The 144,179-nt window shown below is 45.5% G+C and overlaps 8 protein-coding genes and 1 long non-coding RNA gene across 10 annotated transcripts; 3 read left to right on the top strand and 6 right to left on the bottom strand.

The window, feature by feature from the left end:
- Positions 1-42,419: 42,419 nt before the first annotated feature.
- LOC138785881 (olfactory receptor 6F1-like) lies at positions 42,420-43,427 on the bottom strand. The gene has a single exon (XM_069962314.1). It carries the CDS (start codon positions 43,425-43,427, stop codon positions 42,420-42,422), a length of 1,008 nt encoding a protein of 335 aa, XP_069818415.1.
- Positions 43,428-58,139: 14,712 nt separating this feature from the next.
- Positions 58,140-60,983, bottom strand: LOC138785874 (olfactory receptor 5P4-like). Its single transcript, XM_069962301.1, has 2 exons — positions 60,302-60,983; positions 58,140-58,681 (listed from the first exon to the last, which is right to left on the bottom strand). The coding sequence occupies exons 1-2, from the start codon at positions 60,981-60,983 to the stop codon at positions 58,140-58,142; spliced, it is 1,224 nt and encodes a 407-aa protein (XP_069818402.1).
- A 7,105-nt stretch (positions 60,984-68,088) lies between these two features.
- Positions 68,089-70,150, bottom strand: LOC138785870 (olfactory receptor 5P55-like). Its single transcript, XM_069962288.1, has 2 exons — positions 70,109-70,150; positions 68,089-69,009 (listed from the first exon to the last, which is right to left on the bottom strand). The coding sequence occupies exons 1-2, from the start codon at positions 70,148-70,150 to the stop codon at positions 68,089-68,091; spliced, it is 963 nt and encodes a 320-aa protein (XP_069818389.1).
- Positions 70,151-84,578: 14,428 nt separating this feature from the next.
- On the top strand, positions 84,579-91,724 carry LOC138785864 (olfactory receptor 6N1-like). The gene is made up of 3 exons (XM_069962274.1): positions 84,579-84,650; positions 85,682-86,269; positions 91,380-91,724. The coding sequence occupies exons 1-3, from the start codon at positions 84,579-84,581 to the stop codon at positions 91,722-91,724; spliced, it is 1,005 nt and encodes a 334-aa protein (XP_069818375.1).
- Positions 91,725-99,576: 7,852 nt separating this feature from the next.
- Positions 99,577-100,618, bottom strand: LOC138785858 (olfactory receptor 5AP2-like). The gene is made up of 2 exons (XM_069962259.1): positions 100,610-100,618; positions 99,577-100,506 (listed from the first exon to the last, which is right to left on the bottom strand). Exons 1-2 carry the CDS (start codon positions 100,616-100,618, stop codon positions 99,577-99,579), a joined length of 939 nt encoding a protein of 312 aa, XP_069818360.1.
- LOC138770605 (uncharacterized) lies at positions 100,602-108,869 on the top strand. 2 transcript variants are annotated; one of them, XM_069949717.1, is made up of 4 exons: positions 100,602-100,960; positions 105,693-105,834; positions 106,060-106,210; positions 107,645-108,869. In XM_069949717.1, exons 1-4 carry the CDS (start codon positions 100,910-100,912, stop codon positions 108,381-108,383), a joined length of 1,083 nt encoding a protein of 360 aa, XP_069805818.1. In that variant the 5' UTR covers positions 100,602-100,909; the 3' UTR covers positions 108,384-108,869. The 2 variants fall into 2 exon arrangements, with proteins under 2 accessions (XP_069805818.1, XP_069805812.1); XM_069949711.1 differs by lacking the exon at positions 100,602-100,960 and having other exon boundaries at positions 103,973-105,834.
- Positions 107,445-108,414, bottom strand: LOC138770616 (uncharacterized). Its single transcript, XR_011359477.1, has 3 exons — positions 108,290-108,414; positions 108,092-108,186; positions 107,445-107,862 (listed from the first exon to the last, which is right to left on the bottom strand). It is a non-coding gene; the product is annotated as an uncharacterized lncRNA (long non-coding RNA).
- Positions 108,855-117,922, bottom strand: LOC138785853 (uncharacterized). The gene is made up of 7 exons (XM_069962248.1): positions 117,821-117,922; positions 117,187-117,281; positions 115,483-115,629; positions 113,446-114,451; positions 112,631-112,735; positions 112,369-112,521; positions 108,855-108,960 (listed from the first exon to the last, which is right to left on the bottom strand). Exons 1-4 carry the CDS (start codon positions 117,920-117,922, stop codon positions 113,563-113,565), a joined length of 1,233 nt encoding a protein of 410 aa, XP_069818349.1. The 3' UTR covers positions 108,855-108,960; positions 112,369-112,521; positions 112,631-112,735; positions 113,446-113,562.
- A 6,161-nt stretch (positions 117,923-124,083) lies between these two features.
- Positions 124,084-135,879, top strand: LOC138785846 (olfactory receptor 10A7-like). The gene is made up of 3 exons (XM_069962235.1): positions 124,084-124,183; positions 126,050-126,189; positions 134,950-135,879. The coding sequence occupies exons 1-3, from the start codon at positions 124,084-124,086 to the stop codon at positions 135,877-135,879; spliced, it is 1,170 nt and encodes a 389-aa protein (XP_069818336.1).
- Positions 135,880-144,179: the final 8,300 nt, after the last annotated feature.

The raw sequence follows: 144,179 nt of genomic DNA, 5'->3' as shown, positions 1-144,179 counted from the left end.
TCAATGACCAAATAGGCAACACCCGAAGGGGTATACCCTCAGTACTAATAGAGTAACTGTATAGTACAAATGCTGGGTAATAACAATATATAGTCCCATGCAGTCTAATACAACTATAATAAATAACTTATACGCAAAAAAGCCAGACTACTGCAACATAGCTAAATGGAATAATTACTTTACTAATGCATAGAAACAATACATGACAATACATTATATATGTAGGAGACATCAGCCCCGATAATCCTGGTGTATGAGAGCAGCCAATTTATGCCCCCATGTAGTATTTAGACCCAATTTCAGCCCTCATATAGTCCGCAGAGTCCCTCTATGCTCTCATATAGTAATAAGGCCACCATCTATACCCTAACATAGTAGATTATCCCCCCTTGTTTCTCCATATAGAAGATAGACCCTCCCTGTGGCCCCCCATATAGTAGTCAGGCCCCTCTGCAAAAGTTATACAAAGTCGCCCCCGTTATCACGCCGGGATGTAGGACCTGCTGTAGACGTGGATGATGAGAGTCAGTGTCACGCATCATGGGCGTGGGGAGGTGGTGAAGATAGATAACACGCGCTGGGCCCGTCTCCTGTGCTTCACCCCAGCTCATTTGCATATCCTTTCAGCGAGGAAATTAACAGTGATCGGGCAGGGAAAAGAAAAATGCCCCACCCTAGCATAATCTACATGTCAGCGCCGACAGATTGGTATATATATTGCAATATTAGAGGTCTGATGGTACATCCACTTTAAAAAGGCATTGTCACCTCAAAAAACTTTTGACATGTCAGAGAGACATGTCAATAGTTTTAATTGGTCCGGGTGTAAGTGTCAAGCCCACTCATTGCGTTTCTCTTCCGGCTCTGTGTCATGTGACCAGGACGAATGCATAATGTAAGTTTATGGGGCACGTCTCCTCACATAGACACAGAGCAGGGAGAGGAGTGTGTGGTAGCGTGGCTTCTTCTGGCTCATTCTCCTGAACTTTTCCCGCACCAGCCTCTGTGCAGGGATAGGCGGCGCAGCATGGAGCAATCAGGCAGTGAGAATCACAGAGCTGTGCAGGAGGACAGTGACAGAAACTTTTCTATACAGCAGTGTATATAGTTGAGTGTAAGTGCAGGCACATTATACACAGACTGCAGGGAGCATAAAGGAATGAGCAGGGCAGATGTGGGCACATACATGCAGCACTCTCAGTTGCAAACGCGTTGCAAAATGGTCTTAATCCAAGGTGCACTATATATATATGTTTTTTGTTTTTTTTTGTATCGGGCCCCATGAATCCTAGCCCCTGTATAGGGGTATGAGGGTATAGATGTATGGGGCAGCATGGTGGCTCTGTGGTTAGCACTTTAGCCTTGTAGTGCTGCGGTCCTCGGTTCACACCCCACCGAGGGCAATTTCTTCAAAGAGTTTGTATGTTCTCTCTGGGTAACTTTCCTTAGGGTACCCTGGCTTCCTCCCTCACCCAAAACATACAGATTGTGAGCCCTAATAGGGGCAGGGACCGAAATTGACAAACTATGTAAAGTATAGGTGTGTATAGTTTTATGGCTGATTAATATACTGAGGTTTTTTTTCTTCTTCTAGAAACAGAACAACTTGTGCTGCTTGCGCTTCTCCACACCAAGAAGCTGAAGTTTGTGGTGGTAATTCTCTATGTTCTTGTGGACCCCCAGTGACAGCAGCCCCCCAAGAGCAACAACCTCGAACTGTGACTCTAGTGGCAGGGCCGAGATTGGAAAGGGGAGATCACCAAAGATATGAAGATGATGAGACTGAAGATCATATCTATATAGAAGAGATCTGTAGGTCAAGAGAAATCACTAATCTTAGAATCAAACATGACTTGGATGGTGGGGGTGGTCGGGATATGTCTGATGATCGCAGTTACTACAGCCCCAGAAGGCATCAGAAGGCATCATTTGCCCATAGGTTGAGAATTCTTGGTAGAGTAAATGAGATGTTAAAGGAATTTCTAGACCCTCCGCAAACTGCACCCCGAGGAACATACACCCAACAACCTTCGGCACTATCACAGCCACACATGCACTTTCAACAAACACCACATATACAACAGCCAACCTCAATGCGTCGTAGGCCTGTGCCATTACACTTGTATGTACCTGGCCAGCCATTCTCACCTGTTCATGCACATCCCTGTTACCCTCCTCCACCAACTCCTCATGGAGCCCATGGATCTAGGGTTGTGAGCAATTCTTTCTCTATTGAACAGATGGCTGACATCCAGGAGCCAGATGTATCATACTTACCTAGCCATACTCCAGCTATGGGAGTGGCATCCTTGGTCCCTCGGCAATTGTGGCGTCGTGCACGTCGCTTATTTGCTAGGGCCACCAGCCTCGCATCTAGCAAGGATAAGTAGCTCTCAAGGAGCTGAGATGCTGGGCCAATGGTGCTCCACCATGAGTCCCATGTCCCCTCAGGCCACTTAAACACCCTCTTATGTTCACGATTTGCTGTATCCTTAGTGTCCCTACAGTATATTGATCCTAACCTGGTGTCTTGGTTTCCTGGACTTGATCCCGGACTGAACCCTACCACTCCAGCTTGTAGATACTGCTACTGTGTGACCTTCTGGTTCTGGACCTTGCACCAGGGGCGTAGCTAATGACTCCTGGGCCCTGGTGCGAGAGGTCAACTTGCCCCCCCCCTCCTTTCAGGACCAAGTGATTCTATTTGGTATAATATATTGTAGGGATCTTCCCGGGGGATGGTGTGTTAGGACACAGTTCAGGCAGCAAACTTGGACTTAAAAACAGCTTTGGTGTTTATTTGTAGCATAAACGGTCCAGCAACGTAAATACAGCAACACCGTGCAGTGAGAATAAACAAAACAAAAAGTCCTGCCCGTCTGGGCGCTTACTAATACAACAGGTTACCTCTCTGTCACTTCACTTGGCAGGTAATATTGCAGGGTGTGCATAAGCCCCAGCTCCCAGCGAACACACCATACAGGCTGTTCACTCCTGTCTGAGAGACTCCCCTGCACACTGAGCTCACCTTTTGCCTTCTCAGGCTGATTGGGATCAGAGCTCACCTGATCCCAAAACCCATACTGGATCGAGTGGGGAGGGAATGGCAGATCCCACTACCAACCTATCCACCATTCCAGTAAATCCAGGCCCGGTAAAAATAAATAATAACTCAGCAGCATAGCACTGCTGAGCAACAGATCCCTCCTGGACTTACCACCTCACACTACGCATCAGCCTAGGTGAGATGTACACCCCCTCGAACACATCTCCAGTGACATGTCCACATATCCCCCCCCTCTTCTTCAGACCGGAGGGCTGAGCGTTTTGTCCCCACAGGCAGTGTACCCTTGATAGGGCGTCAGCATTCGCCTGTAATTTCCCTGGCCGGTGTTCTACAGTGAAATTGAAGTTTTGTAGGGACAGAAACCATCTAGTCACTCTTGCGTTTTTTTCTTTGTTAAGCTTCATCCATGTTAGGGGGGCATGGTCTGTCACTAACTTGAATCTCCTGCCTAGCAAGTAGTACTTCAGGGATTCGAGGGCCCACTTCACTGCCAGACATTCTCGCTCAACTATGGCATAGTTTTTCTCGGCCGGGGATAGCTTCCTACTTAAGTACATCACCGGGTGCTCCTCGCCATTCACGACCTGTGAGAGGACGGCACCTAACCCTGTGTTAGAGGCATCTGTCTGTACTAGAAACTCTCGCCTAAAGTCAGGGGTAACTAGCACAGGTTGTTGGCACAGGGCAGACTTAAGGCTTTGAAAAGCCTTCTCGGCCTCTGGAGTCCATGTCACCATTGCGGACTTCGCACCCTTTGTCAGGTCAGTTAGTGGGGCTGCAACTGAAGCAAAATTCGGCACAAACCTTCGGTAATAGCCCGTAATACCCAGGAAAGCTCTGACCTGTTTCTTTGTGAGGGGTTGAGGCCAATTCTGTATTGCCTCAATTTTATTTAGTTGTGGTTTCACTAACCCCCTCCCAATAATGTAGCCCAAGTATTTGGCCTCCTCTAAGGCTAGTGCACACTTCTCTGCATTGATGGTTAACCCCGCATCACTTATGGCATCTAACACCGCCTGGACCTTACAGAGGTGACTTTCCCAATCCGGGCTAAAAATGACCACATCATCGAGGTAGGCAGCGGAGTAATCACGATGTGGTCGCAGAATCAAGTCCATCAACCTCTGAAAAGTGGCAGGGGCTCCATGTAACCCGAATGGCATCACTACGTATTGGAAGAGCCCATCAGGGGTGGAGAATGCAGTCTTCTCTCTAGCCTTAGGAGTGAGTGGGATCTGCCAGTAGCCCTTAGTGAGATCGAGGGTAGTTATGTACCTGGCATTACCCATCCTTTCTATCAACTCATCTACCCTGGGCATGGGGTAGGCATCGAACTTGGAGATCTCATTTAACTTTCTAAAATCATTACAGAACCTCCAAGTTCCATTGGGCTTTGGGATTAACACAATCGGGCTGGACCACTCGCTCTGGGACACCTCAATGACTCCTAGGTCAAGCATACGTTTTACCTCGGATGATACCGCCTCCCTCCGTGCTTCTGGTATCCTATAGGGCTTAAGGTTTACTCTGCTTCTAGGCTCAGTTTCAATATGATGACTAATGAGATGTGTACGCCCTGGTAGGTCAGAAAACTTGTCTTTATTTCTCTGCAGGAACTCCTTAGCTTCCTGCTTCTGGGACACTGATAGAGTATCACCAATCCTGACCGGAGGGATTGGTGGTGACAGATGACCAACAGGATTTGTCGCCACCAAGGATTCCCTGTCTTTCCAGGGCTTGATCAAGTTTATGTGATAAACTTGAAAAGGCTTCCTTCTACCTGGTTGGTGTACCTTGTAGTTGACCTCACTGATCTTCTCTACAATTTCATAGGGACCCTGCCACTTTGCTAAGAATTTGCTTTCTACCGTGGGAACAAGTATGAGTACCCGGTCACCTGGGCTAAATGTCCTGATTCTTGCAGAACGATTGTAAATTCTGCTTTGGCCCTCTTGCGCCCTCTGGAGGTGTTCCCTTACTAGGGGCATTACAGTGGCTATACGGTCCTGCATTTGTGCTACATGCTCTATAACACTCTTGTATGGGGTGGACTCACTTTCCCATGTCTCTTTCGCTATATCCAACAAACCCCTAGGGTGACGACCATAGACCAACTCGAAGGGAGAGAACCCTGTGGATGCTTGGGGCACTTCCCTAATAGCAAACATTAGGTAAGGTAGTAAGTGATCCCAATCCCGACCATCTTTTTCCACTACTTTCTTTAACATATGTTTCAGGGTTTTATTAAACCTCTCCACTAACCCGTCTGTCTGTGGGTGATATACAGAGGTTCGTAGGTGTGAGATTTTAAACAGTTTGCATAGCTCTTTCATTACCTTTGACACAAATGGGGTACCTTGGTCGGTCAAGATTTCCTTGGGGATCCCCACCCTGGAAAACATATAAAACAATTCCCGTGCAATTGTTTTAGAGGCAGTGTTTCTTAGGGGTACAGCCTCAGGATAGCAGGTCGCGTAGTCCAACACAACTAGAATGTACTGGTGTCCCCTAGCCGACTTTACAATGGGGCCCACCAAGTCCATTGCGATCCGGTCAAAAGGTACCTCTATGATGGGGAGTGGGACCAAAGGACTGCGAAAATGCGACACTGGAGCGCTAAGCTGACATGTGGGGCACGACTCACAGTATTTTTTTATGTCAGCATAAATCGCAGGCCAATAAAACCTCTGGAGGACTCTCTCCTGCGTTTTATCTGTCCCCAAGTGGCCCCCAAGGACATGATTATGGGCAATGTCGAGTACCTGACGCCGGTACGACTTAGGCACCAGAAGCTGTTCCACCACCTCGTCACTAATCTTAGTGACTCTATATAAGAGATCATTAGTCATAGAAAAATGTGGAAATTTTTTCTCAGCTTCTGGCTCCTGAGGTACCCCATTCATAACAGTGACCTGCTCTCTCGCATTTTTGAGAGTGGGGTCCTGTAATTGTGCAGTACCAAAATTATCCCTAGACACCTCTAAGTCTGGAACATTCTGCGCAGTGGGAGGAGCCTCTTCCTCACCTGCCAGGACCTGCAAAGGAAAAGCATCATTTTCATCCTGTACATTTTTATCATTTACCGTGGGTAATGCAATAGACTTAGGGGTCTCCTCACTCCTTTCAGGGGATTGTTGTTTTCCCCACAGAGCCCAGAACAAAGGAAAATCACGCCCCAATATCACATTATGCATAAGGTTTTTAACCACACCCACTTCATATTGTACCGTGCCTAGTTCAGTCCCGACATTAGCCAGTACTATAGGGTAAACCTTTGTATCACCATGTATGCACACCACACTCATATGTCTTTTTGGCACAAAGTCCTCAGTCACCAGACTGGCATGCACCAAGGTGACAAGGCTTCCTGAGTCCAGCAACGCCTTAACAGGGAAGTCATTTACAGTAATGTTGCAGACTTGTGGTTCAGTCTCTAGTCCAGTGACCGCAACAAAAGACGGTTCCGCAAATAGCGACTGACGCCGGCTAGCGTCACACTCCATGGGCTCAGTGGTAAGAGGGCAATGGGCAGACATATGTCCCGTCTCATGGCATCTCCAGCACTGGATAGGGCCTGGTCTCCTTGGCAGGGAGTCCTTTTTAGGGCCACTTAGCCACCGGGGACCACCACCAGTCTTTTGCCCCTGAGACACCTCCTGAGCGCTCTTCCCTCTATCAGCACCCCTCCACACTCCCCCAATAGATGGAAGTCTCTTACCAGCTGACGGCGCAGGTCTGGCACTCCGGGGAGGTGACGGTGCTGCAGGAACATCACAGAGGTAGTCCTCGGTCGCCTGGAACCTCTCCACAAGGCTGACGAGTTCGTCGGCACTCCTAGGGTCGCCTTGTCCCACCCAGCGTTGTAGATCAGCAGGAAGGGCACGGAGGTAGCGATCCATCACGACCCTCTCTAGGATCTGGGCAGGAGTAGAGGTGTCTGGCTCCAACCACTTTCTTGCCAAATGGATCAGGTCGTACATCTGGGACCTCGCTGACTTGTCCAGACTGTAGCTCCAGTTGCGGACCCTCCGGGCACGGACAGCAGCAGTAACTCCTAGTCGGGCGAGTACCTCTGCTTTTAGCCGAGGATAGTCTTTGACCTCTTGCTCACTGAGGTCATAATAGGCCTTTTGAGGTTCGCCTGTTAAATAAGGCGCAATCACTTCTGCCCACTCAGTGGAGGGTAGCTTTTCTCGCTCAGCCACACGCTCAAAGACAGTTAAATAGGCCTCAACATCGTCATCAGCAGTCATCTTTTGCAGCGCACGCTGCACGGCTCTTCTCACAGACAAAGTCTCTGGCGCGGCTGCTGCGACCAGCTGGGGATTAGCACCTGCAGACGCCTCTTGCTTTGCTATCAGGTGCTCAATAAGTCTCTGTTGTTGGGCCATCGCTTGTTCGTGGCGCATATTAGCATCTGTCAGAGCCTGTTCGTGGCGTAGGTTAGCGTCTGTTAGAGCCTGTTGTTGCAGCCTATTAGCCTGCTGGTGTGCAGCCAATGCCTGTTCATGGCGCAGGTTAGCGGCCTCCTGATCCTGTTTAGCGGCTGCCTGAGCCTGTTGTTGTTGCAGACTCACTTGCATTAACTGCTTCATCATCTCCTCCATGTTGCTTGTCTGTTTTTGGAGTGAAGCCGCAGCCTTCACCCAGGACATAAGCAGCTGTAGCCAAGTTGATGCACACCGTTGCCCCTAGCAACCGTTTTGCCCGCATCCTCCACCAATTGTAGGGATCTTCCCGGGGGATGGTGTGTTAGGACACAGTTCAGGCAGCAAACTTGGACTTAAAAACAGCTTTGGTGTTTATTTGTAGCATAAACGGTCCAGCAACGTAAATACAGCAACACCGTGCAGTGAGAATAAACAAAACAAAAAGTCCTGCCCGTCTGGGCGCTTACTAATACAACAGGTTACCTCTCTGTCACTTCACTTGGCAGGTAATATTGCAGGGTGTGCATAAGCCCCAGCTCCCAGCGAACACACCATACAGGCTGTTCACTCCTGTCTGAGAGACTCCCCTGCACACTGAGCTCACCTTTTGCCTTCTCAGGCTGATTGGGATCAGAGCTCACCTGATCCCAAAACCCATACTGGATCGAGTGGGGAGGGAATGGCAGATCCCACTACCAACCTATCCACCATTCCAGTAAATCCAGGCCCGGTAAAAATAAATAATAACTCAGCAGCATAGCACTGCTGAGCAACAGATCCCTCCTGGACTTACCACCTCACACTACGCATCAGCCTAGGTGAGATGTACACCCCCTCGAACACATCTCCAGTGACATGTCCACATAATATATATATATATATATATATATATATATATATATATATATATATATATATATACACTTACCAAGACAGATATTATCAATAACACCAGCATATAAGGAAGACAGGAAAAGAAAATATTATCACCATACAAATTACCGCCATATTGTTACTGACCAAATCCTGAATACTAAGACCAATAAAACACAGTACCAGATAGCAAGTAACAAATAATTCCACCACATACTGACTAACACCACCGCTGCTACTGACTAATACCACCACATACTGACTAACACCTCCGCTGCTACTGAAAAACACCACCACATACTGACTAACACCGCCACATACTGACTAACACCAACGCTTCTACTAACACCACCACATACTGACTAACACCACCGCTGCTACTGACTATTACCACCACATACTAACACCACCGCTGCTACTGAATAACATCCACTGTACACGTCATATAGAGGTGGATGCAGCTCCACACAGCCTCTGTACACCATATACATTATACTGCAGTTACATCAGGTAACTCACAGGGGACGTCTTCTCTGATTGGAGTTCATCCCTTTTCATCTTCTTCTCCATCCGTCCTGGGCCATCATAAGAAATTCTCCGAGCTACGAATCCACAGAATCTGCCAGACAGGCATATTAGGCTCTTCATTCTACAAACTATTGTATTGGCCCCTTTACACCCTCATTTAGTAGGTAGGCTGACTCTATGTGACCCCCTTATAGTGTATGCCCCCCTATATGTAGCCCCTTTATAGATGGTCCCCCTCTGTGTATCCCCCTAATAGTATATGCCCCCTACTATGAAGCCTCCTTATAGATGCCCCCTCTGTGTATCCCCCCTTATAGATGGCCCCCTCTCCCCCTATGTTTCCCCCCTTATAGATGGTCCCTCTCCCCCTTATAGATGGCCCCTTACCCCCCTTATATATTGCCCCCTCTCCCCCCCTTATAGATGGTCCCCTCCCCCCCCCCTTATAAATGATCCCCTCTCACCCCCCTTTATAGATGGTCTCCTCTCATCCCCCCTTATAGATGGTCCCCTCTCCCTCCCCCCTTATAGATGGTCCTCTCTCCCTCCCCCCTTATAGATGATCCCCTCTCACCGCCCCTTATAGATGGTTCCCTCTCTTGCCCCCTTTTATAGATGGCCCCTCCCCCCCTCCTTAAAGAGATAGCCCCCCTCTCCCCCCCCTTTATAAATGGCCCCCTCCTTATAGAGATGGCCCCCTCCCCCCTTTATAAATGGCCCCCTCTATTGCCCCCCTTTATAGATGGCCACCCTTCTCCCCCTTTATAAATGGCACCCTCTCTTGCCCCCCTTTATAGATGCTTACCTTCCTCCCCCCTTTATAGATAGCCACCTTCCTCACCCTCCCCCTTTATAGATGCCCCCGCTCCTGCCCCCCTTTATAGATGGCCACCTCCCCCCCCCCCACACCTTTATAGATGCCCCCTCTCCCCCTCCATCCTATAGATACCCCCCTTTCCTTTATGAAAACAAATAAAAAATAAAAACACACAACTCACCTAACAACTTGCTCCCCTGGCGATCCTCTCCTTCTTCAGCCTCCGTCTGCCCCAGGATCATGCGCTGCTGCCGGGGGTGTCGCGTCCTATCATAGAGTTCCCTGTGCGCCGAGACTGGGACCTTCAGCACAGCGAGCATCTCTAATGTGCGTTCCCCGTGCAGGAGGTAAAAGGCGTACAGGGAACTCGATGATGCGCGTGCTGCCGGGGATAGGACGCGACACCCCCAGCAGCACATTATCTGGGTGCAGACGAAGGCGGCCTCTTGTGACCACAAGCAAAATAATGCTTGCAGTCACAAGAGAGATTGATGAGGGGGGGCCTCAGGGGCCCTGCGGGCCCCGTGGACCCCCCTTGTGACGACCCTGGTAATTACGCCACTGCCTTGCACTGTTACCCCCATCATCCCCCCCTACTGATTATGCCACCACGTTCCCCCCACATACTGACCAGGCTAGTTTTATCAGTTCCTGGGCACTTAACTAAGTAGGAGCAGACGCCCAGTGTGGGTTGTCACTCATTAGGCTGTTAGGGACAGGGTTGTGGGGGGAGTTTAGTATGGCTCATCCTTGTTCCCATACACCACACCAGGTTCCTATAACCTTCTTATTACTACAACATTTACAAAAAGAATCTCTTAGTATTGTAATGTTATATAATATAATAGTGTAACGGAAGCTTCTAAATAACTGAGATTTTAAAGGGGTATAACCATCAGGAGTAGTTATGGAGTATCCACAGTTAGGGTGGGTTCATACGGAGGAATTCTCGCGGATAATATCCGAGGAATTCTGTCTGCTGTCCGCGCGCATGGCCACGCACCTTTCCGCCGGCTCCATAGACACCATTCTATGGGCCGACGTATTCCGCTTTCCGCCGAAAGAAGTGACATGGGACATGGAATACGCTGGCCCATAGAATGGTGTCTATGGAGCCGGCTGAAAGGTGCGTGGCCATGCGCACGGACAGCAGACAGAATTCCGCGGAGTTTATCTGCGAGAATTCCGTAGTGTGAACCCACCCTAACAGGAGTAGATGGCCCAACTAAGAGAGTACGGATTATCCATCTTTTGGTAATTAAAAGTTGCCAAGTAGTTCTGCTTTCCGATCCAGAGTTCATAAACCGCAGTGCAGTATAATGGGATGTGCAGTGTAATGGGCAGTGTAATATGCAGTATATTGTGCAGTGTAATATGCAGTATAATGTGCAGTGTAATATGCAGTATAATGTGATGTGCAGTGTAATGGGATGTGCAGTATAAAATGCAGTAAAATGTGCAGTATAATGTGCAGTATAATGTGATCTGCAGTATAATGTGCAGTATAATGTGCAGTATAATGTGATCTGCAGTATAATGTGCAGTATAATGTGCAGTATAATGTGATGTGCAGTATAATGTGCAGTATAATGTGATGTGCAGTATAATGTGCAGTATAATAGGATGTGCAGTATAATGGGATGTGCAGTATAATGTGCAGTATAATGTGATGTGCAGTATAATGTGCAGTATAATAGGATGTGCAGTATAATGGGATGTGCAGTATAATGTGCAGTATAATGGGATGTGCAGTATAATGTGCAGTAAAATGGGATGTGCAGTATAATATAATATGCAGTGTAATGGGATCTGCAGTATAATGTGCAGTATAATGGGATGTGCAGTGTAAGATGATTTGCAGTATAAGGCCATGTTTCCACTTAGTAAGATACCGGGCGTTTCGTTACCTGACTGGGTCACGGAACGGGCAATTTCAGAGAAGATCCTCCCGGCTTGTACTGCAGTACCAGCTGGAGGATCTTCATTACTGCCAAATTTGGTTCTATGTGTATACACTTTGCCGGGATTCCCTTAGCCTGCAGCACTATGTAAGTTCCGTAGTAATCATGGCCGTTGTTGCAAATCGGCAACAACAGCCATGATTAATATACCACTTACGTTGTGTGAACATAGCCATATAGTACATAAGGAAAGAGGACTCTGCCCTTGTGGGCTTCCAATCTATAAGGTACTGGGAGAGAGACAGGAGGTAAAGCGCGGTCACAGTTTGGTGCAGAGATATTGCAGGTTGTAGCCTAGTTTGAAGAGATGGGTTTCAGGTTACTTTTTAAGGTCTTGGTGGTGGATGAGAGGTTTTGTGAGGGACGGAAGCGGGATATCAGGTCAGAGATACAGTACATTGAAGAAACAGGTTGTGGACGGCCTTGTATGTCATGGTCAACAATTTAAAATCAATGCGTTGGGCAGAGGAAGCCAGTGAGGGGAATGGCAGAGGGGAGAGGAAGAGCAAGAGGAGAGGTGGATCTGCTAGGCAGAGGGGAGAGGAAGAGCAAGAGGAGAGGTGGATCTGCTAGGCAGAGGGGAGAGGAAGAGCAAGAGGAGAGGTGGATCTGCTAGGCAGAGGGGAGAGGAAGAGCAAGAGGAGAGGTGGATCTGCTAGGCAGAGGGGAGAGGAAGAGCAAGAGGAGAGGTGGATCTGCTAGGCAGAGGGGAGAGGAAGAGCAAGAGGAGAGGTGGATCTGCTAGGCAGAGGGGAGAGGAAGAGCAAGAGGAGAGGTGGATCTGCTAGGCAGAGGGGAGAGGAAGAGCAAGAGGAGAGGTGGATCTGCTAGGCAGAGGGGAGAGGAAGAGCAAGAGGAGAGGTGGATCTGCTAGGCAGAGGGGAGAGGAAGAGCAAGAGGAGAGGTGGATCTGCTAGGCAAAGGGGAGAGGAAGAGCAAGAGGAGAGGTGGATCTGCTAGGCAGCAGAGTTCAGAAAGACTTGAGGGGAGAGAGAGTGTTAGATGGAGGCCAGAGAGGAGGATGTTACAGTAGTCCTAGCGGGAGATACTGAGAGCATGGACCAGCAGTTTTGTGAGAATTAGCCGATTCAGAAAATGTTTATGAGGAGAAGGCGGCAGGAGGTGGTCAGGAGTTCAATCTGCAGTTTAAAAAACAGGGTAGAGTCAAAGGTGACCCCAAGGCAGCGGACTTGGGGGACAGGGGACAAAGTACAGCCATTTATAGTGATGGAGGGATTAGATAGAGGGGGGGGGGGTGAGATGAGGGAAAGACGATGCGTTCTGTTTTGTCCATGTTGAATTTTAGAAAGCGAGAGGAGAAGAAGGAAAATATGGCCGATAGACACTCTGGAATCCTGGATAGCAAAGAGGTGACATTCGGACCGGAGAGATAGCTGAATCTGTGGGATTCTATGATATGTCCCAGGCCAAAGGTAAAGATGGAGAAGAGGCCCGAGGACAGAGCCTTGAGGGACAGCAACAGTGAGGGTATGAGGAGAGGTGTGGGAGTGGGAGATACTGAAAGTGTGGTTGGAGAGGTAAGAGGAGATCCAGGAGAGGGCTGAGCTAGTGACGCCAAGGGATGAAAGAGTTTGCAGGAGGAGGGAATGGTCAACTGTGCCAAAGGCGAGAGGCTTTGGCAGTTAGCAGGTCATTGGTTACTTTGGTGGGGGCAGTTTCTGTGGAGTGATGGGGGCGGAAGCCGGATTGCACGGGGGGGGGGGGGGGGCTTACTCTGATGTCATCAATTTTCTGTTAGAAAAATGTGGCAAAGCATTCTGCAGAAATAAGAGAAGTGTATGGGGGGGGGGAGAAGGGAGTTGAAATGTGCAGCGTAATATAATGTGCAGGAAAATGTGCAGTTGAATGTAAATGTCCCATGCAGTATTTAAATTATACTCAAGTAGTGATGTCCTGTGTAATCCCGCCTCTTCTTAGCATTGGGACCAGTAGCATCACAGAGGGGCCGTACCAGAGCGCAGACGTTTACAGAGAGGCGGGATTACCTAAGATGTGGACCTAGCCACTGAGAGCCCCCTGATGCCTGCATAGGTATGGTTTACATCCAGCGCGGGACATTTACAGCGACATTTTCAGGCCATAAGAGTAACGGTGATAGCGATAACTTATACGGTTGGGCACAGTGCTGGGGGCCATATCCACTGTTTTTATAGCTGCATGCAAGATTTTTTCGAGATTGGTTTGTTTTAAAACTTTATGTGCTAAGTATTGACCATGAACTTTATTTATGTGCCAAACTGTGAACATGAACTTTATGTGCTAAGCTGTGAATACAAATGTGGAGTTTGAAATACCTACATATAAAAAAGAAATAAATATATACATGAATGTATATGTGTCTATTTTATTATGCATCCACTGGAACACTGGTTTATATAACACATTACATAAAGATACTTATATATTAGTTATGAAACAGAGAGAGGCAGAGGTTCCGCTAAAACATTTTGATATGTTGTTGCCCAGGGTGAGACTAACAATTCCTTCTATACTTGTTATTATCTAATCAGTCTCCTTCCCCTAGTTTAGAGCTGCTGCTTTCTGCTGAAAACACAAAAATCTGTGTGGGAGCTTTTCTCTCTGTCTTCCCCTCCCTTCTGAGACAGCTGATGTAAACAAGTCCCTGGCAGCCTGTATCTGTAACATTGTAGCTTCTTTGTAATGTTGGGAGGATTATTCTGAGGTAAAGCTGCTGATGAGCTCGCTGTGATTAACCCTCCCAGTATTACATTGCAGAGGGTGTGTTTACAGTAGTTCATCAATGACCGCATCAGACTTATTCTGCCGATTGTGGTGATGATCATACAGCTGCATTCATTGGCCAAGACGATCTCTTCCCATTCTAAGGTCATCAGCGACATCTATAAAGGGCAGTCAAGACTCAGAAGGTGCTGACATCTGCCTTGTACCTGAAGATGTCCGTGTTAGGGCAAAAACTAATTGCAGGGACAGCAGGTGTCTTAGTTTTTAAATAGCAGCAATCACTTCCTCTAGATAAAGACGGTGAGAGCAGAGATACTCCTTCAAAGATCACTACATCCAGTAAGAAATGAGACATATGTATATGTGATATAAAGATTGAGTTTGTTGGGCGTTTGTTGTGATCAGACCTTTTTCATTTCTTTTACTTATTTTTGTGTACACGTAAAATTTATATTTAAATTGTCTTATTAGTCTCTTGTCACCCCTCCAGCTGTGCTCTCCTCTCCTGTCACCCCTCCAGCTGTGCTCCCCTCTCCTGTCACCTCTCCAGCTGTGCTCTCCTCTCCTGTCACCCCTCCAGCTGTGCTCCCCTCTCCTGTCACCTCTCCAGCTGTGCTCTCCTCTCCTGTCACCTCTCCAGCTGTGCTCCTCCTCTCCTGTCACCTCTCCAGCTGTGCTCCCCTCTCCTGTCACCCCTCCAGCTGTGCTCCCCTCTCCTGTCACCCCTCCAGCTGTGCTCTCCTCTCCTGTTACCCCTCCAGCTGTGCTCTCCTCTCCCGTTACCCCTCCAGCTGTGCTCTCCTCTCCTGTCACCCCTCCAGCTGTGCTCTCCTCTCCTGTCACCCCTCCAGCTGTGCTCTCCTCTCCTGTCACCCCTCCAGCTGTGCTCTCCTCTCCTGTCACCTCTCCTCCAGCTGTGCTCTCCTCTCCTGTCACCTCTCCAGCTGTGCTCCCCTCTCCTGTCACCCCTCCTCCAGCTGTGCTCCCCTCTCCTGTCACCTCTCCAGCTGTGCTCCCCTCTCCTGTCACCTCCAGCTGTGCTCCCCTCTCCTGTCACCTCTCCTCCAGCTGTGCTCCCCTTTCCCGTCACCTCTTCAGCTGTGCTCCCCTCTCCTGTCACCTCTCCAGCTGTGCTCCCCTCTCCTGTCACCCCTCCTCCAGCTGTGCTCCCCTTTCCTGTCACCCCTCCTCCAGCTGTGCTCCCCTCTCCTGTCACCCCTCCTCCAGCTGTGCTCTCCTCTCCTGTCACCTCTCCAGCTGTGCTCTCCTCTCCTGTCACCTCTCCAGCTGTGCTCCCCTCTCCTGTCACCCCTCCTCCAGCTGTGCTCCCCTCTCCTGTCACCTCTCCAGCTGTTCTCCCCTCTCCTGTCACCTCTCCAGCTGTGCTCTCCTCTCCTGTCACCTCTCCAGCTGTGCTCTCCTCTCCTGTCACCTCTCCAGCTGTGCTCCCCTCTCCTGTCACCCCTCCTCCAGCTGTGCTCTCCTCTCCTGTTACCTCTCCAGCTGTGCTCCCCTTTCCTGTCACCTCTCCAGCTGTGCTCTCCTCTCCCTTTACCCCTCCAGCTGTGCTCTCCTCTCCTGTTACCCCTCCAGCTCTGCTCCTCCTCTCCTGTCACCTCTCCAGCTGTGCTCCTCCTCTCCTGTCACCTCTCCAGCTGTGCTCCTCCTCTCCTGTTACCCCTCCTCCAGCTGTGCTCTCCTCTCCTGTCACCTCTCCTCCAGCTGTGCTCCCCTCTCCTGTCACCTCTCCTCCAGCTGTGCTCCTCCTCTCCTGTCACCTCTCCAGCTGTGCTCCTCCTCTCCTGTCACCCCTCCTCCAGCTGTGCTCCCCTCTCCTGTCACCTCTCCAGCTGTGCTCCCCTCTCCTGTCACCTCTCCAGCTGTGCTCCTCCTCTCCTGTCACCTCTCCAGCTGTGCTCTCCTCTCCTGTCACCTCTCCAGCTGTGCTCCCCTCTCCTGTCACCTCTCCAGCTGTGCTCCTCCTCTCCTGTTACCCCTCCTCCAGCTGTGCTCCCCTCTCCTGTCACCTCTCCAGCTGTGCTCCCCTTTCCTGTCACCTCTCCAGCTGTGCTCCTCCTCTCCTGTTACCCCTCCTCCAGCTGTGCTCCCCTTTCCTGTCACCTCTCCAGTTGTGCTCCCCTCTCCTGTCACCTCTCCAGCTGTGCTCCTCCTCTCTTGTCACCCCTCCAGTTGTGCTCCCCTCTCCTGTCACCTCTCCAGCTGTGCTCCCCTCTCCTGTCACCCCTCCAGCTGTGCTCCCCTCTCCTGTCACCCCTCCAGCTGTGCTCCCCTCTCCTGTCACCCCTCCAGCTGTGCTCCCCTCTCCTGTCACCTCTCCAGCTGTGCTCCCCTCTCCTGTCACCTCTCCAGCTGTGCTCCCCTCTCCTGTCACCTCTCCAGCTGTGCTCTCCTCTCCTGTCACCTCTCCAGCTGTGCTCCTCCTCTCCTGTCACCTCTCCAGTTGTGCTCCCCTCTCCTGTCACCTCTCCAGCTGTGCTCCTCCTCTCCAGTCACCTCTCCAGCTGTGCTCCTCCTCTCCTGTTACCCCTCCTCCAGTTGTGCTCTTCTCTCCTGTCACCTCAAGCTGTGCTCTTCAGTCACCTGGGAAGCCCCCCGCACCTCCTTACAGCCCCCCTGCACTTACCCGCTCGCTGCTGAAGCGTGTGATAGTACCAACAATCTTGAAACCAGGAGCAAATGAGCGTTGACATTGCTTGTTTCCTCCTCACAGTCGCCCCGTGTAATAGTGTGTGCAAACACTGTCCACAATGATCCACCAGTATATGTCAAACAAAATAATGGATGCACAAGGCTGGAGAGCCCAGGGCCTAAAATGTCCTTATAAAGTGCAAATGCTAAGTAAACAAGGTGGGTTAATAAGAGATGCCAGGCATCCAGGTATAGAATGGAAGCTGTGTACTTTGTGGGCCTCAAGCCTAAGAAGCACCCCTCCTTCCTGGCATACGCCCATCCTATCCGCCGCTCGCCCAATGGGGGGCTAAGAGGTGGGGAGGAGGTGTAGATTTCTGCACCCACCGCATGGCAGCACAGGTCAGGCTGGTTTTATTGATGAGAAAACACAGTTAGAACGCTCATATACACGCGCACCTCTTAGTGAATCTGCGGAGCAACTTACAGTGGTGCCCCCGGCATTACCACATCGCCTCCACAGACCATGATTTAAGGCTGCCACCAGATGACTGTACCCCGTTCCTTACACTACCTTATCGTTGACTTCTTTCTTGATTTCTGATAGGCCATAGTGTCCATTCATAGTATATCATCTTATATGTACAGTCCATTCCCAGTATATATCACCTTATATGTACTGTCCATTCCCAGTATATATCACCCCATATGTACAGTCCATTCCCAGTATATATCACCTTATATGTACAGTCCATTCATAGTATATATCACCCCATATGTACTGTCCATTCCCAGTATATATCACCTTATATGTACAGTTCATTCCCAGTATATATCACCTTATATGTACTGTCCATTCCCAGTATATATCACCCCATATGTACAGTCCATTCCCAGTATATATCACCTTATATGTACAGTCCATTCATAGTATATATCACCCCATATGTACAGTCCATTCATAGTATATATCACCTTATATGTACAGTCCATTCCCAGTATATATCACCTTATATGTACAGTCCATTCATAGTATATCACCCCATATGTCCTGTCCATTCCCAGTATATATCACCTTATATGTACTGTCCATTCCCAGTATATATCACCCCATATGTACAGTCCATTCCCAGTATATATCACCTTATATGTACTGTCCATTCCCAGTATATATCACCTTATATGTACAGTCCATTCCCAGTATATATCACCCCATATGTACTGTCCATTCCCAGTATATATCACCCCATATGTACTGTCCATTCCCAGTATATATCACCCCATATGTATTGTCCATTCCCAGTATATATCACCCCCATATGTACTGTCCATTCCCAGTATATATCACCCCCATATGTGCTGTCCATTCCCAGTATATATCACCCCCATATGTGCTGTCTATTATCAGTATATATCACCGTATATGTACAGTCCATTCCCAGTATATATCACCCCATATGTACTGTCCATTCCCAGTATATATCACCTTATATGTACAGTCCATTCCCAGTATATATCACCCCATATGTACTGTCCATTCCCAGTATATATCACCCCCATATGTGCTGTCCATTCCCAGTATATATCACCTTATATGTACAGTCCATTCCCAGTATATATCACCCCCATATGTGCTGTCTATTATCAGTATATATCACCCCATATGTACAGTCCATTCCCAGTATAAATCAGTATATAACTCCATATGCACTGTCCATTACTGATATATATCATCCCATGTTTACTGTCCATCACCCAGTGGCCACCTAGACCCTCACCAATCAGCGTCAAAAGTTTTTAAAACAAGGACACTTTAGGCCCCCACATATGTGCACCTGGTTAATATTAAGGCTCAAAAAGGTCCAAGTGATTGTATACAGACTCCATAAGGGACAAGAGATCCATCACAGCAGTAATATTGTACAGCAATATAAGAGTGGGGGAATAAGAGTAAGTGGACTGCTGTCTGCTCCTGATTATTCATAGAGCTTTGGTGACATCTAGTGGCGGTGGAGAGGTAGTGACACCAGCTCTTGTACTGGATAACAATGACAGTGAATGGCTGCCCACAATATAGTGTACAGCACTGTGATTCATAGGGAATGGCTATTGAGAAAAGATTATTTGTAATTCATTATGTGTCATAATAAAAGTAATAATAAAGTTATAAAACCTGACATGTCCAGACCCCAGGTCTCACTAGTCACATGTCCGGACCCCAGGTCCCGCTACTCACATGTCCGGACCCCAGGTCTGACTGATCACATGTCCGGACCCCAGGTCTCACTACTCACATGTCCGGACCCCAGGTCTCACTACTCACATGTCCGGACCCCAGGTCTCACTACTCACATGTCCGGACCCCAGGTCTCACTACTCACATGTCCGGACCCCAGGTCTCACTACTCACATGTCCGGACCCCAGGTCTGACTGATCACATGTCCAGACCCCAGGACTCACTGCTCACATGCCGGACCCCAGGTCTCACTACTCACATGTCCGGACCCCAGGTCTCACTACTCACATATACGGACCCCAGGTCTCACTACTCACATGTCCGGACCCCAGGTCTCACTACTCACATGTCCGGACCCCAGGTCTCACTACTCACATGTCCGGACCCCAGGTCTCACTACTCACATGTCCGGACCCCAGGTCTCACTGCTCACATGTCCGGACCCCAGGTCTCACTACTCACATGTCCGGACCCCAGGTCTCACTACTCACATGTCCGGACCCCAGGTCTCACTACTCACATGTCCGGACCCCAGGTCTCACTGCTCACATGTCCGGACCCCAGGTCTCATTATTCACATGTCCGGACCCCAGGACTCACTACTCACATGTCCGGACCCCAGGTCTCACTAGTCACATGTCCGGACCCCAGGACTCACTACTCACAAGTCCGGACCCCAGATCTCACTACTCACATGTCCGGACCCCAGGTCTCACTACTCACATGTCCGGACCCCAGGTCTCACTACTCACATGTCCGGACCCCAGGTCTCACTACTCGCATGTCCGGACCCCAGGTCTCACTACTCACATGTCCGGACCCCAGGTCTCACTGCTCACATGTCCGGACCCCAGGTCTCACTACTCACATGTCCGGACCCCAGGTCTCACTACTCACATGTCCGGACCCCAGGTCTCACTACTCACATGTCCGGACCCCAGGTCTCACTACTCACACGTCCGGACCCCAGGTCTCACTACTCACATGTCCGGACCCCAGGTCTCACTACTCACATGTCCGGACCCCAGGTCTCACTACTCACATGTCCAGACCCCAGGTCTCACTACTCACACGTCCGGACCCCAGGTCTCACTACTCACATGTCTCCGGACCCCAGGTCTCACTACTCACATGTCCGGACCCCAGGTCTCACTACTCACATGTCCGGACCCCAGGTCTCACTACTCACATGTCCGGACCCCAGGTCTCACTACTCACATGTCCAGACCCCAGGTCTCACTACTCACACGTCCGGACCCCAGGTCTCACTACTCACATGTCTCCGGACCCCAGGTCTCACTACTCACATGTCCGGACCCCAGGTCTCACTACTCACATGTCCGGACCCCAGGTCTCACTACTCACATGTCCGGACCCCAGGTCTCACTACTCACATGTCCGGACCCCAGGTCTCACTACTCACATGTCCAGACCCCAGGTCTCACTGCTCACATGTCCGGACCCCAGGTCTCATTATTCACATGTCCGGACCCCAGGTCTCACTACTCACACGTCCGGACCCCAGGTCTATCTACTCACATGTCCGGACCCCAGGTCTCACTACTCACATGTCCGGACCCCAGGTCTCACTACTCACATGTCCGGACCCCAGGTCTATCTACTCACATGTCCGGACCCCAGGTCTCACTACTCACATGTCCGGACCCCAGGTCTCACTACTCACATGTCCGGACCCCAGGTCTCACTACTCACATGTCCGGACCCCAGGTCTGACTGATCACATGTCCGGACCCCAGGTCTCACTACTCACATGTCCGGACCCCAGGACTCACTACTCACACGTCCATACCCCAGGTCTCACTACTCACATGTCCGGACCCCAGGTCTCACTACTCACATGTCCGGACCCCAGGTCTCACTGCTCACATGTCCGGACCCCAGGTCTCACTACTCACATGTCCGGACCCCAGGTCTCACTGCTCACATGTCCGGACCCCAGGTCTCACTACTCACATGTCCGGACCCCAGGTCTGACTGATCACATGTCCGGACCCCAGGTCTCACTACTCACATGTCCGGACCCCAGGTCTCACTACTCACATGTCCGGACCCCAGGTCTCACTGCTCACATGTCCGGACCCCAGGTCTCACTACTCACATGTCCGGACCCCAGGTCTCACTACTCACATGTCCGGACCCCAGGTCTCACTACTCACACGTCCGGACCCCAGGTCTCACTACTCACATGTCCGGACCCCAGGTCTCACTACTCACATGTCCGGACCCCAGGTCTCACTACTCACATGTCCGGACCCCAGGTCTCACTACTCACATGTCCGGACCCCAGGTCACACTACTCACATGTCCGGAACCCAGGTCTCACTACTCACATGTCCGGACCCCAGGTCTCACTACTCACATGTCCGGACCCCAGGTCTCACTACTCACATGTCCTGATCCCAGGTCTATCTACTTACATGTCCGGACCCCAGGTCTCACTACTCACATGTCCGGACCCCAGGTCTCACTAGTCACATGTCCGAACCCCAGGTCTATATACTCACATGTCCGGACCCCCGGTCTCACTGCTCACATGTCCGGACCCCAGGTCTCATTATTCACGTGTCCAGACCCCAGGTCTCAGTCCACAGTGAGTTAGGGTGCTTTTACACAGAGAGATTTATCTGAAAGATTTTTGAAGCCAAAGCCAGGAACAGACTATAAACAGGGATCAGGTCATAAAGGAAAGACTGAGATTTCTTAGTTTTTCAAATCCATTCCTGGCTTTTGCTTAAAAAATCTGTCGGATGAATCTCTCTGTGTAAAGGCGCCCTCATAGCCGAGTGTGCGGCAGCAGCATCTCATGCCTAGGTTACTGCTATAGACCAGTGCTGTTTAAAACCAGGTTCACCATCACCCATTCAAAGATGTTAGGTCCCCGCAGGGCCGTGATTGCTCAGGTAAAGAGGGTCCAAAAATAGGGGCCCCACCGCATGATAACTGAAGTGGCTTCACATCACCAGCATCCCAACTGATTGTATTCTATATGTATATGTGTTGTTTAATGGCATGGCACCAAGCCCGAGGCCCACTCCCTCCTTACCAGGTGGTTGTATGGCTTTGATCTTCCCCCTCCCACCCATATACTGTAAGTCATTTGATTGTGGAATCTATTGGGTATGTGGGGGATGGAGCGGAAACCCTTATTGTGGACCATCTGTACCTCAATATCCACAGAGCAGAACCTCGGCCTTGGATCACCCCATATGTGCTGTCCATTATAAGTATAAATCACCCCATATGTAATGTCCATTCCCAGTATATATCACCCCCATATGTACTGTCCATTCCCAGTATATATCACCCCCATATGTACTGTCCATTACCAGTATATACACCCCATATGTACTGTTCATTATCAGTATATATCACCCCATATGTGCTGTCCTTTATCAGTATATATCACCCTAGATGTACTGTCCATTACCAGTATATTTTACCCCATATATACTTTATATTCCCAGTATATATCACCCCATATGTACTGTCCATTCCCAGTATACATCACCCCCTATGTACTGTCCATTACCAGTATATATCACCCTATATGTACTGTCCATTCCCAGTATATATCACCCCCTATGTACTGTCCATCACTAGTATATATAACCCCCTATGTACTGTCCATTCCAAGTATATATCACCCCATATGTACTGTTCATTATCAGTATATATCACCCCATATGTGCTGTCCTTTACTAGTATATATCACCCCATATGTCCTATCCATTACAAGTATATATCAACCCCTATGTACTATCCATTCCCAGCATTTATCAGCCCCTATGTAATGTCCATGACATGGGAAAACTGATCTCATTTCCCCAGTTAACCCCTCCCCTTTAGTACCACTAACTACCCGCCACCTTCTCCCATCAATAAAAGACACCTACAACCGTTTCTTTGGAATATGATGGCCACAGCAGCCAAATATTTATTAGACACACACAACATAAATAACATATATAGCATTGTCAAACCAAAACAATGTATAACAATAACTTTTAACCTGAGAATTTTTTTATCTGGGAAAGGGGGTCCTTGAAGCTAAAAACCTGATGAGAAAAAACGGCCACCAGAATTCCTCAATCAATACCTGCATAGACATCACAATCCCGCCCCCAGCCGGTTACCCCAGGCTCAGGAGCCCCCGTAGATTCCAACCCCACTGGCCGATTTTCCATCACTAATTCCAACTACTCCCCGGGACACCACCCAGACAGGAGCCCATACTCTCTTCCATTAACGTATGACCCACCAGTTAAAGTGGGTGCATCTCTCATTAAGTACACCATCCATTCCTTTAAAACCAACCCCAAGGACCCCCTAACCCGCCACCGCGAGCACACTTGACCCCTTAAGTGTGTGAGCTCCCCCACAACCCCACAGCCCTCTCGATACCTTCCTGCAGAGCCAAAGCCCACAGGTCCATCCCGATATCGTTGAGGTGAACCCCGTCCTCCCCCGTCCTCCAATAATTCCCGGAACCCACCTCAAGATCCCAATGCCGAACGGCCACTCCGCCATTCCTGGCCACAAAGGACGCCACAGCCCTATTCACTTTCACTCTAGCTCGATTCAACTTGTCAACTGAGCGAGCTACCCGCCAAGTCCGCCGTGGAACAATGTCGGACCACACCACCACCACCTTGGGAAACGACCTCCACAAACGCAAGAGGTCATAACGAATGTCCCGTATAAGCTCCCGGAACGCACGAACACCCAAATCGTTACCTCCTACGTGTAACACCAACACGTCAGGGGGCCGGTCCAACCTGGCAAACTGGTGAAAATCGGGAAGGATCCTATTCCATGTCAAACCGCCGACACCTAGCCATCTCAGCACTGCCACATCCCTGGAGAAGCCCAGCTGACGCCCATCCGGACGAACCGCCGCCCTCCGCGCCCCCCGGCAGACATATGAATGCCCCATCAACCACACCAGACAAGGACCGGCCCCTGAAAGAGAAAAAAGGAGAAGGGAGAGGCCCTGTGAGTGACAATCTACAACTTCAAGGAAAACATAACAACCACTCACCCCCCCCCACCCACACAACCACCAGGACCGCGCTCATTCCCCACCCCCCAAAAACAACAACAACCCCGCCCCTATACCATGTGGGGCCGGACATAAGACCTATACCGCCCCGATTCCCACCTGCCAATTCGCCGCACTACGTCCGCCCCCAGGCCCCAGCTCGCCGCCTCTGTGGCCGCCCCGATTCGGAAGGAATGCGGGGCAAAATCCGCCCCCTCCAGCCCCAAGACCCCCAGACACCTCCTAAAAAGTGTGGTGAATTGGTAGCGCGACAAAAAGGAACCATCCACATGCCGCAGCAAGGGACCTGCCCCAGACCCCCTAAGCACCAGGAACCGATCCAGACACTGTACCAGACACATCAACGCCCCAGGCACCGCCCGCAACACCACCACACGCCCCTTACCCTGCTGATCCGTTTTTGACCGTCGCAAACGAAAAAACGCCCTGTCCCCTTCCAACCACACATCCTCCCGAAGCAAACCCCCCGCCTTCCTTGCCGACGGGGACACCAGTTCTCCCACACGCAAGGCCCCAAAAAACGCCCACGAGAAGGCCAACCTGAACAACAACACCTCCGCCTCTGCCCGACAGACAACCCCCAAACAACCCCCAAGCCGGTCCAACAAAGCATAAGACACCGGTCGCCTGGTATCGGGCCGCACCCTACCCCTCTTGAAACCCTTCAGGGCCTGGCCGACCAGAAAATCCTTTGTGGCATCCCAAAGCCCACGCAACTTGAAGCCAAAAGCCAGAGCCGCCACGAAACGATTCACCCGGGACACCGACCAGCCCGCCGACACACAACCCAGCCAAGCCAACACTGCCATAACCCGCTCCTGGTCCGATTGAATCCCACCCCATGCATTCTCCCACGCCTCCCACTCGACCCAGGATGAGGAGTACGCCGTCCATGTGCTTCTGGCCAACGAAGACTGCACCAGTTCCCCCGCCGTCCTCAGACCAGCCGCCAAAGATGTGGAGGGCAGGCTATGCCCACCGCGGATGCCTCCGGGACCAAAGACCGAAAACGCTCCCACTGCTGGCGAGAAAGAGAATCAGCCACTGAGTTGTGAACACCCGGCACATGAACCGCCACCACCCACGAATTCAGAGAGAGACATCGCAGCACCAGGTGCCGAAGAAGCCTAACCACCGGAGGAGAAGAGGCAGAACCCTGGTTAATGGCCGTCACCACCGCCTGGTTATCACAATGGAAACGAACCTTCTTATCCCGAAACCTGTCCCCCCAAACCTCCACCGCCACCACTATGGGAAAAAGCTCCAGGAGAGCCAAGTTTCGCACCAAACCCGCCTCCACCCACTCGCGCGGCCACGTCCCCGCGCACCACTGCCCTTGGCAAAACGCCCCGAACCCGACACCCCCGGCCGCATCCGTGAACAGTTCCCAGTCGAAACTGTCCACCACCGGCGCCATCACCAGAGACCTACCATTGTAGGTTGCCAGAAAAGACGACCACACTGCCAGGTCCTCCCTCAACTCTTTCGTCAATCTGATGAAATGGTGAGCCGCCCGCACGCCCGCCGTTGCCCCCGCCAGCCGCCTGCAGAACACCCTCCCCATGGGCATGATCCGGCAGGCAAAATTCAACTTGCCTAGCAGGGACTGCAGATCTCTCAACTGGATCTTCCTCAAATCTTGAGCCCGCGCCACCTCGCCCTTCAGGGCCTCAAGCTTGTCCTCAGGCAACCTACACTCCATCCGCACCGAATCAATAGTGATCCCCAGAAACTTGAGCGCAGATGCCGGCCCTTCCGTCTTCTCCTCAGCCAAAGGAACCCCGAAACGGCCCGAGACCCACTCCATTGTACCCAGCAGAGTACGACAAACCGGCGACCCAGGAGGCCCGACAAACAAGAAGTCGTCGAGGTAGTGAATCACCGACTTCACATCCGTCAGGTCCCGAATCACCCATTCCAAAAAGGAGCTGAAGGCTTCAAAATACGCGCAGGACAGGGAGCAGCCCATGGGCAGGCACCTGTCAACAAAAAAGGATCCCTCCCAGTGACATCCCAGCAACCGCATGCTGGCCGGGTGGACTGGTAGAAGCCGAAAAGCGGACTCGATGTCCGTCTTTGCCATCAATGAGCCCTGACCGTACGACCGCACCCAGTCAACCGCCGCATCGAACGAGGTGTATACGACCGAGCAGAGCTCGGGGTCAATGCCTGCGTTCACCGACAAACCCTCCGGATGAGAAAGGTGGTGAATGAGCCGAAACTTGTTCGGCTCCTTCTTCGGGACGACACCTAACGGGGACACCACTAGATCGGGCAGAGGGGGAGACGGGAAGGGGCCCGCCATCCTGCCCAAGGACACCTCTTTGGCCAACTTTTCGGAAACGACCGCCGGATACTGATAGGCCGACCGCAGATTCCGAAGAGAAAAGGGGACAACATGGGGGGGGGGAGGGATGATAAAACCTGCCGAAAAACCCTCAATGAGCAAGGCCGCCTTGGCCCTGTCCGGATAACGGTCTAGAAAGGGGCGCATCACGCCCACCTTCACCGGGGTCACCCCCCGAACCAAAACCGCCGGAACCTCGCCCCTTCCCCCTCCTGAAACACCGCGCGGAGCCATGGGAGGTCCCACCACAGGACCCACACGCATGCCGAAATTTACAAGCGGTAGCGTATTTGCACTGGCCGTCGTTGAACTGCCAGCACAAACCCGCCTTACCCGCACCTGACTGAGATCCCTGACCCCCGGGGACGGATTGGCCGGATGACCCGGCCCCCCCCAGAAAGGGCTGCCCAAATTTCGAGGGTCCCATGACCCGCAGCCACAACCCGATGTCCTTCTGGTCCCACTTAATCGAAGGCCGAACCGCTTTCCGCTGCCTGAATTGTTCGTCATACCGAAGCCACGACTGACCGCCGTAGGCCCGGTACGCCTCACCTATGGAATCCATATAGCAAAAAAGGCCCGAACAATTTTCGGGCGCTTTTTCCCCCACTACGCTGGCCAAAATGGCGAACGCCTGCAGCCAATTAGAGAAATTCTGCGGAATGAGTCGCCAGCGACGCTTCTCTTCCTCCTCCTTCTTTAATTCGAACCTCTTTCCCTTGTCCAAATTAAATTTTTCCAACGGGAGAAGGGAGAAAATCTCCACATACTCATCCCGCCAGATTTTTTCCCTCACCTCCGGCTTCAAATGAGCCCCCAGTGGCCCCTCAAAGCAGACGTATACCTCACCCCTGGCCCTATCGTCCAAACGCACCCAGTCGACTTCTTTGTCTCTGTCGGTCTGCACCGACGCAGTCGCCTTGCCAGTATCCTGTTGACCCCCAACAACCCCTGAGGCGACAACCGGAGGTGTCCCCACCCATGCAGACACCGGGGACTGCCCTACCCCCGACCCCGCAGCCCCCTGCACCAGCATCCTAAGGCCTGTCAACAACTCCTGCCAGCCTGGGCCAGGGTTCCCAACTCCACCCCCTGACCCTACACCCCCAGCCTCCCTGCTGACCCCGGACCCCCCAACCCCCCCCAGCGCTCCCCCAAGCACAGAAGAAACAGACGACATGCAATGTAGCAACTCACCAGGCTGGCCGGGTGCTGTGGGCCCGCCAGCCGGAAAATCCTGATCCATATGCTGCGGCGGCTCCTCGACGTCATCATCTGACCCCTCGGGTGAAGGATGCTGGTGCACCTGCCGAACCACCGAGACAGGAGGGGGGCCTGCAGACGCTGCCACCGGATCCGCCCGCCTCCCTCCCGCCGTAGCACCGCCAGTAGGCCGGGCCATAGAAGGCCGCTGACGTACCTGCCGCCGGCCATCACCAGTGACGTCATCTCCTCTGCGCCTGGCCGCCGACTGCGGCCCGCGCACGACTCCTCGTCCCCTCATGGATTGGCGGTCAGCACTGGCGGGCGCCCCGGCTGGCTCATCACCGGGAGAACCCGCCGCAACAGGAAACAGCTGACTGCCGGAAGGAAGGAGGGGGCCCAAGGCACCGGACCGACGTCTCCCCCGTTCCGTCGAGCCCGGACTAGGCTTTGGATTCCTCTCAGCCCGGGCGGCCCGCCCCGAGGAAGAAGGGAGGGGAGCCCGGCCTGGAGGGTCCCCGGAGGGGCTCCCGCGCCTGCGCCGGGCCCGAGGCGGCGAGCTGGGGCTCAGTCTGGCAGGCGGCCGGGACCGCCGGGAACTGCGCTGCCGTGAGGGGGCTGGTGCATAGCCGGGACTCACCGGGGCCTCCGCAGCGGGCGAAGACACCCCTGCCAGGACGGACGTCACCCCCGACGAGCCGGGCCCTTCCGACACGGGGGATTGGGGAGCTGTAGCCGGGATATCCAGGATGGCCTGGACTTGAGTGTCAAGCCAGGCCCGATCGTCCACCGTCTCCGCCGCCTCCCGCAACTGTCGCAGGAGCTCCGGGACCGACAGCGCCATAAGGTAAGCCGGGACTCGTACGCTGCACCTCACTGCACTCTTCGGCTGCCGCTCCACGTGTGGCTGCCCGCGCTTCCCCCGGAAGAGGTTTTATCACCTCCCCCAGCTGTCCCCGCCTCCTGCTCCCCCCCCCCCCCCCCCAACCGCAATCCGCCGGCTCTAAATTAACCCCTTCTCCGCCAGTTTCCCTGTCATGCCGGCCTCCCTCCAACTCCGTTTCGTCCGGCCTTTTCTTTCCCAGTATATATAGGGTGATCAATAAGTTGTGTCTAACCACCCAGACCTCCATCAATCACAACTTTTTACGTCTAAGCTTTTTAAAAGTTACAGGGACACTTTAAGCCCCCACATATGTGCACCTGGTTAATATTAAGGCTCAAAAAGGTCACAAGTGATTGTATACAGACTCCATAAGGGACAAGAGATCCATCACAGCAGTAATATTGTACAGCAATATAAGAGTTGGGGACAGTCTGTGCTGCTATGAGCTCTCCTGTTTATTCATAGAGCTTTGGTGACATCCAGTGGCGGTGGAGAGGTAGTGACACCAGCTCTTGTACTGGATAACAATGACAGTGAATAGCTGCCCACAATATAGTGTACAGCACTGTGATTCATAGGGAATGGCTATTGAGAAAAGATTATTTGTAATTCATTATGTGTCATAATAAAAGTAATAATAAAATTATAAAACCTGACATGTCCGGACCCCAGGTCACACTACTCACATGTCCGGACCCCAGGTCTCACTACTCACATGTCCGGACCCCAGGTCTCACTACTCACATGTCCGGACCCCAGGTCTCACTACTCACATGTCCGGACCCCAGGACTCACTACTCACATGTCCGGACCCCAGGTCTCACTACTCACATGTCCGGACCCCAGGTCTCACTACTCACATGCCGGACCCCAGGTCTCACTACTCACATGTCCGGACCCCAGGTCTCACTACTCACATGTCCGGACCCCAGGTCTCACTACTCACATGTCCGGACCCCAGGTCTATCTACTCACATGTCCGGACCCCAGGTCTCACTACTCAGATGTCCGGACCCCAGGTCTCACTACTCACATGTCCGGACCCCCGGTCTCATTATTCACGTGTCCAGACCCCAGGTCTCAGTCCACAGTGAGTTAGGGTGCCTTTACACAGAGAGATTTGTCTGAAAGATTTTTGAAGCCAAAGCCGGGAACAGACTATAAACAGGGAACAGTTCATAAAGGAAAGACTGAGATTTCTTAATTTTTCAAATCTATTCCTGGCTTTGGCTTTAAAAATCTGTCGGATGAATCTCTCTGTGTAAAGGCGCCCTCATAGCCGAGTGTGCGGCAGCAGCATCTCATGCCTAGGTTACTGCTATAGACCAGTGCTGTTTAAAACCAGGTTCACCATCACCCATTCAAAGATGTTAGGTCCCCGCAGGGCCGTGATTGCTCAGGTAGAGAGGGTCCAAAAATAGGGGCCCCACCGCATGATAACTGAAGTGGCTTCACATCACCAGCATCCCAACTGATTGTATTCTATATGTATATGTGTTGTTTAATGGCATGGCACCAAGCCCGAGGCCCACTCCCTCCTTACCAGGTGGTTGTATGGCTTTGATCTTCCCCCTCCCACCCATATACTGTAAGTCATTTGATTGTGGAATCTATGGGGTATGCGTGGGATGGAGTGGACCCCCATGCAAAGAATTGACATGTCAATTTTTTGATTGAATTCCACTAGAGAAATCTTATAGAAGTCAATGGGGCTTGAATTCCACTCGCATTCTGCCTGAAATCCACCAGAGCTGAATAGGGCTATGTGCACACTGAGCAATTCTCGAGGAATTGTAGCTGAAAGACTTCTGCTTGAAATTCCTCGCCTATTCTGCTCTGGCAGAATTTGAGCGGAATTCGGGCGGAATGTGAGCGGAATTTGAGCGGAATCCGCGCGGAAATCAAGCGGAATGCAAGCGGAATTACCAGCAGAATTCAAACCCCATTGACTTCTATAGGATTCCTCTAGCGGAATCCGCCTAAAGAATTGACATGTACATTCTTTGGGGGGAATGCGGATTCTGCGCGGAATTCCAGACGGAAATTTACTCTGTGTGCACGGGCAGTCAGAAATCCCATTGTTCTCTATGGAAAGAGCAATGTTGCATTTACACGGGCGGAATTCCATGAGGATACCGCCCGCTTTTTATGGCGGAATTCGGGCAGAATTCCGCTAGAATTGCTCAGTGTGCACATAGCCTTAGTGAGGAATCTTAATGCAGAAAACTTTCCTCTTCCATTCCTCTCCTATTCCCTCCATGAGTGAATTGCTGCAAGTTATGCTGCGTTTACACAGACAGATTTATCTGACAGATCTTTGAAGCCCAAACCAGGGATCAGGTCATAAAGGAAAGACTGGGATCTATGCTCTTTTCAAATCCATTCCTGGCTTTGGTTTCCAAAATCTGTCAGATAAATCTGTGTTAACGCACCATCAGCCGCACTAAGAAACAAGAAGAGACTTGCTTGGGACAAGAAACACAAACAATAGACATTAGACCAGAGTACTTTGGTCAAAATTTTAAATCTTGCTCCAACCACCATGTTAATAAGATGCAGAAACGGAATGTCGATGGTTCCTACTAGAGATGAGCAAATCGAACTTCCCGAACCCAGAAACTTTACAGAATTTTGCAAAAAGATTTTCTAAAGTGGGGGAGCCCCCTTTAGCCAAGAGAGTTTGCTGAAAAGTTCTGGAAAATATACGACTCCCAGAGGATTTGTTACAGTGTGTCAGTGCAGCCCTGCAAAAGTTTACTGCATCTGTCATGACTGTTCCTGTTGGGACCTTGGCGCAGTCCTCGGTTCACAAGATACAACCGAGACGGCGCTTTTGGCCATGATTTTTCACTTTTCTGTTCATTTTTGTCTGAACCTGGTGTGAACACTGTCTTATTCCAGCCCTTGCTGGGTGGTGATTAGCAGGGTTCTACCACACCTGTGTCCACCTGTTTAGATCACTGGCAGGTTTAGAGTTAAAGTGTAACTGTCATATTTTTTTTTATTGCAGAAATCAGTAGTATAAGCAATTTCAAGAAACTCTGTAATAGGTTTCATCAGCCAAAAAAGCCTCCTTCTGTACTCAAGAAGCAATCTCCCAGCCTCCCCCCCTGACTTCTTATCTGTGCATTATCAGGCAAATCCGTCTTCATTACAGGGAAGCCAGTGAAGACGGGCTCTGCTCTCTCCATTGTAAGCCTATGGAGGGGGGAGGGGCCGATGGAGATGAGGGAGCAGGAAGAGGTGACATGAAGGTCAGCTGTTTGTAGACTCTCTGGGCACCTAAAACGCTAAATTCAGGTGTCAGAAAGGTCAGTGCTTATCTATCAACTTACTGAGAGAAGATTGCAGGGTGTTGTGCTGTGCAGGACTGCTCCGTGCTCACTCACTCCTAACAGCCCCTCCCCTCTCCATAGCCACATAATGGACACAAAAATCCTGCTTTATCTGATGTGAGGGGGGAGGCTGGGAGATTGCTTTTTCAGTACAGAAGGAAACTCTTTTAGTACATAAAACCTATTACAGAGTTTCTTAAAATCGCTTGTACTGTTGATATTTAATGTTTTCAGAAAAATTACCCTGAAATGACAGTTACGCTTTAAGCTTTGGTTTCTCTGTGACTGAGGGATCTTATAGCCAGTCAGTTTTCTTGTTATCAGCTGTGTATGCTCTGCAGTCAGGAGGCTGCTCCAATGGGATTCTGGACCGGGTTCTGGTTCACTATAAGTTGTTCTCAGTATCCCAGTTCATTGCTGGTTATTCAGTATAGCTTCCCTGTCCTGCATTCCAGCTCTCCCTGCATTTATATGTGTGTTGCCTCTGGTTTTCTGTCCCTTGCTTTGTATTCTGACTATCCTTGCCTGCCGCCTGCGCCGACCATTTGCCTGACTTTTGACTTATTTTCTGTTTGGTGATTCTGTACCATTTCTGCCCGCCTGTTATTACCCGGACTGTCAACCTTGCTTATTATGTTTGTTCGTCTTGTCTTGTCTTTTTGTTTCACATATACAGGCCAGGGACCGCCACCCAGTTGCCCGCTGCCACTTTTAGGGAAGATAGCGGCAATTAGGCAGGGACCGTGGGCGGGGCTGAGCTTAGGGCTCATTGTCTCACTGTGTGTTTGGTGTGACTGGTCCTGACACATCAGAGTTTCTGTCACACCGCAAAGGGTTAACAAATTGCCCCGAAAGACAAAGGCAAGAAAAGGTAAAGATCCATACAAAAAGACAAAGTTACAACCAAAATTACAGTGTTCCTACCAACTGCAAAACGAACCAAAAGACAAAGACAAAGTTCCTCATTGGAGCCCTGAGTACATTGCTTCACCCCCTACTGAAGGCAAAGATGGCGGCCTTCTTGCCGAAGACCAGCCCCATAAGAATGCATGTTAGCTGTAAGAAGTGACTTTCTCTGCTCACATGCTTGGAGTGACAGCATGCAGTGGCTATGGCCAAAGCCAAGACTTTGTGGGAGTGCTTTCCCGGCGGACTGCAGACCTCCAGAAGTAAGACTTGGTTGCTGTGGCTGCACATCCAGCGCCACCCCCACCGCTACGCCTCCTGGTGCCATGGTACCTTCCACGAGCGGATGGCCTGTCCTGCGCCCCTGATCTCAGCGACGGCTCCAGCTGGGACGAGAAGCTCTCCACTGGCGATGATGCCAATGATACTGGAGTGGATGCCTTCTAGCGATGATGAGCCAGGGCCCTTTTTACGCATATCTGCTGCAGAGAATTGACATGCCAATTTTTTGAGCGCATTCTGCTAGAGAAATCCTATAGAATGGGGCTCAAATTCTGCTTGAATTCTCCTCGTATTCGCTTGCATTCAACTAGAATTCTGCCAGAGCTGAAGTGAGTAGAGATGAGCGAACCGGGTTCGAGTCCATCCAAACCCGAACGTTCGGTATTTGATTAGCGGGGGCTACTGAACTTGGATAAAGCTCTAAGGTTGTCTGGAAAGCATGGATACAGCCAATGACTATATCCATGTTTTCCACATAGCCTTAGGGCTTTATCCAACTTCAGCAGCCACCGCTAATCAAATGCCGAAAGTTCTGATTTGGATCGACTCGAGCATGCTCCAGGTTCACTCATCTCTAGAAGTGAGGAATTTTTAGGCAGAAAACTTTCCTCTTCAGGGTGCATTCACACGTACAGGATTTGCAGCAGCTTTGATGGTGCAGATTTGATTCTGTGTTCAGTTATTCAGTATATTGTTACAATGATACCTGCACTAACAAATCTGCTTTGGATCCTGTACGTGTGAACCCTCAATGTACATTGTACAAGAGCCCGGGTGCAAGGGGTGATCCATAATCACTTGTAGCCTTGTGCCAACTGCAATCAATGCAATGTCACACTTTCTCTTTCCAGAACAGTGGGCTGATCACATACATTTACACTAGCTAGAGACCTATAGAGGATGGGGGTGACAGGGAGAGGCAGGGCTATAGAAGGTTGATTAGGTATCAGGGACATAGAGAAGAATAGTGTTAGGGTAGTAGTATAAGCTATGAAATGGCTCCTGTCCTGTCACTTTGTGTGACAGTACATGCTGTCCACAGTTCTCCTTGGTGAAGTTAACCCAGTAAGTCACCTGTCAGGTTACATCAGGTGGCCTGTTCTGAAACTGTGTATGGCAGCAGTATGACTGTCATGGTGGATCACTAGTGTGCAATTATTCTTCCAACGTCCACAGCTTGCCTGGGTGACGTTAACCCTGTGATTAAGGAGAGGGTATATTGAAGCAATAATAAAGTCTTGTCGTCTAACTTCTTCCTGAGGAGATCTGCCACAGAGGTGAAGGGGGGGCTGCAGTAAGATGTTGATGATATTGATGAATCTTGTAGTTTGTAGAAGTCTAGTAGTGGACAGACTAGATAATAGCATTTTCTGAGGTGACCATAGGGTTGCCCTTGATGTTGATGAGGTATATCAGGTACAACGGTTGAACCTCTTTCATCTGTACCTTCAAAAAGGCCACTGGGCAGAGATGGGTCACGTAAGATGGGCCAATAAGTACAAATTTCTTCACACTCTTAATAATAAGGCACTTTTGAACAGCACTTGTATCAGTATCCATTAGGGTACAGAGTACCCCTTTACTTTAAAGATTCACTTGACACACCATCCATGTTACTGTTATCCTATAAATACCTGTAAAAAGAGTCTGGTGACTGCCATGGTGGGGATGATTAGAGATGAGAAAATTTGCAAGTTCAAGTTCCTGCACCAACTCATGTCAGTGTGTTGTTCAGCAATAAAGTTTCTTGAAAGGATGCTGAACTGATGGCTCATTAACCTATCAGCAAGCTTGTACACGTCACTTTTGCCCTGGCAACATGCCCTGTGGGGCATAGCTGGAATTGGTCAGGTTGTGCTGTGCTGAGCAGATCAGAACGTCAATGAAAAAGGAGGAGGAGGTGAGAAATAATCACAGATTCAGACCTCTTTTCACAATAGGGAATGGTGTAAAGCATGGAGGAGGAATGATGGTGTGAAGCATGGAGGAGTGGGAGGAATGGTGTGAAGCATGGAGGGAAGGAGGAGTGTGGGGGAAGCATAGAGTGTGATGTTATATCGGAGGAGCAGCCGGTCACCTGCCAGGTGTTGAAGTGTGACGTCACTCCTGTGGTGGTTGGCCGAGATACAGCCGTACGATGTTGTGTTGTCTCGTGACGCCAGTGCCTGGAGGGCACACAGATGTGATGGCTTTTAGTTTTGAAGGCTGGTTGTACCCTTTTCCGCTGTGGTCAGTGTCCTGCCGGGTTGCTTGGGTTAATATCATGGATGACCAGAGTGGTAGAGTAACCCTCCCGGATGATAGGACCTGCCACCCACAGAAAGGGGAAATATCCCAAGGTTGGGGTGTGTGAGAGTACTGTGAGTAGTACTGTGCTCTGCCTGGAGGTTGGAGGATGAGGTAGAATACTTAGAAGAAGAAGAACACCTGTGCCTGTGTATTGACCTTGAATTAGTCTTCACACCACCTTATGCCCACAAGACTCGGCTGAACCTTCCTAATGGGTGACACAGGCCTCAGCCCTTGTTACCTGGGTTGAGCAAAATACTCTCTGCAAAACAGAGTTCCTAGGCTTACTGCACTTTGCTCTATCTAGATCAGTTCCTTGATATGTCACTTCTCCTAAGAGGAGTTTAACAATGTATAGTGCTGTATAGCGTTATTTGTAGGAAAGTTGTGAGAGGTGTGCTGTCTTGTGTCCTTCCCACACGAGGTTCTGACTAAGACTGAACTGCTCTTCCTGTCTCCCGCATGCAACAGAAGAACAAAGGAGGGAGAATATAGGAAAGAAGAAAACAAGACTCCTACTGGTCTACAGATTCAGGTGACAAACAGGAAAACAATAACTCTTTACAATCCTTCAACTGTGCAGCTTCCATATACATCTATAATACAGCGACATCTAGTGGCAAACTTTAGTACTTCTTTCATCACCATAATAATACATTAAGTACAGACTTTTGCGAAGGTTGTATATATCTGTAACACCTGTGGTAGGAAACCAGATAAAGCATGGAGGAGAAGGGATGGTGTGATGCAAGGAGGAGGGGGGGGGGGTATAAAAGATGGAAGAGTAGAAGGAGTGATGTGTGAAGCATGAGGGAGGAGCAGTAGTGTGAAGCAGGGAGGAGTAATGTCTGAATTATGGAGGAGGAGCAATGGCGTGAAGCATGGAGGAGGGTTGGTTTGAAGCAAGGAGGAGAAGTATTTTTTGAGGCATGGCGGAGGAGGAGTGATGGCATAAAGCATGGAGGAGGGTTGGTGTGAAGCATGGAGGAGGAAGAGTAATATGTAAAGAATGGGGGGAGCAACGGTGTGAAGCATTGAGGAGGAGTGATGTGTGAAACATGGAGGAGGAGTAGGGAAGGTGTGAAGCATGGAGGAGAAGGAGGGATGGTATAAATCCTGAGGAAAGAGAAGAGATGGAGGAGTGAGGGTATAAAGCATTAAGAAGGAGGATGCTGTTGGTGTGAAGCATGGAGGAGGAGGGATGTTTGAGACATGGAGGATGGGGGTGGTGTGAAGCATGGAGGAGGAGGGATGTGTAAAACCTGGAGTATGGGGAGGGTGAAGCATGGAGGAGGAGTGATGGTGTGAAGCATGGAGGAGGATGATTGGTGATAAGCATGGAGGAGGAGGAGTGATGGTGTGAGGTATAGATGGGAAGGTGGGATTGTGTGAGGCATGGAGGAGGAGGAGTGATGTGTAAGGAATGGAGGACGAGAAGGAAGAAGGGGAAGATGTGAAGCATGGAGAAGGAGGGATGTGTAAAACCTGGACTATGGGGAGGGTGAAGCATGGAGGAGGAGTGATGGTGTGAAGCATGGAGGAGGAGGATTGGTGATAAGCATGGAGGAGGAGGAGTGATGGTGTGAGGTATAGATGGGAAGGTGGGATTGTGTGAGGCATGGAGGAGGAGGAGGAGGAGGAGTGATGTGTGAGGAATGGAGGACGAGAAGAAAGAAGGGGAAGATGTGAAGCATGGAGGAGGAGAAGTAATGGTGTCATGTGCTGTTTCAGATAACATGGTCTCCTCAATCACCTGACCTAAGCCCAATGAGATGGTTTGGGATGAATTAGACCGCAGTGAAGGAGAAGTAGTTTGCACCTCTGGGAGCTCATTTAGGCTTGACGCAGTTAGAGTGGTAGGTAAGGCGGTGGCTTCACTATCACATGGCTCCAGAGCTGCTATGTAAAACAACAACAGTCCTGCTTGCCTGTCAAGGAGAAATAGTGGGGAGATGTACATGAGGCATTGCAGCCCTAGGGGAAAACAGACCATAGGACCCTTCACACTTTAACAGCTCCTAAAACTGCAAGGCTAGGAATAGGTGAGTTTTACAGCATTTCCCTGCAGAGGAATAGGACACCTGTCATTTTGTCAGGAGTGTCTGGTCCTCTATAATAATCATATATGATCAATATCGATATGATCAATCTATATAGATCACTGTTTTCTGTGTCTGGCACAGAAGGATTCCTACTCAAAACAAGCTGGGGCCATGGCTGTAGAGCTATGGTCCCAGATTATTAGCAGAGAATGTGCTACAAGCTGAAAATAAACCCCAACATATTATTTTAATAGGAGCCCTGACTCTTATACATTAAACCAAGGTGTGCTACCTAGAGATATAACTGATGATGCCGAGCATTGCAAGTTAACTTTTATATTTCAGATTCAATGGACAATTCTGATTTGGCCCTACATTCAAAGTGCAGAGCTCCTGGCATATGGAGTGCAGGACCAAATCAGAATTACCCATTGAATCTGAAACAAGTATGAGAGACAATGCTAAGGAAACCTCCCGAAACATATCTTGTGGGTTTTGCTAATCATTATTTATCTAATGTGTTACTCTGTTATCACCACAGCTGTCTATGTGGATGTGAGATAGAGGGATAATGCATATTATACTGAGCTGGTGGAGGGGTCACTGACTACATGAGGGGCCTGTATAACACTATATGGGACATGGACATATACAGGAGCCAATGATCAGTAACTATAAGTTATGAATTGGAATGACAGACCATTGTATCATTGTAATAATAGGAAACATTGACCTCGAGTTACATCATGACTATTGTGCTTATTAGAATCGGTAAATGAGACAAATTCTATGGAGACGATAATCATTTCTATTAACATCAGAGATAAGTAATTCCATCAGGACGTCCCCGGTACAATGTCTATAGCCAGAATGTAATGATTTCCTGCCATTCCTCCCCAATGAGCCCATTACATGATGTGTAGATGGGAGGAAACCACAGGAGGAATGGAGAGAAGAAGCCGAGAAGGATGTGTGGTTCACCGTGAGATGGCGGCCAGATACACATCACACTGACTATAGATGGATAATATTACAGGATATATCAGTCTGTAGTGATTATAAGCAGACCTGATCAATCCATAGGTATAATGATCAGCAGCAGCAGATATCACATATAATACACCCACAATAATCCAGTCATAATAAAGAGACCAGTGTTCTACCAGTCACATATCCCTCCCTCATCCCTCCTGTACTATTCTCATCACCAAGCTATAGAATTATGATACTCCTAGGGTCATGTTATGGAGAGGGCATACATCCCAGGGCCTCTGCCACCATGGGGTCACCTTGTGACCTGCCATTTCTATGGGTCGGGAATAAACTCACACCTCTAGGACTTTCATCTCTTATCAGAAGTCACCAGTCTGGCCTCAGGTTTTTGAAGCTACTATGAGGATGTAGGTAAAACAATTATCCATGACTGATAACGCTGTATACAGTAGCTATAGAGCTGCCAAATAATACCCGTATACAAGGAACAAATATTATCATACATGTTACCATTATACTGTAATGGACCAAACCCAGTATACTGAGACCAATATTACCTCTACACCATAAATACTACTATTACCACCATACTGCTACTGGCTAAACCAAGTACTGTATACTAATATTACCAAAAATACCAGTATACTGAGACCAATAATAGGACTACACCATAAACACTACCATTACAGCCATACTATTACTGACCAAATCCTGTATAGCCAGGGCCGTATTAGTAGCTTCTGCTGCCCTAGGCACTAAACCTGAAGAGGCCCAATCTTCAAGGACCAGTTATCATCATGAAGAAATGGGTTTCGGCCACATGCATTTCTATACATGTACAGACGTTGTCTGAATCGCTATTTTCGTGTTTTTTAACTGCTTAAAACATAAACAACTTTCACAGCAGGATTGGTAGGTAATAGCGCCAGGCATCACATTTAACACTGCTATACCAGACCTGACACCCCCCCCCCCCTTCCCCTCGTAAAGACACCAGATTTACTGGCAAGTCTGAAGAGACTAAAAAATAAAACGGGAAAAAAAATGTGTTTCCTCCCCCCTGTTCCAGTGTGCTGCCCCCCTGCAGGGTGCTGCCCTAGGCATCAAACTAGTGGTAAATATGGCCCTGTGTATAGGAAGACCAAACGTGCCCATATAAAAGTAGATACCATCTCTACACAAACTCTACAGAGCAAATAAGTTAATACAGAAAACTTACATTCAGTGTCTCACAGGAGCCATGAAACATTAAGTGAATCACAAAGCCCCTATCTATGTCCCCATGAACTATGAAGCTCCCATATAGTAATAGTCTTCTCCGTGCAGCCTCCTATGGTAGAAGGCCCCTCTGTCAAGTCCCCATATAGTACTAGACTCCTCTGTGCAGCCGCCCATATAGTATCAGGCCTCTCTGTGCAGCCTACGAATAGCATTATGTCTTGCATTGCAGCTCCCATATAGTACTAGGCCCTTCTGAGCAGCTCCCATATTGTACCAGGTCCATATGTGTTGCTCCTAGTAATAGTACTAGGCCTTTCTGTGCAGCACTTTTATAGTAGTAAGCCCATCTGTGCCCTTTATGATGAAATTCCCAGCCACACTTCCACCCCTCCTGGTTCTGTCAGTGAGCTGTCAGTACGGGAGGGGGCTTGGCTTCCGCTTCAAGTGGTGTAGGTAGGTCCAGGCCTGCCAGGTATTGTTGGTGGCACAGTTTATGGCTATTTGAGAGCAGAGTAATAATTTCTTCTTGCACAAGGACAGGTCCCCACTTATGGGCTTCCAGTTTCGGTCCCTGTTTAGGAAGTTCCTTACTTCACTGGGCCTCCACTCGGGAGAGTTTGGGACTCATTCCTTCAGAATAGGGACGACCACAGAGGCTGCCAGAGCACGATTGCTCAAATCGAAGGTGATGAGAATAGGCAGGTGGCGGTCATGCAGTCAAGGTCTGGAGTGCAGGTACGCCACAGGTAGCTGGAGGGTGAGAATAGGGGGTTGCTGGGTTTAGACGGGATTCACTTGTCTGATAACAGAAATACTATTTTCCTGTCCAGTCTCCATGATGGGAACAAGCCCTATACCTGCTGGGTGGTGGTCGGAGTCTTGTGAAGGGCTGCTAAGGCTCCTTCTTGACGGTAAAATTCATGTTAAGAGCTTTAAGGTAGCAAAGTGGACTTGGGCAGTATAAGTCAATGGTGGCATTCGGCTTTCTACTTTCTGCTACTAAGCAACCTCTGTGCAGCTCTAGTACAACTGTGCAACAGCCTCCATATATTACTAGACATTACTGTGCAGCTCCTATTTACTATTAGGCCCCTCTGTGCAGCTCTAATAAAGTAATTGGCTCTGTGCAGCTCACACTACTTTTAGGCGCCTCTTTGCAGCTGCCATATAGTACTAGGTCCCTCTATGCAGCCCCATTTCATACTAGGCCATGTTTCCAGCCCCTATATAGTAATAGGCTCCTCTGTGCTGCTTAAATATGTGTCTAGGCCCCTATGTGCAGCACCAATATAGCAATAAGCCCCATCTGTGCCTGGTCTTCAATGCTGCACAAATATATCTTGCATACAGTATAGTTTAATCTAAACCTCTAAATGAAAAGGCGGTACTTACATTTGGAGTCTTAAAGAGGAGTATTTATTTTTATTATTATCTAAGTCGGCATCCAAAGGCTGTCAAACACCCAGATATGCAGCTCTGCCACAGATGTTTCAGAGAACCTTCTTCTCTATGCACTCTCTGTCTAGCCCCCATATAGCATTAATCCACACTGTGCAGCTCACATATAATAGGCATCTCTGTGTAGCTCCCAAATATTATTAGACCCTCTGTGCAGCTCCCATATAGAACTAGACCCCTCTGTACAGCTTCTATATAGTGTTAGGCAACTCTATGCATCTCCCATATAGAAATCCCCCCTTCCCCCTGTGAAGTCCCCATATAGTGCCAGGCCCCACTGTGCAGCCCCCATATAGTATTAGGCCCCCTCTCTGTTGGTTTTGCAGATAATTTCCATTGTTTCCATTTCAGGTTATTGGAACTTAAATGCAATACCACTAACAACCTGTGATCAGATGGGTTGCTGTTTTTACAAGGAAATGGCTGTACTTTATTTATTCCCGGATAACCCTTTTAACCAAAAATTGCTCTTTAATACAGACAGATAATAAAGTCTTGGCCACTAGGTATCCCACTTTTTGCAATCTGCTCTACATCGTCTGTTGTCATGGGAAATTTGCCTCTAGTAACAGATGGAACAGGACAAATTACAGGAATTAGGGGGCAGGGTTAACCATGTGCTTTGCACAGGAGAAAGATTACCTTAGTCTGGGCTGTGTAACTGCAAGCTGAGGCAGCCAAGATGTTCCACACTGTTCCTCAAAAGTAATTTGAGAATTCTTTGACCACCCATAATTTAGGGCATCTGTTCCTGGTATAAGTAGCTGTGTAGCTATTTCTCCCCCACCCTGTAGCTCATCAAAACTAGCAGCTCAATGCTTGCTGTGACCCTGCTGCTGTTTATTTCCTTTCTAGCCCACATAGAACCATAAAAGCCCAGTGCATCAGTAACCTTTTTCCCTCCATATACCATCTAGTACTGTACGGTGTAAAACGTGAGTTCAGCATAGTACCAGCCTGTCAAGTGCAGCTCTGTATGTATATATAGCAGAGAAATGTATATGCTGTCATGTGATTGGTCAGAGGATTAAGGAAAATTAATACATGTGTAGTCCTGGCAATCTTTGAAAACAACAGATACACTTTAGAATTCACCAGACCAAATACTTATAAAATGTTTCCTTTAGAGAATTCCTAATGTCTTTATTCCTCAGACTGTATATAATGGGGTTGACCAATGGAGTAAACACAGTATATAGTAGAGAGAGGATCTTACTCATAGTCAGTGTTTGGCCTTTTGTTGGGGCCACATAAACACTAAACATAGTTCCATAGAAAATGGAGACCACAATGAGGTGGGAGCTACAGGTGGAGAAGGCTTTCTGTCTACCAGTACTGGATAGGATCCTTAAGATGGCTGAAACTATATAAGTATAAGACACAACGATGATTGTGGTTGGGATGAAGATAAGTGGAATACTCAGTATATAAATTTCTAAATGAATAATGAAAGTGTCCGAACAGGCGAGTTTTAGTAAAGGAACAATGTCACAGAATATGTAGTCTATTATGTTGGATCCACAAAAACTTAGTTGTGTTATTGAAATCATGTAAACTAAAATAATTGAAAATCCAGACAACCAGCAGATGGCGGTCAACATGGCACAATATCCATTGGTCATGATGGAGGAGTACCGGAGGGGGTTACAGATGGCCACATATCTGTCATAAGCCATCACAGTCAGGAGGAAACATTCAGATACTTCAGAGGTACATAAAAAATAAAACTGAGTCATACAGTCCGTAAAAGTAATGGTGGCCCCATTATACAGTAGAATGTGGAGCAGGTTGGGGACAATATCTGTGGTCACCAAAATGTCAGCAATGGAGAGCTGTGAGATGAAGAAGTACATTGGGGTATGGAGGACCTTGCTGGTGGACACCAGGATGATGATCAGGAGGTTCCCACATATGGTCAAACAATGAACCACAAGGAACAAACAGAATAGTAATTTTCCTAAAGCTCGACTGACTTGAAATCCTAAGAGAAGGAACTCTATGACCTGCGTCTGATTGTTCTCCTGTATATAGAACAAATCATAGTTATGCTGTATTGAACGGAAAGGACAGAGAGTTTTGTTCTCTTCTAGTTTCTTCATAGTTTAACGCTTAGGCGCTCCAGTTTCATGTTCTGGACATAAATATTTACTGCAATTTTAGCATACACTGAATTAGTAAGGATTCACAAGGGTTAATTTATTGCTCTTTACTGCCCCCACTGGTAGAGAAAATTTGTAGGCCTTAATGAAACTTTGGTCACATGACCTTCCCTCATACCAGCTTCTCATTGAAGCTACAAGAATATTCTAAGGAAGGGCTGGGGGGCTAGAACCAGTCACAACTAGTCATTTTGGCCCTGCCTAGAGAAGAGAGTGACCATCTAGTCAAACAACTTAAAGTGTACAGAGAACTGTGCTGCAGCACGTCCTCTCGGCTCCATAGACCTACAATATGAGTCTGACTCTTTTTTCTACCTCAGTGCGGAGAGTGGACGCGCTGCAGCACGGTCCTCTCGCCACTTGCTCTTTTGATGGGTATGGTACAGATCAAAACCTCTGACATGTCTCTATGATGTCTCTATAACATGTCAAAAGTTTTTTGTAAGGACAGAAACCCTTTAACCTTTCTAATTTCCACCTAAGGAATTAAACAATGGTACATTGATGGTGACTGGTGATTCCAATACAATACCAATAGTACTAACAAAGGCTACAACTTGTCCCACAAGCTCCTGCACACCAAACCCAAAAAACAGGACTGCTCAAAATAGCCGGGAGCTGTAATGTCCACTGTTTTATCTTATCCGTTATCTTTGTTAGATCCATACAGTTTGAATGGAGTTACGAAGCGCAAACATGTCCATCACATTACATGTATAGCGGCACTGAGGACCTCTCTTCTTCTGATTGGTGGGTTCCAGTAGTCAGATCCCCATCTATCACTTATCTTGTAGATGGGTCGTATGTTGTAGCCCTGGGATAAGCTCTTTATACATTTTTATTGCACAAAGGTAGTAAAGGTGGCACAGTTGTAGAAAACGATAAAAAACAATATAAATTCTAAGCCCTGCAGTGTGCCTAACACCAATATATGGTCACATGGTAACACAGGGTACTGCTGGAGGCTACTCAGGAGAGACGGTGTAACTGTGTGTTCCTTCTGAAAATTAGAACTTTTAATCCCAAAAAAATGTATTGGCAAAGAAATGTAAATTATTCTTTTCCTGGCGCATTTCTAAAACCCTTTCTCAAACAACTCTCAGCTCTAAATGCTAATTTAGCGACTAAATAAATTCTGGTTTGTAGTTTCCATAAGGGGCTAACTTCTACTGGCACCACGGAGAGCTCTGCAAATGCACAGGGTGCCCAAAGACGTTACCACACAGTAACTGACATAAAAACTCCCCACCAACACCCCCCACCCCCAAAGGGGGGAAGAAAAGACAACATTTTTATTTTCAATTTTATCTCACGAATATATATTTTTGTCAAATTTGCTAAAATAAATAAATAAATAAAAAAAACTATGGTAAAATAAAGGTGTTATTAGAAAGGACAGTTGTTCCTGCCTGAGTGTGAGAAGAATTCTGGGTAGATTTTATCATCGGGTGACTCTTAATGCTTTCCTATTAAACTTACGTCCGATATCTTTTTGCTGTCAGAATTCATTTTTTTTTTCCCTTTCAGTTTCTTCTACCTGATTCTTATTGTGAAGGGAAATCTTAGAGGGAAAATGAGCAGCATCCTAATCACTGGGAGAAGCCGGGAGACATAATAATATATCAATAAGAACTACAGCCAATATTTATATAGAAAATACAAGACTAGTTGCCAGGAAAAAAAGTCTCGGGGGATTTTTTTTTTAACCTTTTTTTTATTTTGCAAGTTAAAAAAATAGAAAAAAAAATCTATAATTAACAATGTGATCTGAGAATGAATATGTTTGCTATGGAGAACATTAAGAAACAATAATGAGTAAAATAGTTTATGAGAGTTAGGTCACGTTCACACGTAATGTTTGGGTCACAATTTTTGACCAAAACCAGACCTCCTCCTGATTTTGGGTAATACTGACCCAAACACTATTGCGGAATTTATCAATGTTTTGTGTTTTTCAATAATAATAATAATAATAATAATAATAATAATAATAATAATAATAATCATAATCATATTATTATTATTATTATTATTATTATTATTATTATTATTATTATTATTATTATTCATAACGTTGCAAGTAGTGTTGAGCGAACCAGGTTTGGCAACTTACCAAACCCGAACACTCTGCATTTAACTTTCTGCTTCTGGAGAAGGTGAAGGCAGCCCGAGGACTCCCTGGAACACATTGATACAGCTAATATCTATTCCCGGATTTTCCAGGACTTTCTATGGCATCATCCAACTCTTTCACATGGGGAGAGTTAAATGATGAGTTTGAAGAAGTTGCAGAATCTGATCACATTCATGAAGTTTGCTCAACACTAGTGCAAACATATTCCTCAGATGCACGTTAAAATGCCGTTGAGGTGAGCCCTCTAAAAATGTATCTGGAAGCCCTTGAGGTGAGCCCTCCAAAAATGTAGTTTGACGATGTTGAGATGAGCCCAAAAAACATTTTAGACCCATGTGGTGAGCCCAACAAACATTCTTAGGCCCGTGAACCCTACAAACAGTTATTTTTAGGCCCTTCAGGTGAGCCCTTGAAAACATGATCTTGAGGCTCTTGAGGTGAGCCCTCTTAACTTTAAGCATTTGAGGTGAGCCCTCCAAAAATTAGCTTGAGGCACTTGAGGTGAGACTTTTAAAAGCGGAATTAGAGGTGTGGGGATTAGTTCAAATGGCAATAGAAAAGTCTCTCTCTATATGCAGTTTAGCCAAATATTTCATAAGGCAATGAAAATCCAGACTGGAATTTGCGGAAACAGTCATTCCACCCAGCACTAAGACTGCGCCAGGGAACAACCGGCCCGGATAAGTTGTGCAAACAGTTATATTATATTTTTTAAGCATCCCTTCGCACTAGCATTACACATTATATCTGTACAGTGGTTTTTAACTGCACACAGCACCATGGATATATTTTTTTGCCCTGGGACACAAGGAGTGTATAGCCGTATATCCTCTCTGACGTATTAGAAGAATGCCCTACATAAGGCAACAAGCATTTAATTTTATTATGTGTTGCACAGCATGCAGAAAAGTAGCACCATGCTTAAATTTCTTGCCTTGGCACACAAGGAGTATACAGCCGTATACCCTATACAGACAGATACACTGCAGCCTATTCCTCACAGTGCACTGTAGCTGCCTGCCTCTCTGAACACACCTACTGTATGTGCTGCTAGCCAGTTTAGATAAATATATTCTTTCAAGATTTTAGCCCTAAAAAGGGGTTTTGGGGTCCCTCCTGCATAATATCACCTCCGAGTCTCATCTGAAATTGAATCTCAAATCCACTCTTCTATAACTGTAAAGGTCACGTGGTTTAGCCAGCCAATGAATGCAGATGCTTTTCTTTCACTGAATGTGTGCTGTTAGTGCCTGACACCCCCCCTCCCCCCCCCCCGCCAGGGTGGGAGGGGAGTTAAATTTTTACAGCAATTTGATTGAATACTTGATTAAAGGAGTACTCCAGGCACCCTTTGTAAAATCTAAACTCCTCACACACTGGGGGATGGTTACTGGCTTCCTCTCTGTCACATTTCTTCCCACTCTGGCTGCTCTAGCTGCCCCCTGCACTGTTCCCTGTTGCTGCTGATTACATCACAACTTCCTGTTTGGACCAGTGTCTGTGTGCTGCATATTCCTATAGTCCCCACAATGCCTTGTTTCCCTGGCCTGCCTCTATATACCTCCCACCTCCTCCTCCCATCCACAAACATGCCCACAACCCCGCCCTCTATCCCTAGCTCCTCTATTCCCTGCCTCCCTCCATCTATTCCCCTCCCACTGCACAGCTTAGTCCCCTACACAAGCAGTAATGGTGAATACTGACAACCCAGCCCCCTTATTTGGGTGTCCAGTGAATAAAAACTGCAGCCACCATTGTCTACTTTTAATATGGCATGATGCTGAGGGTTGTGGTTGTGCAACCTGGAGTTGCACAGCTTGAAAAATTACTACCAGTATCTTGTCCAAGAGACAATGATGGTGGTAGTAGTTCTGGAAGCTCTGCAACTCCAGCTTACACACATACAACCCCCACCATCATGCCATGCTGATACTTGATGATGGTGATTGTGCTTATGAAGCAGAGGAGACCTCGGACACCATAGTATGTATTGTAAAACTGGGCGGGCAGTGGAGGAGCGGGGCGGGCAGAGGAGGAGTGGTGTGGGCAGAGGAGGGGCGGAGGATGTGTTGAGGGGTGGGTTTCCCTGTGACAGAGAGGAAATACATCACGTCTCATTATGGCACCTGTGGAACAGCATTGAGCCGTGATGTGTTTCCTTCCTGAACTACAAAACTTCCTGTGGGACTTTGATTCTTTGAAAAACAGCTGTCCTAATGAGTGTAAATGGCAATGTTATATAACTTTCCTTTGTAATTGCAGTGTTAAATTATGTAATTTTCCCGGAGTACCCCTTTAAAAACTAATATTTCGAATAGTGTACTAATTGATCGAATACCTACTTGATCAAGTAGTACTCGCTCATCTCTAGCAGCCTCCTATATATGGGCAGTTGCAGTTCCTGATCTGGCCTATAGGGTGTGTGCTCATGCACCCCCTTCTAGATTTAAAGGGTCAGTTTGATCCTTATTATTCTTCCTCCTCTTTTTCTTGTTTCTATTATTTTCATCTGTTTCGTCTTGTCTGAGCATTGTTGGTTTCTTGTTTTCCTGGCCGAAGGTGTGTGCCTGTTTCTGCTACCAAATGTATCCTGTCCCTGCCTGTTCCTGAGATTACTCTTGCCTCCCTGACCCCTTCTGTATCATTTGCCTGTCCTATTGGTCCGACATGGACTGTCTGACCATCATCTGAGGCCACCTTCCTTCATCCTGCACCTTATTGACTACACTGCTGCCTTATCCTTGATACCATGCTCATTCTCCTGTCAATGACCCAACTCGCTGACTAAGCTCTTTTTGCCTGTTCTCTGGTGCTCGGCATTGAAGCTTTCTGCTGCTATAGGTCACACAACTAAGGGATAGGAAGCTAGCAGACTGTGTGGGCAGACATCCTCTTATCCTGGAGATGCCCATAGAGTTTCACCAGATAAGATGAGCAGAGGAATAGGGCTAATTGCTGACAAACCAGTAGAGGGATTACATTATGGCGTGGAAGGATATAGTGTTGCCTAGGCTATGTTGGGTATAGAATATATATTCCCTGGGGCCAGGGGCGTAGCTAAAATGTCATGGGCCCTGGTGCGAAACCAGGGGCGGATTAACGTTACCATAGGCCCCGGGCTGTTCACCAAGCCTGGGCCCCCCACCCCACCCCACTGTAACTATGGCAGCACTAGCCTGGCGTTCATAGTACAGGACAGATAATGTCATGACTTCCTGATTTGTGCAAAATTGCCATTAAAAAACAGTGATTTTTTGCAAATCATGGCAGAAGTGTAGCCAGGAGACAGTACACCATTGAAAGTATAAGTCTTTTTGGGTGGTCATGGGCCCCCCAGGAGCTCAGGGCCACGGGCTGCCGCCCAAAACGCCCCTATTATAATCCACTACTGTGTGAAACTTCGATTTGGGGCCCCCCTTGACCAGTGATGCCATACTACTCCAAGCCTACATATCCCCCTCCCCCTAACAACCTCACTCCACGCTGCCATTGCATAATACTACTGTACTGTTACTGCATAAAATCTACTAAATAAAGGCCAATATTCTCCCTCAGCAGTGACAACCATATTCTGCAGACTTTTTTAGTGATACATTCAGTAACTCACAGGGGGCGTCGCCTCTTCTTGTGACCTTTTTGCAAGTCGGAGTTCTTCACTCTTCCTTTTCCTCTCCATCTTGCCCGGACATCATGAACATCTTCAGACATGACTCGTCTCCACAGGATCTGGCAGAAAAACATTTTAGGCTCCTCGCCCCAACATTGTCCTCATCTCTACACAAACTCCCCATGTGTATTGCGTCACACAGTATTAGTGCCCCTCTGTGCCCCTATATAAGCAATTATGCTCAATATGTCCCTCCAAATAATAGACAAGTCCCCTCTGTGCTTCCAAATAGTATTAGGCCCCCTCTGTACACCCATATACTAAAGGCCCCCTCTCTGCCCCCAAAGAGTAGTTAGGTCCCCTAACCTCAAAAAAGGAAAACAATAAAAATTTTAACATATAAATTTTAACAATAAAAAACATCCTCACCTGGCTCTGCAGTCCTCAGACATTCCTTCTTCCTCCCTAGTGAGCAGAAGGTGTGCCATCGGTAGGTGGAGCGGGAAGAGCCCAGGAGAGGATGGCACTGGCACACAGACAAACAGCACACAAGCCCACCACACACCCGGAACACAGCAAAAAAGCCCACCACACACACACAACACAGCATACAAGCCCAGGCCCACCACACACAGCACACAAGCCCAGGCCCACCACACACAGCACAAAAACCGAGACCCACCACACACAGCACACAAGCCCAGGCCCACCACACACACACACACACACACACACACACACAACACAGCATACAAGCCCAGGCACACCACACACAGCACACAAGCCCAGGCCCTTTACACACACAACACAGCACACAAGCCCAGGCCCACCACACACAGCACAAAAACCGAGACCCACCACACACAGCACACAAGCCCAGGCTCACCACACACACACACACACACACACACACACACACACACACACACACACACACAGCACAGGGCCACCACACACACACACAGCACAGGCCCAACACACACAGCATAGGCTTAGCACACACAGCACACAAGCACAGGCTTACTACACACACAGGACTACACACACAGAACTCAGGCATCGGCACCACAGAGACAGAGGGGCACGACGTGCGGGCGAAGAACAGGCGGGACACAGGCTAGGCCCCCACTTTGCTCTGATGCCCGCAGTGACTGGCCAGTATGTATGGGTAGAGAATGGGTGGGGTGCAGGCAAAGAATGGGCAGGACGCAGGCTCCAGCGCAGCAATGACCGTCCGGGACGGGCAGTACGTGGGCGGGGCCAGGACGGGTGGGACGTGGGCGAGGCCAGGACGGGCAGGATGTGGGCAGGGCCCCGACATAGCTCCAGAGGTGACTGGGGAGATCGCACAGGACGCTGTTTAGCAACTGCTTGCATTCATGGGTCTGTGTGACCCATGAATGCAAGCAGTTTCAGGTGGGGGCACAGCAAGGTGGCATGGGGGGCTGGCGGGCCGGGTAGCGTCTGCGACCGTTGCGACCCCTGTAGCTACGCCACTGCCTGGGGCATACTGTGGCCTGAAACAGGGGTGAGAAAACCAGTGAAGTGACCTTTAAAGATACAGTATGGCATAGGCTGTTTTACATCCCCAGGTATAGAGTTTGCCTACTGAGGATATACTATATTCTGGGGGGGGGGGGGGGGGGGTATAGTTTGGCCTATAATTTTTTTACACCTCCGTGGTATACTCTGGCCTAGGCTTTTTCTTTTACACCCCAGGGTATACTTTGGCCTGGGACAAGCTATACCTGGGTTTAATCTGGGAGGGGGTTCATTTGGCCTGCTACACCGGTACTTGTTTCACACCTTCTGAATGTTTAATGTTGTCATGTGGCTGAGGAATACATTGTTAGGCTCCGGACGTAGCGCGTTCCGTGAATAAGCGGCCGGAGACTTACGTAGTTTGCGTACAATGGGAAGTATAGGAAGTACAGTTGCACAGTTCACACTACGTACGAACTTACGCCAGGATCGTACGCGCCGCCGTAAAAAATGAGCCAGACCGTTGTTTGAGGACGAAAATGCCGTAACTTACGTCCGTAGCGTAACATGCGGTCCCGTACGTAGTGGTGATTTCTTCATTTTTGCAGCTTTTTGTTCTGATCCAAAAGGTTCTGTGGGGTGTCCGGGGCTAAGCGAAGCTTTCCAAGTAAAAGACCGCTGTCAGATCGCTACGTAGGGCGCTGGGGAAGCGTAAGTAGACTTCGGGCGTAAGTTCGCGCTTCGTACGTAGCCGGCCGCAAGTAGCGTAAATTCCCGGCCGGAGTTTACCGCGTATATGTCCGACCGCGAAAATATGCGGCCGGACATATACGCAGTGTGAACATAGCCTTATACATATTGTGCCAGTTGGCCAGTAAAAGGCAAGTGATACCTATTGTGCCAGTTGGCCAGTAAAAGGCACATGATACCTTATTATGCCAGTTGCCCAGTAATAGGCACCTCATGCATAGTGTGCCAGTAGCCCAGTAATAGGCACCTCATGCATATTGTGCCAGTAGCCCAGTAAGGGCACCTCATAGTTATTGTTCCAGTAGGCCAGTAATAGGTACCTCATGCATATTGTGCCAGTAGCCCAGTAAGGGCACCTCATAGTTATTGTTCCAGTAGGCCAGTAATAGGTACCTCATGCATATTGTGCCAGAAGCCCAGTAAGGGCACCTTCTAGTAATTGTTCCAGTAGCTCTGTAAAAGGCACCTCATGCATTTTATGCCAGTAGGCCAGTAATAGGCACCCCATGCATATTGTGCCAGTTGCCCAGTAAAAGCCACGTGATACCTATTGGGCCAGTTGCCCAGTAAAAGGCATGTGATACCTTAATGTGCCAGTAGGCCAGTAATAGGCACCTCATGCATATTGTGCCAGTTGCCCAGTAAAAGGCACCTCATGCATATTGTGCCAGTAGGCCAGTAATAGGCACCTCATGCATATTGTGCCAGTTGCCCAGTAAAAGGCACATGATACTTTATTGTGCCAGTAGGCCAGTAATAGGCATCTCAGGCATATTGTGCCAGTAGCCCAGTAAGGGCACATCATAGTTATTTTTCCAGTAGCCCAGTAAAAGGCACCTGATACATATTGTTCCAATAGCCAAGTAATAGGCACCTCATGCATATTGTTCCAATAGCCAAGTAATAGGCACCTCATGCATATTGTGCCAGTTGGCCAGTAAAAGGCAAGTGATACCTATTGTGCCAGTTGGCCAGTAAAAGGCAAGTGATACCTATTGTGCCAGTTGCCCAGTAAAAGGCACATGATATCTTATTGTGCCAGTTGCCCAGTAAAAGGCACGTGATACCTTATTATGCCAGTTGCCCAGTAATAGGCACCTCACTCATATTGTGCCAGTAGCCCAGTAATAGGCACCTCATGCATATTGTGCCAGTAGGCCAGTAATAGGCACCTCATGCATATTGTGCCAGTTGCCCAGTAAAAGGCACATGATACTTTATTGTGCCAGTAGGCCAGTAATAGGCATCTCAGGCATATTGTGCCAGTAGCCCAGTAAGGGCACATCATAGTTATTTTTCCAGTAGCCCAGTAAAAGGCACCTGATACATATTGTTCCAATAGCCAAGTAATAGGCACCTCATGCATATTGTTCCAATAGCCAAGTAATAGGCACCTCATGCATATTGTGCCAGTTGGCCAGTAAAAGGCAAGTGATACCTATTGTGCCAGTTGGCCAGTAAAAGGCAAGTGATACCTATTGTGCCAGTTGCCCAGTAAAAGGCACATGATACCTTATTGTGCCAGTTGCCCAGTAAAAGGCAGGTGATACCTTATTATGCCAGTTGCCCAGTAATAGGCACCTCACTCATATTGTGCCAGTAGCCCAGTAATAGGCACCTCATGCATATTGTTCCAGTAGCCCAGTAAAAGGCATGTGTTACATACTGTTCCAGAAGCCTAGTAAAGGCACGTGATACATACTGTTCCAGAAGCCCAGTAAAGACACGGGTGAGCAAGCTGGACACATGGCTGGAGCTGTCTCTTTATGCTTTGGAGATGCTGTTCTGCCCTGCTGCTAGCGTGCTGTCAGAGAGGGTCTTCAGCGCAGCCGGGGGTGTTCGAACTGATAACCGCAGCCGGCTGTTCATGGAGAGTGCTGACTGCCTGACGCTTATAAAGATGAACAACAACTGGATAGACCCAGAGTTCCAAACTTGTCTACCACAGCAAAGCAGCCAACAGTGAAGTGCCTTGTACACTTTCCTATCACATTACCTCCTACTCCTTCTCAAACTCCTACTTCCTCCTTAACCCCTGACTGCACCTGTAGGGCCTACTAGTTCCAATTTTTCCGGAGGCTCGCTTTAAGATCCCCCAATTGATTTTCAAAAGGAAAAACCTTTTGGGCTTACTATGGGCAATGTTTTCGGGGGCTCAACTTAAACATACAGATAGGTGAAGCGCTGCGGAATCTGTGTACGCTATACAAATAAAAACATTATTATTAATATTATTAACTCCCCCCCCACCCCCCCTTCTAATTTTTCCAGGCTCAACTAATGGGCCTCCTTATAAATTTTTATAGCGGTCACCTCATGGGCCTCAAGTTAATTTTTCAAGGGTCACCTCATGGGCCTTGTGAGAAGATACAATTTGTCATAGTAGATGACAGGTACGTGTCACCGAGGTGCCTGGCCTTGGTGAAGTGAACCGATAGCTTTTGACAGTAACTCTAGGTTATTGACACTTTTATTAAATGCATTAGCTGTTTCCACAACTGATTCGGGTCCAGCTTTACTGGAGCAGTCAAAGAGACGGGTGGGATGACTCCACAACTTTTGCCACTGGTTGGTTCCCAGGCCAGGTTGGGTTGGTCACTAAGTCGTCGACTGACTCCTCCTCAACTATATCACTGTCATCCTCCTCCTGCCCAATGGACAGACCCATTGCCTCCCCGGATGGCTTTTTTGTCTTGTCGTTATTTTCAACTATGCAGATTCCATCTCATGCAGTACAATCCCATACTTTGGCCAGAAACTGCCCCTACCTGGTTCTCCTGACTTCTCTGGGACATGTCAACTCCAGGAGTCTAAACACTTCCTTCAATTTCTTGCCTCTCAGTAGATTCCTAAAAAGATCCTCTATATCCAGTGTCTCGGGGTCTTGAGGATCTGCTAGGGTTACCAGGAGCTCTCTTGCTGGAATTGGAATTGGGTCTCAGACACCCAATCACCACTTCCACAAGTCTTTGACAGGGACCACCTTCTGTGCTACCTTGGCTGCTGACACTGGCAGTACCCTGGGAAGGGCCAGATTTTTTGGCACGCTTGGACTTATATATATATATATATATATATATATATGTTTTATTTTTCCTAATGTAATGCAAACTGTCTTAATAGCCCCCCGTGACTTGCTATAATGCACAACCAGCACCCAGTCACTTGTTATGCCTACCAAGTGACTTGGTATACTATATACCCATGGATTTGCTATAATGCTATTAGGAATATGACTTTGCGCTCCTCGGTCCGTGCCGGGCGGTCGAGGAAGCGCTGAGTTTCTCTGTGTTTTTCTTTTTACTCTGTCTGAATTGTGTTGTATTTGCCAGCCACACCCGCTTTTCCTGGCAGACTCCTGGCAGTGCAGGGGTTACTGCTCTGCTTGATTTTCTCAGCTGAACTTGCTGCTGGGATCAGGGCTGGTCCAATCATCTGCTGGACTTAGTCTCTGATCCCAGATAAAAAGCAGCAAGTTTCTCCCTTCCCTGCTGACTATTAGAGTTCACTCGCCTGCTCAGCTCCCTGTTTAATTACTCTGATATCTGTATTCTGGACCTTCTGCATCTGACCTCGACTATTCTCCTGTTTGCCGTTTTTGTACTTCGCCGCTCGACTGTTGCTGACCTGGTTTGTCTGACACCTCTTATTGTGTTTTGTTTGTCTGTCCGTGCTCTGTGTGTCGCACCTATTCAGTGTAGGGACCGACTCCGTGGTTGTCCGGGCCGTTTAGGGCCGTCCGTGGCAATTAGGCAGGGTCAGTGGGTGGGGTCAGCTCAGGGCTCACTGTCCGTGTCTTGTCAGACTGCCTTTGCCATACTGACCATAACAAATGCTCAATCAGCACCCAGTCACTTGTTATGTACATCCAGTAACATTGTATACTGATATGCAAAAAGATCCACAGAGCCTCAGTTACGAGTCTAAAAACACAGGACTAGCCAGATATCCCTCCAGGGAACCACCATATTAAGTGGTCCATTTAGTCAATATCCAACCCAACTATGAGTCTGATCATGTGACCAGGGTGATACCTAAACCAGGTATCAATCCACAGACAGGTGTTCCGGGGTGTTGCCCCTCATCAGAGTGGAGTAGGATTCTGTCTAGGCGGAAGCAATGTCTGGTAGACCAATAAGGCAAATAGATCACTGATCTCCAGGAGACCGGCCAAAGAAGACACTGTTGGCTGCTGGTTAAAGTGCTTAATACAGTGAAATACTACGTACATCGTCCCCTGGGAAACATCAATATGCAAAAAAGGTTTGCGTAGCCTTAGTTGCGAGTCTCAAAACACACGGGCCTTCTTGCATACTGATGTTTGCACCTAATATTTTACTGTATTGACCACTTTAACCCTGAGAACAGTGATCTATTTGCCATATTGGTCTCCAAGGCATTGCTCCCATCTAGCCAGAATCCTGCTCCACACTGATGAGGGGCATGAGGGACAACACCCCGAAACAGCTGTCTTTGAATGGATACCTGGCTTTGGTATTTCCCTGGTCATATTATTAGACTTATATTAGTTGGATATTGACTGAAGGGACTGCTTAATATGGAAGTTTGGGTGGCCTCCTTACAGGGGCCTATTTGTTGAATCAGTGCTGCACACCTCTACCTCTTTACTAGAGCCGGTGCTCAGTGGCAAATGGGTTCGTCAACCTCCAATACTGTACAGTAGAAACCACGGCACTCGTTTTTCATGTAAGGATAGGTGAAAGTTTTATTTAACAGTGAGATACAAGGTTTAAACTCCGACCATAGACAGAAAGTACATGAAATGAGACCAATGTAATATGCAACGTTTCGGTCCAACCAGGACCTTCCTCAGGCCATAGGGTCTCTACAAAAAACAGACATGGAATAAGTACGTGTGGTATATGGTATAAGTAAGAGTAAAACCATAGTAACATAAGTGCAAAAATTAAAGAATAACTGAAAATAAATGGACAAATATGCATGCAAAGCTATAGAACTATGTACATATTTACAGATGCAGAAAGGGAAAGCTGCAAACAAAATAAGCTCTAGGGGACAGCTAGGTATAGAGTTAGTACACAATGGTCTTATGGTGCCATCTAGTGGCTAAATCGAGGACATGCAGTCTGTAGGGCAGCAATAGAGTAGAGTGTAGGGAGGGGGGGGGGGGGGGAGATAGATCAAGGGAGGCAACAGGGAGGGAGAAGAAGGTAGTGATACATGAGAAATGATAGACTTAGAGAAGATGGAATGGCAGAGAGAGAGGGAGGAAGAGCAATCCAGGGCGAGAACAACGTAAAAAAGAGTGGCAGGGGTGCCAGTAGAGAAAAGTTACATGATTGCTAGTATGAGCAAAAAGGAATGCAGTATTAGACTGAAGGGATCATGCTCACCTCGTGTGCTTCATATGAAGAAGAGGGTCGGTGGAGTGTGTTATGGGTGCCGCCGGCTATGTTTAAATAGGGAGCGGGCGGGGTCACATGGCCGCGGTGGGGCGGGTCACGTGAGGTGTGGCATCATGTCCGGGGGAGGGCGGAGTCACGTGATCCCGGGGAAGCCGGTCACGTGACGGTCAATGCGGCGTCATGTCCAGAGGAGGGGAGGGCGAAGTCACGAGATCGCGGGGAAACCGGTCACGTGACGGCCAATGCAGCGCCATGCCCGGAGGAGGAGAGAGGCAGGTCTAATGGGTACTAGCCGCGGCGTACGGCCGCTTGTGTGGGTACTTTGACGTCAGCGCGTAGGCGCATGCGCCCTGCATAATATGTGTATGGAGTATAGGAAAACCAAAAGGGCAAGGCGAGAATAGTACTGGTGTAGGGGAGCATGTAACAGATGGACAAGAAGGTGATGGAGTATAGTAGAAAAGAATGTAAATGATAAAGGGGATGAAAGAGAATATAAATGATAAAGGGGATGATGGAAATGGAAGAATATGGAGGAATAAGAGTGGAAATGAAATCGAAGGGGGAAGAAAAGAGGGGGAGGGGGAAGGGAAAGGGGGAGAAGGAGGAGGGGATAAAGGAAAGGTGAGGGAAGACATGCATGACGCAGGTTGCCATAGTTACCATGATGTCTAACAGAAAATGCTCCTTGGGGTGACTTAGCCCTAAGGGGAAGAAAAATTGTAATTAAGAATCATTGATCATACAATACTTGGTATACATGGAGTAAATTAACCATAAAGAGAAAAAATGAAATATAGTTGAGGATCATTGCAATGTCGTACACTACATGATATAGGAATCAGGTAACAGTTGCGTCTCATGTATATAGAGTCTGTAACGATATCTTGGTGGGTAGTTATATGTTGTATACTCTATCGTACGCTCTGTTGAGACCCTGTGGTTCAATGGTTTGGAGTGTGTGAATCCAGTAGGCTTCCCTTTTTTTGAGGAGTTCCACCCTGTTGCCTCCTCTCCTAGGTTGTTTGATGTGTTCCAGTACCTGGAAGCGGAGTTGTGCAGTGGTGTGGCCCATGCTGTGAAAATGGGCTGGGATAGGAAGTAGAAGGTTTTTACACCTGAACGTGGATTTGTGCTTAGAGATCCGGTCTCGGATACGCTGAGTAGTTTCACCAACGTATCCGAGACCGCATGGGTATTTGATAAGATAGATCACGAAGTTGGAATCACATGTATGGTACTCTGTGATGGGGAAGCGTTTGCCTGATAGTGGATGCGTGAAAAGGTCGCCTTTAGTGATGGAACCTGAGACAGGGAAAAGTGCCCTTCTTGGGGGGACCTAAAAAGCGTTGGCTTGTTCTGGCAAAGCTCCCTATGTCTGCACGAACAAGGTGATCTCTCAGTTTTTTTTCCCGCTTGTAGCATGTCATGGGTGGTGACTGAAACTCGGCTACTTCTGGTAGGGTACGTCTAAGGATAGGCCAGTGTTTGTGTATGATGTTCACTATTCTACTACTGCTGGGATGGTATTTGTGTACAAAAGGTATTCTCGGTGGAGAGACCGTGTTGGCTCTCATGGTGTTAGGTTGAGGTTTCAGAATCCTCTCGGGGTAACCTCGTTGTCTAAATTTGTGGGACATTTCGTTGAGGCGTTCCTGACATACTGTGGGATTGCTCACTATGCGATTGACCCGACTGAATTGTGAGATGGGAAGAGATTTCTTGACACTTGGTGGATGGTTACTCGAATAAGGGAGTAGGTTGTTCCTATCTGTTGGTTTATGGTATAGATCAATGCTAAGGTTGCCCAGATGGTCCTTTTGTATTGTGGTGTCTAAGAAATGCATGGTTAGTGGGTCGCAGTGAATGGTGAATTGTAGTTCAGGTAATATAGAGTTAATGTACAAGTGGAACGCGAGGAGTGAATCTGTGTTGCCCCGCCATATGCAAAAAATGTCAGCAATGTAACGGTACCTAACGTGGGCATGTTATAGGAATAAAGAAGAATTGTAGATATGATCGTTCTCAAATTGGTCCATAAAAATGTTTGCATATGGGGGGGCTAGGTCCTTCCCTGGAGGGATATCTGGCTAGTCCTCTTTGCATATTGAGGTTTCCCAGGGGACAATGCACCTAGGATTTCACTGTATTGAGCACTTTAACCAGCAGCTGACAGTGTTTTCTTTGGCTGGTCTCGCTGAGATCAGTGATCTGTTTGCCACTTTTTATACTGGACACTGGTTGCACAGTTCCCACAGAAAACCACTTACAATCTATCCGCAATCACTTTTTCACTACACATACTGCCCGCCCTCTCCTACCTTCATCTTCAGTGCCATTCCGGTGTAGTTAGTTGTGTGCTCCGTGGTCCAGTAAGACCATTAGGAGCACTGCCTACCTCGTTGCGGCAATCCAGCTGGCCCCTGGCCAGCCATTCCATTAATTATCCTTAAAAGGGGAAGGGACGGCGCTATAGGGGCGGGAAGTGCTCCTAACAGGTGCCCCAATGCTCTTAATGGTCTCACCGTATTAAGGAGCACATGGCTAACTGCACCGGAACAGCGCTGAGGAGAAAGGTAAGAGACATACTATAAGAGACATCCCTTCCTCCTTGGTGTCTCCTGTGCAATAGGGACATATCAGCAGGATAGTTCCCGTTTAAATCAGGTATGGTATATGGCTCTAGATTTCTTATCTATAATCTGTGACATGGAGGGGAGTTGTATAAAACAACAGTGACTTTGTAAGTTTCTGATGTTAGCAAAATATTCATTATATAAGGTCTGCTTTTCTGGTGGCATGTTTTTAAGATAAGGGATTAAACCTCTCTATATCATAGTCAATTTATACATTATATGTCATGAAATGTGTGTAGCTGCACCCACCCTTACCTTTATATAATTAAGGGCTCAAATTAATCATGAAACCCTTTTGGCACAATATCAGGACATGCTATCCAGTGTAGACTGGGATATCTGGGGCCCACCTGAGAAAATGATCCTGGTAGCCCACAAATGAAGAACCAGTGAGAAACAACATGTCAGTCAGGGTTTGTGCAGGTTCTAAAGCTGGGGCCCATCGGGGGATCCTCCTGTGGGCTAGTCCAACACTGATGCTATCAGAGCACTGACATAAATTCCTGGGAGTCATGGAGACAAACACAGCATATACAAATCTAGTTGTTGTGAAAAGTTGGTACTCTCACCCAAGGACTTCTTGTTCTTCATCTAACAACATCGGAGGGCTTTAAGACCCATTCTGATCTCCCGATTCCTTAGGGTGTAAATGATCGGATTAAAGAATGGGGTCACCACAGTGTTAACAAGCGATAATGTCTTATTTAGGCTGAAGGAATCTCCTCTTGATGGAGATAAGTACAGTATGATGAGTGTCCCATAATATGTACAAACAACAGCCAGGTGTGAACTACAGGTAGAGAAGGCCTTTTCCTTACCAGCCTTGGAGGACATATGGAAAATGGAGTGAAATATAAGAATATAAGTAATGATGATAAAAAGCATCTGGAGAAGACCAACAAACAGAGCCGCGATAGACACTTCTATGTCTACCAAAGTTCTATCAGAGCAAGAAAGTTCTAGAAGAGGAGCAGCATCACAAAAGAAATGATCAATGACATTTGGGCCACAAAATTCTAGTTGTAGGAAGAGAGTGTGGGTGATGAGAGGTTGTAGAATCCCCACCAGCCAGGAGTATGTAATAAGACCATTGAGAAGATTAGCGTTCATTATAGACGTGTACCTCAATGGTCTACAGATGGCCAAATATCGGTCATAAGACATCACAGTGAGGAGACAACATTCCACTACGGAGAAGGCACCTAAGAAATACAGCTGAGTAATGCAGACGAGAGTTGGCACGTGTGTTTGACCCAATATGATTACCTGTAATGCATTAGGAGCAACCGCAGTGCTGATCAATATATCGGAGAGCGAGAGGTGACTAAGAAACACGTACATAGGAGACTTCATCTTCTTACTGGAGCTTGACGATATTAATAAGATGATTGACAGATTTGTGGCCACAGTCGCTGTATACAGGAAAGCAATGAAAGTAAAGAAAGGAACGCGGAACAGACCGAGGTTCTGAAATCCCAGTAATATAAACTCCACGACCATCGTCTGGTTTCTCCTTAGAAATTCCTGTGAATAAAATAAGAATACAAATAATATGTGACACATATGGCTGTATAAATTGTATAAAGGACCGTGACCATACATGACGCATTATATCCCGGCTGTTTAGTCAGTTCAGTCGTCAGTATTTATAAGCTGAACCGTGACCTTGTGCCAATGATATAGAACAACTATTCTCTATTCTGTGACATCAGTAAGAAGTCCCAGTAACCATAATCATGATGACTTGTTTAAAGCGACTCTGTACCCACAATCTTACCCCCCCCCCCCCCAAACCACTTGTCCCTTCAGATAGCTGCTTTTAATCCAAGATCTGTCCTGGGGTCCGTTCGGCAGGGAATGCAGTTATTGTTATAAAAATAACTTTTAATCCTGCAGCGCTGTGTCTAACGGCCGGGGCTTACATTTGTATATGCATTAGGCTGGCACACCCTCTCTGTCCTTCCTCCCCACCCTCCTCATCATTTACTGCTGTTTGAGCTTTGCACAGGTGTATTACGATCCAGCCCATGTTCATTATACACACAGGTGGGGAATAGGAAGCAATCTGCCTGGACATTCCTAATGATGAGGAGGGTGGGGAGGAAGGACAGAGAGGTGGTGCCAGCCTAATGCATATACAAATGTAAGCCCCGGCCGTTAGACACAGCGCTGCTGGATTAAAAGTTATTTTTATTACAATAACTGCATCCCCTGCTGAACGGACCCCAGGACAGATCTTTTATTAAAAGCAGCGATCTGAAGGTACAAGTGGTTTGGGGGGGTCAGATTGTGGGTGCAGAGTCGCTTTAAAGAACTGACCTACCGTGACTGAACATACAGAGAGCATATGTTCTTAATTTCCCCCCAAAATTTTGATTTGTCAGAATGTAAAACTTTTGGGATTCCTTTTGGTGGGTCTGTAGCACTCTCCCCCAATAACACAGATGACAAGGAAAATATGTACAGGAGCAAAGACTCCAGGCAAAGGCAGAGGCCCATGCTTCTGTACATGGATATAAGCAGTTATAGTATCCCAAGATCATGGTTCCTATCTGCTGGCAGGCAATTGGAGGAAGCAGGGATTGTGGGACAGACAGGAGCATATACACCTGGATAACAGAGTGTGGAGAAAGGATAAAGACTGAGAAGCAGGGACAACAGGAACATGGACTGTGGAGCAGGGACAACAGGAACATGGACTGTGGAGCAGAGACAACAGAGACATGAACTGTAGAGTAGGATAAACTGAAACATGGACCGCGGAGCATGGACAACAGGACCATGGACTGTGGAGGAGGAGGAACAGGAACATGGACTGTGGAGGAGGAGGAGGAACAGGAACATGGACTGTGGAGCAGGAACAACAGCAACATGGATTACGGAGCTGAAACAGAAACATGGACTGTGGATCAGGAACAACAGGAACATGGACTGTGGATCAGGAACAACAGAAACATGGACTGTGGAGCAGGAATAGCAGAAACATGTACTGTGGAGCATGGACAACAGGAATATGGACTTTGGAGTAGGAGCAACAGGAACATGGACTGTGGATCAGGAATAGCAGAAACATTTACTGTGGAGCATGGACAACAGGAACATGGACTGTGGAACAGGAACCAAGGTCATCATCTGCCTAACTGGAATTTGAGTCACCAGCTTGTGGGCTGGGACATAGATCACAAGTCTAGCAGACATGGCTACAGAACGTGCAGGTATAGATAAAGGACTGTAAAACAACAAGTATCAGACTAGGGCAGGGACATATAGACATGATTAGCAGACTTGGACACAGGACTGGCAGATGTGGACACAGGACAGACAAGGGATACAAAGTAGACACAAGACTTACAGATATAGAGTAAAAAGGAAAAAAAATACCAGATGTGATATCCAGAAGAGATGGGGAAAAGTCTAGGATTTGGCCAGAAAAAAATAACTTTGAAACAGGATAACAGAATATAGAATTCATACAGAACCAGAACATAGTTGAAGCCAAGGCTGGGAGTCGTAACCTGACATTAATGGAAGAAGCTGCTATTCAATAAGGGATGGTTACATCAAACCATTTTAACTGGTCAGGTGAACTGTGACCTTATAGGTTGTGGCAGAAACAAAGCTAAGTGACGTGCATAGTCCACCAGGATCCAATGGCATGTTACCAAGAGAAGAGAGGTGAGAGACACCTATAACTAGCACAAATACTCTCACATACTGTAGATCTCTACTGAAAAGATACAGTATGTCTGAGAGTAGAGACCAGGAGAAGACCAGGTGGATCTTCTCAAAGCATTGATAGACAACACGGAACAACCAAGGAGCAAAGTCTCTGTATTTTAGCATTCATCCCTAAAGTAGTGTTGGACTTGGCTCTGTAGCAATGGACCCCACATCTGAACAGGAGCCCAGTGTTGGGGGTGACGTATATTGTAGTGATCAACTTACTTTATTTTGGTTTTCCATTTCTATTCATTTGATGGAAGTGAGAAATCAGGAGAGAGGTAAGACTAACAGAGAAGTCATTGTTCTCATCACTCATTTCATCTCTACATCTGTGATTTCTTTTCTCGGTTTGACGTTACTTGACGTTAGATCTGAGGGTTTCACCAGGTGATAATATACATGACACTCACTCTGATACCTGTAATCATCTGACTTGGGTTTCAGAGATCACTTTATATTCCATTGTGAAATCCCCTGGAGGCGGCTTATACAATGTTAATTCTAAACATAAGAAGCATTAATGACGATTAATGGGATGTAACTTCCTCCAGAGATTTACAGTAATTGATGGTTAAAATAAAAAATAAATACTACATATGCGCTGTAGTTATATTACTGCTATACAATCCACATATAATGTTATAGAACATTTAGTTTATACTCGGTGAATGATCAGTAAAGATTTGGGGTTGATCAATAGAAACATCTTTTTAGGGCTATGTTTACACATAGCATTTTTTTATGACAAGAACGCCCAATTGAAACAGTGGCTTTGACATGTCAATTATTTCTTCCGGCCATTGTGCTTTGTTTTCAGTGCAACAACGGATGTTGTTTTTGAGAGAGAAACAAAGGCTATTGTAATGCACTGTGTGAACATAGCCTAGATGCGTCCCTCATGTGATACATATTATAACACTGTGTGTCAGCTTCATGTTGCCCAGTGCCCAATGGGGAAAGACCTGGACAGAGCTATACTGCTCCTGGTTGGTAATTACCTTGTACTGATCTATAAGTTGTTCCTGAGTCGGTAGGCCCCATAGCAGCCGCCATGGCTGCTACAGTGGCAGTCATACCCCTGATGTTGGTGCTGACTCTCAGTCAAGCAGATCCTCTTTTTAAAAAAAAAAAAGTACAATGTATATTACAATGATTTTTTTAGAGGTCACAGTGTACTTAATAATACATTACAGGGGAATTTAATTGACAATGACCTCTTCAATTATACAGGGGCACTCAAAACCCCCATTCCTATCATTGGTGGAGTTCCAGCAGTCAGACCTTCATAGATCAGTTGTCGTCTGGGCAAGGATTGAGGACTTAGCTCCTGCTTTCCCCACGCATACACCACCAAGACCTATCTTTTCATAAAAGGCTTTCTGATTGATTTTCCATGCTAATTTCTGGGGAGTATTTCTGCAGGGGCAAAGCATATACCACACCAGATTAAGATATCTGTAGAAAAATAGGCATTCTCACTTCCCCCCCCCCCCCCCCAAAAAAAAAATATTTTATTGGATTTTTTAAAATTTTATCAAAAACAATACAATTACATATTAAAGGAAGATATAAATAGATTACAATATAGTAAGTTTGAAAAAAAAATTGCTATAAAGAACAATAGAATCTTAAGAACAAAAATGAATCTCTATCTTCAATATAATTAAGAAACTCTGAGTACTCCTAGGGTGCCCTTTGCCTCTGCCGTCTGATACCAAAGTGTTTCATAACAGCTTCCCTCTCCGCCTGCGACATAACCTTTATGAGAAAAAAATGTCCATTTTTTAATGAAATTTTTTGTGAAAACATCTTTGTTGCGGATTTTATCCAGCATTTCCCAATGAAGGGTTTCTTTAAGCGAGGCTCAGAAAAAGTGGGAAGTGTGTCAGAGATCCAGTGGTTTTCTCACTTTTTTTATACATTCTGATTCACATTAAAGGGGTTGGCCACTTTATAGTAAAATTGCTCAGTTCACAGTATTAGTAGGTGTACTCACTGTATATACTGACAGCAGCTCCCTGTGTACTCACTGTATATACTGACAGCAGCTCCCTGTGTACCTCATAGAGCTAATATCAGACTCCCCTGCTCCATGCTGTGCTGCTCTGCTCTGTGGTGTTTTGGTCCATAGGGTTGCTTACATGGAGGAGCATGTGACCAGGCCCCGCCCCCCAGTGTCCACCACACACCCTGTATAAGTCTATGGAGAACACAGTGGACAGGGCATGGTCACATGCTCCTCCATGTTGGCCATTTTGTGAACTGAAACAAAACAGAGCAGGGCATCCCAGCCTGGTGAAGGGGAGTCTGATATTAGCTCTATGAGGTACACAGGGAGCTGCTGTCAGTATATACAGTGATTATACAGGGGGCTGCTGTCAGTATATACAGTGAGTACACTTACTAATACTTTGTACTGACCTATTTTACTATAAAGTGGCCAACCCCTTTAAGTTCTACAAATCACCTGTGGTCTGGGGTCAAAATTCTCACCACACCCCTAGATGTTGGTTGCTGGCCTAGCGGTGGTTGGCCAGCTGCATCAGGTGTGTATAGACCCTGGGGTTCCTGAAAAAATGCTCTATTCTCCCATTGACTTTCATGAGGTTTGTTACTTCGAGCATTAGAGTATTGAAAAATAATGGACACAAAGAGTAAGCATTCAAGTATTTTAGTGCTCTATCATCTCTATTAACCCCAGGCTCAGGAGCACCTCAAACCCCAACTGCAGATGGCTAGATGCAATGACTAACCGCATCCATGGACACCATTTAGGAGAAGATAGTTACAAGCCTAATGATTTAGTCCAATTAACAAGGTTATCCAGCGCTACAAAAACATGGCCACTTTCCCCCCTCTCTTGTCTCCAAATTGGGAGGGCTTTCAAACTCAGTTCCATTGAAGTAAATGGAGCTTAATTGCAAACCACACCTGAACTGGAGACAAGAGAGGAGGGGAAAGTAGCCATGTTTTTGTAGCGCTGGATAACCCCTTTAAGGCCACAAACACAAGCTGTAGGACAGCTGCCGTTCTGTGACACAGCTGTGTCACAGAATGGCAGCTGTCTGTGAAGATCAACCCGGCCGGTACTGCAGTACCAGCCAGATAAACTTTATTTCTTTTGAATTGGAATGTGGGCACATGCGGGTGTACATTCCAGTGTGCCTGCATTCCAAATACCCATTACAGACAATCCCAGCCAGAGTGTATCTTATGCGTATAAACTCTGGCCGAATTCCATAAAAAACAATGTTATTTGATTTTTCATTAAATACTGGCCAATGTTACAATCCTGCGACAACGGCTGTTAGTTAGGGAAAAATACATTGTGTGAACGTGGCCTAAAAGGGAAACATCTCTGTTATAATGAACCATAAACAATTAATTTAAAAGCAATTCTGAGAACTGACAACCCACCAATTACTGCCACGACACTAAACTAAATAAAAGGGATGATGGATGGGACTTCAACACTGCAGACTACCCTGGCCACTTCCTTGACCTCACATGTCTGGGAAAAAAATACAAAGCCTTGAGTGAAAAATGTCTAAAAATAATGCCAAAAACATCAATGGTAACCTTTTTTTATTATTATTATTTTGCAGTATTTTAGGTGTTTTTCGAAAAATAGACTAAAATCAAATTGTTTGCAATTGGGAAGTATTTTAGTCTGTAAAAAAAAGGACAAGGCTTTAAATCTAAGCCTCAAGACATCCCTTAAACAGTCCTCCTTTAGCCATAATAGCCCAAAAGAAAGGCCTAACACCTAAATTTACAGCCATAAAGATGGTACCCTTAATGTGTGTGCACACAAGCTGTTCTCTTACTCTTCTTGTTAAAAAAAACCCTCAATAAACATGTCTGGGTTTTTGGGCTCGTTTACAGTGGAAACCATAATATTGAAGCCAAAAATCAAACCACCTAAAAAAAAATCCCCATAAAATAAGTCTTTAAATGTTTATTTAAATAATTTTTTTATATACTGCATATTTTTTTTTCTGTTGTAAAAGAATAGTGACCTATCAGCAAAATGTACTGTGTAAACATTTCGTTAAACCTTCAGAGGAGTTTTAGTGCTCCCACTGCTGACATTGAGCTTCTGGGAGTCTCCTCCATGGTGCACAGCAATTTCTCATCCTCTCTATTTTAGGAGGCTTAATCAAATCTCAGCAGTTTTCCAGCAGTACTCACCTGGACTTCTCTCCCCTTACTTCTGTGGCTAATCATAGGACAACACCTACTGTTCTCTCTGCTGCGCCATGGTATAGTCGGTGCTGGTGAAAATGCATTGGACTAAACAGGCTGGCACTCTGTTGGGGGCGATTTATATTACACTGCAGTAGATGGTATAAGGCTAAGGGGTTATGGATTGACTGGGTTTGCAAAGGGCTGTGTGGGCATTCATAAAAAAGAAAAGAAAAAAAACAGCAGGATCGCAGCAAGTAAGAGTTTAGATCACAAAATCAGCCTAGGTCTAAGCAATAATCTGCTGATTCACCAGAGCGGAACAAAGCAAGGAAGGAGTCACACCCCAAAAGCAGTCAATGAACTCCTCCTGCTGATTATGTCCAAAGAAGGAGATAGAGGGGATTACATTCAGGAGGCAGCATTGTGTACATAGAAGGAACTCAAGTTTACATTTGCAACTGCCCTGAACTTTATGAATGGTCAGAGACAAAAGAGAGGCCTTGACTTACCTATCAGTCAGTCAGAATTCTTCTAAAAATAGGCTGTAGACAACAATGAGACACCGTGTGGCCGATACTTTACAGATTTATTTATTTTTATTTTTATTTTCGATAAAAAGGTCAATTTTGGTAAATGAAGTGATTTACAAATATGTTAAAAATAACATCAAAATGGGGGGGGGGAGGGTGACCATTTATATTCTATGTTTATAATATATGTCCTGAATGGCTTTCTTAATGTCCTTATTTCTAAAAGTATATATTATCGGGTTAATCAAAGGAGTAAATACAGTATATAGTAGTGACAGGGTTTTACTCATGGATAGTGATCGACCTTTTGTTGGGAGAACATACACACAGAACATCGTCCAGTAGAACATTATGACCACAATGAGGTGGGAGCTACAGGTGGAGAAGGCTTTCTGTCTACCAGTGCTGGATGGGATCCTTAAGATGGTAGAAATAATATAAGTATAAGACACTACAATGATTGAGGTCGGGATGATTACAATAGGAATACCCATAACATAAATCTCCAAGTGAACAATAAAGGCATCAGAACAGGCAAGGTCTAGCAAGGGGACAAGGTCACAGAATACATGGTCAATGATATTGGGGCCACAGAAGTTTAGCTTTGATGGTGTTATAGAGACAATGAGTGAAATAAAAATACCCAACAACCAAGACATAGCAGCATATTTAATACAAATGTCACTTGTCATGATGGAGGAGTACCGGAGGGGATTACAGATGGCCACATATCTGTCATAGGACATCACAGCCAGAAGACATTCAAATGTTTCAGAGGAGCAGAAAAAACAAAACTGGGTGATACAACCAATAAGAGTGATGGTCCCCCCATTATTCAGCAGGATGTGCAGCATATTGGGGGCAGTTATTGTGGTTACTAAGATGTCACTGATGGCCAAATGTGAGATGAAGAAGTACATTGGGGTGTGGAGGATCTTGCTGGTGGACACCAGGGTGATGATCAGGAGATTCCCGCATATTGTTGCATTATAAACAACAAGGAACAGAAGGAATAAAACATTTCTTAAAAATTGACTGCCTTGAAATCCTAAGAGGAAAAACTCTGTCACCCTCGTCACATTTATCTAGAATAAAAATAAAAGAAGAAAAAAAAGTAAAACAAAGTTTAGTATGGCAGTCTTTAGATTACTGAAGCCATGTTGTATTATCAAGACCAAATCAGTATGGATGAGACAGGAGTCAGCTGTTAGATGGTACCATGTGCAGGATTATTCAGGTGCTTCCACCTCCTTTATAATCACTGAGGAAGGTATAACCTACAGTATAATGGTGTGTTTAGACAGAGAGATTTATCTTACAGATTTTTTAAACCAAAGCAAGGAATGGATTTGAGAAGAGGAGAAATCTCAGTCTTTCCTTTATAATCTATTCTCTGTTTATAATCTGTTTTTGGCTTTAGCTTTAAACTCTATCTGTGTAAATGCACCATAAAAGCTGCCCACATACCAAACATAACCAGAACAGTTGTAAAAAAAAAAATATAGAAGTCAAAAACAAAAAACAGCAACACTTTATTGAGTGTGTGAAAGATCACAAGAAAAGCATGGCAGACTGGGGCCAAAACCTAGCGTAAAGAAAAAAAAAAAATAGCACCAAACACTACCAGATAATAAATGAAAGATAAGGCAACCTTGTAGACAGAGAATATGAAGAATGGAAAGCGATGGGTGACAAGATCCCAGACACATTGGCAAATATTGAAGATATAATAATTAGAGAATAAGTAGATCCAGGACATAAATATCTACAGACGATTCCTAGAAAGTTCCAAGAACATTGTCATCACTAGATGTAATAGATTTACTTCTCTTCTCTTATCAACTATCATCTCCAAGACGTCTCCTGTTCGCCTCTTCTCTCATTTTCTCCAAGGTAGAAAACTCAACACTCTTCAATTCTTCAAATATTTAAAGACAACAACATATAACGGGCTATAACCATCATATACCTGCTTCACTTCTTTGTGTGTATTACATATGAATTTATTTTGTTCCTTTTATATATTGTACAATGTTACAGAAGATGAGAACTGCATAAAACCCAAATAATATTAATATTAATAATAATAATAATAATAATAATAATAATAGTAATAATAATAATAATAATAATAATAATAATAATAATAATAATAGTAGTAATACAGAATACATACGAACTCACAGCAGATGTTTCCATTTTCCTTTCACTATATTTCTCCCCCATTTCCTCGGCTCCATCCAGCTTCCCAATATAAAGATTCTGTGTGAGGCAACCGGACACACAACCATCACATTTACACAGTAATGACCCACATTGTAGCTACCTGCTTATATTTATATGTAGAGTGATGGGGATATATCCGTATAGAACACTTGTGATTACATCCTGCGTCTCCTGTGTTCTAAGTAACAAAGGAGGAACAAATCTAAGGGGCTGCCAAGAGATTAAAAATGTTTCTTTAGAAAAAAAACCTCAAACTTTATCAAGGTTCTGGAAAGTCAAAACTACTAGAAAAATTGAATATATTATTTGTGGTAGATGACAGTGGACTCTTCTGACCCCTAGACTTTCCTGTTCAGTCCAAACCTCATTGACCTTTAAAGACCCTTCAATTCCATCCAGAACACTGTGTTGTCTCCAAGGCCCTTTGTCACACCTGGACTTTCTATGTCCTCCTCAGACCTCTATGATTAATCTGTCCTCCCAGCCTAGCCTCAGAACCGTCTATGCCCCTCAATACCTCAGATCCCTACTCTAAACCCCTTTAGCATTATACAGTATAGAGGGAATATTAACCTGATAGGCAATGATTGTACCGACTGGATTCATAAATCCACTGGATCACCACTAGTGATGGCATAAGCCACACCAGGGAGCATAGTCTAAGGGGCTGGCGGTCTTTTGCTGAGCCCTCTGCAAGGCAGGTTGGTCTTTCTGCGGAAAATGACCCCCAGGTTGCCACCCTTAGCAGTGGCGGGTGAGGTGCATCAAGAGGCAATATAGACTGGTCAGCAGGCAGGAAGACAGTAAGTAACATGCGCAGGACTCACAGGGACACACCAGGAGGCAGGGACCATGGGAAGGGAATCACAGGCAGGAATCATGGGCAACAGAGCTGGGACCACAATGCTTAGGGTTAGCTTATCAGAGGCTCCAATAAGGGAGCCAGGGCAAAAGGGGCTTAAATGAGAACAGACTGGCAATTAAAGACACACTGGCCCTTTAAATCAAGAAGAGACAATGCATGCGCGTCATAGGAGGCAGGGATGTGCGCACTGGAAGGCAGAGCACAGACAGGGGATGTGGATGAGTAAGGCTTCCTGAGGAGCCGAAAGGGAGGCAGTGTCAGGGCTATGGCGTTTAAAAGAAAACAGATCACAGGTTGCTGCTGCAGCAGTGACAGACATTTTCTGACCGTAAAAGCGATGCCCCCTGCCCTGTACTTGAACATTTGAAGTATAACTGCAATGTATAAAAAAGAAAATAAGTAGCAGGCTGGTATTAATAGGCGAGGGGGGGGGCAAAATATATGTCTGCACTATTACCCAGGCGCAACCTCAGGTCACCTATAACCTGTTGGTGACCACTTCTGAACCTGCTCCAGTGACCACTACTATGACAGATACCACTAGCACATGTGTGTAGGAGGAGTAGCCCCAAAAGTTTGCTGCCTGCTCCACAAAATGGCAGCTCACCAAGTTGTACTTCCAATGTGTTTGCTGCTGTTGCAAGTGAAATTAGCTCATCTTTAAAAGACTAGGCCCTGTTGGTCAGTGTTGCTGCTGTTGTGTGCTGTCCCCAGTCTTAGCACAACCTGTTGTCAGGTATTATGTGTATGTTTTAGAGATTGAGAAAGAATACATGGGAGAAGCCACGTCCAAGTGAGTTTGATACAGACCAGGGATTCAGTGTGCTGCAGGACTCCCATACAGGTTAGCAAGTCTGACATAATAAGCGAGCAGCTAAGAGAACATACCTCCCCACAACAAAACACAATCTGCAAGACAGGGAGATTGTTGAATACACTCCTGTCTGGAGAGGAGAGAGAAATGGGCCGCTGCAGTGACAACCCCCAGGTGTCTTATACAGTGTCCATTTCAGCCTACTGCCTCCACTGACTGGGAGGAAACATGAGAGGAATACTACTGGCAGAAATCCACTGAAAGGAGACTGGTCAGTGCTCCCAAAGTCTCCTTTACTTCCACAGCCGAAGTGCCTGCTGCTCCAACTAAAGGTCCCTTGTACTCTTCTGCCATTGTGTCCACTGATAAAGCCAGATCAGCAGCCCCAGGTAAGCACTCCAGTAACCACCATGGCACTAACAGCCACAGTAACTTGCGTGCTATGGAAGAAAGGAGGATTGCGAGGTCTTTTGCAGGCCTGCGAGTTCAAGTGTCCCCATGCCCGGCCTAGCCGTGAACTTTTCCCCTTCCTATCCCTCTTTTTGTGAGAAAGGATCTGTTCTAAACTACCCTATATATAGACCCCATATAGACTGACACATCATAGTACCCCTTGGTGTATATGGATTGACACATCCAAATGTTCTTAATTTTTTTCCTGCACTATGGACAATTTGAGTATTGCCTTTGCACTTTATAAAAGGTTTATATGTTCCTATTTAAAAATTTTAAAATTTTCCTTAGAAAAAAAGTTAACCCATGCTGAGCCTAACTTGTCTTATACCTTCTTTCAGGTACTGTGCCAGGAATGGCTTTTTTTAGTGGGGGATTATGTAGTGTCCCAGAGCAGATGTGCCACTACATCTTAGCACAACCTGTCATTGGGTGTTATGTATATGTATTACGCTCTAGAATGAAGGTTGCTTTCTAGTCTTTCACCACTGGGTATCTCATTTCTTTGCTTATTGCACAGCTGATGTGTTGGAAAGGGTTAATTGTTAGATATAAGCAAACCTCGAGCATGCTCAAGTCGATCCGAACCCGAACTTTCGGCATTTGATTAGCGGTGGCTGCTGAACTTGGATAAAGCCCTAAGGCTATGTGGAAAACATGAATATAGTCATTAGCTGTATCCATGTTTTCCAGACAACCTTACAGCTTTATCCAAGTTCAGCAACCCCCGCTAATCAAATACCGAACGTTCGGGTTCGGATCGACTCGAACCCGAACCCGGTTCGCTCATCTCTATTAATTGTACACTCGTTTGGTTCTGTTTCTGTCTAATCACACTGGGTACCACACAGCACCACAGCCACTCACATGCTCAAATAGGATGAGAGACAGCATTCCATGGCATAATCCAGACAAAAGAAATGGTGAAGGTACAGTATATATGGAACGCTCACCTTAGTGAGTTGTGAAAGTATAAGGCACAGCTCTCACAAAAAGCACATAAAAAAAAGTCAGACACTGACGTTTAAACCTCTTGAGGATTAGCACAATAGACAAACTCTTCCACTCCAACAATAGGATGCCGGACGCAGGTCCAGGTAGCCAGGAGTAGATATTAAATATTAAAATAATTTAATAAAACATATGATACAAGACACAACGCGTTTGGAGACCGACACTTGAAACTTGAGAAAGAGACCAGAACGGTCTTGAAACGTGTTGTGTCTTATATCATATGTTTATTAAATTATTTTTATATTCAATATCTATGTTGTATGTTATATTCGATATTAGATGTATGGGGAGGGTCATTATAAATGGCTCTTCCCACTCTGGGTCAGGCTGTTACTACTGTGTATCTGGTTGGTGATGGAAAATAAGGGCAACCTCATTTTTTTCCTATAACCAGCTAGAAACAGCCTGACCTTACCAGAAGGAGGAAAAGTCATCTGTACAGGAAAGTCCCTCCTCGATCTAGTAATGCCAGGCTGTAACCACCACAGCATCCCAGGCACAGAACACCAATTATGACCGTCTGCTGGTACTTGGCTCTTCCTAGTACCCCTGTAGCTGTGCGTACTTAGATAACTAGGGGAGGGGGAATACAATAGCCTTCTTACTGAAGTAGTCCAGGTATTGTTTCCAGAAAAAGAAAGAAAAAAAGTTAGGATAAAAAAGGAAAATAGGGAAAATGTAGACAGTTTGAAAAGGATCCCATGGGTCGGAATCTACAGTACATAGAGCTTAGTGCCTTGTGCTGTGTACTGTGCCTGCATTATACAGGTTGCTCTGATGTTTCACAATAACCATAGTTCCAGTCCGACTTGTTTCATTCTGGTTATATCTGTTGGGTAAGTTATATAATAGTTGGAGATGAGGTGGATGGAGTTGGGTTCAGCAGTTTGTAAAGTAGTTAGGAAAAGTTATCATATATAAGTATATTATAATATTATATATTCCTATAAATAAAATATTTGATTTTCGGAGTCTCAGAAGTTGAAAAAGATTACGGTTTATGTCTCTCTATTCCTCCACTGGCAGTCACACCGAAGACTGATCAGACAGGAGCAGAGATATCTCCGGGGAGTTCTTCTACCTGCTCCCTTGTCTTCATCTTGTAGATAAATATCGGCAGGTAATGTCTCACATTCAGGGGTCTGGTGGTCATAGAAGCTGACGCCGCTGCTGCTGTGTAACATTGTCACCCATCCCCCCAGAGACCTGAGAGCAACGGGATTATTCCGAAAATGAATATCCACAAAGAAATATCTGATGTGAGTGATGGCTACGTAATAAATATACCGAGAAATAGACACCACCAACTCAAAAAAACTTGCCAAACTACTGATTGCAGTTGGCGTACTGCTACACTGTTGTTGAGTTCTGCCGCTGCCTTGGGGTACCACGTCAAGTGCCTGTGCTTTCCTAAACACCAGTCACATTGGGTCTGCTATATTATGATCGTAGTCTGGAACAAAGATAACCTTTCTTCTTCCGGTAACATGGGGTGTGAACCTTACTTTTGCCATTGCCTGCCCCTCCCTTGCTCTCCTGATTGCTTTGTGGCCTATAAACCACTGGAGTTTCAATGCTGCCTTCCAGTCGCTGAATGTCCTGGCATTCTTTCAAAAAGTCTTCAGAGTACAGAGTCTGGGGGGGAGTGCTGGGTTTGACAGAGGCTCTCTTGCTGATGGTCCCTCAAAGCTGACTTGCCACCAAGACATGAAAGGAGATGAGGCAGAGGAAATATCCTGCCATTGGCATAGATTGGTGTTGGCATGGCTTCTTTAGGACCCTTTTGGTTTGAGATTCTCGCTGCGAGCCCGGCAGGTCCTGGCAGTTCCCATACACTACATACTTGCTGCGGTCTAAACCACCGCAGCGAGTATGTAATTATACCGCCCTTAACCCCTTCTGCTCCCGCCCGGCTCCCCCGCTGTAAGCATACATTACCTGTCCTTGCTGCACGGGTCCGGCGTCCTGCTCTCCCGTCCGGCCAATCAGTGGCTGCAGCTGGGCAACACACTAATTGGCCGGACGGGAGAGCAGGACGCCGGACCCGTGCAGCAAGGACAGGTAATGTATGCTTACAGCGGGGGAGCCGGGCGGGAGCAGAAGGGGTTAAGGGCAGTATAATTACATACTCGCTGCGGTCGTTTAGACCGCAGCAAGTATGTAGTGTATGGGAACTGCCAGGACCTGCCGGGCTCGCAGCGAGAATCTCGCTGCGAGCCCGCCCGTGTGAATATACCCTTAAGATAGAAAGCTTTATATTTATATAGGGAGAGCCGGAGGTCGGGTCTTCTGTATTTCACTTGCCTGACAGTTGCGTTCTCCTCACTTCTGGGCATGGTACCATCGGGGTAACTTCCCTCCTCCTTGCCCCCCTCACCTATCTCTTTCTGTAGCCCAGGCTGCTCTGCTCCTCTCAGCTCTGTGTCTGTCATTTGTTAGGGTTTATTTCACACTTCGGTAGTGTCCCACTACGTGTTTTCGTGTTTTCTTTTTTTTCCCCTTACACCGTTTTAAAACTATATCACAGGACAGGTTAGCCACTGTTCCTTACTCCAACCACTAGATTTCACTCTCACGCATCACAGCTGCAGCTAACATTTAGGTTAAGCTACACATACACTTCTTTTTCTCTAGTAACCACTTAAGTAAGTTAGTTAGTTAGTTAGTTAGTTAGTTAGTTAGTGCCTGGCTACAGGCAGGGCAAGATGTGAGTACAGTTGTCCCTGCTATTAGATTTCCAACCTTCATAGGTTGGGAATCCTACGGAACCCGGAAACAAGAGAGTCTTCACCCTTGCCTATGCCGAAGACAGACTAGTAAAATAGAAAAGGGATGGACAAACTCCAGACTAGACCTGCAGTAAAGCACATTGCAAGTTCAGCACCTCTCTACTGACAATCGCTCAGCTTTGTAGAAAGGTTCTTACAAGACAGCTTCACCCATAGCAGAGACCTGGGACTTGTACTACCCCAATTCGACGGAAACCGCACACTGTGGGGCAGAAGGAGGTTAGATGAGATAACTAAACTCATATTTCTTCTTAACACTTCACCACATCCCAGAAGAGGACTGTCAGGACAGGGAGGTAGGGATGAGACGAGACAGTGGGTCCTAAGTCTGAACCCACCCACTGTCCCTACCTACTTTCCTCAGTCGGCCCTAGGCAGCTACGGACAATCACGAAGACGTTCCCTATACTGTATATGTGTAACACAGAACAAAACAGACAAACAAACACAACAAAGGACAGTCAACAAGCCAAGTCAGAACCAAACGGGTAACGCAGTAAAAAATCACGGAACAATCGGATAGTCAGAGGTCAGGCTTGAGGTCAGGTAACAAGTCGAACAAGCAGAGGGATTAAGAACGGGGATCGCAGGAAAAGATTGCGGGAGCTCGGATCAGGGTACGAACCTTAACCCCTAGGCAACCCTAGATGTACATTTGTGTTTAGCGGTCGACTAGGGGAGTTCAGAGTGGGGCCACTGTGGTCCCGGGTGCTGCATTTATCCCGGGGCCGCGGCTATTAGCGTGCACGGTCTGATAGCCGTGCCCGCTAATTAAGTATTCAGATGCAGCTGTCAAAGTTGACAGCTGCATCTGAATACTTGCAGTAAGCCTACCCTGGTGTCCAGTGGGTAGGATCAACCCCCCCACGACATAGTCAAGGGGGGGGCGACCCTTGCATTTGGCACCGGCCGGGGTCTGCGGCGTAATAGCGCTGATCCCGGCTCGACACTCAATTGCTTTCGGCTGCAGCAGCCAAAAGCAATCCAGTGCCTATCTCATCGATCTATGCAGTATAACTATACTGCATAGATCTCATTGAGAGATCAGTGTAATTATACTAGAAGTCCCCCAGGGGGAATAACCCTAACCCCAAGGGGGAATAACCCTAACCCCAGGGGGGAATAACCCTAACCCCAGGGGGAACAACCCTAACCCCAGGGGGGAATAACCCTAACCCCAGGGGGAATAACCCTAACCCCAGGGGGGAATAACCCTAACCCCAGGGGGTAATAACCCTAACCCCAGGGGGAATAACCCTAACCCCAGGGGGGCTTCTAGTATAAGTGAAAAAAAAAAGGGTTATTAATTAAAAAAAAAAAAAAAAAAACTCCCCTAATAAAAGTTGGAATCACCACCCTTTTACCATGTTATAAATAAAAATAAATAAATAAACATGTTTGGTATTGCCGCGTGCGTTATCACCCAAACTATTAATTAATCAAATTCCTGAACTCGCACGGTAAACGGCGTAAGCGCAAAAAAAAAAAAAAAAAAAGTGCAAAATTGCACATTTTTGGTCGCATCAAATAATAAAAAAAAAGAGTTGCATATGCGCAATCAAGGTACCAATAGAAATAACACATCATGGTTCAAAAACTGACACCTGACACAGCCCCATAGACCAAAGGATAAAAGCGCTATAAGCCTGGGAATAGAGCGATTTTAAGGAACGTATATTTGTTAACAATGGTTTGAATTTTTTACAAGCCATGATTTAAACTAAAGGTATACATGTTACATATTGTTGTAATCATAATGACTTGAGGAACATATATAACATATATAAAAACAAATACCCCCCAAAATAAAAATAAAAATGTTTTTTTTTTTTTTTTTTTTTTAACCACACATTGATTTTCTTCCTGGTTTTGCAGTGTACTTTATGCAAACATTCAGCCTGTCATTGCAAAGTACAATTAGTGGCGCAAAAAATAAGGGCTCATGTGGGTTTCTAGGTGAAAAAATGCAAGTGCTATGGCCCTGTAAGCACAAGGAGGAAAAAAACGGAATGCAAATTGGCCCAATCCTCTAAGGGTAATAGCGAGGAATGAGAGACTGGCTATTGCTTTCATTTATGAGGGTCAAGAGCCTGGTCCGGATCCCCATTGGACCGGCGCTCTGTTCCTCAAGGTTCCAGGCAGGCAAAGGCACGTTTCAATCAAAAACCACTGCTCAGCTGCAGCGATCAAGGCTAGCAGTGAGCATTGTACCTCCTGCATTGCCAAAGGCTAAAGGCAAGTGGGTGTGTCAGACAAAAAGTAAAAACAGACCCAGTTCACACCAGGCTCACTGCACATTCCTGACAAAGACATAGTACATTAGACAAGGGCCCTCCTATCTGGTCCCTATCACCTGTTACAGTTCCTTCAACTACAGTTCCTACAGGCCAGGCACACAGTGTATAAATTTGTTCCTTTAGGATTCTGTTCACATTAGTTGTTGAACGTATAAAGTCCAATGTATAAGAAAAATAGCCGGCGGCACTGCTTCACTCTCAGCTATAATTCAGACCTTGCCGGTGGACCATGCGTAACGTAGCCGGCGTGGTGCTCAATCCCAGAAACCAGCACAAGGAAAGCATAAAGCAAAGAACATAGGATGGTACTCACCAGGCTGTAGTGATTCAACGTCCAACTTTATTTAGGCATGTGGGGAGCGGGGGACAGCAGAAATCGAATGACCGCAGTTTCGCGACAAGCGCCGCTTTGTCAAACTAGTCATCCACCTTAAAAAAGGAACAGACAAACTCAAGACTGGACCTATGTAGAGCACAATGCTTCTTCAGCCACTCTCTACCGACAAGCGTTCAGCTTTGTAGGAAGGTTGTTACAAGCCAGCTCCACCCAGAGCAGAGAACTGGGACTCATACTACCCCAAAAGGATGGAAACCAGAAACTGTGGGGCAGAAGTTTGATGATATCTTCAAAACACTTCTCAACACTTCACCACATCCCGGCAGAGTATCTAATACATTAGGCAAGGGCCCACTGGGGAACTACCGCCGTAGCAACGGTAGCCGTTGCTACGGGGCCCGCCGCATCAGGGGGCCCGGGGACCGATCCTGTAATAGACGAGACCCGGGCCCCCTGATGTCCTGTTTAGCACTCGGCGGCCGAGCGGGCCAACCGGGTGCTGCTCCTTCACTGTGAGTGCTCCTGGTGAGCGCTCACAGCTGCAATGTACACAGCTCCAGCTCCACAGCCGGACCACGACTGATGGGGAGCCTTCCCGGGGATCTGGCATTCAAATGCCAGATCCCTGGGCAAGCGTGACCTTTAGCTGTGCGTTCGTCTTTAAGAGGCATGTACAGCTAGAGGGAACGTCTCACCAGGTGACTTCCGGGCGCTGGGAGAGGGCGCCACTGGAAGCTGCTGGGATCTGGTGAGAGGTGATTTTTTTTTTTTCTTCAATACTTTCACTGGGAGAGGGAAGGCTATGCTACAGAGGGGAGGCTATACTACATAGGGTTATACTACAGGGGGGAGCTATACTACAGGAGGGGGGGCTATACTACATAGGGTTATACTACAGGGGGGAGCTATACTACAGGGGGGAGGCTATACTACAGGGTGGTATTTATTTCAAAGGGGGAGATACTGTATACTACACAGGGCTTTATTTCAAGGGGGGCTTTAATTCAAAGGGGGGCTATACTACGGTGGGAGCTTTATTTTAAAGGGGGTTTATACTACAGGGGGGCGGGGGGCTTTATTACCAAGAGGGTGTATACTACAGGGGAGGCTTTATTACAACGAGGGGCATTATTACAAAGAAGGGCTATACTACAGGGGGGCTATATTACAAGGAGGGGCTTTATTACAAAGAGGGGCTATACTACAGGGGGGCTTTATTACAAAGATGGAACTATACAGCAAAGAGGGTAATATACTACACAGAGGGACAAGGGGGGGGGGCTATACTGCACAGAGGGGCCTATATTACAGAGGCTGCACAATGGGTGGGCTAAACTTAGGACACATAGATGGACACGGAGGACCTATAGCACATATAGGCAAAAATGGGGCTGGCCTTACTATATGGTGACTGCATCGAGGGGCCTATTACTACATGGGAGCTGCACAGGGAGGCCTAACTACTATAGAGATGCACAGAATGGGGCCAGACTACTATACAGGGGCACAAAAGGGTCTAACTACTATATGGATACAAAACTAACCACTATATGAGGGCACAGATGAGGCAGTATAAATATGAAGGATAATGATGGTGCATGAGAGAAGAGCCTAAAATGTTTGTCTGGCAGATCCTACGGGGATGACTTGTGACTGAGAGAAGTCCTCATGATGGCCCGGGCCAGATGAGCGGAAGAGTCAAAGAGAGAAGCTCTGATTGGAGAAGACTCCCCCTGTGAGTCATTGGCTGTAACTGCACTGCAATCACTTATGGTGTAGACCTGATATCTGCTGCTATAAGGTCACTGTATGAGGTTATATTGGTCTTTGTACAGTGGATTTAATTCAGTAGCAGTGGCAGTATTAGTCAGTATGTGGTAGTAATACTGACTAATACCGGGAGCAGGGGGGGGGGGGGTGTTGGGTGTTGGGGCCCAATCAAAAGTTTGCTATGGGGCCCAGCCATTTTTAGTTACACCCCTGCAAGGGCCCTCCTATCTGGTCCCTATCACCTGTTACAGGACCTCACACACTGTTTGTAACTGTGTGCACAAAGATACCTTCTTCAAGAAAAGTTTATAAGTTGTTTAAAGTGGGACTCTGTCATCTTTGTTGCCGCACCTGCACCTACTCCGTACCTCACACCTGTCCTAACCAAGGTTCGGTTGCCCATGTGCCCCGGGGTGGGTGTAACCACTCCTTGCCACAGTGATAAATAGCCTCCAATACACCAGAACCCACCAGCAGGGCCTACATCTGTACCAGCAACCCGGGCTATGGCATATGCACACCTCTTACTCACAAACACCGCTTTGCTGTAGGCTCATGGACCGGGGCAATAACTTTCACCAGTCCTCCACACAGCCTGGCACCTTACTATAATCAGGTACTGTCAGCGTTTTATCAGGGGTACTTACCTGATTCTGACGGTGTGGCCTCAGCTTTTTCTTACTGGCCAACCTTTTACCTTGTGGCCTTTATTGCTGCAGTCTTCATGACAGTTCAACTGTTGAGAGATATACAGAAGAATCAGAGGAGCAGAGGAGGATGTTGTGAGAGTCCCAACCCAAGAAGTACTGTGCTCTGCTGGGATGTTGGAGGATTAGATAGAGAGATGAGAATACTTGTGCTCGTGCATCAATGTGGGTTGGAATGAACCACCTGTTGCCCTACTAGTGTCGGGGGACCCGTCTTAGTTGGCGACACAAGCCCCAGACCTTGTTACCTGGGATGAGCGGAATGCTGAGGGTAACCTGCTGACAACCGCGCTGCGAGCAAAGTTGCTAAAGGCTAGTAACTCTATCTGGATCAGTTCCTAGCTTTCTTTGGCTTTGTGGATACTGTCCTGCACTGTGACTCTCCTAGTCCACATTGTGGGTTGAGATAATCTCTGACTTGTCCTCTCCTGTTAAGGGTTTATGGCTATGTTCACACTACGTAAAAGTACGTCTGTTGTTGCTATCCGGCCGCTTGCTTCATAGTGCGCTATGGGGAGTTCTGATGTGAGCATGCGCTGATGCGCCCGCATCAGAACACTACAGCCATAAAGATCATCCGGCCTGTACTGCAGTACCGGCCGGGATGATCTTGGCAGAGACCGGCCGTTCCGTGACCCAGCCGGGTCACAGAACGGCCAGTCTCTTACAAAGTGTGAACATAGCCTAACACTGCATAGTGCTTAGTGAGGTTACTTGAGGAAAAACTTTTGTGTGTGTCCTTGGTCAACAGAGTCTCATAATGAACTAACGAAGGCTGGGGGACCTGGCAGAGGGCCAGGGCCCAAAAGGGACCACTGCAAGGAACGTTCTAGCTTGCGTCCTTCCCCTATAATTTCCAACACAAAAGACCCATACACTTCCTCTACCCATGTGACTTCCTATCTCCAGCATATCTAAAGTGTGCTGTGAGTGGGTGAAGAGTGCATGAAGAAGAAGTAAAGTGAGAGATGATAGGAAAGAAGAAGATACTCCCATAGGTTCACAAATCCATGGGACACGTAAATAAACGATAACCATTTCCATACTTCAACTGTGCAACAACTGAGTACATGTACCTATAATAGCGACATCTAGTGGCGAAACTTCATTACTACTTCATCATCACTTACTTACAATAAGTACAGGCTTTTGCAATAGCAACACCCGTGGTGGGACACCACATAGTTCCATACTGGCAGTCTACTGACAGTACAATAGCGATAAATTAACCATTGTTAGTTTAAAGCGGAATTCCACTCAAACAAAATTTGGGAAATGTTGCTGCCCAAGATGAGACTAACAATTCCTTTAACACTTGTTATCATCTATTCAGCCTTCTTCCCCCAGTTCTGAGCTGCTGCTTTCTGCTGAAGACATAAAAATCTGTGTTTGAGCCTTTCCTCCCCCCCCTCCCTTTCCCCCCTTTCTTCTGGGACAGCTGATGTAAACCAGTCCCTGATTGGCTATATCTACAACATTGTAGTTTCTTTGCAATGCTTCTCATAAGCGAGACGGAAAAAAGCTCACCTACAGACTTTTGTGCCTTTGGCAGAAAGCAGCAGCTCAGAACTGGGGTAAGGAGACTGCATCAGAACTCTACGGCCATAAAGATCATCCAGCCTGTACTGCAGTACCGGCCGGGATGATCTTTGCAGAGACCGGCCGTTCCGTGACCTGGCCGGATCACGGTACGGCCGGTACAATACGCCCTGTGAACATGGCTTAAAGTATGAAAGAGATCCCATGGGTCGGATGCAGTCCAAGGAATCAACAGTACATAGAACTTAGTGCCTTGCGCTGTGTACTGTGCCTACATTATACAGGTTGCTCCGATGCGTCACAATACCCGTAGTGCCAGCCCGACTTGTATTATTCTATTTACATCTGTGGATGTTGGGTAAATTCTGGAACAAACAGTATAATAGGAGATGAGTTGAATGGAGTTATGTTCAGTGATTTGTAGAGTACTTGAGAAGTTATCATGTATAAGTATATTGTAATATCATATATTCCTATGAATAAAATATTTGATTCTCGGAGACTCAGAAGTTGTTGCCAATGATTACAGATCTCTCTCTATTTTCCTCCACTGACCGTCACACTGGAGAGTCATCAGACAGGAGCAGAGCTATCTCCGGGGAGTTCTTCTACCTGCTCCCTTGTCTTCATCTTGTAGATAAATATGGGCAGGTAATGTCTCACATTCAGGGGTCTGGTGGTCATAGACGCTGACACCGCTGCTGTGTAACATTGTCACCCATCCCCCCCAGAGACCTGACAGCGACCAGAAGGAAGAGTATTCCGAGAATGAATGTCAGTAAAGAAATATCTGATGTGAGTGATGATTATGTAACAAACATACCGAGAAATAGGCAAAAAATGTGAACTCTAGATTTTTTCAGTAACCTTACATGTTTTATGCCTTTTTAGCCTTTTTTTTTTTTATTTGATGTATTATATAAAGATCTTCATAAAGCTCCAAAATACAAATATCAGTGGAGGCAATGTAGGAATAGTTCTCTATTTTTTTCCCCTTTAACTTTACTTTTTTTGTTATTCATTTTCTTTAAATGTTCTTTATTTTTGGAAATCAGATGTTTTACAAATAGGTAAAAAGCTAACAGGTAGCATCTTATCCTGGCACACAGGGGCGGATTAACTTTACCATAGGCCCCCGGCTGTTCACCAAGCCTGGGCCCCCAACCCACTGTAACTATGGCAGCACTAGCCTGGCGTTCATAGTACAGGACAGATAATGTCATGATGTCCTGATTTGTGCAAAATTGCCATTAAAAAAAAATTTGATTTTTGCATATCATGGCGGAAGTGTAGCCAGGAGACAGTACACCACTGAAAGTATAAGTCTTTTTGGGTGGTCATGGGCCCCCCAGGAGCTCAGGGCCCCGGGCTGCCGCCCAAAACGCCCCTATTATAAGCCACTACTGCTGGCACAAGATAGAAAATGGACAGAGACAGATCATCAGCCTGTGGTGTTGGTTGCATAGCGGTTTTATCAGACCAGTATTTAGCCATGTAGACTGATTGAATCTTGTCCTTAGAGATGAGGCAGTGGCAGATGATAAACATATTTTCTATCACATATAAGCATACCTTTACATAGCATACTGGGTGCCTTTTATTTATTTAAATAGTCTTTATTACCATTTTACATCAAAAAAATAATAAATAAATCTTCCAGACCCAGCCAAAAATAATCTCACTAAAACTACCCACTGACCCACTTTGGGGTTATAGGGGTTTGGGGCTGTAAGCCCAAGGGGGAATAGCTGGGATCAGTCCACACCTGGGAGTGGGGCATGTCGGCCAGGCATATATATACAATGGGCTAGGCAGGAGCTAGTGTTCTTTGTCCAGGGAGGCCATGACTATAGGTCGGAGAAGATCCAGATACGCCTCTCATGCTTTGCTTTACCACCAAGATCTGCAAACCACGGTAACGACCAATTGCTGAAACTGTCTTTTCTACTACTATTACTACCTGTACTTTGCCTCTGACCTCAGTATATATTATTCCCTGTGTATATAGTGTGTTGTTTAGTGCCCCCTTAAGGCAATTAAATATTCAATTTAATCTGTGGCTGTTCTTCTGTCTCGATCAACGTACCCACATGCCCATGTTCACAAGCTAATGCCATCCACTCGGGGCTGGCCCCTGGCCAAAAATATTATTATCATATCTTAAGAGAAGCTGGTGGCAGCTTTACCAGTCTCCCAATGCCCATGTGGACAGGGTAGTGGTGTAAATCAATACCCAGCTGACCTCCCGTACTCCACATCTTTTTTTGCCATCCATTTCCTAGTGACGGTCAATCTGATTGCTAGAAATAGTTTAGAGAATACCTTATTACCCAAACAGACCCATTCATCTTGGTAGGATCTCCCACTAACCAAAACTATGGGTTCCGCCACCTAATTCATACCTAATCTAGTTTGAATCATTTTGACCCTTCAGATCCAGAACCTCCTTACTTTTCTGCATTGATTAAACATATGATTGAACCCCACCTCACTTTCCGACATTCTAGACCTTCTAAATTGGCATTATTTGGTTTTTATTAAATTGGCCTATACTGTATTGTGTGACCTATTAAGTGATGTTTTTTAGATTGTGTGCCCTTACACTGTTACTGCTTGCCTACCTAAGGGTAGCCTCACACGAAACGGATCCGCAGCGGATTTTACGCTGCAAGTTCGCAGTGAAATCCGCTATGGATCCCTTGTCAGTCATTTTAAATGAGAAGGGGATCCACAGCGGATTTTGCTGCTAATTCACAGCTTAAAATCCACTGTGGATCCATTACGTGTTAAGCTACCCTTAAGGTGTTTTTTTAGATCTTGCCCCCTCTGTTTAGTTTATACTCCCCTCACTTTATATTGCTTATATATTTCTGCCATGAAATATTTCGACTATTTTATATATAAAGTATTTTAATAAATATTATTACTTTCTTGGTCTATATACAGGAGAACAACAAAACACATTTTACAGAGTTTATCCTTTTAGGATTTCAAGTGAGTCGAGGTTTAGGACTTTTCCTCTTCTGTCTGTTCCTGATGGTTTATTGCTTAACAATGTTCATGAACCTCCTGATCATCCTCCTGGTGTCCACCAGCAAGATCCTCCACACCCCAATGTACTTCTTCATCTCACAACTCTCCATCAGTGACATCTTATTATCCACAGATATTGTCCCCAACCTGCTCCACATCCTGTTGAATAATGGGGCGACCATTACTTTTATTGGTTGTATGACTCAGTTTTATTTTTTCTCCACCTCAGAAGCTTGTGAGTGTCTCCTTCTCACTGCGATGTCCTATGACAGATATGTGGCCATCTGTAATCCCCTCCGGTACTCCTCCATTATGACGAGTACATATTGTGTGTCAATAATCGCTACCTGCTGGTTGTTTGGGTTTTCTATTATATTCATTGACATCAAAACAGCAGCAAAGCTGAATTATTGTGGATCTAATATCATTGACCACTTATTCTGTGACCTGGTTCCCTTACTAGACCTTGCCTGTTCTGACACCTATATCATTGACTTAGAGGTTTATTTAACCCCTTAAGGACAGAGCCTGAAATGGCCTTAATAACAGAGACAAATTTTATGAATATGACCAGTGTCACTTTAGTCATTAATAACTTCGGGATGCTTTTACCTATCCGGCTGATTCTGAGATTGTTTTCTCGTGACATATTGTACTTTACATTTCTGGTAAATTGGAGTCGATACTCATAACAAATCTTTATGAAAAAAAACCAAATAATGTGAAAAAATGTGAAAAAATGCATTTTTCCAACTTTGAAACTTTTTTGCGTATACAGAAAGTGGTTATACCACATAAATTATATATTAAATAGCATTAGCAACATGTCTACTTTATGTTGGCGGCATTTATTAAACTATCTTTCATTTTTTTTAGACGATAGGAAGCTTAAAACATTAGCAGCAAATTTCCAAATTTTCAGTAAAATTTCAAAATCAGATATTTTTAGGGACCTGTTCAGGTTTAAAGTGTATTTGAGGGGCCTGTATGTTAGAAAGCCCCACAAAGCACCCCATTTCAGAAACTGCACCCCCCAAACTCTGCAAAAGCACATCCAGAAAGTGTTTTAACCCTTTAGGGGAGTCACAGAAATAAAAGCGAAGTGTGTAAGGAATTTGAAAATTTTAATTTTCTGTGCAGAGATTTTATTGTAATCCAATATTTTTCATAATTATAAACCTATTACTAGAGAAATGCACCCCAATAATTATTGCCCCGTTTCTGCAGTTTATAGAAATACCCCATATGTGACCCTATTGCGCTATTTGACGCAACCACAAGCCTCAGATATAAGGGAGCGCCTAGTGCATTTCAACGCCTCCGTTATATTTGGTCATTTTTGACTGTACCACTTCAGGTTGGCAGAGGCTCTGGGGTGTCAAAACCTAAAAAACACCCCTAAAGGGACACCATTTAGAAAACTACACCCCTCAAGGAATGTAACAAGGGGTGCGGTGAGCATCTGGACCCCACAGGTGCTTCACAGATTTTCCGAACAATATGGCGTGAAAAAAGAAAAATTTATTTTTTACACTAAAACGTTGTTCTAGCCTTCAATTTTTCATTTTCTTAAAGGGATAAGAGGCAAAAAAAGACAAAAAATGTGTAGCGCAGTTTCTCCCGAGTACAGAAATACCCCACATGTGGCGATAAAGTGCCAAGGGGGCGCAGGACGAGCCTCCAAAGGGAAGGAGCGCCAATTGGCTTTTGGAAGCTGAATTTCACTGAAAAGGATTTCAAGGGCCATGTCGCATTTACAGAGCCCTCGTGCTGCCAAGACACTGGAAACCCCCCACAAGTGATTCCATTCTGGAAACTACACCCCTCAAGGAATCTAACAAGGGGTGCAGTGAGCATATGGACCCCACTGGTGACGGGCACAAATGTGGAACAATGTGACGTGAAAGGGAAAAATTTCATTTTTTCACTTTCATGGCACAAATGTGCCCGTCATCAAGGGGTTCATATCCTCACTGCACCCCTTGTTAGATTCCTTGAGGGGTGCAGTTTCCAGAATGGGGTCACTTGTGGGGGGTTTCCACTGTCCTGGCAGCACGAGGGCTCTGTAAATGCGACATGGCGTTCATCATCCATTCTAGCCAAATCCAACCTCCAAAATCCAAATGGCGCTCCTTCCCTTCGGAGGCTTGCCCTGCGCCCACATGACGCTTTATGTCTACATGTGGGGTATTTACGGACTCGGGGGAAATTGCTCTACATATATTGTGTGTTTTTTTCTCTTTTAACCCCTTGTGAAAATGATAAATTCAAGGCTAAACCAACATTATAGTGTAAAAAATGTAATATTTCATTTTCACGCCACATTGTTCCACATTTGTGTCCGTCACCAGTGGGGTCCATATGCTCACTACACCCCTTGTTACATTCCTTGAGGGGTGCAGTTTCCATAATGGGGTCACTTGTGGGGGGTTTCAACTGTCTTGGCAACACAGGGGCCTTTTGAATGCAACATGGCCCCTCGAAATCCATTCCATCCAAATCCAGCCTTCAAAAACCAAATGGCGCTTCTTCCCTTCGGAGGCTTACCCTGCACCCGCATGGCGCTTTATGTCCACATGTGGGGTATTTCCGTACTCAGGGGAAATTGCTCTACACATTAAATGTTTTTTTTTATCTTTTAACCCCTTGTGAAAATGAAAAAACATGACAAGATTAATAATTTAGAGTAAAAATTTTACAAAAATTACACTAAATGTTGGTCTAGCCTTGATTTTTTTCCATTTCCACAAGGGGTTAAAAAAGAAAATGAACACAAAACGTGTAGGGTAGTGTCCCCTGAGTACGAAAATACCCCACATGTGGGCATAATGTGCCATATGGGCACATGGCAAGTCACCAAAGGGACAGAGCGCCATTTAGAGGCTGGAATGGAGGATGGAGGCCATGTCGCAATTACAAAGCTCCTGTGCTGCCAGGACAGTAGAAACCCCCGACAAGTGACCCTATTCTGGAAACTACACCCCATAAGGAATCTAACAAGGGGTGCAGTGAGCATATGGACCCCACTGGTGACGGGCACTTACGTAGAACATGTGCCGAGAAAATAAAAAATACAAATTTTTTCATTTTCACGTCCCAAATGTGGCCGTCACCAGGGGGCCATATCCCCGCTGCCCCCCTTCTTAGATTCCTTATGGGGTGTAGTTTCCAGAATGGGGTCACTTGTGGGGGGTTTCTACTGTCCTGGCCGCACAGAGGCTTTGTAATTGCATCATGGCATCCTCTAATGGGAATGGCGGCCATACCTATTTAGCTGGGAAAAGGGACAATTCTAATTTATTTGGGGGTATTAGGCCAATTATTAGTTTATAAGGTTGGAAATGACAGGTGTCCATCAAACTCAACCTGTGTTGATCCAGAGGAAGGCAAACACCCCTCGTGAGGCAGACGACAGTAGCCTCATCACAGGGGAAAAATTCCTTCCTGACTCCATAATGGCGATCAGAATAATCCCCGGACCAACGTGACCCCTGAAATAGGAATAAGGGACAGAATTTAGATAATGTAGAACCCCAGTGACGTGTGGTGCGCCTTGAAGCGATCCAGTATGCAGAGGCCGGGGGGATCAGGACAGGTGTCACACGGGAAAATGGTGTCCTTCCTGATCCCCCTGTTACCCCACACTCTGCACTTCTTCTGGGGTCTCCCTTTCTCCAGTGTGGGGGACGTCACCTGGAAAATGTTGTCCTGGTGCGATACGGGGTCCTTCATATCCAGAAGCGCTGGGTCCGCTCCATGGCTGCTAAATATTAGGGCGCTATTACTACTTCTGATATTTTCGGATCGTGCCGCAAGCTACAGGGCAGCGAGGGACTGGAAGAGGGGGGTGCTGGTATAAAAGTTATCCCCGTACAGGTGGTAACCTTTATCCAGCAGTGGGAAGATCAGTTCCCGGACGATCTCCCCACTAACTCCAAGGATGGGGGGGAAGGGGGCATCTGGGGGCTGGATTCGGGTGTCCCTTCCTACATACACTGTAAGGGTACGTGCACACTGCGGAATCACGACAGATAACCCTTCGTGCATTCCACAGCTGGCACCCACCGGCGGACTGATGCAGGCGCACGTCTCCACACGTGTCATAGACTCCATTCTATGCACGGGCGGATTCCGCTCTCCGTCCAACGTGTTCATTCTTTGGATGGACGACGGATTCCGCCCGTGCATAGAATGGAGTCTATGACACGGGTGGAGACATGCGCCCGCATCAGTCCGCCGGTGGGTGCCAGCTGCGGAATGCACAAAGGGTTATCCTTCGCCATTCCGCAGTTTGCACGTACCCGAAATCTGTAAGTGTACCCTGAGGTACTCACAGAGTTTGTAGAATTTCACACCATACCGTGATCTCTTATTGGGACGGTACTGGCATAAAAGACGTGTCTGGGGGGCAGCGTACGCTACGCTACTCCCAGACACGTCACTGGATGATGAGGATGAATGGAGGAAAGAAGGATCCCCCCATTCATCCTCACTGGCTGTTTCGGTGTCGGAGGCAATAATAACGTATCCCTCTGACGCCGAAAACACCCTGGGGGCCATCTTTATACGGGGACTAGTATATGGGGTATGTAGTGGTGTAGTGTCAAACTTTATTCAATGTAGTGTGGTGTAATGTAGTGTTTTTTACGTGTTTTTTTACAGTAAGTATAAAAAAAAAACCTACGCCAACAAAGGAGTTGCTGAAAAATGCCGCAATGTGCGGCACTTATAAGCAGACCGTGGCAGTAGAATATAGAAAAAAAACACCCTACGCCAAAAAGGAGGAGTTGCTGATTAGCAGCGCACTTTCGTGCGATGCTGATCAACACTCAGCGGCGATAGGGTGCGGAAAATAGAAAAAAAAAAATTTGGGAAAAAAAAATAATTTTTTTTTATATTCTGAATATCCCTGTAGCTGCTGATAAGTGTATTACACATATCAGCCGCTAGGGGGCAGCAGAGCGCAAAATCCGGAAAATGACGAGGCTGGAGCCGAAAATAGCCGAAAGAAGACGACGAGGACCGCCGGAAAGACCCGAAGACCGAACGGAATGACGGAGGACGCCGCGAACCCGGAAGACGCCGATCAGGAGCCCGGGACAGGTGAGTAATGTACAAATACCTGCTCTGGACCCCTCGGCTACCTAGCTGAGGGGTCCAGGGCAGGTATTTACTATTTTGTGGGACTCTGATCGCCGTGCCACCGGCCCGATCGCCGTGAACGGCCGGCCGGCCGTTCACGGCGATCGGGCCGGTGGCACGGTGATCAACATTACTTTTTACAGTAATGGCGGTCGGTGCCGTCCTCGGACAGCACCGACCGCCATTTTTTTCCGGGTCATCGGGTCACCGATGACCCGGAAAGGTTCCGATCGCCGCTATTGGCTGATCTGAATTGATCAGCCTATAGCAGCGATCGTAAGCACGGGGGGTGTTAACCACCCCCCGTGCCGAGAAGCTATGATGGCCTGCTATGATTTATAGCAGGCCATCTTCCCCGACCGCTGTGTGTGAACACGCAGCGATCGGGGAAACATCGGGCGTAAATTTACGCCCTGATGCGCTAAGTACCATGGCGCCAGGGCGTAAGTTTACGCCCGATGTCGTTAAGGGGTTAATAAGCATTCCAACTGTTATTTTTCCAATCACAATCATTGTGGTGTCTTATACTTATATTATTTCTACCATCTTAAGGATCCCATCCAGTACTGGTAGACAGAAAGCCTTCTCCACCTGTAGCTCCCACCTCATTGTGGTCTCCATATTCTACTGGACTATATTCAGTGTATATGTTGCTCCAACAAAAGGCCGAACTCTCTCTATGAGTAAAATCCTCTCCCTGCTATATACTGTGCTTACTCCTTTGGTCAACCCCATTATATACAGTCTGAGGAATAAAGATATTACAAAGTTGTACAAAAAATATTTCATGAGCATGTTCTGTTCCTGCATATAGATTAGAATACCTTTAGTCAGTAGCTTAGTGGCGGGCCTCAACCACTTAAAGTGTCGTTGTAACTTTCAAAATCTAAATTAACAGGGGGTCGAAGCCTGAGTGCGCACTGTGGAAGACATCTGTAGACCCAACGCTGTCTGCTTGTGCAAGATACTGCCACCCAGAGCCTTTTTGCAGACCCTACAATGGGCATATTTGGCAGGGATCTTTGTTGGAGACCCTTCAGCACCCCAGGGAAGCTCAGACAGCAAGGGAATCTCAAAAGTTTTTGGAAAAAGCCAGGTACACACTCGCCTGCAGGATCTCACAAGATGGCGCCGGACACCGTTCTCCAGCAAGAGACAGCTGATGATGAGTCGTATTCTGACAGTATGGCTGACAGTGAACAGGGTGAGTGCCTTACTCCCTTTGTTCTGAAGTCTTTTATGAAAAAGACACTTGCTCAAGCTCTTCAAACTGTGTTGAGCTAGCTGACATTAAGGCTGACGTACAAGCCATTGGGCACAAAGTGGAGCACTAGAGAACTCAGTATTGGATATTACCACACGCTACAGCCATGGCAGATAATATTCAACTACAGCTGACCAAATTAATAGACCGTTTACACTACTGGCAGAAGACATTAAGAATGGTAAACGTATAACCATCCATACTCTAAAGAACTTGAAATCTGCGTGGTCCGTCCTGGACATTCAGCCGGCGGAAGTCCTGTCCTTGCTCCCATACAGTAAGTAAAAGCTGGTAGCTTCTTTGCCAACTTTTTCTCCCTGGGTAGCCGCCACCCTTCCCAAGCAGCAGAGGGTTAAGAAAACTCTAAATCTAAACACTCTTCACACCCACTGTGAAAGGACGCTCTCCTGACATGATAGGGAGTGTTTTAGAGTTCGGTCTTTCAAGTGACTTCACCTAAAGGGGAACCGTTCTTATTCAGATCTGGTTCTGCTCTTGTCTCCTTTGTTTACTATGCCTGAACTACCTTTTCGAGACGGGTAATGTTTTATCTGGATGTTATATACTGTATACATTTCCTACCTGTTTGTTTTTACCTGAGCACACTTATTGTTGTATCCTGTCTAATTGTAATGCCCTATAGGGTCAGCTACACAATGTGCCTCCTAATTTCCTTAGCGTTAGTAGATCTACGTTGTTATTAGGAATACAGCCTTTAGCTATGTTCACACGTAGTAAGAGACTGGCAGTTTTGTTACCCAGCCGGGTCGCGGAACAGCCAGTCTCAGATCATCCCGTCCGGTAATCCTGGCAATTTGCAACAATGGCTGTGATTTCTACAACACATACGATGTGTGAACTTAGCCTTACAGTTATAGAGTTACCTTTAATTTGTTCACCTATTCACTGTTTACAACATTTAGAGACCTTTAGGGTAGCTTCACACGGGCGGGCTCGCAGCGAGATTCTCGCTGCGAGCCCGGCAGGTCCTGGCAGTTCCCATAAACTACATACTTGCTGCGGACCGCAGCGAGTATGTAATTGTACCGCGCTTAACCCCTTCTACTCCCGCCCGGCTCCCCCGCTGTAAGCAGCATACATTACCTGTCCTTGCTGCTCGGGTCCGGCGTCCTGCTCTCCCGCCCGGCCAATTAGTGTGTTGCCCAGCCGCAGCCACTGATTGGCCGGGCGGGAGAGCAGGACGCCGGACCCGTGCAGCAAGGACAGGTAATGTATGCTGCTTACAGCGGGGGAGCCGGGCGGGAGTAGAAGGGGTTAAGCGCGGTACAATTACATACTCGCTGCGGTCCGCAGCAAGTATGTAGTTTATGGAAACTGACAGGACCTGCCGGGCTCGCAGCGAGAATCTCGCTGCGAGCCCGCCCGTGTGAAGCTACCCTTAGAAACGACAGCAAGGCTTAATTATTCTCTTTTGCATATATGTCTATAGCAGATTCTCTGTTAGTTTATTCCATTTAGGTCTGTACCAGTCCCCTAACACAACTTAGAGAATGTGTCCCATAGGTGTTGGCTAAGACACCCTGCTCACTTAATGTCTTCTATCTAACTAGTTATTATGCATAGTTTTAGGCTATGTTCACACTATGTAAAAGTATGGCCGTTGTTGTCGATGGCAACAACGGCTGTACGTTTGGCCCGGTGGAACAATGCCTTACTTTCAATGGGAGCCCGGCCGGAGCGTATACACATCGTACACGCTCCGGCCAGTATCCCATACGGGGCCACAAATAACTGACATGTCTCTGGCCAGTGCGCTATGGGAAGCTCTGATGCGGGCGCGCGCTGATGTGCCCGCATCAGAGCTCTGCGACCAGGAAGATCATCCGGCCAGTACTCAAGTACCGGCCTAGACGATCCGGCCACAGCCTGGCCGTTCCGTGACCCGGCCGGTCTCTTACATAGTGTGAACATAGCCTTAAACTTATTTCTTTGTAAAATACTGTCCTTTCCTGGCAGGTTTTATTCACCTATTGTCCTGTTTGATGTACAATGTCATACTTCTGTATTAAACCATCCACTTGCTACGTATGCTGCAAATTCTTATTGCTGAGTAAAACGTGTTCCGCATTGTTATTGATTAAGAGCTATCTCGGCCTAATCAATATAAACTTATAGTTCTCTCTCACATTAAAGCTTAATGTTTATTTTCCCCTATTACAGATTTACACTGTCCCTACCTTCCCTTTCTCCTTGCTGTACTGTATATCTTAGTGACAATACATCTTAATTGCCCCCCCCCCCTCTAATTGTCCATGGCAGTCAATGGCAATTTCAATGGCACATCCCGACTGGTCAGTACTCCTTTCCAGAGTCCTTTCCCTGCCTTTGCTCTTTGTAAGGTGCTCCCGCCTTTAAACACTCCTGATTGGGAGGTAGTGTACATAGGCTCCAGTCTTCCCCACTCAATTATTCTTTCTTCTCTTCTCCTTTCTTCCTCTCGATACTCTTACATCCACCCCCCCCCCCCTTCTATAACATTAGCTTTTTTCCTTGTCATACCTCACCACTCCCCTCCTAACCTCTCCTCCCTTCCTCTCCTGAAGTGAGCTGGGCTGAGCTAAGATCTTTCCCCCAGATGGCGGAACTTGTTGTGACCACTAGTGATGAGCGAATAGTGAAATATTCGTATATTCGATATTCGTACGAATAACTCCCGAATATTTAATAGAATATTCGATCCCATTAAAGTATATGAGAATAAGTATTCGATTATTGAAAAACATCTATTTGACCACTTGGAGGTAAAAACCGGGGACATTTGAACACTTATCGAATATTCGGCAAACTATTCGATAATATTCGATAGATCGAATACCTTACTATTCGATCGAATATCTATTCGATCGAACAGTATTCGCTCATCACTAGTGACCACATATAATGTCAAAGGCTTTAACAGTCCCAAGAACGTCACCATATTATCTCTCTTCTGCGCAAAACTCTTCCTACAGAAGACACATTTCAAGCAAGGGAGAATCCCTAAGCACACGGAGAGATACTTCTCTAAGTGGTACCATTTGTGCCATCCTTCTTCAGCCTCCAAGGGGGTCTCTATAGCCTTCCACAAAGCTGCCTCTCACCAAATCCTGCAGCCTGCATGACAGATTGCATTGCTACTAGGTGTGTTAGACGAGTTGAAACTCTTTGCTCAAAGACCAATCATTTTAAGTAGAGACTTAAATGTTGCCCTAAATCCCTTATTAGACACATCATTAAAAAATTTTAGCTCTTTTCTCTTTTGGAATTTTGGACCATTCTTTCTTAGCAATATCCTTTTTGTTAAGGTTCCCAGAACTGGACACAGTATTCCAGATGTTGTCTCAATAGAGCTGTATACAGTGGGATCAAAATCTCCCTCTTCCTACTGGTTATACTTCTAACTATATAACCCAGCATGCAATTTGCTTTCCAAACTGCCTGGTTGCACCAGTGACATATTTTAAGGCTGTCAGAAATCACTAGCCCTAAATCCTCCTCTTCTGAAGTCTTTGACAACACAGAATCACCAAATTGATGCTCAGATAGAAGATTTCTCCTACCCAAATGCATTATTTTAGATTTTGGAAACATTGAACTGCAGTTTCCATGGTTTTAACCATTTATCTAGTAAAGCTAAATCGTTTTCCATATTACTGACACCTCTAGGAATATCAACCCTATTGCACACTTTTGTGTTGTCAGTAAGGAGACAAACTTTAACTATCAACCTTTCTCAACGGGGCGGCGCGGAGAGTGGGGTCACGCAAGCCCTCCCCTTCAAAGAGATTGAAGGCAGGATTCAGCTAAGGGTTTCCGCACGGAATCTCAGAATGCAGCATATTTTCAGATACTGTAGCTGCTTACTGTCTTGCTCCAGAAGGACTGGTCAGTTTGGCATCCAGGGGGGATGCCAGAAGAAATTAGAGGTTCGGAAAAGAATAAGGGCATGACCCATAAAAGTAAGCATAATCCCTAGTTATGCCCAATTCATTGTATTCACTGACTATGGAATAACTACAAAATTGTTGGGGGTTTGACGAGTGGGGTCCTCAAAAAGGAGATCCGAAAATCCATTTTCAAGATTGTGTAGGACAATGGTCAGGAACTCCACAGTCTCTTAATTTTGCCATATGTTGTGGATACCGTAGATAGAGAATAACTGCTGTAGATGGGAATACCCCTTTAAAAGGTTAATTATGTATACTGTCTAGTATGGGTAGAACCATAACCATGGGAACATGGTCCACATGCAAGTTCCCCCTTATGGCTAAGTGACCTTTATCCCTCTAAATTTAATCTGGATGTTCATAATTTCCTCTGTGAATACAATGGATAAAAATATGTGTAATAAATTTAGCCCCTCCTTGTCATCCTCTATTACTCCTCTCACATTACTTTTTTAAAGAGTCAGCACTTTTAGTTTTTGTTTTGTTGTTTACATAATTAAAAGAGTATTTCAAGACCTTTACTACAGATGAGCAAACCGGTTCAGCCGCTATGGGATCAGGTTTGGATTTTTCCAAAAGTCCGAGTCCGATTGGATTCGGATTTTTGGAAGTCCGCTCCGATTTTTTTTTTTCTTACTTTCCTAAATGGCAGCCGCCATTTTAGAAAGCAGGAAGTGTTCCGGGCGGGAAAGCACTTTCCCATGATGCCCATGAACACATCCAATCAGCAGGGATCTTGCAGTAGCCCACCCCCTGTGTGACGTCTCTGCAGAGAGAGAGAGAGAGAGAGAGAGAGGAAGGAGACTAGCAGTGCACAGAGCTCATCATTGTCAAAACGCTGCTGGTGCTGCTGTACTACTGACTACTGAGAAGATATTGTAGAAAAGCAAAGACCAAAAGATTAGGAAAGCGGAAAGGAGAAACATATAGTGATTGAAAGGGAAATATAGAGAGGGCGAAAGATAGATAGATTAGGCATAAGAGAGCAAAGGGTGCACGGAACAAAAACATGCTCTACAGATAGACAAGTCCTATAGTTGGATCCTTGTGATAGTGTCTATCACATATGTGTTATCCTGAGAGACAAATATACCTGGTGCTTGTGTGTAGCATAAAACAATAAAAAAAGGTGCTATACAGATAGACAATTCCTATAGTTGGACCCTTGTGATAGTGTCTATCACATACATGTTATCCTGAGAGACAAATATACCTGGTGCATGTGTGTAGCATAAAACTGTTGGCTACTGCTGCTCCTGCCTGGCCTCCATGTTGACTACTGCTGCTCCTGTATTGGCCTCAAATGACTATTGCTGGACCTCCACTGGCCTCCAATGACTACTGCTGCTGCTTCACTGCATTTGTGACCTTTTTCCTGCATAGACCCTGTAATGGTGAATATTGAAGTCTAAAAAAAAGAAAATAGATATAGAGAGAAAAGATAATGATATTACTGACATGTAGAACCCTAAATTCAACCAAATACACTACCCCCGTATCATATAGATGCTTTATACTATGAAATATAAAAAAAATCCAGAAGTCCGGTCTGAACAAACTTTTGAAAAGTTCGCTCATCTCTAACCTTTACATTGATGGCTTATAGTGAGAATAGGCTGTCAATGTCTGACTGGTAGGGTATCAACACCCAGCATCCCCACTTATCGACTGTGTACACAAATAATGATCTGATCTATGGACCACCAGTACACCTTGCCTTTACCAGCCTATAATTGTATATTGTACCTTAGATTTGCCCTAATAGAAACCTGTACATTCAACGTGATTAGGAAGTAGGGATTGGTCAAACAGTGAGCAGGTGGAACCCCGGAGAGCCCCAAATAGCTAGTGGTCCATGGGCGATTTCTGTATTTTGCTGTGATTTGACGTACCTTTTTTCACCCATGAAATCTTACATTTTGGCTTCATAAATCATCGGGAGTTGAAATAGTAATAGTGGAGTTTGATGGACTCGTTCACAACTAAGGACCTACAATGCAGTGTTTCAGCAGGCACACAGTGTGGCATAGAGTGTTGATTCAGTGACTTAAATTGCTCCAATGGAACAAGTAGCAATAAATCTGTTCAGGACATAGGTTAATGGGCCACCTAATGGGCTAAACTATGTTGGGTCCATCTCTGCACTTGATGAATAAGATGCATACACAGCAATAGTAATGTAAGGCCCTTAAGGCCGTTTCTAGAGGATCAATGTAAAAACCACAATGGTTCACTAACATTCAGCAATCTACAGGGCACAACTGCACAACAGCCTCCACCAATACACAGAGTGCCAGCTGTTCTGTACCTGGTGCTGTCGCCTATTTTCTAAGGCACCTGACCAGCCCTCTGCTACTGCTGTCATTCTTACCAGGAAAGAGACGAGACAACATGCAACACATAGCTGAGCTGTCTCCTCATACTGGCTGTATACCTGCCATTATAGTACAACGTGCTGGGATAGCAGCTGTCAGTAATGCCTCTGTCTCCTATTGGCCCACAACTTCATGTTGTCACAAGCTGCCAGCCAATGGAGCAGGAAAAGGGAAGAAATGGAGGTTGGTGCAGAGAACATTGTCTCCATACATCCTGTGCAGGGCCGTATTTACCACTAGGCACCCGTGGTCCGGTGCCTAGGGCAGCACCAAGGAGCAGGGTGACCTGCTACGGTACCCTTCTTATCACAACTCTCTATCCCTACTGCTCTCTTCTGTTACTGCCTTACCGTCCCTAATTGCCCTTCCTGCCACTGCCTTTGTGCCTCTATAGCTCCCTTCTTGGAACATAACTCTGTCCTTACTGCACCACTCCTGGACATGACTCTCTTTCCTTCTGCTACCTTCTGTCACTGCTTCTTTATCTCTTCTGCCCCATCCCCTATCACTGCCTAACTGTCTTTATTGCTCTCTTCTTTCAATGAATAACTGCCCCTAATATTCCCTCCTATCAGTGCCTCCCTGTTCCTACTTCCACCCCTCCTGTCCCTGTAATACTGTCCTTTCTTTCAACTGCATCTGTCACTGCTTCACTGCTTCATTGTCCCTCCTTCCACCCCTCCTGTCACTGTTTCACTGCCCCTACTCCAGCGGTCCAATAACTGATTCAAGGAATTGAGAAACTAGGTGTCTGGTATAAAAGTAGCAACTAAACAAGAATGAACCAAGAATTTATTAACAACCTAGGAACAAAGAAGATTAGATTGAGGCCACAAGAAACACAGATGCCCAAAACATATAGTATAATCTGCAGCTCACTGCAAGGACTGGAACTCATAAAATAGGAGCCAACCAATCAAGAACGCCTACGCTAACAGTCATTATTATCTGATTCAGAAAAATTAATCAGCTATAAAACAACAATTTAAAACAATCTCACAGACAGGAGAGGGCAGAGTAGCAGAACACTCTAATACTCCATATATCATATATATTGGTAATGCAAAAATATTGTAGATTTTACCAGGTCACCCGCTTATGAAATACTTCTTGTACAACTTTTTTAATGTCCTTATTCCTCAGACTGTATATAATGGGGTTGACCAAAGGAGTAAACACAGTATATAGCAGGGAGAGGATTTTACTCATGGGAAAAGACTGGTCTTTTGTCGGGAAAACATAAACACTGAACAGCGTCCAGTAGAATATGGAGACCACAATGAGGTGGGAGCTACAGGTGGAGAAAGCTTTCTGTCTACCAGTACTGGATGGGATTTTCAAAACTGTTAAAACAATATAATTATAAGTCACTACAATGACTGTGATTGGAAAAATAACATTTTGAATGCTTAGTAAATAAATCTCTAAGTCGATGATAAAGGTGTCCGAACAGGCAAGTTCTAGTAAGGGAAACAAGTCACAGAATAAATGGTCAATGATATTGGATCCACAGTAGTTGAGCTTTGCTGCTGTTGTTGTGTAATTCAACATAATAGAAAATCCAAACAACCAGCAGATGGTGATGAATATTACACAACGTCCATGTGTCATGATGGAGGAGTACAGGAGGGGATTACAGATGGCCACATATCGGTCATAGGACATCAAAGCCAGGAGAAGACATTCAAATGTTTCTAAGACACAGAAGAAATAAAACTGAGTCATACAGCCAATAAAAGTGATGGTCGCCCCATTATTTAGCAAGATGTGGAGAATGTTGGGGACAATGTTTGTAGATAATAAGATGTCAGTAATGGAGAGCTGTGAGATGAAGAAGTACATTGGGGTGTGGAGGATCTTGCTGGTGGACACCAGGGTGATGATCAGGAGGTTTCCACATATTATTAGGCAATAAACAACAAGGAACAGACAGAAGAGGGAAAGTCTTAACCTTCGGCTGACTTGGAATCCCAAGAGAAGGAACTCTGTGACCTCCGTCTTGTTGTTCTCCTGTATGTAGAATAAGAAGGTTATATTATAAGAAAATTATATTTATAAAAAGACAACAGATATAAAGTGGCCACAATATTGCACTTTGAGGGTACAAACACACAGGGCGCATTTGCTGCGCGTTGACTCCTGCGAGATTCGCGCAATTGAATACGGTGCGATTTGTCTGCGATTTTAGAGTGTATAGTCTTCAATGGGACACTGAAATCGCTTGCGATTCGCGACAGATTTTATTGTTCACAGGACAGTGGCGTTTTGAGCAGCGTTTTTGTCAGTTTGTGGAGACTGAGTAAAGTTGTGCACAACACCGTCACAACGTACCAACGTCAGTTGCGTCCAAGACTTTGGAGGAGACGGTCGAAGAAGGCGGCTCGTCGGCCACCCGAGATTTCGACTGGTGAGAATGTCGACCTACAGTCGTATGGGAATCAACGTTACAAGACTAATAGCGTTGGTAAGTTTCTTTGTGTACTTTTTGTCTGTATGTATTTTGTATGTGTATTTTTGGGGGGGAGAGTGTTCGCCCGGGTGAGCAGGCAGCCGGATGGTCTATGGACACATTGGGTCAACATGGAGACTCTGCACGATCAGCAACATGTGCTGATGGCGCAGCAGCGGGGCATGGTGCTATGTGTTATGGCGGCATGGGGACCCCCTTATCTACGTGAATTGGGCCCAGCTTGTAAATTTTGTAGCTGTTATTTTTTAAAAGAACTAATTGTTTTATTTTTTGAAAGGCTGGCAGATTGCCAGCATTTGAAGCGGGTGGACGCGCGCGGGAGCGGCCACAAGTCTATGCAGAGCGGCAAACAGCATCTAGCCGCACGTATACATACACTCCCTCCAGGCCGCACATGAAGGTCCCCGCAGGAGGCTGCTGATACATAAGCATCGGCTGACAGTGTTGCTGCGATTCACCTCCAGTAAAGGCAGGGAGACTATCAGCCGATGCTCAGTGTGTGCAGCCTTCGGCGATTACCTCCATGTGCGGCAGGGACGGGATATTAAGCGCGCTCTGGGGGCGGGTCAGCTGCGGGGATGATGTGCGGCTGGGCAGAGGAGGGTACACCATGTTAGTTCCCTCCTACAGAGTTCTGCATCATTGTTTAGACGATCCTCAACGTGGTCCCCCCGGTCTGCCCCATGTATGCTCCACCACACGGCCGTTTCTACGGCCGGCCCTCCGTACAGTGCATAGTCTGCTAAGTTGGTGGCCCCGGTGCCCAAACCTATACAGCTCATGCCCTGATCAGGGATCCAGCGACCCCCCCCCCCCTTTCCACCTCCCACCACCTCCCTTCATATACAAACCTCACTGTACAAAGATTGTGCCTGCTGTGTTATCTGTGCTGTTACATAGGACTGCAGGTGACACCTACATTATCTGTACTCAGAGATAACACTGCATCATCTGTGCTGTTACATAGGACTGCAGGTGACTTCTTGCTTATCACTGTGTTATCTGTGCTGTTACATAGGACTGCAGGTGACTTCTATATTATCTACTCAAAGGGATATCACTGTGTTATCTGTGCTGTTACATAGGACTGTAGGTGACATCTACATTATCTGTACTAAGAGACATATCACTTTGTTATCTGTGCTGTTAAATAGGACTGCAGGTGACATCTACATTATCTGTACAAAGAGAGATATCACTGTGTTATCTGTGCTGTTACATAGGACTGCTGGTTACATAAACTACATTATTTCTACTCCCAAGATATCACAGTTTTATCTGTAGTGTTACATAGGACCGCATGTGACATTATTCTACTTTATCTATAATCACTGTGTTATCTGTTTTGTATGACATAGGAATGCAGGTTACATATACAACATTATCTATTAACAATGTGATTTCTGTGGTGTATGACATAGGACTGCAGATGTTACCTTATGCATGTTTCTGGGGGTTAGATGGGATAGTCTGTGAAGGGAGGCTAGGGTGGGATAGTGTGTGTGGGGGGAAGACATATTGCAGGTAGGGGGGGAACTTTATTACAATGGAGGGTATAGCAGGTGCATTATTACTATATAGGCACCGGGCACAGCAGTGGAGTCATTTTTAATATGGGGAAACAGCAGGGACTTTTGCACAATACGTAGGCACAGCAGGGGGCATATTTAATATGGTTCATGGAATTTGGGGATCAGCTCACCCCACACAAGTAGATATGCAAACGTAGCACGGTTCTCAGGAACGATGGAGCACGTGAATAAAGGTGCGGACTGTATCCCATATGTGCAGATCCAACATATGAAAGTTCCACAGCTCCTTGTGGTGATAAGGAAAACTGTATTGGTACATACAAAAATAAAAACGGATTAAAACCACGGTTTTAATCAGTTTTTATTTTTGTATGCCCCAATAAAGTTTTCCTTATCACCACAAGGAGCTGTGGAACTTTCCTAGGTTGGATCGGCATATTTAATATATAGGGACACAGCACGGAATCCAACATATGGGGGGCGACCCACATAAATAATGACTTTACTGACCAAATAGCCCCATGACTACATTTTGGAGCCTATTGGTAGCAAAAAGATAGGAAGTAGATGGGAGTGTAGAACCACAGATGTTTGTCTGCCTGGTTTTAATGAAATTAACTGTAGCTGGAAGAAATCATCATGGTGGTCCTGCCAAGAGTAATAGGAAAAGGAAAATATGACTTCCGAACAAAGAAGAATAAAATTTTGACATTCAGTGTAACATTAATTCATAGGGGGCCACCCCGCCCCTATGCCTTTAGAAGCACACTACTTCTTCCTAGTATCTCAAGGCACTCCCTTCCTTCACCAGGGATGAACTGACGGGGGGGGGGAGGATAAATCTTGATGCACCCTGTCACACACACACACACACACACACTGTCTCATGTTCCACCACCACCCAAGGTGCCCCATTTCCCACCCCCCTCCTCCAAGTGTGACCCATGATGTCCCCTCACCCAGTGTGAACCATGCAGGGCTCCAGATGGCGACCAAAATGATTGCCAATGCGACTGTTATCTTGCAAATGGTGCCCAGATTTATTAATCCGGGTGCCTTTTGCGACTAGCCACGGCGGCACCGCGCTGTCTCTTTAAGGACTTCCGCACGCTGCACCGAAGCACGTGGCGCCTCTGCGGCCGTCCATCCAATGAATGACGGACTTGCTGGATTACGTGTGCGAGGACACGATTCTCTAGTGACGTTATCCAGCACGTCCGTCATTCATTAACGGACGGACGGACGCAGAGGCGCCACACTCCTCCAGCGCCTCTCTCCCGCCTCTCCTCACCCAGCAGTTGTTCGAGTGCACCCCAGCGGCCCCAAGATTGTGGATAGTGTGTGTGAGTACAACCGGAGGGACGGCAGGGGTGGCGGCCGGCCACTAATCTGTGTTGGGGGACCGCGGCCTGTGCGGCTGATTGGTAGTGTCTGTTGTGATGGTGGCCAGGTGCGGTAGTCAGTGCGTGTGGGGGGGGGGGGTTCTATGTATAGCCTGCACAGTACCACTAACCTCAGTGTCAGTATGTATAGACTGCACAGTACCACTTCCCTCAGTGTCTGCATGTATATACACTGCACAGTACCACTTCCCATATACATTGCCACAGGGGCTATAAGTCATCGGCAGCAGGGGGGTATATGGATGTCAAGTTGCAAGTTTCCATGTTGAACGTTTTCAAACTAAGAAAATAAAGAATCAAAAGGAGGAGGCTGCTGCCGTGGCCTCTGCACACAGTAGGTCCCATGTAACATAACATTAATTTGACATGTATTAAAATTTTGGCGACCAAATTATCTATTTGGCGCCTAAATTTTTCATGTTAGGAGCCAATGGATCCTAGGTAATTTTTTTAATCTGGAGCCCTGTCATGCTGTCTCCTCACCCAGTGTGACCCATGCTGTCCCCTCACCCAGTGTGCACCATACTGCTTCAACCCTATTATCCTCATCCTCCCCCACCATGCATTAAGGTTTCATTATGCCCTGTGTGCTTAGTTTTGTCCATTTGCATTATCTGTTCCTGTAGTATTAGACCGCTCATTTGTAACTGTACTGAAACACCCATCCTCTATACATGTACTACTATAACACCCCTCAGCTTTACCTCTACTATTAAAAAACCCCTTCACCATACTGGTTCTACTACTGCGCCCATCATCTCTAACTACACTTCTACTGTGCACTTCTGCACTTAATCTATCCCTGTACTAGTAATGCAATTGTCATCTTTACCTGTGCTACTAATACACCTCTCATCCTTATTTGTACTATTACACACTACATAAATTTTGGTGCAAATAATAACTCACAAATATATGGGGGCCCAGAGATGTAAATATTTGTTGAACATACGTCTAGGGGCCACAGTGGAGTCTTGTATACTATATTGGGCCACAGTAGGAGCGCTGCTACACTTGGAAGCATCAAAGTTCTTTAAAACAACAATGAAATAGTATTGTTGGCTGCTTGTCATAATTTTTTTTTCTCCACTTAGGATGGCTACTCTAAACTAACAAACTTATATGTAAATTATATGTCTACGAAAATGCAATTGCATACTGGGGGAGAGTACTGTTGTGTGGGGTCTGTATTCAGGGGCAAATTAGTGTTGTGTGGGTTCTGTCTACCGGGGTAGTGGACGGGTGTGTGGCTGTCTGTATACAGGCCACACACTGCCAAGTCATTATCTCCAAAATACAGACATCACACACACCAGTTCTCTAGCCCATAAAAATGTTCTCCCATCCCCACTAACAACCACACACAAAAGTTGTTAAAAAGCTCCTTTGCCTGAAACCCATGCTTGGTTTGATGGTCCCCCAGCACCGGCCCTAGTCACTCTGAACCTACACATACCCCTTAACCATCACTATGCACAACAGCCTACAGCAAGTTGATCAATGGCACCGTTATACAGTCCATTGTCTCCGTATTGGCTACTGCCGGTCCTAACAGGCATCCATGTAAACTACAGGTGTGTCTGCCCTTGGCTCCTTTTTGCTGGGCCATAAATGCTATCCATGATGGCTACTGGTGTGCCAGTCCTTGCCTCCTACCTATACTGACATTGTGAAATATGACCACTATGTAAAGATTGATGGTAATTAAATATGACTGAGCATTTTTGTATGTCATATATCAGTACTGAAGCAGTTAATATTTTAACACAATTATATTATCACTTTACACAGGTTGAAGGGTGCCCTTGCATTTGGGACCTAACAGACCCAAAATACAGCGACCGTCACCTAAAACAAGATGCGTGGGCACAAATTATTCGAACACTGTACCCAGAAATAGACACCATGGCCCCACGCTTACAAAAGCAAATCTGTAAGTAAATGTTCGCTCATATTTGTGTAATGTGTGTTAACTTGTTTATTTTAAAATAATATTTTAATTCTCCACATCTGCCCACTAAAAGGCTTTTCATTTATTTTTTTTAGCTCCACTATTATTCACTACTGTAAATTTTTTGTGTGTTTTTTATTTGTAAATTAAAAATTTAGTTATTACTATGCAACACAATACTGTAACTTATTCTTACTACTCTTTCAGCTAATGATGTGCACAATAGGTGGCGTTCAGTCCGAGATCAATTTAGACGCTATGAGAATGACCCCGGAAAGAGCGGGAAATCGCCTAACAAACGACCATTTGTCTATGCTGAGCAGATGCAGTTTTTAAGAACTGGAAGAGAGCTGAGACGGTAAGTTGCCCAAAATTGTCAACCCCCCCCCCCCCCCCCCAGTATCATCACACACTTACATAGCTACAAAATAGACACTACACTCACAAAGTGTTTTCACCAAATAATTACTACAGTACCACACATTGACTGCAGCATTCACCTCATTATGTAATGCATAACAACTGTACTCCAAGACAGCAATAGGTTCCCCTATTCACCCTCGTTGCCAGCTATTATGGTTGATTATAACAAAACCATTATGTACAATTGTACCATCTCAATTTTTCCCAACACATGTTTCCTTCATCAGCCTTTTTGATAATGTATAGTGCCCTGATGATAAGGGCAAATCTCCTACTATGACTATTGCACTAAAAGAGGGTATAGGTGGCAGTGTGATTTTAATATAACTATTTTGACTAATGCTGCGTTTACACACAGAGATTTATCTGACAGATTTTGGAAGCCAAAGCCAGGCATGGATTTGAAAAGAGGATAGATCCCAGTCTTTCCTTTATGACCTGATCCCTGTTTATAGTCTGTTCCTGGTTTGGGCTTCAAAGATCTGTCAGATAAATCTGTCTGTGTAAACGCACCATTTAGCATTTAGCATTAACACCTATCCCAATTTGTTATGAGAATCAAATTACATTACATTTTAATTTATAATCAATGCCATACAGGAGAGAACAAAGTGCTGCACCACACACCTAGGACTGACACTATTGCCTCTCAGCTGCATAAGAGGCCGCATAATCTTATTTTTTAAAGTGATCAAGACACACTGGCCCATGTACAGTGTGCAGGTATCATATACACATGGGACCCTACAGTAAGTCCAAATTTTGCCAGTCAGAGGCCTCCACCACCGCATGTGTGCACATTCAGGGAAGGGAGGCAATGGAACAGACCTGTGACCCCCATATCACAGGATCAGACCCAAAAATGCAAAACCCTAAACCAGAACATCACCGCCAACGGATAAGTTCAACCACAAACTGCACGAGTCTGGAAAAAGTTTAGGCACTCACCGTCACATTTTTGGACTTAGTGTAGTGACCAATGCTTATCAGATACCTGCACGCGGAACAGGGGCCAGTGTGGCTTCATCAATGTATACATTCAATTCTGCTGTCTCTTATGCAGTCAAGAGACACTATTGTTAGCCATAGCTGTGAGGTACAGCCCTCATTTCTCTCCTGTATATTATTTAAATTAACTACCAGCGTCTAAGTTTTGATATGTATGTGTATATAAGTATATCTTGTTACAGAGGTAATATTAGTTGACTTAAGAGTTAAGCTATTTTGAACTAACTATGAGTTGCAAAAATAAAACATTACCCCTTTTGATTTAGCTTCTTAATGTTTTACAAAATTGACTGTTACATTTCAAATGTAAACATACCACATTACTTAACAATTAATACACTTTACACTTTGCACATTTCAGAACGGAGGGGAATATAGCAGCCCCCGAAACTGAAGTTGAGGATGTGATGTGTAGTTCATCTGGCTCGGCAGGGGATTTGCCACCATCACAGGATTCTGCTCCAGGACCCTCACATATCACAAGGTCACCGGTGAGGCAACGTTCCTCCAGCTCACAAAGGTTGACACGGTCTGGCACTCGTAGGGCACAATCCACTAGTCGCAGTACCATGCCACGTGCTGTGGAAATAGAAACATTAGACCTCATTCAACGAGTAGAAAAAGAAGATCACTGGGACCAGCTTGGGGCCTCGATTGCTGCACGCCTAAGGGAAATGCCACACAGTAGACGATGGGTGTGTGTGCCAGCTGTTTTTGAACTGATGAGGTTTTATGCTAATCCACAACCCATACCCGACAATATTGAGATTATAACGGGAATTAAAAACATATTTGAAAAAATACATACCAGCCCCATTTTTGACACAAGCACTTTCTTTCATCATTCTTCACCAAATATTCAACAGAGTTGTCCCACAATAGCGGTAGAAGATATAGCACAGCCTACAGACACAGAAGAGGCCACAGTTATGGGGTCAATGGTTTCAACACAGCAAAGTTTTCTAAGCCTACTCAGTTCCCCTTCTGCAACCTCTAGTCCTCTTACCCATAGCAATGTTTTACATGCAAGAAGTGCAGTAGTCCATCAACCAAACACCGAATCACCTCCAATGCGTTATGGCAAAAGGTTCACAAACTAGATCACAGCAACATTTCTGGGATGTGTGCTGATCTGTTAAATGTACAAGGGAAAATGTTTAGGAAAATGTTATTGCACTAATAGTAAACTATCTTAATGTTTAATTATTTTATGCACTTTCATGGCAGTGCTGTCATTGTTAAAAAATATACACATTAAAATTTACTAGCCATAAACTAATAGTTTAGATAGTGTTGAATATTCTCACCCTTTCTAAAACCACAACACCCCAAACACCCCAACCAAGCCATTATTATTGGTCATTATTGAAAGTGTGCAAGTTTGATATCAGTAAGCAAATTTTTATACATGTTCATACATCTCATTTCTATTTGGCCCATCTCTAGTAGTAAGATATTAAATCTATCAAAATCTAAGAGCTTACATTACTAGTGAACATACGACTCATACTATGGTATTACAATCGTTCCAGCAGTTCCAAAAATATTGAACAAACCTTTTTTAATTTTCACATTTAGTGACAATGCCACATTAGAAGGCTCCATAAATAGTAAACAGCATTGACACTAAGTCAATTTAAAGGTCCACCGCATGTCCCCTTCCTGTAGCTGATGAAGCTGCACATAAATAAATAATTAATACTGTTAATGATTTTACATGTGTCAATGACATTCATTTAAAGAGGACCTGTCACCCCCTGTGCCGGGGTGCCAGACTCCTGACCCCACATTGACAGCACCCTATACTTACCTAATCCCGTCAAGTCACCCTTCTGGAGATGGTCGGGTTCAATACATATCAGCCACGGCAGCCCGGCACTCACTCTTCGAGAGGAGTCAAGCAATCATAGATAATGACAGTAGAGTCCAGCACTTCGTTATTCTATATTAGTGTTGAACTCAGCTCTCAGTGCGGGCGCCATGCTGCAGCGGCTAATATGTCTGTCAACCGACCTGATCTAGCAGCGTAACCTGCCTAGATTAGGTAAGTATAGGGTGCTCTAATGGGGGGTAGGGAGCCTGGCACCTTGGCACATGGGGGTTACCAGGCTCACTTTAAGTTTCCCTATATTTTAAATTAATACAATAATATATTACAAAACAAACACAAAGAACTTGGATGTTAGTTCAAGTTTAAGCAAACCAAACCCTATTTTCTATTACTTATCAGTTCTCTTTACCTAATTACATGTAATAAATATGCTAGGATTAAGGTTGGGGAAGATTGTCACATGACCAAAGAGTTGCTGTGGTTTTGACATGGGGCATGTTTACATGCCATATTATGTAGTCTCATTACTTATTTCCACCAAGTTTTGTTAGTCTTAAAGAGGCTTTAAAGGGAACCAATCACACACAAATTGCCCATAAAGATCAGGAAACGTGCTGGTACAGCAGCCAGCACGCTTCCTAACCATCCCCCTGTCCCCTCCGTCCCATGAACATTCAGCCCGCAAAGTTAGTTTAATAGTGTCCCGCGCTGTATGCAAATTACCATGTAAGTAGTCAAGGTGGGCGGGCGGCTGGTCAAGTAGTCCCGGTGGGCGGGGGCTTCCTCATGTAGTCACAGGCTCCTGGGCCGCCTCCGTTGCTGTAATCACGCCCCTCCGGGCGTGTTGTAAAGTGGTTCCTGGTGACGTCACTTGGGGGGGCCGGCATTGCACGTCGGCCGCGCCGACGTCTTTATTAAGCTGCGCATGCGCATTACAGTGGGAGAAGCCGCTGCTGTACTACGCCGCGCAAGCGCAGTACAGCAGCGTCCTCTCAGGCTGCACTGCGCATGCGTAGCTTAGTAAAGACGTAGGCGTGGCCGACGTGCAATGCCGCCCCACCCCCGAGAGACATCACCAGGAGCCGCTTTACAACACGCCCGGAGGGGCGTGATTACAGCAACGGAGGCGGCCCAGGAGCCTGAGACTACATGAGGAAGCCCCCGCCCACCGAGACTACTTGACCAGCCGCCCGCCCACCCTGACTACTTACATGATAATTTGCATACAGCGCGGGACACTATTAAACTAACTTTGCAGGCTGAATGTTCATGGGACGGAGGGGACAGGGGGATGGTTAGGAAGCGTGCTGGCTGCTGTACCAGCACGTTTCCTTATCTTTATGGCCAATTTGTGTGTGATTGGTTCCCTTTAAATTGTAAAATGATAAATGTTGTAATACTTAAAATGTTATTTATTGTTAAATTTTATTTTTTTGTAATTTGAGCATAACAGAAGAGTCTATGACCAAGCTGACTTTTTGTTGGATTGCTATACATATTGTTACAGATGATATATTGAAAATAAGTTTACAAACACATTAAGGAGATGTGATTAGTTCAGTCTCCATGGTAGTTAGCCTAATGTTGGTCAGTGTTTCCATCATTAATAGTCATAATGGCACTAAATATTGCTGTACATAACAACAACTGGGAGACATTTTCTTCACAACTAACATTAATCCCTTGGATGCCTACAGTGAATACATCACCATATTCTGTGGTTAAGTAGGTGTGACGGACACACATTTCACATTGTCTCATTCCCACAGTCCACAATTCTGCATTACTCACAAATATTGCTGAGCAAGATATTAACACACATCATGCACTCTACCGAGTCGCATTCAGGTAGCACATGATGGCTTTGCACTCATCAACAGGGGCTTGACTGAGCCATGTTTTTTTTTTTATAATACTTTACACATTTACATATAAAAAATGGATGTACATATCAAACTCCACAATACTGTGTTGGTGTGGTGTTTGTTTTATTTTGAAGTGTTAGAATAACAACTATTTTAACGATGTTATTTTAAAAAATGTAAATGTCAATCTTTTTACAAAAGCAATATTTTGTGACCATTACCTGTGTTGGCTTCATTGTGTTTAATTTATTTTTAAATAGCATGTTTGGATTGTTTACAAGGTTAGTGCGGCAGTAATTTTTTTTTTTTTAATAATACCCATGATTAATGTATTATACTTAATAAGGTAGGTTATGTCTGTGGACGGCCCCCTTTTCCAAGTCCTACCACCCCCACTTGTGTGCCTGGAAGTGTAGTGAGCCATAAATACCTGTCACGTGTCCACCCCCCTCTCCAATCTTCAGACAGTGATGTATTTCTTGGATGGATGGTGAGCAGCTGGGAAAGTCTCTAATGTTATCCGCCTTTTGCAGCGTCAGCAGATGCTCATCCCTGATTGACAGCGCATAAGTGTTATCAGCCAATCACCGTTGATGATGCTGCGGTGACATATGTCGGTCCTCCACGATTGGCTGACCACACTTATGCTCTGCATATTGTGGATGAGCATTGGTTGACCCTGCAGAGGGTAGACAACATTTGGGACAATTAGAGCTACTTGCCGCCCGTCCAAAGAATACGTCATTGAGTGTTGATTGGGGACGGGGTACAACATGTAACAGCTGTGTATAGGGCGCCTCAAATCTGGATGCACGGATGGGGGTTGTGGGACACAGGGAAGGTTGTCATTCACAAACATAACAAACTTTACACAGTTATCTTACTTTGCAATGTGTATTATTTTAAGAATGTTTCTTTACCCGCACCCACCTCTGGCAAGTCATGTAACAAAGGCAGGATTTTACTGAATGTAACTGTTGTTAACCAAAAGGTGTGTACAGTAAATATGTACAATAGCAAGCAATATTTTTTATATTTAGTCGTTACAAACGTTATGTGACACACAAAATTTCATTGTCACAGTCATGTAATTTGTGCAAAGAATTGCATCCCAAAGTTTATACTTTAATTATTAAAAAGTTTTGTATGAAAACCCGCCTGTGCATATTTATTAGAATTCACGTTATTCTCTGTTCTAACAGTGCCCTTTTTTTTTTTTTTACTGTACGGTTAAATTGTGTTCTATAATAGTTTGAATGTGGTATAAAAATAACATATATTTTTATTTTCAAGTAGAAATTTCATTGAACATGTTAGAAAACCCACTAATTTTATAACCTAACATTACATTGTGTAGTAACCCATGGTGACACACAGTACAGTACTTACCGATGTTCAGCTATTGAATATTATCTTTTTGCAGGTAAAATAGTTTGTGGTCTCATCAATATTGTTTTATTTTATTTAGCGCACACATGGAGCCATCATGTTTTGAAGTATATTTAAATCATCCTTTTTATAGACATCAAAATTCAATGGATCCTAGGAGGGAATGGTTTTGAGGGTTATATTTTGTGGTTAAATTAAATAAATGGAGACACATATAACTTCATCCATAAAACTTCAACATAACACCAAACACTTTACTAACCAAATGATGAATTGATAGATTTATTGAAAAACCATAATAGCAGCGAAATTTGGGGCCATAAAATATCTACAAAGTATTTGCAATCTTGAAAGTTGCTATATTCTCCTGTATAAATAAACAAACAAATTGTGTGATATAAAGATCAAATTTTAAAAAAATTACAGTTTATTACTAATCTATAATAAGATTACAGCACTCAATTGTACACAACCAGACAGTATGGCTACAAACAACTCAGTTAACTTTGATTTTGTTTTACATTGCATTATAGAGTGTATTATTTATGGTACATTTTTACTATACCAAATATTTATAGGGGTATGGCTTATATTAGGAGGATGTGTTTGTGATCTAATGTCCTACTAATATGAGGCTTATAGGAATAAAATATTACACCTTTTTACCAATTGTACCCTTTCAATAGGAAAATATTTTCTGGCCTAGCCTATTACAATGGGGTCTAATGTCAACTAAGATGGGAGCTATATCTCCTAGTCTCTAAAGGGTGTGTGAACGAAGAGAGATTGACAGTTTTTTTGCTGGTAAAGCCTGAAATTAGTTAGAATAATACATAGAACTTAGTATTTACGTAGGGACCTGATGTTTACAGCCTGTTTCTGGTTTGGCTTGCAAAAACATCTGATTTCCAATAAATGTAGTATAAATAATGAGTGGGTGACAGTTGCGCCCAATGATGGTGTTTTGAACAGTATTTTTTTTTTTTTAATTTTGTTTTCCAATATTAAAAACTTATAATCATACTTTTTAAGTTGTTTATTAACATAACATGCTACCATGGTGAATATCCTACTTACCTTTATGAATGCTGATGGTGCTTAATGTTGTCTCTCTAATATGTCACACAGGATTGACATGATGGTATTTCGGGTTGTCATCCAGAGAGATCCACAGGCCCCTCCGTGCAGAAGTGGCTACTCATCACCAACACAGGCATATTGCCAGGGCACGGCACCTTCGGGGGACATGAAGTAGTCAGCGTAATGATCCCGGATAGCTACCCCCAAATTGGATGGAGATTGAAAATCCCAGTTGACAACATTATCAAGATTGGCTTGCTGGTTCTCAATTATCTCGTCAGGTCTTTCAGGACGAGCATAATTGTGGAGAACACAGCAAGCCTTGATAATGTTGTCAACTGTTCTCACATCCAATTTGATGGTAGTACCCAGGACACGCCACTGACTACTCATGATTCCGAAGGTGCATTCCACAACTCTACGTGCCCTGGACAGCCGAAAATTAAAAATTCTTTTCCTGGTATCCAGTTCCCTCCGTGGATATGGGCGCAGCAGGTTTGGGAGCAAAGGGAATGCCTCATCCGATATCATCACAAATGGAACTGGATCTGTGGAGCCAGGCAAAGGTTCGGCTTCTGGGAGCGTATCGCCCGCTCGGAGAATTTGCAGACCAATCTGTGATGTTTGCAACACCCGAGAATCCCCAGTACTGCCATAGGCACCAACGTCGATGGCAACAAATTTGCAGTTTGCATCAGCCACCGCCATCAGGACCACAGAAAAAAATTTTTTATAATTATAATATCTGGATCCTGAGTGCGGTGGCTGTTGCACCCTGACATGTTTGCCATCGACTGCACCTAGACAGTGTGGGAAATTGGCAACAGTCTGAAAGCCTGCCGCAACCTGCCGCCAAGTCTCCTCGGTTGGGCTCGGCATCACCCTGGGCTGCAATTTCTGCCAGATGACGACGCATGTACACTTCACAATTCCAGAGATGGTTGTGACACCAACTCGGAATTGGAAGTGCAGGGATGCATAGCTCTCGCCTGTGGCTAAAAAACTGCAGGTGATGAAAGCAATGGGAGTAAGAACAGTCCAGCAGACATGAAATGACAAAAAATGGGAAGACATTATTTAACATAACTCACAATAATCTGTACTTACTAATCCAAACATGTAGTAATTAATATTTTACAGATTTATCATAATATAATTAAACCCTAACTTTTGCAGATTCTCATAACACATCAACAACATAAAAACTCATAATAGAATTTCAACGACTATAGTGTGATGTTTTTTGACCATTATAAACGTGTTAATTTATTGAATTTTAGATTCAGTTTTAAAGTTTGGGACTCCCTGACTAAGGGCCCAATTATACCACCAGTCAATATAATGTGTTTACATTGACCTTAAATTAATTCGGTGTTACAAGCTGGATACATATAATTAATTTTGTCTTTATCATTTACTTCATTGTAGCCCTTTACTCGTGTTATTTTTAAAATGCATCGACATTTAACAAAAGCTAGGTGCCAATTCATAATTTTTTTTCTGTGTATTATAGAAGGAGAATGTGGGCTGTCTGTTGCCCAATAGGTAGTGATTATTATAGGAGAAAAAGTGAAAAATTTGACCAGGAAAATACAATACCTAAACCTAAACCTATCTTTGGACTCCTTCAACCAATAGTTGTAGTAAATGTTGAAGGCTATTTTGGTAGGCTGTGAAGTGTTAGAATACTAGTGTGTATTAATCTTTGAAAGATATTTAAATGTTTAGTGTAGAACTTAACTAAGTATAAGTGTAAATTGACATAGAGGATTATATTGCGCACATATGTATTTTTATAAGTTCTTCTATAAGGAATGTAAAATGTTGTTGTAAGTGGATGGTTTATGAGTGTCATACTCAAGAAATACAAGTGGGGAAGATTAAACGTGTGTGCTTCACCACCCAGTGGGAGAGTATCACAAATAATAATTAATATGTACACAACACTCAACAACTACACACGTGAATGGCTGATCAATATTGTGGTGCTAAATGTATTTTATTAACTCTAATTATCAGCACTTGTAAACTGACCGCAAGGTGATGAGTAGCCTTTCCTCTGCACTTATTGCTTTTCTCATTTGGGTGTCCTGAAAGGTCAGGTCCACAGCGATAATTTGTAACAGGTTGTCAAATTGAGCAACACTTAGGCGGCAGAATGCTTGAAATTTCTCTTCGTACCTTAAGAAAATTTAATTGTGAAATATATATTAAATACCGATATATATGTTAATACATAATTGATAAACAATATTAAATTAAATAAATTAGGTGGGTCTGAAAGTACATAGCGTGGGACCATGCAAAGAGTTAACAGTCTGTGCTTCATAGTGGTCAACTCCTCATGGTATTCTGAATAAAAATCATAAATTTTTTGGTCTATTTATGAAAACGAAGCCACTTAATTTTCCGTAAAATCGTACCCATATATCCAACATTATACATGCCTGTTTTTAAAATGTATATGCTCTGAGGTTTTTTTGTTTATTTACGTAAATCTTTGACAGTATGCAGATGTAGTAATGGATTATATTAAATTAAGAAAATAAGCGCCCATATAATAAGACAAATTAAATATTAAAGGGGTTCTTCAGCTTTACAAAACAGGTACATTTATAGCCTATTGGTGTCTTTGGAATAAGGCTGGGTTTACATATATAAGTTGGCATTAGTTGCGGTTTTTGGCTAAAACCTGACCACAACTGATGTCACAACTGATGCCAAAAATGCATCAGTTGTCATCAGTTTTTCTATACGTCTTTTCATTAAAAACCATCAAGTGCCATCAGTTTCCATCAGTTGTCAAAAGTTGCGCTCATCAGTTGACATTTTCTTCCCCAGTATGCTTCCCTGTCATTTTCAATGGGATTTGCGGGGGAGCGCACGGGGGCTATATACTAATTGGGTAAGCTCACAGGGGGGCTATATACTACAAGGGGAGAGCGCACAGGGGGGCTATATGGGAGGGGGAGAGCTCACAGGGGGCTATATGGGAGGGGGAGAGCGCACAGGGGGGCTATATGGGAGGGGGAGAGCGCACATGGGGGGCTATATACTATTGGGGGAGATCGCACAGCAATGATGTATACTAATTGGGGGAGAGCACACAGGGAAGCTAAATATTACTGGGGGGGGGGGAGCAGGGGGGGCTATATACTACTGGAGGAGAAACAGGGGGGGTGATATACTACGGGGGGACTATAGGGGAGGGGGAGAGCACAAAGGGGGAGAAATATGTTCAAGTTGTGTACTATTTGACTGAACGCCGGATGCCAGAGGCGAATGGTATGCGTCCTGCCTGGCGAGGCATCCGGCGCTCTATTCGTTTGTATTGGTGCGGCGCCGCATCACCGGAGCGGCGGTCCGCCAGGACGCTGCAGGATGCGTCCTACCGCACCGACGGTCCGGCGATGCGGCGGCCACTAGTTCACGCCGCACATTTTGACTGATCCCATTGAAAACAATGGGATCAGTTCAAAGATGCGTTTCCCTCCGGCACTTTATTCCTGCGCCGGAGGGAAACGCCGCCGCACCGCCGGACATATGTAAACCCGGCCTTAGTGAGATTTTGGAACTCTGTGTGTTTGTAGAAAATTCTGATTATTAGTTAACCAATATTGTGCAGAGACAACAGCAGAGGGAAAAGTGGCCATTTTTTTTTCCACACATAAGAACCCCGTTTAACAACTTAATGACTACAACAAGGTTACTGTGTGAAACAGTACAAGGAAAACATACCTTCGTAAATCATGGTATAGATTGTTAAATACTCCTGCATGGTCATGCGCCTGGAGGATGGGATGTACCCAATACTGACGATGTCGTCTGCTCCTCTAATGGTAGAGAACAAATAGTAACAATATTATAACTGGCTAACCGCACAGTCTACATGATATTATGGATAGGAAACAAGTGCATTGTTGGCGACAGATAATTTTTAGGCATAGCATAGACTTTGCAATGTTTATATTACATAATAGTGTACATTTTGTGTCGTATTGTATGCTGTGCATTAATTTAGTGCATGATTTATCTCCCATTTAGTGTTGAAGGGTCTTGGTAGGAGATGGATTTCAGATGGTTAATGGATGTGTTAAAAATTTTTAGATGACAGGCCATTCATTCACTGCTCACAGTCTCTTAATTGATTCATTGATACTTTCCTAACCACATAGTAAACACCAATTTATTGTGCTAATTGGTAATAATGATTGGCTGCCGGGCTACTAAGGTACAGGTACCAATTACCTCAATAAATTGGAGTGTTAACAATGTAGTTAGGAAAGTATCAATGAATTAATTAAGAGCACTGAAGGCAGAACCAATATGAGATGGCGTTATTACTGCCGAGGGGATTTGATGATGCCAATACCGGGCAAGCACGGAAGCGTCCCCGGTTGCCATGGTGATTGCAGGAGGGGTCTGATGATGCCTGTAAAGACCGAGCACAGAAGTGTCCTCCTGCGATCTCCATGGCAATTGGGGACGCTTCTGTGCTCGGTGGTGATTGGAGGCATCATCAGAATTCCGTGCTTCCGGATGCAATACGGAAGCAATACGGATGTGCAACTCGTAATTTTTTGCTGGTGGTTTCCAGAGCCGAAAAAATTACGGAACGTGTGCATAAGGCCTAAGGGTAGTGTCTTGAGTAGAGGGTTGTAACCATAGGAAGTAAACTGCCAGCCAACACGCCCACTATAGTATGCATATATTCAAGGAACTTTGTGCCAGCCAACGACACTACCTACCACAGCGCCTGTCACCCCATCAAGCCTAAACCCTACCTCCTTACAGCCCCAAAACCAGAAATTCCGTAACGAACCAATCCGGATCCCTGGGACCGTCAAGGGCAGTTGACCTCACTGGCAACAGTAACAACCCCCTGGACCTTAGCCCCAGCCCCCCAGATTGTCTAAAAAAATTGTATGCTCAGGGCGCATCACTGTACTAAAGAGGTATTGAACCCAAGCTGAAACCAAAATAGGTTGCATAGTGTTTTGCAAACTACTACTCCCATCATGTCTCAATTTCAGTCCATGTTGATAGTAGTATTATTGGAAGATGTGCCCATACCGGTTGCATAACTATTACTGAAATCATGTCTCACGCATAGTACATGATTAGAGTTGTACTTCAACCTGAGCCCCTTATTGGTCATGAACTCCAACTTCCATTATGTATTAGTGACAGTCCAGGTATATGGATCAATTTTTGCAAAATGTAACTAATTGGATCAGGGGTACTCAACAATTTTTAGTGAAGGTCCATTTACCTGGGTTCTATTGTCAGGTGAAGGTCCGAGCTGAACATCAGTAGGAAACGTGTTTTGTTATTGTGTTACAAACGTTCAACTATTTATATACAAAATTGCTGCTTATTAGCGGGAAAACTGGCATTTTTCTCTCTCACCAGGCCTTTAATATTAGTTACAAAGGGGGTGACTGCCCTGGTAGTATTTAGCCCCCCTGTTGCACCCCCAGTAGTGTATAGCCCCCCCTGTGCGCTCTCCCTCAGTAGTATATAGCCCCCTGTTCTTCCCCCAGTAGTATATAGGCCCCCTGTTCGCTCTCCCTCAGTTGTGTATATAGCCCCCTTTGAGCTCCCCCCAGTAGTATATAGCCCCCCTGTGTGCTCTACCCCTCTAGTATATAGCCCCCTGTGAGCTCCCCCCATTAGTATATATCCCCCGTGAGCTCCCCCCAAGTAGTATATAGCCCCCCTGTGAGCTCCCCCTGTAGTATATAGCCCCCCGCGTGCGCTGTCCCCCTGTAGTATATAGCCCCCTGTGAGCTCCCCCCAGTAGTATATAGCGCCCTTGTGCATTCCCCCCAGTAGTATATAGTCCCCTGTGAGGTCCCCCCCAGCAGTATATAGCCCCCTTGTGCTTTCCCGCTGTAGTATATAGCCCCTGTGAGGTCCCCCCTGTAGTATATAACCCCCTGTGCGTTCCCCCCAGTAGTATATAGACCCCTCAGTAGTATATAGACCCCGTGTGCTCCGGCCAGTAGTATATAGCCCCCTCAGTAGTATATAGCCCCCTGTGAGGTCCCCCCTGTAGTATATAGCCCCCTGTGCGCTCCCCCCAGTAGTATATAGCCCCCTGTGAGGTCCCCCCTGTAGTATATAGCCCCCTATGCGCTCCCCCCAGTAGTATATAGCCCCCTCAGTAGTATAGAGCCCCCTGTGAGGTCCCCCCTGTAGTATATAGCCCCCGGTGCGCTCCCCCAGTAGTATATAGCCCCCTCAGTAGTATATAGCCCCCTGTGAGATCCCCCCTGTAGTATATAACCCCCTGTATGCTCCCACCAGTAGTATATAGCCCCCTCAGTAATATATAGCCCCCTGTGAGGTCGCCCCTGTAGTATATAGTCAACCTGTGTGCTCTCCCCTTGTAGAAGCTCCCCAGACAGAAAAAAAAAATAAAAAAAACAACTCACCTAGCACCTTGCTCCCCCGGCGCACCTGTCTTCTTGTCTTCTTCTCTTCATGTCGGTCCGGCCCCCGGCTGATACGCGCTCTGTAGGGATGTCCCTGGGATTCCCCAGCAGGGCGTGCATCAGTGACCTCAGCGTACGCCGCAGGCCTGCACTTCCAGGAAGGACAGGCCGCAGCGTACACTGAGGTCTGTGGTGTGCGCTCTGCTGGGGAATCCCCGGGACATCCCCAGAGAGCGCGTATCAGCCGGGGGCCGGACAGACACTGCCCCCAGCCCCACAGGCGTACTGACATCTAAGGACAGTACGCCTATGGGGCGGGAGGAAGTACGGTGGGGAGAGGGACGGACCGGATCCGGGGCGGTTAGGAGGTCTGACCAGGGGTCCGGACAGCTGGACTCCGCGGTCCGGATTCGGACCGCGGTCCGCCAGTTGAGGACCCCAGAGTTAGATTAACTAAGTCCTACTGAAATCATGTTTAACTTTCAAAACAAAATGATAGTCGTTGAAGTTATACAAGGGGCCATTGATACTGCTCAACCTCTACTGACATAATAACTCAGTGACAGTCCATGATTTGAGTTCTAGTGTAGCAACATGTGAACATTTTAGTTGCATACATTATACTAACAGCACGTTCAAATATCTATCAATGATGGTAGTTGTAGTTTTGGACAATGTGCACATTTGCATTACAAAGCTACTACTCTTTTGACATTAGCCCTCCATATTAACCCCCTAAAACGAATGGAGATGTTTTATTAGGCTGGGTTCACACTATGTATATTTGAGGCGATGTTGGGTCTTTATGTCAGGTCCTCATAGCAACCAAAACCGGGAGTGGATTGAAAACACAGAAAAGGCTATGTTCACACAATGTAATGTAATTAAATTGAGTGGATGGCCGCCATCTAACGGTAAGTAAATGCCATTATTTCAATACAACAGCCGTTGTTTGAACATAACCTCTAATATTTGCCATTAAATGACGGCCATCCACTCAGTTACAACATTATGTGAACAGAGCCTTTCTGTGCTTTCAATCCACTCCTTGTTTTGGTTGATATATAGCCTCAAATATAGAGAGTCAAATATACGTAGTTTGAACACCCTTTAAATATACCAACCATTGTAGTTTCGATGGTAATGTGCCGGACTACATAACTAAAATGATTTAGTAATTATGTTCCAGTTTGGACAATGTTACATAGCACAAGGGGGAAACATTGGCAAGGTATACCAAGGGGAAGCTAGTGTCAGGGTACACGAGGGGTAAGTAGTGGCAGGGTACACAAAGGGGAAGCCTGTGGCAGGGTCCTCAAAAAGGAGCTCCTGTATGACTTTACAATGTTCCAAAAGTGGCTGAGTACATAAAGGGTGAACCGGGAACTTGTGATGTATTGATGTAGAATGGCCAATAATGTTAAAAATGTTCCAATGTACAATAGACAAACCAGTAGACAAGGTGTTGTTAACTGGCAAAATGTGGATCCATGTTGGAAAACGATGGGCAGCTGTCAGGACCCCAGTACCTACGCTGCTCCATCCGTAGTAAGCATATATGAGCGCTCCTAAACAGCAGTAATAGATATCGAGTAAATGCGGCAGCAGCACGGACAAAATGGAAGCCATTGGCTCTCTCAGTGTCAGTCACACTTGTGAGGGCAGCAGTCACTATAGACCGCACTATCCCTCTAGTGTTGGCGCCAATTTACATTCCGGCTCCAGTGGTGATATTGGCCTCTATTGACTGCTGCAGTGCGGCACAGAAGGAAGAGAAGTGGACGCGTAGGACTTAGGTGAGTATATGTATTAAAATTTTTATGCTAAAATGGAGGTTGGAGTGCACAGGGGGGCTATATACTGGGGCAGAGCACACAGGGGGGGTTGATACAGGGGGAGATAGCACAGAGTAATAACAAGCACAGGTGGTGCTATATATAGGGGCAGATAAACAGGGGGGCTATATACAGGGGGAGAGAGCACAGAGGGGCAGTATCCTGGGGATAGAGCACAGGGGAGCTATATACTAATGAAGAGAGCACAGGGGGCCAAATACAGGGGGATAAAGCAAAGGGAGCGGTGCATACTGGGAGAGAGCACTGGGGTGCTATATACAGGAGTAGAGCACATGGGGGCCTATATACTACTAGAGAAGAGTGCAAAGGGGGGCCATATACTAATGGGGGAGAGTGTAGGGGGGGGGGGTTTATATAATACAGAGGGTGAGCACACAGGGGGGCTATATACTACAGGGGGAGCATAACACTACTAAAGTAGTCACCCCCCAGTGTAACTGAGTAGAAAGGGCCAGTGAGGGAGAGAGAAAATGACAAGTATCCTGCTTTTCAGTAAAAATTCTGTATGTATATAGTTCAACAACGTTTGAGAAAAGCAAGAAAACACGTTTCCTACTTATGTTTATATGGGACCTTCACCGGAGAACAGACACTGGTAAATGGACATTTACTTAAAATTGGTGCAGACCCAATCACTAGACTTGTGAATATGGTTTTTGCACAGATATGATTTCAAGTTTTCTAGTATTGGTGTGCCTCAAACTAGTGTAGCTAGTGTAACCTCCATCAGCATCTTCCCCTCAGCATACCAGCTGTCTCTCTTTACTGTATAATACTTGTGTTATAATGAGGGGCAGGCCTGTATCTTGCATGAGGCGAGGTGAAGTGTTTGCCTTAGGTGGCAGATAACACAGCCTTTGGGGGGGCAGCATAAGCGTTCTGTGTCCTTATCTTTACAACAAGTTACGGCTCATTGCCCAGCCGTGTTTCCTGTCAGTTCTCGCCACAGGCGCCAGTTAAGCTAGAAACGGTCCAGATGAGGGGCCCACATGAGGGGTTGATGCTAAAGGAGGTAAAGCATTAACCATTGTTGTAAGAATGTGACAGTGTGTATCAATAACAATGGTGAGAACCAGTATGTTGTTTTTTGTAGCTAGCACACAAGTGTGTATAAGTTTATCTCCTTCACCATTATCCCCTCATGTGACCCCTCAGTATACCAGACGTCTCTCTGCACTGTTTAATACTGGTAGTATACAGAGGAGACAACATGAGGGGATGATGCTGAATGAGTTAACAATATATACAGTGTTTAGAGACTGTGACAATGTCTATCAGTCACAGCTGTGAGTACCTGTGTGTGTATTTTTGTTGCTATCACACAAGTGTGTTTAGCTTTAACTCCTTCACCATTATCCCCTCATGTGGCCCCTCAGTATACCAGACGTCTCTCTGCACTGACTAGACTGGTAGGATACAGAAAAGACAACATGAGGGGAAGATGCTGAATGAGGTAAACTTATTTACGTTGGTGTGAGAGTCTGTGACACTGTATATCAGTCACACCTTTGAACGGGAGGCTCTCACATCAATGTGAATACCGTTGTCTCCCTCAGCATTATCCCCTCATGTGCCCCCCTCTACATACCAACAGCCTAATAAAGAAATGTATAAAAAACACCTTCACTATAAACCCCCACAGAATTACATCAAAACGTTTGGTTATAACGTTTACCTCTTGTTCACGTCTATGCAGGCTTAATGCCAGTTGCAGAAGCATTTTTAAATAAGGTCGCCTAAGGCGAACCGGACGATTGCTTGACATATTTGTGAGTTACACTTTCACTGTGTCACCACACAACACCTATCACGACTAAGTTCAGTCTAAAAAGGGTTTTTTTTTTTTTTTATTACTCCTTCACACACAGCAACTACCTTTATTTACAATTACGACACATGAACAATCTGCCCGAAAATCGCATCACGCAAATACGCAATCGCGCATTTTCGCGCATGAAAATCGCACATAACAAACATGCGATTTCCATGCGATTTTCTTGCGTATCGCAGCAGTACATACGCAGCAAATGCGCCCTGTGTGTTTGTACCCTTAAGTAATTCCAGTAACTAACAGTACATACAGTAATCCCACAACTAGCCAAGCAGTCTAAATACATAAGTAATGAGTAAGCAAAGCAAGTATACACCAACCATAATACAAAGGTTTATTATATTAGAAACCTAAAACTGAAAAGCAGTAGTTGTGTAAGAACAGGCAAAACGTTGTATACAAGTATGAGGGTATGATGATATGTGACACGTGTATTACAGGAAGTTCTCAAAAAGAAAGATCACAGAGTAATCTCTCTTCATGGCCAGGTCTCTGGGGGGGATGAGTGACAATGTTACACAGCAGCGGCGTCAGCTTCTATGACCACCAGACCCCTGAATGTGAGACATTACCTTCCGATATTTATCTACAAGATGAAGACAAGGGAGCAGGTAGAAGAACTCCTCGGAGATATCTCTGCTCCTGCCTGATCAGTCTCCGGTGTGACGGTCAGTGAGGGCATATAGAAATAATCTGTAATTATGAGCAAATTATAAGAATCTCATAAGAAATTATTTTATAAGTAAGAATATATAAAAGTATACTTATGTATAACACAATGATAAACTATACAAACTAGTCTACAAATCACCAACTGTAAACTAGACCAAACCTCGCCATACCCCATCCCCAGTCTTTGTATCTCCTCTCATAGATGCATAAAGCTACTACATAGTGACTAGAGATGATCTAGTGCTAAAATGCTTGAATGCTCGTTATCCGAGTTGAGTATTTTCCGATGCTCGTGTGCTCGATTCCAGTAGCGAACCCCATTAAAGTCAATGGGAGACTTGAGCATTTTTCAGGGGCTTTCTATTTGGCAGAGCGGACGATGTCTGGTCATCTGAAAACCTCAGAAAGTGATGGAAACACCAAGGAAATGGAACTGGGACAGCAGGGGAATCATACATGGATGCATTACAGCCCCCCAGCCCCCTGATTTACGCCACTTTTACAGACTGACAATATTGGAAAACCACCCCAAGATAAAATAAAATTTAAAGTGGGGGAAAATGTATGAAACCTTCTTTCCTGTACATTTACTTGAGAAGAGAAATAAAAAAAGGAAAAGGAAAAGAAAATCCTCCTACGCCCCTTAAAACCTGTCCCATCTTTCACCTTAGTTCCTGTCATCTCTTACAACCATAGAGGCCGTAGATGAGAGGGAACTCAAACTACACCCAGAGGGAACAGAGGGAGCTGAGGGAGCTGATGGAGCAGAGGGAGCAGAGGAAGCAGAGGAAGCAGAGGGAGCAGAGGGAGCAGAGGGAGCTGAGGGAGCTGAGGGAGCAGAGGAAGCAGAGGGAGCAGAGGGAGTAGAGGGAGCCTCAGATGTTTTGTGGGTTTTCTGGTGTTGGATCCACTGCAGCTCACCCTTTGCATTCAGGTGCCTGATCATGCAGGCGGGGCTCCCTCTGCTCTCCCTTCAGGCCCTGGTAGCACAGTACAAAGTACAAACCACCCATGTCTTTTGCTCAGCAGCTAGTCTGCAGAAATGTCATGCCTGAGAGCTTCTCTTAGCTTGCTTTGGTGTGCTCCATAGCTAGGCAGTAGCACCAGACGTGGAAAACTGTGTCTAGTTCTGGCCACCTCACCTTAACTGTAAAATAATGCACTTGGGGAGAAGGACTCCTCCATCCAAGTAGTATATTGTCAGTGCAAGAGAAGACTTCAGAACAGAAGGATTTAGAGGCCATGATTTCTGACATCTGACAATGAGTCACGGTGGAGCCAGAAAGTGGGTAAAGCTAATGGTATGCTGGGCTGCATAGCTAAAGGTATAACCTCTAGGTCAGTATCTCTGTATGTTTTGTCTAGAAAACCTTTTCACTGAGGACTTTGTCACATATTTCTGAACAAAAAATCTACAACATCAGAGAGCTTTTATAATGGAAGACTCAAGTGGTCAGTGATCTGATGAAGAGAGAGAAGGGATGAGATCTGGGATAAACACATTAGTGAGGTTGAGGATGAGGTGAACTAAGAGTAGATCCAGTCATTTGTAGTGTATTCTAGAAAGTTTTTCATTGTCATGTATAAATATATTATTATATTTTATTTCAAATAAAATATTTTATTATAGAATTCTTCAAAGTTGTTTATGTCTAAAAGATTAGACTCTTTATTCCTCCACTGACCGTCACTCCGGAGACTGATCAGACAGGAGCAGAGATACTGTATCTCCGGGGAGTTCTTCTACCTGCTCCCTTGTCTTCATCTTGTAGATAAATATCTGCTGGTAATTCTATGATCTATAGATGATATTCATGTGCCAGGTCAGAGTGAGAGCCGACAATGTTGCTTTCTTACATTACAGTTAGATCCCTTCCGAAAACTGAAAGCAGCGAGAAGAAAGATTAATCTGACAATGGATGTGAAGAACAGAGAAATATCTAATGTAAGTGATCATTAGGTAACAATGATGGAAGACTGGTACAGAGAATGGAAAAGTATTGAAATCTTTAGATCTTTAGAGTAACCCTAGTTATGTATTATATATTATCATGGGACTAAAATTATACATTTTCAAAGGTACCTCCATTATATTTATTTATAAGTATATCCTAATAAGTGTATACAGCATATTGTCTGAGCGCATTTTTTGACAGTTCGGTTTACCAGTTTGTAAATTTTTGGCATAAAATTGGCGAACTTGCGAACCGAACCTTAACAAACTGTATATTAACTTAAAAAAGCAGATTTTCATTTCAATTTTGCTTGTGTAAATGAAAAATAGCAAAATTAAAATGAAAATATGATGTGTAAAGTAAATATATATTAAAATAGCTGGCAGCTTTAAAATGTCCCAGTCGTTATAACTTTCAAAATCTAAATAGTATAAAGCAAGTTTGTGATTTACATTCTTTTTCTTTTTTTTCGTAGTTATCATGAAAAGCGAAGCACTTCCTGTTTTCTGATTTTTTTTTTTTTCTCAAAAAAAAAAAAGAAACAGTCAGAAAGCCGGAAGTCCTGTGTATCCCAGGCCATCTAAGCACTCATAGAGAGAAGGCAGCTGTGACAGTGTACAGGTCAGACTTCAAGTGATTATTATTATTATTTTTTATTTATTAATTTTTTTACAACCAGTCTAAAAAGCTGCTTTCAGGAGACTGGAACTGTATTTCTGGTAAGTTAAGCTTTGTTTTACAACATGATAACAACAACAAAAACAACAATGAATATATATTGCAATCTTGCTTTATATCACATCTGCTGTTTTAGATTTTAAAAATTATAACGACAGTGACACTTTAATGCAAAGGTCTTGTGTCTAATGCAATATAGTCGCCAGCTATTGTATTAACATTTTACTTAATACAGAATATTTTTGTTCTATCTTGCTGTTTTTCATTTGCAAAAGCAAATCTGAAATAAAAAATATGTTGTTTTTGTAACCCCTTGCCTCCGCAGCCTGTTTTGGCCTTAATGACCAGGCTCATTTTTCAAAATCTGACCTGTCTTACTTTATGCTCTTATAGCTCAGTGATGCTTTAACGTATGCTAGCGATTCTGAGATTGTTTTTTCGTCACATATGACACTTTATATTAGTAGCAAAATTTGGTCACTACTGTGTATTTTTTGTGAAAAACATCAAAATATCATGAAAAATTTGAAAATTTTGCATTTTATGAACTTCTGAAATTCTCTGCTTCTAAAAAAGGAAGTCATAGCACATAAATTAGTTGCTAAATCACATTAACAATATGTTCTCTTTATTCTGGCATAATTTGGAAACATATTTTACTTTTTTAGGGTGTTATGGGGCTTAGAAATTTATTAGCAAATTATCACATTTTGTGAAAATTTCCAAAACTGATTTTTTTTTTAGGGACCAGTTCTTTTTTTTAAATGGATTTAGAAGGCTTGTATACTGAAAACCCCCATAAGTGACCCCATTTTGGAAACTATACACCTTAAAGAATTAATCTAGGGGTATAATGAGCATTTTAACCCTACAGGGGCTGGAGGAAATTATTCACAATTAGGGCGTAAAAAAATCGAAAATTTTAATTTTCAAATAATATATACGTTTAGATTAAAGTTTCTCATTTTGAAAAGGAACATGAGAAAAAAAGCATGCCAAAATCTGTAACGCAGGTTCTCCTTAATAAATTGGTACCCCATATGTGGGTGTAAACCACTGTATGGGCACACAGCCGGTCTCAGAAAGGAAGGAGCGCCAATTAGCTTTTTTAATGCAGATTTTGCTGAAGAAGTTTCTGAGCGCCAGGTGCGTTTGCAGCGCCCCTGTAGTGTCCGCAGAAGAGAAACCCCCCAAAAGTCACCCCATTTTGGAAAGTGCACCCCTCAAAGAATTCATCTTGGGGTGTGGTGACCATTTTGACCCCACAGGTATTAGAGGAAAGTATTTAAAACTAGACAGTAAAAATGAAAAACTTGAATTTTTCCAATAATAGGTTTGTTTAGTTTGAAATTTCTCAATTTCACAAGGAATATGAGAAAATCCATACCCCAAAATTTGTAACACAGGTTCTCCTGAGTACAACGGTACCCCATATGTGGGCATAAACCACTGTATGGGCACACAGCCGGGCTCAGAAGGAAAGGAGCGCCAATTAGCATTTTCAGTTCAGATTTTGCTGAAGTAGTTTCTGAGCGCCAGGTGCGTTTGCAGAGCCCCTGTAGTGTCCTCAGAAGAGAACCCCCCCAAAAGTCACCCCATTTTGGAAAGTACACCCCTCGAAGAATTCATCTTGGGGTGTGGTGACCATTTTGACCCCACAGGTATTAGAGGAAAGTATTCAAAATAAGACAGTAAAATTGAAAAACTAGAATTTTTCCAATAATATGTTCGTTTAGTTTAAAATTTCTCAATTTCACTAGGAACAGGGGAGAAGCTGCATGCCCAAATCTGTAACGCAGGTTCTCCTAAGTAGAACGGTACCCCATATGTGGGTATAAACCACTGTATGGGCACACAGCAGGGCTCAGAAGGGAAGGAGCACCAATTAGCATTTTCAGTGCAGATTTTTCCGAAGAAGTTTCCGAGCGCCAGGTGTGTTTGCAGCGCCCCTGTAGTGTCAGCAGAATAGAACCCCCCCAAAAGTCACCCCATTTAGGAAAGTACACCCCTCAAAGAATTCATCTTGGGGTGTGGTGACCATTTTGACCCCACAGGTATTAGAGGAAAGTATTTAAAAGTAGAGAGTAAAAAAGAAAAACTCAAATTTTTCAAATAATATGTTTGTTTAGTTTGAAATTTCTCAATTTCACGAGGAAGAGGAGAAAAAATGTACCCAAAAATTTATAACGCAGGTTCTCGTGAGTAGAACGGTACCCCATATGTGGGCATAAACCACTCTATGGGCACACAGCAGGGATCAGAAGGAAGGGAGCGCCAATTAGCTTTTTCAGTGCAGATTTTGCTGAAGAAGTTTCTGAGCGCCAGGTGCGTTTGCAGAGCCCCTGTAGTGCCAGCGGAGTAAAATCCCGGCATAAGTCACTCCATTTTGGAAAGTACACCCCTCAAAGAATTCATCTTGGGGTGTGGTGAGCATTTTGACCCCACAGGTATTAGAGGAAAGTATTCAAAAGTAGACAGTAAAAATGAAAAACTCGAATTTTTCCAATAATATGTTCCTTTAGTTGGAAATTTCTAAATTTGACGAGGAACAAGAGAGAAAATGTACCCCAAAATCTGTAACGCAGGTTGTCCTGAGTAGAACTGTACCCCATATGTGGGCATAAACCCCTGTATGGGCACACAGAGGGGCTCAGAAGGAAGGGAGCGCCAATTTGCTGAAGCAAAACCGCAGCTAGAAACAGTTATTAGAATAGCGCAGTTACTAAAATACAATAAAAAAATTAGATTACAGGTAATGTGGGGTGGTTACGGGTAATCTGCGGTGGTTACGGGTAATCTGCTGTGGTTACAGACAATCTGGGGTGGTTACAGGTAACCTGCTGTGGTTACGGCCAACGTGGGGTGGTTACGGACAATCTGGGTTGGTTACGGCAATCTGGAGGGGGTCTTTGGCAATTTGGGGTGGTTAGAGGCAGTGTGCGGTGGTTAGAGGCAACGTGCGGTGGTCAGTGCCAATGTGTGGCGGTCAGTGGCAACGTGCGGCGGTCAGTGGCAACGTGCGGTGGTTACGTGTAATCTGGCGTGATTACGGGCAACCTGGGGCAGTTAGGGGCAACGTGCGGTGGTTATGGGTAATCTGTTGTGATTACGGGCAACCTGGGGCGGTTAGGGGCAACGTGCGGTGGTTACGGGTAATCCAGTGTGATTACAGGCAACCTGGGGCGGTTAGGGGCAACGTGCGGTGGTTCCGTGCAATCTGGCGTGATTACGGGCAACGTGCGGTGGTTACGGGCAACATGCGGTGGTTACGGGCAACGTGCGGTGGTTACGGACAATCTGGGTTGGTTACGGATAAACTGAAGTGCTTATATGTAATTTGGGTTGGTTACGGCAATCTGGAGGGGGTCTTTGGCAATTTGGGGTGGTTAGAGGCAGTGTGCGGTGGTTAGAGGCAACGTGCGGTGGTCAGTGCCAATGTGTGGTGGTCAGGGGCAATGTGCGGAGGTCAGTGGCAACGTGCGGCGGTCAGTGGCAACATGCGGTGGTCAGTGGCAACGTGCGGTGGTTACGGGTAATCTGGTGTGATTACGGGCAACCTGGGGCGGTTAGGGGCAATGTGCGGTGGTTACAGGTAATCTGGTGTGATTACAGGCAACCTGGGGCGGTTAGGGGCAACGTGCGGTGGTTCCGTGCAATCTGGCGTGATTACGGGCAACGTGCGGTGGTTACGGGCAACGTGCGGTGGTTATGTGTAATCTGGCGCGGTTACGGGTAATATGGTGTGATTACAGGCAACCTGGTGTGATTACAGGCAACGTGCGGTGGTTACGGGCAACATGCGGTGGTTATGGGCAACGTGCGGTGGTTACGTGCAATGTGCGGTTGTTACGGGCAACGTGCAGTGGTTACGTGCAATCTGGCGTGATTACGGACAACCTGGGGCGGTTATGGGCAATGTGCGGTGGTTACGGGTAATCTGGGGGGGTTAGGGGTAATTTGGGAGTAAACTGCAATTATTACTATTTTTTTTTGTATGTTTGTCACTTTTTGTACTTTATACTTTCATTTTCACTGTATTACTATGATTACTGTGATATTTTCTATCACAGTAATCATAGTTCAGGGACAGAGACCAAATTGGTCTCTGTCACTTTAAATTTTCAGAGCTGGCTGGTTGTGGAGCGCATGCGCACTTCATAACCAGCCAGGAGACCGAAGAGGAAGGAGCTCCGTGGATCCGGTGAGTATATGGGGAAGGGCGGGTGACTGGGGGACGGGGGGGACTGGTGGGGTGGGGGGCGACTTGGGGGGCGACACTGTAACACTTTTTATCCCCTGTCACCAATGATTTATGGTGACAGGGGATAAAAAGTGCCGGCAGCACTGGGAACAGGCGATCAGCGGTATATAGTATATACCACTGATTGCCTGTTCCAGGACCCCACAGGGGGGGGGTCCCCGATCACTGCCCCATGCTCTCCGCTACCTCTGGTGGCGGAGAGCATGGGGCTTTGATCATTTTTTTCATTTCCATCCCTGCGAACAAACATCGTTTGTTCGCAGGGATGGGGGCGGCCATCTTGGATCTGATGGCCGCCCGGGGAGGGAGCGGGTTAGTGATCGGGGCACTAGGGGGGCTGATCTGGGGTCTGATTATTACATTTTCATCTCCCCCCACCGTGGATTCACGGTGGGGGGGAGATGAAAGTTGTCGGCGGCGCCGGTACCGGAGATTGCCGTTATAACGTTGATAGCGGCGATCTCCGGTACCGGCGGCAGGGGAAGGGGGGCCGGGGGACACAGTGACAGTGGCGGCGGCAGATCGGCGGCAATCACCACATCTTCCCCATAGACGCTGCGGTCGCATCGACCGCAGCGTTTATGGGGTTAACTGCCCGGGGGGAGCGCGGCTCCCCTCTGGGCAGAGGCAGCGGGAGGATGTGGTGTGATACTGCCTCCTCCCGCTGCCCGATCTCACTTACAGACAGCGGCGGGAGGCAGGAACAACATGACGTTTGGGGAACGTCATGTTGCATTAACTACCTACTTTACACGACGTTCCCCAAACGTCATTTTGCAGCAAGGGGTTAATATATAGCTATATGGCAATATAAGTGATCCCCTTGCATTAAAGTCGCCAGCTATTTTACTATATATTTACTTAAAACAGCATATTTGCGTTCTAATTTTGCTATTTATTATTTACAATAGAAAAACTGAGACAAAATTATACTACAAATATAAAAATATATGATTTCATTCATAAATTTAACAACAATTACCTTTTCACCTAATTCTTTCATTTACAGCTCAGTAATTATTGATAAATTTATGAATGAAATTGCTAGGTACAAGTTATTACACATTGTACCTAGCAATTTCATTAACAAATTTACTGAAAAGGTTATTGCCTGTAATTTTATTAATTAAACAGCTACGTATAATGTGGTAGCATGTGTAACAAGCGTAATGATTTAATGGACTTTCTCAAGGGGACAACACACTGGATTTCCCTGCTGTGTTGTCACCTTAAAAAAGTCATCATTTGATGATGAAACGTAGCAGTAGTGGAAGGGAAGATTTGGAATGCGTTCGCTAATGCATCCAAAAGTATACCAAAGGTTTTTTTTTTTAAAGGGGCAAAACTCATCGCTCACCCAGCTGAATGTTGATAATATGGTCATTACTCTATATCGGGAATTTTTCTAGTTCCTAAAGCCCGGGTATCGCTTGGAATTCCAGGATTCAGACTATTACCTAGGCTGAATCCCGGAATTCCAGACGGTACCCGGGCATTCTCCTCATTCCACACGGAACTGGAAGGCACAGGGCCGGGACAAAGAGTAGGCAGGGGTAGGCGATGGCCTAGGGCGCAAAACTACAGGGGGCGCAGTCTGGATGGGTAATTAATTTTCTTACCCATCCATCCTGTCCCCCGCTCGCCCGCCAGCCCACCCTGCACTGTAACCAGGGCCGCATTGACGGGAGTGCTGTAGGGGCCAGGTGACTCACAGAGAGGGGACGGTGCTGCTGGCTGTATACTGCATTGCTTAGTGAGAAGAACAGACTCTTACAGAGCTGTCCTTCTCACTAGGATGCAGTCTGGGGTCGTGCTCCCTCCCCTGTCAGCAGTCTGTAGGTCTCACCGGCTCTCACCTCATGGCTTCAGTCTCCTGTCTGTGCAGGACAGGAGGGGGAGGGGCGGGAGAGCATAGTGCCGGTGAGGAGGACGACAGAGGAGCTGCAGGTGCTGGGAAGATAGAAGGAGATCCCTCATTAAATGTAAGTGCCTGCATGGGAATGTGTGTGTGAGAGTGGATGTATGCATGTATGTGTGAGAGTGAGTGAGTAATTGTATGTGTGTGTATCCCTCCCAGTACTTGCTGGCAGTTGTAGTGTTGTCACAGGTTAGCTGTCAGCCTGTGACAACACTACAACTCCCAGCATGTACTGACAGCTTGCCTGTGACAACACTACAACTCCCAGCATGTACTGACAGCTAGCCTGTGACAACACTACAACTCCCAGCATGTACTGACAGCTTGCCTGTGACAACACTACAACTCCCAGCATGTACTGACAGCTAGCCTGTGACAACACTACAACTCCCAGCATGTACTGACTCCCAGGATCCCAGTGCATGCTGGGATTTGTAGTGTTGCCACAGGTTTGTAGTGTTGCCACAGGTTGCCAGTACATGCTGGGAGTTGTAGTGATGTCATAGGCTGTCAGTGCATGCAAGGAGTTGTAGTGTTGTCACAGGTTAGCTGTCAGCCTGTGACAACACTGCAACTCCCTGCATGTACTGACACAACACTCATCCATACCGGTACTACTACACCCCTTATCTATACCTGAACTACTACACCCCTTATCTATACCTGAACTACTACACCCCTTATCCACTCTACCTCCACTACTACACCCCTTATCTATACCTGAACTACTACACCCCTTATCCACCCTACCTCCACTACTACACCCCTTATCTATACCTGAACTACTACACCCCTTATCTATACCTGAACTACTACACCCCTTATCCACTCTACCTCCACTACTACACCCCTTATCTATACCTGAACTACTACACCCCTTATCTGTACCTGAACTACTACACCCCTTATCCACTATACCTCCACTACTACACCTCTCATCTATACCTGTACTACTACACCCCTTATCCACAATACCTCCACTACTAAACCCTACCTAAATGGAGGCACAAAGAAGATCTCCTATACTGTATGGGGGCACATATTTGGCAAACCAATTTATATGGGGTGCTTTGGGGGCTTGTCTACTACATGGGGGCACAGGGGGAGCACTGGCACAGTGGGAAGCAATACAGTTGCTGTCTCAAACCTTCCCCGCTGCTGTGTGATCCCGTGTCTTGCTAAAAAACATTTTTATCCCAGGGAGGTGGGTCTGTGACGATGTCTGTGCACGCCCTGCTCTCTGGCCACTGCTGTATCTTCAAGCTGCCACGTCCTCCAGAATAAGTGACAGCTGGAGGAGTGGAGACGACCTGAAGATGCAGCAGCCATAGAGCAGGGCGTGCACAGACATTGTCACAGACCCACCTCCCTGACACTCTCAACCTGTGATAAAAATGTTTTTTAGCAAGGCACCGGATCCCACTGCAGTGGTGAAGGCATGTACAGTATGTGTTGCAGTAAAATGATAGAATCAGTTGTTTGTTTTTCAACATGTTTGAAAGACAAACGACGCAACGATCAGCCGACATGAACGATGTTGGCTGATCGTTGCCTACTATTCCACAGGACGATTATCAGCCGAATCTGGCCCGACAATTGTTCCTTGGAATAGGGCCTTTAGGGAAACTGACCGCCGATTCTGATAACGCTGGGTTCGGGGGGGGGGGGGGGGGGGCGCAATTTGCCTTCTCTGCCTAGGGCACCAAAACTCCTTGTCCCGGGCCTGGGAAGGCATCAGTAATCAAATGCGGCAGATTCATGAATGTTCGTTTCTAGAATTTCCAGAGGTTCGATCAACTCTAGTTTGAAAGTATTCTAGAGGGTGCAATATTGTGGCCACTTTATATCTGTTGTCTTTTAATAAATACAATTTATTTCTTGGTCTAAACATAGGAGCACAACAAAACGGAGATCACAGAGTTCCTTCTCTTAGGATTTCAAGTCAGTCAAAGTTTAAGAATTTTCCTGTTCTGTTTGTTCCTTGTGGTTTATTGTCTGACAATATTTGGGAACCTCCTGATCATCATCCTGGTGTCCACCAGCAAGATCCTCTACACCCCAATGTACTTCTTCATCTCACAACTCTCTATCAGTGATATCTTGGTGACTTCAGACATTGTCCCCAACCTGCTCCACATCCTACTGAATAATGGGGGCACCATGTCTTTTATTGGTTGTATCACTCAGTTATATGTCTTTTGTTCCCTAGAAACATTTGAGTGCTTTCTCCTCGCAGTGATGTCTTATGACAGATATGTGGCCATCTGTAATCCCCTCCGGTACTCCTCCATTATGACTAGTGGACGTTGTGTGATATTGATCATCAGCTGCTGGTTGTTTGGGTTTTCTATTATGTTAATTGACACCATAACAACAGCAACGCTAAACTATTGTGGACCAAATATAATTGACCATTTATTCTGTGACCTGGTTCCTTTACTAGAACTTGCCTGTTCTGACACCTACATCATTGACTTAGAGGTTTATTTACTAAGCATTCCAAATGTTATTTTTCCAGTTTCTATCATTATTCTGTCATACGCTTATGTATTTTTAACCGTTTTCAGGATCCCATCTACTACAGGTAGACAGAAAGCCTTCTCCACCTGTAGCTCCCACCTCATTGTGGTCTCCATATTCTACTGGACTATATTCAGTGTATATATTGTCCCAACAAAAGGCCGAACACTTACGATGAGTAAAATCCTCTCCCTGCTGTATACTGTTTTTACTCCTTTAGTCAACCCCATTATATACAGCCTGAGGAATAAAGATATTAAAAAAATTGTACAAAAAACACTCTATAAGCGGGTGACCTGGTAAAATTTGTGCAATTTCCTATTCATTATAGATCTACAGATCATCACACATCATAGACAGGGTTACACTGACCCATGAGGTTACTCGAGACTGTGAGTACTACAATATTTGAGTGCTTGCTACTCCAGTCAAAGCTTGTAGCTCTATAGCTCTTAGTCTTGCTATAGGGGTCACAAATGTTACAATTTGTCCACAAAGGTTGCGCAGGCCCCCCTCCCCACCTTCTGTCATTATGCAGTTATTCTAAATTGGCTGTGAATATGACAACCGATTCGGGAGGACTGCAGTGTGCAATACTGCAGGTTGCTCTAATCTCCTATTCAATTGTATCAGCAATGGCTAATAGAGCTCCCTGTCCTATCACTCGCTGCTTCCTCCTGTGTATTGTACAGTCACGTAATTACCTCTGCCCCCATGACACAGCATCCAGACCTAACCAGAGGAGGCCTGAACATGGACCAGAGCAGGAATACGGAAAGGTGAGTTTTATCCCCAACAAAAAAAAAACTACAACCTTCATTATGTCCTGCTGGCAGTTCATGATGGAGTACAGTACAGTGCAATACATTTATTATAGGGGGCAGTCACAAAGTACAAGAGGGGGAGGCAGTGGCACAGTATACAGGGGGACAGTGACAGTTCATTAGCACACTGTGGCAAATTAGGGGTTGTCCCCTGAAAGTCATTGGATATAACTGTTTCTCTGACTATGCCTGATTGGGTCAGGGCCAAGCTATTTTTCACCAGGGCCAATGAGCCATGGGCTATACCCCTGAGAAACCCCCACATTGTTACCCCAGTACCCACCACTAAAGAGGTACTGTGAAGAGCCAGGTACCAACAGTTCTGGAGTGTCAAAAATGTGTTGCTCCAGGACTGGGCAGTAGCAGGCTGGTAATATTAGGCTGGGGACAGCCAAAATAAAAGGGCATTCCCACCCTGGTATTACTAGGCTGCTGCTTTTTGTTTGTTTTTTTATCCCCCTTATCCTTTCCCATGTAAGCCATATAAAAAAAAACTAGCAAAACTTTATAGCAAGATGTGTATAACATACGAGAAATACCTTAATGTTGCAACTTTTCGGTGTTCACTCCAGGTAATAGCAAGGAAGTGTACTCACACGGATGCAGGCTTTACTTTCACTTGTATTTCTTTAATCGGTATCTCGTACAGGACAAATTCAAATGCTCACAGGCTGGCGTGTTCTCCTCTCAGTCCAAACCATCCAACCTCGCGGCGGACGTTTCGGAGGACAGGCTCCTCCTTCCTCATGCGCATGAGGAAGGAGGAGCCTGTCCTCCGAAACGTCCGCCGCGAGGTTGGATGGTTTGGACTGAGAGGAGAACACGCCAGCCTGTGAGCATTTGAATTTGTCCTGTACGAGATACCGATTAAAGAAATACAAGTGAAAGTAAAGCCTGCATCCGTGTGAGTACACTTCCTTGCTATTACCTGGAGTGAACACCGAAAAGTTGCAACATTAAGGTATTTCTCGTATGTTATACACATCTTGCTATAAAGTTTTGCTGGAATATTGCGGATTAAGTGGGATCCGTTGTGATGTGCATGGACTGATATACTGCCTAGAGAGTGCGGTGTTGGTTATTTATTGTTAGATATAAAAAAAACTAGCCTACTCTGCCCAGTCCAGGAGCACCCAGTACCCGGTTCTTCCTATTAACCCTGTGGTGGTGGGTCCTGATGTAATACTTTGTGGGTTGATGTTGGCCATTTTATGGTCTAACACTAAGCCCTGGCTTAGTAGTGCATGCCAACTATCAGATGGCTTCCACTTGGTCATTGACATAGTCTGCTAAATCCATTGCAATCCTCTGGATAAAGCTCTAGCCCAGGAGGTCTGGTTTATTTAGATACTGACGCCTTCCCTCTACTCTTTATGCTTTTTTAGACCATACAAACTAAATAAATGGATTCAAAATATTATTGTTGGTTCTTTTTAGCCCTGTAACTCTTTGAATACTCGTCACCACTACTCTATTACTTAAACTCATTATATCACTGTCTGTTTTATCTATTTATCTGAGTTCCTTACAGCCAATAGTCAGTGGGCACCAGTCAAAAAATGGTCATGGTTGCAGCATGTAAAACATACACATAAAAAATACAATAGACAAAACTGTTTATTGTAAATAATTGGTAATAAAGCCCAACTTCACCTCTTGACTCTCTAGCACCCCCCCCCCTTCTTTTGAAGTATACTCTATCCACATTTTCTCTTAATTATTAATTGACCAGCAGGTCCAGGCACTGGCAATATAACTCAGCTGGCTTTCTTTCTACTAACATTCCACTTTCACCATGTGTCCTTTAAAGGGGTATTTCACAAAGAAAAAAAAAAAAAACTTATCAGCTGCTATATGTCCTGCAGGAAGGGGTGTATTAGTTCCAGTCTGACACAGTGCTCTCTGCTGCCAACTCTGTCCATGTCAGGAACTTTCCAGAGGAGTAGCAAATCTCTGGCACTTTCTGGCACCAGCTGCCTTGGTTCCTGTCATAATTTGCATTAAAACAGAATTGACTAAAGCTAAACACTTCAAAGAACTGTGTTCCAATGCTTTGCACAACTCAACTGATGATCTCAGACACATTATAGAGGCTACATATTAACTCTTGACAAGGCTATACAGTATATACCTAACAAAAAACAACAATGCTGGACAATAATTCCAAATATAACGAAAGTATCTCTTTATTAATTACATACCAAGAATAAGAACAGTTTTACCTAAAATTGCAGGAAGCAAATACATACATTGGAGGGATGATGGGCAGACAAAAAATAAATTACATATACAAAAATGCATACGTATCCATATGTGTATACATGGCTACATACATACGTGGTGGGAAAAACACATGAAATGAAATGAAATGAAAACAGAAAAGAGGACTGAGAGCTACAAGAAATAACACAGTACTATTCAATGGGTAAAAAAGTCCGCACATGTAGCCATGTATACACATATGGATACGTATGCATTTTTGTCTGCCCATCATCCCTCCAATGTATGTATTTGCTTCCTGCAATTTTAGATAAAACTGTTCTTATTCTTGGTATGTAATTAATAAAGAGATACTTTCGTTATATTTGGAATTATTGTCCAGCATTGTTGTTTTTTGTTAGGTATAAACTTTGGATTTGTGCTTATGGACAAATAAGTATATAGGGGTCCTATTGTAGGTATTACAAGGCTATACAGTATGTTAATTGAAAACCATTCCAGGTGACTACCTCATGAAGCTGATTGAGAGAATGCCAAGAGTGTGCCAAGCGGTCATGAAAGGAAATGGGCTAGATGGAAGAATGGAAAATATAAAGATAATTCTAATTGAGCATGTCATTCTGTTTACGTCAATTTTCTTTTCTTTTTTTATCTTCCATATAAATTTACAATTAAAAAAAATAATTGCTAAAGACTGACAATGTAGCTTCATATTCCTCCATAGACCGTCACACCGGAGACTGATCAGACAGGAGCAGAGATATCTCCGGGGAGTTCTTCTACCTGCTCCCTTGTCTCATCCTGTAGATAAATACTCACAGCTTATATGGTCTCCGAAGCTGACTGTGCTGCTGTGTAACATGATCACTGTTCCCCGAAAGAATCGGGAACTACGAAAAATGATATACAAGATATACATCTGACAACAAATGTCAATGATCTTTGTTTCACTATAATAAATAGAGGTCTCATCGTCATCCATAAGCAGGTACAGGCAACATTTCAGCTTATATCTCTTATTTGTGGAATTTGTTAATTATTCTGTTGGGCTTAGATTGATGTTACATTTTATATAGTTGTTTTACTAAATAAAATGTTGAATCTTTAGTGATGGCAGATTGTTGATATGATGTTTTCACAGTTTGTTAGCACATAGCTCTCACAAGGTAGTTGTGATATAAGGCTGGGGTCCTACATGTAATGGAAGCATACTGGAAGGAAATCTATATAGTTATAAAGAGTAAGATCATATTCTGATCACCATCTTGGGGGATAGAGAGGGTTCAGAGCACAATGGAAGGCTAGTGACGGAATTTCTATTTTCTGCTACACTATTGATACTAAGAGTATGGCTCTGATGGAATGGATTAAATGGTAATTCATGAGATAAAATAGATTGATGTGCAGGAAAGTAGAGGAATACAACCTTATATATGTATAAATTCATGTTTCAGTTTCTCCCTATAGGTGATTGGGGGTGGGTGAGTGGCATCAGAAGATATGGATCCCCCCCCCCCCTTCAATTTGGAAGAAATAACTGATGTAATATTTTTTTTATCATTCTGCTAAAATTCAATAAAGAAAAAAATAAATAAAAAAGCTTGATGGAGAAGAAAGCATTTTAGTCTGATAAAAGTTATTAAAACATTTCATATTCTGCTGGGTCATCTTCTTTCTTAAAGTGGCTGCCAAGCTTCTAGAGGGCCAGTGCTCACAGAATTTTTTGGTGAAAAAATCTATTTCAATATCACTGTTACCAAGCTTAAATGGGCTTCTTTTTCCTAATTTTATTTATTTATTTTAGCAGCCGGCCCTGACCTACTGACCTACATGCCTAGAATTAAAACTGTCCATCAAGTTGACAAAAACTCTTCCAGCCTTGACCTCTGCTTTTTTTGACCACACTAGATGTCTTCTCCTTTGGTAGGGTATTTGAATTCAGCAGATTATGTAGGTTACTCTTAAGCCTGCAACCTAAGTGTTCCCTGCAGCCAAGTCCAGATTCATGTAAGTGGGTTGAAGGATCAAACCCAGCAAGTCCCTGATACTCTGCTCATCAGTTTAGCACTAAACCAAATCCATGGCAACCCACAGAATGGACATAATCCAACAGGTAGGAATTGTCAGAAAGTGAAATTATTATGTATTGAACTGAACCTTAGCATTGTCTATTATACTATTATTATAATCTATCCATGATGGTTTAGCCTTCGCTTATTCCAAGTCACTTATCGAAAGCCACCATGATTCACCAATTTTGTCTTCTCCCTTTTCTACCTATAGATAAATGTGACTGAAGTCACAACATTTTTCCTTTTAGGATTTCCAGGTGGTCAACTTTTAAGAAATGTTCTATTCCTTGTGTTTCTTGTTGTTTATGGGGCAACAATCTGTGGGAATCTCCTGATCACCATCCTGGTGTCCACCAGCAAGAACCTCCATACTCCAATGTACTTCTTCATCTCACAGCTGGCTTTAAATGACATTTTATTAACCATGGATATCATCCCCATTATGCTTCACATCCTTCTGAATAATGGGGCGACCATTACTTTTATTGGCTGTATAGCTCAGTTTTTTTTCTTCTCTGCCTCCGAGGCATCTGAGTGTTTCCTACTTGTTGTGATGTCCTATGACAGATATGTGGCCATCTGTAATCCCCTCCGTTACTCCACTATTATGACAAATGAATATTGTGTGAAATTGGTCGTTATCTGTTGGCTGACCGTTTTCTTCATAGCGGTTATGGACACCTCAACATTATTTATGTTAAAGTTTTGTCAAAAATATATTATTGACCATTTTTTCTGTGATCTTGTTCCATTGGTAGAAATTGCCTGTTCAGGTACCGACTTTGTTAAAATAGAAGTTTCTATTTTAGGTCCTCCGATACTTTGTATTCAAATCCTAATAATTATAGTGATATATATAAATATTATTTCCACTATCATAAAGATTCCTTCTAATATAAGTAGACAGAAAGCCTTCTCTACCTGTAGCTCCCACCTGACTGTGGTTTCTATATTTTATTGTTCTCTGTTCAGTGTATATGTTGCCCCAACAAGAGGAAACACGTCGGCAATTGGTAAAATCCTCTCCCTGCTATATACTGTGTTTACCCCATTCATAAATCCCATAATATACAGTCTGAGGAATAAAGACATTAGGAAAGCCCTACAGGAAACTTCTTTTAGAAAATTCAGTTCATTTTTCCGGAAACCCTCCAAAATAAATAAATAAATACAGTTTAGGGCTGGGTTCACACTACGTACATTTTAGTCAGTATTGTGGTCCTCATATTGCAACCAAAACCAGGAGTGGATTAAAAACACAGAAAGGATCTGTTCACATAATGATGAAATTGAGTGGATGGCCGCCATTAAATGGCAAATATTTGCTGTTATTTTAACACAACTGCTGTTGTATTGAAATAATGGCCGTTATTTACTCTTATATGGCGGCCATCCACTCAATTTCAACATTGTGTGAACAGATCTTTTCTGTGTTTTTAATACACTCCTGGTTTTGGTTGCAATATGAGGACCACAATACTGACTGCAATATACCTAGTGTGAACCCAGCCTAGATGTGTAAAAATAATAAAAGAAAAAAAAAAAGAAAAATAAATACTTACCTTGCCGAGCTCTTCACCCGCTCCTTGGTCCTTATTTTACTCCCCTTCCTAATATACTTTCTCAGATCCTCTATGAGTTTTCAAACAAACTGCAGCCAATCACTGTAATATGTTTGGAAAGTCAACCCCAAGAACACAGTCCCAACCGTGAAGTAAGGGGGTGGAAACATTGGCTGAGTGCATTGTATTGAAGGGAGAATAGATGGGGCCATGCATCACAAAATGTTGGTCAACAACCTCCTTCCCTCAGAAAGAGAATTGTAAATGGATGGTGGCTGGGTTTTCCAGCATGGAAATGACCCAAAGCACACCGCCAGGACAACTAAGGAGCGGCTCCATAAGAAACATTTTGTGGTCTGGGAGTGTTCGCCAGTCTCCACACCTGAACTCAATAGAAAATCTTTGGAGGGAGCTGAAACTCAATGTTACTCCTAGAGACAGCCTCTGAAACCTGAAAGATCTGGAGAAGATGTGTATGGAAGAGGGGGACACAATCTCTGATGGTCAAAACCTCCAGGAAATGTCCGAGCTTTGTAACTACAAATAATAGTTTCTGCACTAAATATTTAGTTCTGTCTTTCTATTGTATCAAACATTTAATTCATGCAATAAAATGCAGAGTAATCATCAAAAATCAAACACTCTCACCCTGTCAAGTCCATCAAACAAACAATTTAAAGTTTACCTTTCATTAGAACAAACTTCAGACATGTAAGTACCACATGTTAGAAGTTTGTATTGGTTGACTTTTATACTTCTCTCCTCTCGGGAAAGTAAATGATTGAACTTCTCTCTATACCATGGATTGAGAAAGGTGAACAGCCAGTAATCTTTGTTGGCAAAAAATGGTTGTAAAGAATGGGTCACAGCTAAGGAAGCCTAACATGAAGTTTGCCATTTGCACCAGACTGCCAACAGGAAACAATTTGCTGTCCTCACCAGGAAGATTACTTTTCATCTCCTCCTCCTTCTTTTCAGGACATCCTCTCCCAACAGATGCTTTGAAACCAGCATGGATGCTACCCTGTGTCTGCTACACCCTCCTGCTCCTGTTTAAGCTCCTCCACATCCTCCTCTGCCTGCTCATCCAATATGAATTAAATTAGGGTAGTCTGGCTATCATTAGTGATGAGAGAGTACTAAAATGCTCGGGTGCTCGTTACTCGAGCCAAGTATTTCCCGATACTCGAGTACTCGTTTCAAGTAACGAACCCCACTGAAGTCAATGGGAGAATCAAGCATTTTTTGAGGGGACCCAAGTGCGGTAGAGGGAAGGTCGTGTGAAAACCTGTCAACCTCAGAAATTGATGGAAACACAACGGAAATGGACAGGAAACAGCTGGGGCAGCATGTATGCATGCCTCTGAGGCTGCCTAATGGCACCATTATGCCTAATTCTGTGCAGCAGCCTGGTTAAAACAGAGGTAGGCATAGGGACAACCCAAAAACTCAGCCTGACACAGCATGGCATTGAGAACACAGGGAACCATTAAAACAGAGGTAGCTTATCATGAACCACCAAAAAATTCAGCCTGACCCAGTATAGCGGTGAGGACAGAGTGAACAAGGTAGAAGCGGTAGTGTCAGGATATATAGGAACAGCAAGACAAAGGACAGGTGCAGCCCTAACACTGGCACCCGCCCCGCTGCATCTGCCTACTTGCCACAGCAGTCCTAGTGACAGCGGACAACTTGTCGGCGGTCCCTACCCTATATAGTGTGAACACAAAACAACAGACAGGAAAAACGCAACACAATACAGAAAGGTCAGAGGTCCAAGTCAGCAACAGGAGGGCTGCACAGTACAAAACGTAATCCAGGAGAATAGTCAAGTCCAAAAGCCAAAAGTCTGGTAACCAAAAATACAATGCAGGGAAAACAGCAAGATCGAGGAACACTATGAAATAGGCTCTATCTCAGGCAAG

This window comes from Dendropsophus ebraccatus, chromosome 1 (genome assembly GCF_027789765.1).
Source record: "Dendropsophus ebraccatus isolate aDenEbr1 chromosome 1, aDenEbr1.pat, whole genome shotgun sequence".
In the NCBI taxonomy this organism is placed as follows: domain Eukaryota; kingdom Metazoa; phylum Chordata; class Amphibia; order Anura; family Hylidae; genus Dendropsophus; species Dendropsophus ebraccatus.
The sequence above is the reverse complement of the archived record's forward strand: the minus strand, read 5'-3'. Positions and strand labels throughout refer to the sequence as shown.

What these genes read in the sequence shown, in the direction of transcription:
- LOC138770605 (XM_069949711.1), top strand. Translation starts at nt 105,612, where the DNA reads ATGACTGAGCATTTTTGTATGTCATATATCAGTACTGAAGCAGTTAAT. An exon ending in ACGCTTACAAAAGCAAATCT is followed by an intron (nt 105,835 to 106,059) that starts GTAAGTAAATGT and finishes CTACTCTTTCAG; the next exon opens with CTAATGATGTGCACAATAGG. An exon ending in ACTGGAAGAGAGCTGAGACG is followed by an intron (nt 106,211 to 107,644) that starts GTAAGTTGCCCA and finishes TGCACATTTCAG; the next exon opens with AACGGAGGGGAATATAGCAG.
- LOC138785870 (XM_069962288.1), bottom strand. Translation starts at nt 70,150, where the DNA reads ATGGGGGAGAAATATAGTGAAAGGAAAATGGAAACATCTGCT. An exon ending in GGAAAATGGAAACATCTGCT is followed by an intron (nt 69,010 to 70,108) that starts GTGAGTTCGTAT and finishes TTTTTATTCTAG; the next exon opens with ATAAATGTGACGAGGGTGAC.
- LOC138785853 (XM_069962248.1), bottom strand. Translation starts at nt 117,922, where the DNA reads ATGGAGATCGCAGGAGGACACTTCTGTGCTCGGTCTTTACAGGCATCA. An exon ending in GACGCTTCCGTGCTTGCCCG is followed by an intron (nt 117,282 to 117,820) that starts GTATTGGCATCA and finishes CTCTACCATTAG; the next exon opens with AGGAGCAGACGACATCGTCA. An exon ending in AGGCTACTCATCACCTTGCG is followed by an intron (nt 114,452 to 115,482) that starts GTCAGTTTACAA and finishes CATCACCTGCAG; the next exon opens with TTTTTTAGCCACAGGCGAGA.
- LOC138785864 (XM_069962274.1), top strand. Translation starts at nt 84,579, where the DNA reads ATGACTATAGGTCGGAGAAGATCCAGATACGCCTCTCATGCTTTGCTT. An exon ending in ACCAAGATCTGCAAACCACG is followed by an intron (nt 84,651 to 85,681) that starts GTAACGACCAAT and finishes GTCTATATACAG; the next exon opens with GAGAACAACAAAACACATTT. An exon ending in CCTATATCATTGACTTAGAG is followed by an intron (nt 86,270 to 91,379) that starts GTTTATTTAACC and finishes GATGTCGTTAAG; the next exon opens with GGGTTAATAAGCATTCCAAC.
- LOC138785874 (XM_069962301.1), bottom strand. Translation starts at nt 60,983, where the DNA reads ATGGTCGTGGAGTTTATATTACTGGGATTTCAGAACCTCGGTCTGTTC. An exon ending in CCATATGTCCTCCAAGGCTG is followed by an intron (nt 58,682 to 60,301) that starts GTAAGGAAAAGG and finishes TGCATTTCTTAG; the next exon opens with ACACCACAATACAAAAGGAC.
- LOC138785881 (XM_069962314.1), bottom strand. Translation starts at nt 43,427, where the DNA reads ATGAAGAAACTAGAAGAGAACAAAACTCTCTGTCCTTTCCGTTCAATA.
- LOC138785846 (XM_069962235.1), top strand. Translation starts at nt 124,084, where the DNA reads ATGTTACACAGCAGCGGCGTCAGCTTCTATGACCACCAGACCCCTGAA. An exon ending in AGATGAAGACAAGGGAGCAG is followed by an intron (nt 124,184 to 126,049) that starts GTAGAAGAACTC and finishes TATGATCTATAG; the next exon opens with ATGATATTCATGTGCCAGGT. An exon ending in AGAACAGAGAAATATCTAAT is followed by an intron (nt 126,190 to 134,949) that starts GTAAGTGATCAT and finishes GTCTAAACATAG; the next exon opens with GAGCACAACAAAACGGAGAT.